At 35.3% G+C, this 144179-nt stretch overlaps 1 protein-coding gene across 8 annotated transcripts; it reads left to right on the forward strand.

Annotated features, from left to right (window-relative positions):
• Nucleotides 1-23847: 23847 nt before the first annotated feature.
• Nucleotides 23848-97827, forward strand: LOC131062901 (beta-glucosidase 22). 8 transcript variants are annotated; one of them, XM_057996643.2, is made up of 13 exons: nucleotides 23848-24067; nucleotides 52682-52745; nucleotides 52883-52941; nucleotides 53033-53108; nucleotides 53198-53269; nucleotides 53384-53471; nucleotides 53640-53895; nucleotides 57536-57650; nucleotides 57735-57950; nucleotides 96838-96866; nucleotides 96961-97063; nucleotides 97151-97259; nucleotides 97376-97827. In XM_057996643.2, the coding sequence occupies exons 1-13, from the start codon at nucleotides 23909-23911 to the stop codon at nucleotides 97593-97595; spliced, it is 1566 nt and encodes a 521-aa protein (XP_057852626.1). In that variant the 5' UTR covers nucleotides 23848-23908; the 3' UTR covers nucleotides 97596-97827. The 8 variants fall into 8 exon arrangements, with proteins under 8 accessions (XP_057852626.1, XP_057852629.1, XP_057852633.1 ...); XM_057996646.1 differs by having other exon boundaries at nucleotides 97483-97612; XM_057996644.1 differs by lacking the exon at nucleotides 23848-24067 and adding an exon at nucleotides 52487-52567.
• Nucleotides 97828-144179: the final 46352 nt, after the last annotated feature.

Here is a 144179-nt window from a genome sequence, read left to right on the forward strand (position 1 = left end):
GGTGAAATTATAATCATCATGCATTCAAGCATTGAAGCATTCATCATCAAGCATTTCTTGAGGTCTTCAAGGTTGCATATTCTTCATTCATCAATTTTGGAGAAACATTACATCATTCATATGAAAGCATGTGTGTGTGATTAGAGTTTTGTCATGTTGATCCCATTTCATACAACATATATGTGACTACATTCAAGAAGCAAAGCATCATTATCAACCAATACAAATATGAGGTATATCTTTCTATTATTTATTTCAATATTTTTAATATTTCAATCAAGGTTAATTCCTAAATCGGGGGTTGACTTAGGCAAACCCCTATACTCAACCTATTTCCCTTTCTTTTTGTGTGCAAGAAATAGGTATGGAGCTGTGATCTTCAGAATTGGTATTATTTGTAGAGACAAATCAATCTCTTTTGGTGTGCAAAAAGTTTAGAGGACATGAGGCGAATTTCGCTACGCTCCAAACATTTTTGGATATCTTTCAAGGATCAGGTCCGAATTTGCTTATATTTCTCATATCCAAGTGCATGCCTCAATCCGATAACTGTAGCTTGTTGTTTTTTTATGTTTTTACCTTCATTTTCAACACTTTAACTTACTTTCAACAATTCAACTTACAAAAGAGGGCAAAAAAATTCATCCTTTGAATCCAATCAGTATTTTCAATCCTTATCTTTGTTGGTTTGTGACTAAATCTATTGGATTCAACCCTCTTTTGAATGTAATGGTCCTTAAACCCCAAAATTAGTGGTTTTCCTCCTTCTTGGGGTGGAACCCCTAATATTTTCACCATTACATAACCATTATGAACAAGCTCATTAACACATTTATTAAATTTTTCATAAATATTAATAGTATGATCATGCTTATGATAAGAACAATAGAATGAATCTGTATATTCACCTTTCTTAGTTTAAAATTATTTCAAGGTTGGAAAGATAATCAAATAGTCATTTAGGAGTGTCATTAAGATTATAATATCTTCTCTATACAAAGGATGGGGTTTGGGTACAAAGGTGTTCTTTCTTATTAGATGGGAAGATTAGGCTTTGGCAGAAGAATAGGTAAGGGGGAGGAAATATGGCACCTTCTCTAGTGTATTGTGATGAAGGTTTGATAGGGATTTTGATTCCTTGTTCCATCTTTCTAAAACTTTCTCCACTATATCCTTTTTTATAAATCATGTTATAGCCAACCTTATAATTTATTTTTAAATATGAAGAAGGAATTTCATCATAGACCTCTTTGACATTTTTTGTGTAATTATATCTTGAAGGATCGAAGGGATTAATAGATGAAGGGGGGTGGATCCTTGTAGGGGGGTGAACATATTTCTCATTGAATTCATGTCCACTTTGTTGGGTTGGGGAGAAGTGTTATCATCATCTAAAGCCTCATCTCTACTCAATGTTATCTTAGGCGACATATTATTAAGGAAATGAATAACATCATCTTGTCCCAAAATATGTTGATAGCTAAGATGAGCTCTACGAAAATAAGGAGGATTAGGGTGATAGATGTGTCAAGATTTTGGTTATCAATATGTTTAGCTTGCCCCTCTTGTACCAAAGTAACCTTATGAGAAGATGATTCATCTTTACTCTTCAATGCTACATCTCTATTGAAGACATCATTGATAAAAGTATTAACTATATCATCATGAATAAGAGATACCCTAGAAGAGGTACAAGTATGATTCATCTCAACATCATTCCTAGAAGGATAATCAAAGGTATCACTTGAAACATCCACTAAAGCTTTAATGAAATTCACACATTCAATTAGCATTTTTAAAAGTATCACCCTATAACATGTGATGAAATATGTATGAAAACTTTGATAAATGAAGTAAATGTACATGAAATAACTTTGAAACCCTTATTATGCAATGCATTAGAATTCAATGAATCAATACAAGCAAAATTAAGTGAAGGAAACCACTATTAAGTTCACCTTATTTTTATAAATATTGCTAACATGTGAAATGGAAAACCAATGAGATATTGTGAAATATGTAATTATAAATCATATGTAAAAGCAAAAATAAGAAGTTAATGCAAGTATAAGATACGTCAAGTTTACCAAAATATAATGTAGGTAAATGTGATTCACTAATATAATTATGTAAAATAGGAATCAAAAGCCATTTACACTAAATTTATATTCAATAATAATCAATAGGCCCAACTTTAGACCTATTAGGTGAAATATAACATCAATTTTGAAATACAAGGCTTAGAAACAAGCTTGGAAAATAGCTAGGAAGAAACACATTAAGGCAAGGGCCCTTGACGAGTGTGAAATTTTAAGGGGTTGACACTACAAGGAGTAACTTAAATTAATCTCTAGTAACATTAGTAGAAAAGAAAAATTCATAATTATCACCATCATTAAAGGATTTCTATGCGGAAGAATCATCAAATCTCTTTTTTTTGTTTTTACATTTCCTTTCTTTCTACAAATATAACATTTTTTTCTTCGCAAGAGTTTTGGACTATCCTTTTAAATTGGATTTATATTTCTTCTATTCCTCTATATTCCCAATTTTGTATTTGTTCCTTCCCCAAATGTGTAATACATCCTTAGAACCTTCATCATGAGACCCCCTCATCATTTATTCACTTAACTCGATATAAGTAATGGAGTCTTCCTTTGGATCTAGAATACTAACAAGTTAATAGCAAAAACTAAGTTATCCCAAGATTCAATTAGAGATCAAACAAACAAGATACATTTGTTGTTAACAACAATTGAGCCTAGCTAACTGAAAATCAAATTAAAGTCATTCAAGTACTCTATAAAAAAATTCACTTTGCTTCATTTTAATGAGTAAAACTATCTTTAGGGATATAAATTATTAGTCAAATTTTAGTTTGATAAATACCACTTCCATATTGGTGGTCTCCTCTAAGGCATTTAAGAGAACAAAATGCAAAAGAAACAACTAAATGGTTCATCATGCCTTTTTGTCCAACTATTTTTAATGTTCATTAGATATGCCCTTACTTTTTCCTTCCTTTGTAACTGTTCTTCCTTGAACCCTTTCTTCTAAGAGATCCTCCATTTTCAACTTTCACATATCAAACTAAATTCTATCAAAATATTTAATCTCTAAACAAGAAGTAGATGTCATGGCTACAACAACAAATAGATCTAAAAAAACCTACAAAATTCAATACTCTAAATGATAAAATGAAAACCTCACAATTCTTCAAGAAAGGTATCCATCTCTTATCACAATCATAGAATTATATACCAAATGTTGATAAATAGGTAGAAAAATGTAGAGTTCAAATATATTACTCAATTGCACAAATCTAATTTAAATCATATGACAGGTTATTTAAAATATGAAATAAAACTTTAAGAAATATGTAGGAATTCAAAATAGTAAATGAAAATAAATGGATATATATAATAAAACACATAGCATTAGATGTACATGAAGAAACCCTTTCAAAAATACAAATTTAACATCAAAGAGAGGACAAGTCTATATTAATATAATAGAAGTGCTACACTATTACATTCAACTTATTCTCTTCAATGTAATAGCATTATTGTAGTATAATAGTGCTCAACCTATAAAAGACCCACAATTCAACTATCTAAGGCATCCAATCTATAGCTCAAACTAAAGAAGGAAAACCATCAATATTTTCCAAAACTAAAACTACCAAAATCTACATGGAAAATAAATCAATGCTCCATGAATATTAATTACAACTAATAGAGTGACTAGCTAATATGGACCTCATGCATGATTACAACCTGTACTCCACTCTCTCTTAATGCCTATGAATAGGAAAGTGATATAAATGTTATCAAATAACTCTATAACAACTACTATCATAACTAATCCCATCTTCTAATACCATTGCAACTAATATTCAAAGTTACAAGGGAAATTAGTAAAATAATAGTTTCTCAACCACCTACATGATTGTTTGAATATCCATTGTTGGAGGTCTTATATTAATACCTATGATTGCAAGGTTTATATCACCTTATCCTAATAGGTGTAATAGGTGGTCATATTTGACAAAAAAAAAATCACGACATAGGATGAATCTGTCCAAATCAATTCCATAACCTTTGTTGAATTATAAGGAATGTTTGTGCAAAATGCTAATGAATTTTTAGCTCCTCATGTCATACCTAAATACCTACATTTCTACTAACAAACAAGATGCATTTTATTCCTCAACTCATTTGTTTGTAATAGATGGTTTGGTTACTGTAGCGTCCTAAAATTATGACACTTGCAATTTCGACTGCATTTGAGTCTTTACGATGGCGCTGCAACACGGAACCTGAATGGAGACCCCGAAACTTGTCCACGACATCAAAAACTGCATTTTTCCAGCACCCTGCCTGATCCCTCCTTGCAACCTGTTGTCCCGAGAGGTGGGACCAGAGCGCCCAGCGCCCTGGTCCCCCAGGACCATGGCGCCCAGCGCCCTGGTCCCTGGCCCTATTTTTGGGCCCGGTCTCTTTTGGGTCTCAGGTCTTTATGTTTGCAATTTGGAAAATAATCTTTCCTGGTCGGCCTAAGGTCGGAAAAATCAGTCTATCAACCCTAATTGGCAAGTATATAAACTACATTTTCCTCTCTCATTTGGATGGATGGAAAAAAGGTGGAAACGATACTCAAACATTCAAGCATTCAAGCATTCAAGCATTCCTTCAAACAATTGATCATTCTAAGTCTCCATTCAAGGCTAAGTGTTGCATTCAAGACAAGGATTCAACCATTGAAGAGGAGATCACATATTACAACATACAACATACAACATACAACATACAACAACATCTATACCTTTGCATATAAGGATACAAACATCCTTACAACAAGGTATTAGTACTTGTTTTACATTACATTTACAGTATTTCTCATTTCTTGGTTAATTCCAAAACCGGGGTTTGACCTAAGGGCAAACCTTTAATCCCTAACCCCCCAATCGTCTTCGCTTTTCTGTGTGTAGGTTGCAGGTACGCGGCTGAAATTGAAGATCTGGAATCCTTGTGCAGAGACGAACAGATCCCCCTTCGTTTTGCGGATTTTTCGAAGGACCGTGTGCACCCCAGGCGCCATCGTCCCGTCAACTTTCGTTCAAATTTGTAGGACAGCGTTGTCTCGACATTTTACTGCTAATTCCAAGTCCGCAGCTTCATCCTATATCCCTATCTCAGTTTATAAGCGAATCTTTCTCACTTTCTATGCATTCCTAGCTTGATCTTTCTATCCACAATCTTTACAAAAGAGGGTAGCCTTGCTGTCTTAACCCTTGAAACTCATCTAGAATCCAATCTTGCATTGTGTGGGATTGGATCTTGTGGGTTTCAACCCCTCTTTTGAATGTAAAGTCTCCCCTAAGTGAAAATCGTCAACCCTAGTGACCTCCCTTCTCTCTCCTTGGAGTTGGAAGAGGGGAGAGCAACTAGGGTTCGCGATTTTTTCGCTTTACATTTTGGTGAACCCAACGTGAACATCCTTTCTGATTATTCATGGTTAGATCTGAAAATTGGCTTCCTTGATTACATTTCCATGTTTGATCTTTTACAAATTTTAGAGGTTGATTGCATGAAAACCCTAAATTTTCTTTTTAGTAATTGAACTTGCGAAATGTCTAAATGTTAATGCTTGTTTCAGATCTACCCTTCTATTGCAAATTGTCAATCCATATTTGTGCTTTAATTCTAAAAATTAAGTGGTTAAGTGTCAAAACCCTAATTTTTAAAACCCTCTTGATTCAACCTTTGTCTGATAATTTCACTGATCAAAACATATCCAAATCAGCTGTAACTTTGGATTCCGCAATAAAATCATAATATCTTTCATCCCTGAAAATTTGGAAAAAAGTTGCGAGGACCGTGTGCACTCCGAGCGCCATCGTCCCCGACATTTTTTCTGAAATTTCGGGAGTTAGATCTTACTATATTTTCTTGCTAAAATCCAGAATTTTGGCTGATTTTATCAATTATAACACTTTCAACATTAAAGTCAAAGTTGGTCTTGTGGTTGCTTGGATTAAGGCTTCTAAACATTCAAAAATTGTCGAAACTGAAATTCATGTCGAAATTGTGTTTCTTACTATCCTAAATCTGAAAAGTGTGTTGGCATTCATTCAAAATTTCAGTGCTTTATTCAAATTCTTGCAATTTGTGACTTTTGAAATTAAGTGCTTAATTACAACAACTTTGATTTCCGCTTTCAAAATTGAATTTTGCGTGAAATTGAGTCAACTACTAAATTTCAAAACTTGCATTGCTCTTAACATTCCCTCTAAAATCATAAAATTCAAAATTTTAGTTTCCCTCTCTTTTTCAAAATTCAAATTTTGCATTTTTTGACAATCTGGGTAGGGTTCAATTTTGAGATTGCAACTTTAATTTGGCCTATCTACAGATTGTAAAATCACTCAATTTTTTCAGGTTAGCTGTAAAATCATCATACCTTTCATCCCTGCAAATTTCGAAAAAAGTTGCGAGGACCGTGTGCACTCCGTTCGCCACGGTCTCGGACATTTTTTCCAAAATTTCGGGAGATTGTCCTGATTGCATTTAACAGCTTAAATCTAAGAGATTGGCTGATTTTATTGAAATTTGCTACCTCTAAATTCAAAATCTTCTCTCCCTCTCTAGTGCATGAGTTTTACAACAATAAGCCCTACTTATACTATTCCCATTAGACGAAGCCGTAGAATTAAGTCTTTCCGAGGTTTAATTACTGAGGAGATGGAACTTAATTTGAATGGCCTTTTTAACGAGGACACGAGTAATTCCTCTAATCCTCCTAATGATGAAGAAGCTCTCCATGAGGTTTCTGAAGAACAACTTTCGAAATTGGATAACCAATTTGACGATTTTCGACAATGGATGTCTCAAGAATACCCCGATAGTCAAGCTCTTCCTTTAATTGAGGGTCTAAAACGTATGCTTCAAAGTGATAAGAATGGAATTGATATTTTGTGTGGTATTGCACACATTGTGGATTCGAATGTGATGCCTATAAAGAGTTGTGCCGAAACTTTGGGTTACACACAACCTCCTACTCAAGTCAATCATTCTATTCCTTTGACGACTCCTATTGCTAGTGTACCTACCTTTACATCAAACATAATGACTACTTCTATACAAGACATTCCGCCTATGATCACCAGTCATGGGGGCAATCCTTCCTCTTCAATTAACCCACTGCCTTCATTCAATCCGACTTCTTCATTCACTCCTTCAATGAGTGTCCCTATTATATCTCCACAAATGAACATGACGCAAGGGGGCAATTCATTTAACCATTCCATTCCTCCTTGTAGTGTTCCTCCTTTTCAATCATCTCCTATGACTAACTATCATAGTGTCCCGCCACCTTACTCTTTACCTTCTTTCAATAACATAACACCTCCATCTCAATCTAACACATCTAATATGAATTCTTCGACTGAAGAGACCATTAACAATCTTGCACAAACTGTCTCTTCTTTACAGCAACAAATTGCCTCTATGAATCAATCTAAGTTTAGTGTGCCCACATTTGATGTTGCGAGCCCACTTTCTCTTGACATTGTTCGAGCTATCCCTCCTAAACATGTTGAAATCCCGCATTTGGAACTTTATAATGGTAAAGGTAATCCTGTAACACATGTTAAGACTTTTCAAACAATATGTACTGATTTTGCTTATGACCAAAGGTTGCTTGCAAAACTGTTTACTAGAACATTAAGAGACAAAGCCCTACAATGGTATTGCTCGTTGCCTTCTTATTCTATTATTTCTTTCGAACAACTTGCAAATGCTTTTATTCAACAATTTCAAAACAATATAAGTCCTAAAGTTACTTTGATTGATTTAATGCATTGTAAACAAGGTGTTAAAGAAAAAGTGACTGATTTCATTGGTAGATATAAGCATTTGTATGCTCAAATTTCTTTTCCAGTGCCTGACAATGATATTCAAAGAATCTTTATTTCTAATTTACAAAAAGATATTCGAGACAAACTTCTGTTTTCTGAGTTTACTTCTTTCCAACAGTTGTGTGCAACTCTTCACAATTATCAACTGACTGTGAGTCAAATGGAACAATCACATCCTATGGCTCCGAGTGATAAGGGTGATAGTAGTCAACAACCATTTGGAAAGTTTAAACCGAACAGAGATTCCATCAAATTCAATGAAAACATCATCAACAACAATGTGAATGCAGCATCAGGTGTGCCTCCTATTTCTAAGTTTTTCAAGAAAGAAAGAAAGTATACTCCTTTGAATGAATCATTGCAAGGTATTATGAATAAGCTATTGGAACAAAATGTGCTTACTCTTCCTCCTATAAGGCAAATCGATCCTGCAAAGATTAATTCACCTTATTTTGATAACAAATCTTTTTGTCAATTTCATCGTCAACCTGGGCATGATACTGAAAAATGTTTTGCTTTAAAGGGTAAAATTCAAGATTTGATTGATAATAATACTATCTCTGTTTCTGGAGTGAATGATAAAGGCAATACATCTGTAGCTCCTCCTAACCAAAATCTTTAGATTTTTACTGATCCATTACCTTCTCATACCTCTAATGCAATTGAGGCTAATGATTCTTCTTTCTCATCTGATGGTCTTGTGTCTATGACTCCGAATGTGATTAACTTTGTAGAGCAGCAAGAAAACCCTAAAGAACCTTCCATCACATTTGATTCTAGTGAAACTATCAGGGCACCTGATGGTCCTTTATATATAGTTGCAAAAGTCAAGAATACACCTTGCCGTGGAGTGCTTATTGATCCTTCTTGCATGGTTAATATCATTACTGAAGAATTTCTTTTTACTTTGCAATTGAATCAAGTGATTTATGACAAAATAGATGTGATTGTGAAATTATTTGATGCATTTTCTTCTCCTGCAATTGGTTCTATTACATTACCTATTGAGGTCCATAACAAATCCCTTGATGTGAGCTTTGCTATTATTCCTTCATCCGAACAATTTCGTGTGAAGCTTGGCTATCCTTGGCTATCTTCCATGAAAGCCATTGCTTCTCCTATTCATAAATGTTTGAAATTTCCCCATAATGGTGAAGTTGTTACTGTCAATCATAGTCTCTTTAAACCAGCTGAAAGAACTTCTAGCGTTCCTATTGATTATTTTTTGCCTAAACAATTCCAATCTCTTCCACCGCGAAGTGATCATCTTTTCAAATCTTATCAAAAGTGGAAAACAGATATGATCCTATCTCTAAGTGAACCTAGAATGCCCAAACTTGATATTCCTATTGTTCTTGAGAAGGAAGTTCTTCCTTTGAAAGATAAAACTAATGTCTTCCCTCAAGAAGATTCCCAACCCATCCCTATGGAAGTGACTATGTCTATGCCTAATAAACTTCCTAAAAGTAGACCTATACCTCCTCGTCATGATGAACTTGGTATCCTTCCTAAACCAAATATTCTTCCTTTATATGGAGCACTTCCTCCTCCTTCCTTTTATAGAGAGAAGAGACCTTCTTCTTCTCCTATTATCCAGCCTAAGAGACCACAACCTAAACACCCAAGTGATAAGGATGAGAACATTCCTCCTCCTCAATCTTCTCCACTTCCTACTAAGACTAGACAAAATCGTTCTGCACGTGAATGCCGACGAAAGCGTCGTCTTAGAGCTCAGGCAGCTGCTTCTCAAACTTTACAATCTCCAAAAACACCTTCAACAAGCATTATTCCATTTTCTCCAAAATCTCCTAAACATAAGATACATGATGATCTTGATCCTGTGCGAGTTAAAGATCCTATTTTTATAAATCTTGATGATGATATAGATGAAAATGTTATTCATGATGAAAATGTTACTTCTCTTGCTTCTGATAGTGAATATGAACTTGTTGATATTGATAACCATTTATCTAACGAATTTTCTAAAGCACTTATCCTAGCTCCTAGACAAGAACAACGTGGCTTGGAACATGAACATAGCCCTTGTTTTGATCTTGTGATAGCTCCATCTACTGTGTTGGATGTTCCTCCTCTAGCATGTTCCCTGCCTTCCCGAAACATTGATCAGCAAGATCGGGGGGTGGATGACGTGCTAGACTAGTTTCATTAGCATAGCAGATTCTCTCCTCCTCTCTTTCTTTTGTTACTTCCTCTATGTGTTATTCTCATTCTTCTATTTGTTGTCCTTAGTGTTGTCTACTTGAGGACGATGCAAAGCATTGCGACCTCTTTTGGTCTCTCTCATGCTGACTCAAAAGACACATGTGTTCCCTTCTTCTAGGTGACCTTCCTTGATTGGGGAATGAAGAACAATTATGCATACATACATATGATATACATGACTTATCATACAGCATACTGACCCCGAGGAAAGCGAAGTCACCTCGTGCTTTGTGTTTTGTGTTTATTATCCTTGGGTTTATCTCACACTTGGGGGCTAAATCTTTGTGATAATGTGCTCCTTTCCTTCTCATTTCTTATATGTATCACTACGTTAAAGCAATCACCCCCGTTGAGGCGTGTGCGATCGCTTTAATGTAGGGGGGCATACACCCCATCTATCCCTTCAGGATACTTGAAAATTTCTTGGTGAACTTAGCTTTGCCTTGAAAATTTTCGGTATTTCTCTTGCATGACTCATAGTGAGAGAACCTTACTACTGACAGTCATGGTTCTCCCTCGTGATCTTCCCTTTTACTTTGTCAATCGAAGTCATAAGATCCTTACTCCACTGGGGGCTTGGTGTGTCTTGCCTCCTTGACGTGGTGAAAGTTTTTCAATGTTGTTTCCTTGTACTTTACCGGAAGTATGAGCGTACGCTTATACTCCCGCTAAAGTGGGGGCTAAATGTAGCATCCTAAAATTGCGACACTTGCAATTTCGACTGCATTTGGGTCTTTATGATGGCGATGTAACACGGAACCTGAATGGAGACCCTGAAACTTGTCCACGACATCAAAAACTGCATTTTTCCAGCACCCTGCCTGATCCCTCCTTGCACCCTGTTGTCCCGGGAGGTGGGACCAGAGCGCCCAGCGCCCTGGTCCTTCAGGACTAGGGCGCCTAGTGCCCTGGTCCCCCAGGACCATGGCGCCCAGCGCCCTGGTCCCTGGCCCTATTTTTGGGCCCGGTCTCTTTTGGGTCTCGGGTCTTTATGTTTGCAATTTGGAAAATAATCTTTCCTGGTCGGCCTAAGGTCGGAAAAATCAGTCTATCAACCCTAATTGGCAAGTATATAAACTACATTTTCCTCTCTCATTTGGATGGATGGAAAAAAGGTGGAAACGATACTCAAACATTCAAGCATTCAAGCATTCAAGCATTCCTTCAAACAATTGATCATTCTAAGTCTCCATTCAAGGCTAAGTGTTGCATTCAAGACAAGGATTCAACCATTGAAGAGGAGATCACATATTACAACATACAACATACAACATACAACATACAACAACATCTATACCTTCGCATATAAGGATACAAACATCCTTACAACAAGGTATTAGTACTTGTTTTACATTACATTTACAGTATTTCTCATTTCTTGGTTAATTCCAAAACCGGGGTTTGACCTAAGGGCAAACCCCTAATCCCTAACCCCCCAATCGTCTTCGCTTTTTTGTGTGTAGGTTGCAGGTACGCGGCTGAAATTGAAGATCTGGAATCCTTGTGCAGAGACGAACAGATCCCCCTTCGTTTCGCGGATTTTTTGGAGGACCGTGTGCACGTCGGGCGCCATCGTCCCATCAACTTTCGCTCAAATTTGCAGGACAGCGCCATCTCGACATTTTACTGCTAATTCCAGGTCCGCAGCTTCATCCTATATCCCTATCTCAGTTTATAAGCGAATCTTTCTCACTTTCTATGCATTCCTAGCTTGATCTTTCTATCCACAATCTTTACAAAAGAGGGTAGCCTTGCTGTCTTAACCCTTGAAACTCATCTAGAATCCAATCTTGCATTGTGTGGGATTGGATCTTGTGGGTTTCAACCCCTCTTTTGAATGTAAAGTCTCCCCTAAGTGAAAACCGTCAACCCTAGTGACCTCCCTTCTCTCTCCTTGGAGTTGGAAGAGGGGAGAGCAACTAGGGTTCGCGATTTTTCCGCTTTACAGTTACAATACAATACAAATAAGTGTCATAGTCAATGGTCACACTTTTTACATGATGAATTACTAAGAAAATAAGGTGCAAGGAAATTTCAAATTCAAATGATGCATAACTAATGATAAAGTTGTTGTGTGTTAACCATCAAGTTAAGTTAAACTAAAATCTATGGGTTACTATTGGTCAAATCAATTGTGTACTTGAAAAATCATTTCTATCCTCTACAAAAATGAGAGTCAACCACTTAATCTACTGCTCTTTATTATCATGAAGCTCTAGTGTTACACTAAACTTGCTTGGGACATGTATGAATCACAATTCATTTTAATTTGTGATCCCAGACAACAAATATCTCTAAAAATATCTTAAGTGTCGATGATCCATGAAACACAAGATCGTAGCCTTAAACCACATGCACTAAGCAATATATTAAGCCTGAGAATAGCCTTAAACCACACACTAAGCAACATTTTATGCCTGAGAATGTCAGTCAATTCTGAGTGTAAAACACTTTTAGGCCAAGAAGTCAAAACTTAATGTATGTAATTTAAGCCATCTGCTCTCATACATATATTTAGAATCAAACTCTATCCTCAAAAGATGAACAAAATTCTTAGGGTTTCGTTGCTTTTCCCCTATCTTCATTTTTCTTTTTGTGTGCGTTGTTATGTATCTTATTTTTTTTCTTTGTTTGCAGTAGTTTTTCTCCTTCTCATGATGGTTTCTTGTGTGATTTGTTTTATTTTTTCTCCTTCTAAAGTTTGTATGATTTCTTGTATTATTTCTCTATAGTTTTTCTCCTTCTATGTTTTATTTCATTTGTATGTTTTAGCAGGGTAAGGGCAACAGGACAGGGCAACATTTTTGTTGGAAAAATTTTGTGTATATTGTACTATTGGTAATGATAGTTGGGTGCTACAAGACATGGCAAACAAGAAACTTTCTTTTGCAGGGCCGAACTTTGGTGGGGTTTGATTGGGCATTGAGAAGACCTAAATATGATGGATATTGCTTGATTATTCATCATTTCAATAAAGCGATTCAAACCAGGTGAAGACGTTGTCATTTGGTTTGGAGATCGGCATTTGGGAGGAAGTTTTCAGACTGTTAGTAGCAGATAACTTTGTCATACTTAGACTTCTTTGTGACAGCAGCAAAGGACGACACCTGCCAATCATCTTGAGGTTCATTGTTAGCAAAAGTTTGCTTGCATTGTCATCACTATAGTCGGGGTAACATCAAATCAGTCCATACATTGGTCTTTTGATAGCATAATATAGTGATCTCGGATAATACAGTGATCGGACATGGCTAATAGAGGACATTTGGGTTCATGGGCGGATGTGGGCTGGGAAGACCTCTAGATGAAAGGTAGATGGAAGGACATGGCGATACAAGTAAACCGGAGTGGAAATAACAAGGTTTTTCAGCCAGCTTCAAAATACTTTCAAGGCTTCTTTGGGAACAGACGCAGTGTGGCATGGAGGCAGAATAACAATGGAAGGAGATTCAATCAAGGGCGTTTTAATAATGGTGCGAATCATGGGAATTCTGAGAAGCAATTCAAGGGCTTTTCGAGGAAATGGTCTTTGGATCTGGGCAATCAGTGAATGTTTGCTAGGGTTGTTGGCTTGGCAAATAGGGAGACTACGGCTAGGGTTTCTGTTTCTTCACAGCACGTGGGAAATAAGGTAAATTTGAACCTCAAGGAAGCTAGTCTAAAAAAGGTAAGTAAGATACCTTCTGATCCCATTCTGCCCGAGGTTTCTTCATCGCAGGTTTGGGCTTCTATCCTTTGTATCGATCTTTTAGGTTCCTATGTCAATAAGAAAGCGAATTGTTTGCATACGAATGCTATTTCTAGGGAAATTTGGGGTGATCAAATTAGTTTGTTAAAGCTTTATCATAAATTGCAGAAAAGATGGAGGGATATGCATTATTTTCAATTATTGTCTGTGAATGCTTTTATTATTGTCTTTGATTCTCCTTCTTTTAGAGATGAGGTATTAAGAACTTCACATCATTGGTTTGGAAAATATTTAATTCCAATTGTGGCTTGGAAACCTTTTTTTGTTCCTTCTTGGTCTAGTTCGAAACTTATTCCTTTTTGGTTTTTTTACCTAAAATTCCTTTTGAATTTATGGATCCATATGTTCTTGAGAAAATTGGAAATACTATTGGGACTTTTTTAACATCTAAAATGGACTTTGTGGAGGGGGAGGTTCTGGTAAAAAATTGTGTTCTTATTAACCCTAACAATGTTTTCCCCCGTACTTGTAATATCAAGTCTCATGATGGTATTTGGCACCAGTCAATTGAGAAATTAGATATGGAGCTTCTTAAGTCTCCTTTACTTTTGGATGCTCCTTTACTTATGGATTTTAAGAAAAACTAGCAGGTTGTTGACTCTGTCCCTAAATCCCTTAATAAAGCTAGTTTGTCGGCGGGACCTTCGATTGAAGGATGTGGAAATGTCTCTTCACATAAGTTGGTAGAAATAGGTCACATTAATCTTGAAAATAATCCATTGTGTCGTAGTTCTAGGAAACCAAATGATCACACTTCGGGTTCGGTCTCACTTTCATCTTTATTGAAGACATTTTCTAATAACGGGGGTATAGAGGCTGGTAATCCCCCGATGAATGGAGTAGATCACCCATTGATGATAGATTGCCCTAAGATGCCAAATAATCACACAAAGGGTAAGGACGACAATTTGTCTTCATGCACTCAAAAGGAGGTTTTGGATTCTTCAAAGAATGTGAATTTAGATAAAAATGCAGTGGTTGATATGGAAACTATTAAATAGGTACCTGCCATAGGTTTTCCTAATGATGCTTCTTTACTTCAGGAAATTAAGAATTTGGTGCCTAATAATTCCCCTCTGAATGTTGAATTTAATATGGCCAATGAATCTTCCTTAGGGAATAGTAATCCGTCAGAGGTTGTCCCTGTTATTATGCCAGATGAGAATCTGGTTCAGCAAGTACATGATATTTTTAACAATCATGCACATCAAATGGATGAGTGTATTACTGATAGAGTTGTTTGTTCAATTGAGATTGATTTGGGGGGTATAAACTCGACCCTTCCAATTTCTGCATCTACTAATCCTTTTGTTGTTTTGGCTACAATAGAGTTGGGTTTTGAAGATAATCCATTTATCATGGCTTCTCCAAAATCATGCAAGAGTTTACCAATTGTCCAAACAACTCCGGTTTTTTCACCATTGATGGTTTCTCCTAGGAGAGGTAGGCCTCCAAATAATCTTAAGACTCAAATGGAAATTGATGCTGGAATTCAAAAGACTTTGTCCCTTTCTCCTGCTAGTGGGCAAGGGAGGCATTCAGTCTCTCTTGGTAGGCCTAAGAAAACATGCCTAACTCCTGTAAGTGTAAAAAGAAAGAGGAGTAAAAGATTCGTGACTAGTCCACCTATGACAAGATCAAGGGCTGTGAAATGTAATTTGCAAGGTTGCTTTGGGGAAAGCAAAATTCTTTGATTAATGGGGAGAGCGGAGCTTCGGCCTCCCCTTGAGAACAATGAGAATTATTTCTTGGAATGTTAGGGGCTTAAATGTCCCTAACAAGAGATGCTTAATTAAGTCCCAAATGGACTTAATTAAGTGTGATATTTTTATGTTGCAAGAAACAAAATTGTCAAAGGAGTCTGTTGATTTGGTTTTTTCATCTTGGAGAAGGTGAAATTTTCTTTCTTCGTCGGCTTGTGGTGCTTCAGGAGGTTTGGCACTCCTTTGGAATAATTATAATATTGAGGTACAGTTAGTGACATCTTCTACAAATTGGATGTTGACTTTAGTTATAAGCAAGATTTTGAAGGTTAAATTCTGGCTTTTTAACATTTATGCTCCGTCAAGAATTCAAGGGAAGAGTAAGTTATAGGGTGAATTAAAGAGGATTTCTTCTCCCTTAAAACATGGTTCCTTTATTATCTTCAGGGGTGATTTTAATGCTATCACTAATTTAGATGAGAAAAGAGGAGGTGTTTTTCCTAATAAAAGGATTATGGATGACTTTGGCGATTTCATTTCTGATATGAGCCTTTTTTATTGTAAGTCTCAAAATGGGGTTTTCACATGGACAAACATGAGAAGGGATTTTTCTCAGATTGCTAAGAGATTAGATCGGTTTTTGTTATCTGAGAATTGGATTGATTCAGATTTTGAATTATTTTCCTCTATTCTACCGGTATCAGGTTCTGATCATTTTCCAATTTCCCTTTCAGTTATTGAGGATAAGGCTCCTTTTAAGTCTCCATTTAAATTTGAGCCCATGTGGTTTAGGGATTCTTCCTTTTTGCCTCTACTTATGAAATGGTGGAATTCTGCTCCTTTTTGTTCTGGGTCCCGTATGTTTCAAATTGCTAAGAAGTTAAGTTATTTGAAATTGAATATTAGGGAATGGAATATCTCGCATTTTAAGAACATTTTTTAGGAGAAACAAAGGATTCAAGATACGATTGAGTGTTTTAATACTCATGTGCTTCAACGTGGTATGGTGCCACAAGTTTTTGATTAATTTAAGTCACTAAAATTACAGCTTGAGGAGGTGTTAGCTAGAGAGGAAATCTATTGGAGATAGAAATCTAGAGAGTTATGGCTTTCAGATGGTGACAGGAACACAAAAAATTTTCATTCTTCAACTAAGATTAAAAGATGTAAGAATAGGATATCTTGTATTCAGTGTCAGAATGGAAATTTATTGACAGAGCCAGAGGACATTGCTTCAGAGGCAATTAGGTTTTTTAAGTCATTATTATCTTTGGAAAATGGAAATCTTAGCAATGATATTATATCTAATATTCCTCCTTTAGTATCTTTGGAAGACAATAAGATGTTGATGTCTCCCTTTTCCTTAGAAGAAGTTAAGAGTGTTGTCTTTGCCATGAATCCGGATAAAACCCCAGGACCAGATGGTTTTACTCCTTTATTTTTTCAGAAATGTTGGGATTTTGTGGGAAATGATGTTTTATTGGCTCTCGAGGAATCTAGGAGAAATAAGTACATTTTAAAAGAACTTAATACTACAATGATTGCAATTATTCCTAAAAAAGAGGATACTAAGACTTTTGCTGACTTCTGCCCCATTTCTTTATGTAACACTTTGTATAAGATATTTACGAAGGCAATTTCCCTTAGGTTGGCAAAAATTCTACCTAGGATCATTTCATTGGAGCAAGGTGGTTTTGTTCCCGGAAGGGAGACAACAGAGGGTGCAATTGTAGCACATGAGGTGTTGCATTCTATTGCCACCCAAAGAACCCCGGCCATGATACTTAAACTAGACATGATGAAGGCTTATTATAGAGTAGAGTGGGGGGCTTTATGTGTTGTTCTTGAGAAGTTAGGTTTTTACAAGGCCTGGGTCAAATGGATTCGTGCATGTATTTCTTCTGCAAGATTCTTGGTTTTAATTAATGGTTCTCCTTGTGGTTTTTTCACTTCCTCTAGGGGTTTGAGATAGGGAGATCCCCTTTCTCCCTTTTTTGTTTATTCTCCTAGCTGAAACCTTTAGTTGGGCTATTAGGGTTGCTAAAGTGGGGGGGCTTTGGAAAGGTATAAGGATTCAGAATATTCCCCAAAGTATTTCTCATTGTCTCTTTGCAGATGATACTCTATTATTTGGACATGCTTCATTAGTTGAGGAAAAAGTGATAAAAAAAATAATACAAAATTATGCATCGTTTTCTGGTCAGAAAGTGAATGGTGATAAATCAAAGATTTTTTTCCTAAATACATCACAACTCGTTCAGCATAGGTTGCAATCCTTTTGGGGATTTGGGACTGGAAATCTTCCATGTACTTACCTTGGGATTCCTTTCTTTGTTAAACAGGATAAGATTGGTTTTTGGGATAAGATTATTTCAGTCATTTCTAAAAGAATTCTCTCATGGAATCACAGATGGTTAACTTTGGTAGGTAAAATTGTTCTCATCAAGTCTGTTTTGAATGTTGTTCCCATATATCTCATGTCTGTTTTGAAGTATCCAAAAGCAGCCATTGTTAGTTTATAGGATACTCTTAGAGATTTTCTTTGGAACAATAATAAAGATGGCAAGAAGAAACTCCCTTTAGTTGCATGGGATAAGGTATGTTTGCCTAAGGAACTTGGGGGAACAAGAATTTGGAGTCTAGAGAACCAGAATTTATCCTTAGGTGCTAAGTTGGTTTGGAAATTATATGACAAGCCTAGCTCCTTATGGGCAAAGATTATGTTTGCCAAATATTTAAATAATGGACTGAGAGAGGACATTTTTAAAGTCTCAAATTTGCCTTTGGGTTTTGCTATTTGAAATTTCCTTTGTAAATGTAGATCAGATATTTTGCCTCATCTCTCATGGATTGTTCATAATGGTAGAAAGGTCAGATTCTAGGATGAAGTATGGAATGGACACACACCTTTGGTGAATATTAGGGATTGGTCTCCTCTAATCACTATTCTTTCCTCCCTTTGGGGTGTTTTTGTAGCAGATTATTTTGAAATTGTGACTAGTGGACCCCTTAAGCTAGCTAGATGGAAGTCGATTGATTTCTTAGATGTTAATCAAAGCATGAAATTAGATTTTGAAAAGATTTTGGGGGATAGAATTGTATTTCTTTCTGATTCTAAGGATGAACTTATTTGGACAAAGAATATTTCTGGTAAGTACACTGTTAAAGATGGTTACAACTCTCTTATGGTTGCTAAAGATTTATCTTATTGGCCTTATAAGTTGTTTTGGCATTCGACTTGTCTTCCCAAAGCTGGAGCCTTTGCTTGGTTGGCAGTTCAGGATAGAGTCCTTACAGGTATGAGACTAGACAAGCTTGGTATTACTGTTGTTTTCCCTTGTGTCCTTTGTAACAAAAATTTGGAATCTTCTTCACACTTGTTCCTACATTGTGATTATGCTTATGAATGTTGGCAGTGGTTGTTTGAGAAGTTAAATATATCCTTTGTTATTGGTAAGGATCTCATTTCCCATTTTAGATCTTGGCCCTTTATGTTTGCCTCATCTTTTTATGCATGCCTTTGGATCATATCTCCATCTATTGTGATTTGGAATGTTTGGCTAGAGAGAAACAACAAGATATCAAAAAAAACAAGGTCTCCTATGTCTGAGGTTCTATTAAAAATTGAGTCTTCAATCTCTGAGGTTGCTTTGTCATTTATTTATAAGAATTTGGAAAATCTTACTTCTTTTTCGCACTGGGATAGTAGAGTTACTAGAGTTTGGAAGCTGCTGTCAGTTTTACCCTCTCATGGTTCAATTTTAAAAAAGAATGATGCAATAGGTAAGAGATGCTCTGCTAGATGGAAACCTCCTCCGTAGGGGCACTTTAAAATGAATTTTGATGGGGCCTCTCGTGGTAACCTTGGGTCGGCTGGGGTAGGCATGGTAATTTATGATCACAATGCAAATTTTATTCGAGCTAAGTGTCATGCTATTGGTTTTAAAACTAACAATTATGCGGAATTTCATGCTTGGTCTTTTGGATTGGATATGGAAATCTCTTTGGGAATTAAGGACTTAATAATTGAAGGTGATTCTATGGTGATTATTCAATGTGTTATGAAAAAGAAATCGAATTGTTGGAATTTGCAGTATATACTTGATCTCATTTTACAAAAATTAGAATTGTTTGAATCTTTTTTGGTATCCCATTGTTACAGAGAAGTTAATAAGGTTGCAGATTATTTGGCAAATTTAGCCATTGATAGCAATGCTAATTAGCGAGAGTGGGTTTTGAGGAAATTCCTTCTAGGGTATGGGAAGGTTTGCAGCAATAGTCATATGATTTTCTTGAGTAACGTCGATGTAAAATTTTATGATGATAATTATTCACTCTTTCCCCTTTCATTTCAAGTATTCATGTTGTTGTCTGGAGAAGAGTTCGAGGTCATGGTACTTGATATAATAGTATTTTTCCAAAGGTTTTTTGATACTTTTTTTTTTAGCAGGAAGGTTTTTGACTCATGGGATTCGGCACAGGGCTTTGGAAAATTTTGTCTTCTTCCATCGATAGCAGCTATGGAGTCTACATTTGAAAATTATCCGATGGTTTTTTTTGGCAAATTGTCGTATGGGCTCTATGCAAAACTGATATTATATGTGTTGTGACCGCATTTTGTATGTGGTTTTGGGCGGGGTGTATAAATTGATCCGTTAGAAAATTATCCGATGGGTTTTTTTAGCAAATTGTCATATGGGCTATATGCAAAACTGATATTATATGTGTTGTGACCGCATTTTGTATGTGGTTTTGGGCGGGGTGTATAAATTGATTCATTAGATACTATAGGTTTATTTTATGAGTTGTGACCAGAGGTTTTCTTCCCAGGGTTCTTTCCTCTGGTATGCTCTTTGAATCCTATGTAAAAACTAAAAAATATTAATAAAAAAGTTTAGTGGAATAATCCACTTTTATTGAAAAACAAAAAAAATTCTTAGGGTTCCATACCTATCTCAGGCAACTCATTGAATAATTCGATTTCTTCCCTATGGATGTTAGACCACAAAAATGAATGGTTATAAACATCTTCTGAAAAGCTAGCAGAAATCGTCACTCAATACGTATGAAATCGACAAAATCATCACTGACCACGTACTTCACTCAGTTTTCACTTGGATTTTCTGAAAACTCTTCACGTTGGTGAGATTTGAACACCTCGCTGCATCATAAGATTATTAGTGTCGGTTTTGTCTGTATTTTCTTAACTCTATTCACTTCATTAAAGCCTGTGTGACAACAGATATTTATAGTTTTGTCTTTGCTTATAATTTGCATAATTGTTTATTCTGGGGAGGATTGTATCTTTTCTTTAATAAGAAGAGATCTCAGGCGTAATAAAATTATTAAAGTCAGTTTTGTCTGTGTTCTCTTAACTCTATTCACTTCCATTAAAGCCTGTGTGACAACAGATATTTACAGTTTTCATGCTGGTTTATTCTGTGGAGGATTGTGACTTTTATAGCTTTTATAGATATCTGTAATGCACAAGATTGTATCAACTACATTTGATATTGATATTCTCTTTGTTTTTTGTTATCACTCCCTCATATTCTAGCCAAGGTTTTCCTTACACACCACAGGGCGTGGGCCTCATGCTTCCTTGGCATGTGCAAAGAGGCCAAGAATGTGATAACACTTGCTTATGTGAACACAATGCTGTTGCACTTAGGTGAAGTTATGATTCTTAGTAAGTTTTTATTAATAAAAATAAATATTTTTAAAATAAATTTGAACTAAATCAAATTTATCTATTTATACCAAAATTATAACATATTTTTTTAAAGATACTTCACTCAAGAATCACTTGGTCACAAGGTATAAAATATTATTTAAATATTATATTTACATTGTTTGTTTTATTTTTATTTGAAAGGTTGTTTTTATTTACTTGAGAGATATTTTTTGAATTTATTTAATAGGTATTGTATAGTTTTCTATTTTTTGATAAATAAACATCTGATTCATCATTTTTTTTTAAATAGTATTATCATATTCACAAATTAAGATGGGTGGATAAGAAATGGCACTCATAAAGTCCAAAAAATGCTAACACCTAGATCATAAAAACATATAAAAAATCTAGCGCTAAGTGGTAATAGTAATAGTAGAGGGAAGAGGAGAAAGGTATTGGTCATTCAATGTATCCCATACATCAGTGAGGTTCGGAGTGTCCACTAGAGGGTTCCAACCCTCATCAACTTAATATTTTTTCATCACTAATTGGAGAGATTTTCAAAGCCATTTGGAATAAAACAAACTAGAGGCTCCACAAGAAGGCCACCCAAGAGTTGTACTTGTGAGAGATAGAGAGGTGGAGTGTCATCAAATAGACTATGACACATTCTAATGCTCACAGTCTCATATATCAATAAAATAGCACAGTTATTGTATAATTTGCCAAAAAAAATAAGGCAAAAATAGAAATGACCAAAGAAATAAAGTTATACGAAAAATAAGTATGATCAATACACCAACATCCCCCTTAAGCATAGCTTAGGTGAGCAAGAAGAGTGAGTCCTAACCTCAAAGCCTAATAAATTACTCAAGTATAATTCACTCATAAAGAAGAGAAGAAAACCTTCTGGGAAAAAAATTCCCCTAAATGAAAGTAAAATATACACTCTAATGTATGAGAAGTATAGAATCCCATATGAGAGAAAAAATCCTCCTCAATGTAGAATATTTTGTACAGTGGTGGCATATTATTGATAGTGAACATTAAATATGATCCTTGAAGCCCGGTGAACAGCATTCCTCCCATTAGGAAGAAATAAAAGAATAAAAGTATATAAGTTGTATTTCCAATCCTAAAAGAAATACCAGGAAAGAAAACTCAAGATGTATGGTGCCTCCTTTGAATGTGTCTACTGCAAATGTGGTTCAAGGATCTCTAAGCAAATGCCAAAATGTGATAAATATAGATACGATGAATCAAGTACCATAGAAGATTTGGCTACATTAACAATGAATGCAAGGTGCTTTCCATCAAAGAGACAACTGGACCAATAAGAACCTAAAAATTTTGCAAAAGATGTCAACTTCAATAATGAGATGGTAATATTCCCTTGAATCATTTTAAGAATAAGTACCAACTCCATAGAAGCTATCATGAAAAAGGATATGAATCTCATCAATGGTTTGAGATGGTAATATTCCCTTGAATCATTTTAAGAATAAGTACCAACTCCATAGAAGCTATCATGAAAAAGGATATGAATCTCATCAATGGTTTCCTCCAAGTCTGCAATGTGGGTCTCTACAAACAAGGATGCAATGTTTCGTAGAAATGTGCTCTAATGAACTATATCTATAAGACAATGAATAAACTATTACATTGGAACATTAAAATCTGTCAAAAAAAAAAAAAAACTTGTAGGAATGTCCTCAACTATAGATGTAATGGTATGTGGAGGAGACGGGATATCCTCAACTAAAGATGCAATAGTATATGTGGAAAAAATGGAATATCTTCAATTGTATATGAAACGATATATGGAGGATTTATGTATATCAAGTGATCAATTATACTTTTTAATTTAGAAAGTCATAGATTCATTTTTACACTTGTAAAATTAAATTAGATCACCTTCACATTCAAAATGAATTAATGAACTAAAAATTAAAACCAATTCTTAAAAATATATAACAATTAAACAAAAAAAAATTGAATCATTTACTAACTAAGCAATCCCTAAAATATGTAACAACTAAATCATATAAAACTTGAATTATTTGTCAATTTTTTCTAAAATATATCATTTTCATACTAATGGAGCCGTCTATTCTCCATACAAAACAGCACCTGATCAAAAACACAAAATCTGCAAATCACAACAGACTTTTATGGGATTTCTACTGATTAGATCCTTTTGTATGGAAAATAACCATTGCCAATACTAACGACTACAACCCAATCAAAATTCCCCTAAAACAAAAGATTAAATTTGGAGGGTATGCAAATTTCTTCCATTACAATACTAATTTCGATAAAGGCAGGCCAGACAATATCACTTTTTCTCATCAGATCAGAGAATTCTTCCAAAAAGTTTTGGTTGATTGGAAAGCACTTATGAGGTCTCACAATCCCCATATGCGATAATAACAACATGGTTGCTTGACAGAAGGCAACAAAAGAAAAGTTACTTTTAAATGGTTTTGTGTGGCTGAAAACAAAAGGATTGAAACATGTGGCTACTACTTACTGCACCATTCTGATCATGTTTTCTCCACTGCAATAGACAAAGTTGCTCAGACATCTATACACCAATATTGTGAAAATAGAATTTATGTTTTGGGAATCAAAGGGATTTCATTATGATTGGGAAGAAAGCAGTAATTTTGTTGTGGTCACTCATAGGACTGCTTGGCACTCTTGGCACTCTGGATTGCAAGCTGGATGGTGAGAAGAACAGAATAAGTAGACACGATTTTCCTGCAGACTTTATATTTGGTGCAGGCACCTCTGCTTATCAGGTATGTAATCCATCAACTATCTTCATTTCTAGTATCTGCTTAAAATGAGTAGAATTTGGTTAAAGATAGAATATTATGAAGGCAGATAGACAGTCTAGCAAAAACACAGAATTACATATTTCTATCTTTCATAATTAAATGTTCTAATATGTGAGAAAAAATCATAGACAAATTCTGTCTATCTACAATATTCCAACCTTGATCAAAAGCTCATTTGACCAAACAATCCTCAGCTCGAACATTATATTTGTTCATATTACAATCCAATTTTTCTTTCTTTTACTTCAACTTTGAACTGGTGAAGCTTGAGGCTCACATGCATGTCAATCGTTTCTTTAAAAAAAATTACAGAATTATTTCAGTGACGAGATAATCTCTAAACCTGTCATTATCATCGTAAGGTAAGGGAGCTAGATATGAGAGAAATGAGCTTTTTATCCAGTATTTTATCATCTTAACTTTTTTCCACATTGTTTAAATTTTTTATAACATTGAATTTACTATAAATCATCCTAGTATTGTAACTAATGGTAAGGGTAATTTTTAACTCAAGTACAACTTAAAATTAATGGTAGTGGTAATTTAGACTTATACATTTTAAAGGTTATATTATTTGGAAAAGAGGTTAGAAGATAAAAAGTTAAAATTTGTGAATTCTATTTTTTTTTTCTTTATTAATGATTGTTTAAAAGTGTTCATATAAAAATTAGAAAAAAAATTATTATTATTATCTATTATAAAGGTGAAAAAATAAAATATCACTTAAATGTTAATGTATATTATTGATTGGGGTTATTTTGAAATGGCTTGAAAAATTGGTCAGACCAAAATCCACCAAAGTAAAATAAATGGTTATAAAATTCCTTAATACCTAAAACATATTGATACTTGTTGAATAGGACCAAAAAAAAATGAATAACTGTGTAATATTAAACTGATTTTGATTATATTACTATATTACTCTCAAAGTATTATTCACATATACTTTTAAATAAGTATGTCATGCCAGCTCATCTATGAAATCCTAGACAATGATTTTTTTACCAAAAAATAATTTCATTTAAATAAAAATTGATTCAAATTAATATTAAGGTTAAGATTAAAATTGACTATAATTTATTCATAATTTTTTTTAAAATTATAATTAAAAATTAAGTCTAAATTACAATAATAACCATGTCATATCAACTTATCTATCAATTAGAGAATATTTTTTTACTAAATAATCTCAGTCAACATCAAATAAATTAGAATTAAAAATAATTATAATTAAAAATAAAGTTTAAGTTACATTTATTTTTACAATTACAATAATAAAAACTAAATAAAAATAAAATTGTATAATTTAATAATTAATTATATATTTAATAATATATAATAAATTTATTAGAAATTAAAATTATATTTCGATTTAACATTACAATTACAATTATTTAAAAACTTTAAAAGACAAGTACTAGTCATTATGTGACACTCGTTAAATATTGACTCGTATTTAATATTTATTATTCTTTGTATACCTTCCTTAGCCATCTCTCATGAATATATGACTCATTAGCACATATTCATCATACTCTCTTTAATCATCTCTCTTGAATTTAAGGTTCAATTACACATAATAAAATATTTTTAAAAAAACTTAAGTCATATCTTGTGAATAGATAGTTCACTTATGTGTGCTTTCTATGAGTAAATTTTACACCTTTATTTAATGTCATTTTGCATACATCCTAGATATATAATTGTGTTAAATTACCTAGAAAATGTCATTTATTCACACCTCTCTAACCTATCAACAATTTAAGGTCATTTATCACTCTAGACTAGGGCACACAATGTGGATTAGACCACTATATTCAAATTTCACATTTCTTGCCTATAAGAAAACCTTTTAGAAAATTTTGGTCATATCATCCACACACCAAAAAAAAATTATTTGTACAACTATGAATATATAGATCTAAGAACACCCTAGTTCATTAAAATATGATACAGAAAATACCAACCATCAAATCACACAACTGTCACATTCAATTTAGGTACTTCAAAACTAAATATAAATGCATTAGAATAAGATCATCATTACACCGATACATAAGACATTGTATTCACAATTGTGTGTATCATGTTTTTAGGAACTTATTATCTTCTAGGGTCTTGAAGTTAGTATTAAGACAAGTCAAGGACCTTGCCTACATCTTAAAGCATGCCCTATTCTACTTCTAACCATAGCCAAATTTAAAAATGTTTGAAATACAATGGTGGGTATACTAATGACTAATGAATCAACAAAGGATTAGACCAAGCCACTTCGACTAATCTATAAAATATGACCTATCCCATAATTTAGTGTCGCATGCCCTTGAATACTAATATGTATTCCCATTATATATTATGATATTTTGTTGCAACATTCTTGATAAAAAACTAATTTGTCAACCATCTATTAAGCCAAAATCAATAGCTATAATTTCCTTTAATTTAAATAAGAAATCACAAGTCAAACAAATAATATTGTAATGTGTTGCTTGGCATTACGCAATGGTAGTGTGACTAAAGGAATTAAATTAATGTTGTAAACTAGAGTGAAGGATTGTAATGAAGAAAACATGCAACACAACATAATATTTATATCCCAAGAAACCCCAAAAAGAGGAAAAATATATATGGTAGGGAAAATTTATCTTCCATTGGAGTGTATTTCTTAAAATAATATGAATATTAGTTATGCCAAATCTATTCCTCCACTTTAAACTTGTTCTCCACTTTCTTTTTACTTCAAAAACTATAACTATGCCCCCTCTATCTTGGGCTATATTTATAGATTCTTATAGTGTGCAAGGATATTTCAAAATACATCATATAGCCCTTCAATGGCATGTACTTCAAAGAGATTGGGTAAACTAAAAGAATTCACATTTATTTTTATTTCATTAAAATGAAACCTCTCATTTTTTACATTTGAGAGTTTCTTTTTTGTTATGTTGGCTATAAAACTACCTTGTATTTTATCTCAATGGTTTTGAAATAATCATTTGATCAAAACCCATGAATTCATACTACTAATTTTTGGGGTGATTCTAGTTCCTAGAACCTATTGAAGTGACTTATTTTGTTAATGATTTTATTTCTATATCTCATAGAGATCACATCTTCCTTCTTAGATAGATTTTTAAATAATAGTACTTCAAAATATGAATAAGTGGCCTATCAATCTCTAATTTTTTTGTGTCCAATAAGTCAACCAATACATCCCTCACATCCTCATATTAAACTATAAGGTGATGGTGTGCACTCAAATTCCTAGAGATAGAAGGTAGTCATTCTTTATGGGTGTAAGTTTCATATGTTTGTTTGGAGCCAAAAACCTTTACATACTCAAACTATTTCTCAACATCATTTTGTGTTATGAGGTGGAAGGTAAAACATTTATCCTCATACCTCAAGCATGGATATGTATAAAAAAATCGATGTCTTTGTGTCCTTCCCATGATCTTGACTCTACATTGGCCACTAATTTTATAAAACTTGTGGTTCTATAGACTCTTCAACACTTGTGATGAATATAACATGCTATAATATTTTTTTCGAACTCTAAACCGAGTGACAACATTGGTCTAGATTCATGATATATTGTATAACCATGCAACCATGTGAATCATTCCACTTGATATTGTAACCTGGATATTCTAATGAACTTCATTATATAATTCCATGAAATATATTCTAATTTTTTATTTAACTTACTATCAATAGTTATAATTCATGCTACATCATTATAAAATTAAGTTCATACATCATTACAAAGTTTGGAATTGATTTTAAAAGTGGTTCCTCATCCTATAACTATGAACATCCTATACAATTTTACCAAAAAATTTTGCAAAATATTATGATAAGAAAATCTCTATGCTCCTTGTGGGTATCCCTATGCTTTTACTTTCCCTAGATAACCCATATTAGTTCTCTTAAATTTTTATATTGTACAATAAGTGAAACAAGTTCCATGCATACAAGAATAAAACTTTACTCATATAGAGTTTACCATGTTAACCAATGTTGTTTATTTTGGTACAAGGCTCATATCCAAATGCAACCAAACTACTATAGTTGCAACTACTTTCCCATACAAGTGGTATTACCTCGATATACTATGTCTATTACATATTTATAAAAATCTTCAAGATAAAATTAATTTTTTAAGGCTTACAAGAATAAATACTATGTTGGTTTAGACCTTTCTCCACTTTGGTATTTCTCCCAAATGGAATGGGATTATCGCCATTTTTTATAAGTGAGGATACTTTGAGAAGGGTGATCTTAAATTTTATAATCATCAAAATCATTCATGGGAAAGTAAGAATCAAGATAATCTACCCAATTGTATATATATAATTTGAATCACTTCCCTTGAACATTAGAACAACCAAGTTTGATTGAAACCTAGAGGACTCAACATCCAAATTTTCTAATAGATGATGGGACCAATGGATTCATCCACTCAAGGAACTCTAAAAATTTGTTGAATAATAATTTTCATTAATATATTAGTGCTTTCTTGATCTCACTTTTGATCAAGGTTTATATCCCCTCTTGCATAACCTTAGTCATCTTGGAATGTTTTGCTGAGTACTTATATATTTATCATGATTTTATTCCAATGCTTACCTACTCTAATTTTTAAGGGTGATTAAGATAGATATTAATTTGGGACCATATATGTATTGGAAACATGAGTTTTGTTTCCATTGATGCCAAACTTGTTGTCATGGGAGAGTGTTGATAGTTTGCATAATGTTGTCATTAATGTCACAATTGATGACAAAGGTGAAGAGGAAGTTGAAGTTGTTCAATTGTTCTTTCAGTATAGTTGTGGTTGTTGTTGTCAATCTAATTATTTTTTGGTATATATGATCCAAAAATAAGAGTTCAGATGTTGTTATGATGTATGATGATGATACTAAGTGAATATGTGGTCTTTCTAGAAGATGACAGCAATGGAAGTTGAAATATGCAAGAAAAAGTATTTAAAGTCCTTATGGGAGAATTCTCTCCACTCCTCTACATTTGTAGCTGCTTTCTTGTGGTTCTAGTCTCAATGTCTATGATATGTGGAAGTTGCACTATTGTGCTTTCAAATCCTTAGTTGTTCAAATGTTGAAATTTGTTGTTGCAATATGCTAACAATGAGGTTGTATGTCATGACTGATTTGGAGAATGATTCACATTGGTCCACGGTGTTAGTTAAAGTGTTGCAACTTGGAGGACATGTTCATATTATTTCTAGTGTTGTGACTTGGAGGACATGTTCATATTGCTTATGCAATGTTCCAAGTCAGAATTCAAGTGTTGGTTTGCTCTACAAGTGAAGTTATGTTGATCTATTGTTCGACGGTGTTTGTTATGTTAGTCTTTGGCTGGCTTAGTTGGTTTATTATGGTTTGTATATGCATTGGAGGTTGAGTTAAAGTATTTTTTATGTTTTACCATGGTGTATGAAGATCCACATTGAGTTATTTGCATTGGATAATGTTTTTGGGTCGACTAGTTAATGTGCTTTATTGTTTATCTATATGTTACATTAGATGTCAACTTTGGAGGATGTGTTGGTATGTGCAGTTCATTGTAATCAACTTAGGTAGACATTTTGTGATATATTTGAGTCCTCTTTATCTCCTAGAGTGGACCGCATTACTGTAGCTAATCATAGTGGCCGACTTTGTGTAATTTATGCTTATTTTGTTTGTGGTTGTCCTAATTGAGTGTTTTGATGAAAATTTTGATATAAACTAATGTGTGGATGTGTGAATTATGGTGTGGATTGATTGAGGATGATGTAGAAGTGTACGTCTAGAATTAGAAGTGCAAATATTATTTTGTGATGTGTTTATGATTAGGAAATCCTAATCAATTCGATTCATCTTTTTTCTATGCCTATCAAAAGATAGAGATTAATTTTGGAAGCTTGTCTAGGTCTGTATCTTTCCCTGAGATCATGCATCTCAATATTGCAAGTCTTTTGTATCTTTCCCTATAGAAGTGATATTTAGCCTGCAAGTCCTTTGTATCTTGCCCTAAGGTTGTTTGCCTTGGCCTGGAAGTCCAGATTCAAAGTAGTGAACTTCGTTGGCGTAGAACCTAAGACTTTATTTTTTTCATATAGTAAGATAGTTCTCATCATGGTCTTTCCCACATTGAGTTTTCCATATAAATTTTAGGTGTTCATGTGTTTGGTGTTTGGTGTTTGGTGTTTGGTGTTTGGTGTTTGGTGTTTGGTATTTCATCTAGAATTGATGTTTAGTTGGTTAATGAAAATTGATAAGTACTTGTGATTAAGGAAGTTTAATAACTTGGAAAAGACGGATTCACCTCCTCCCCACTCTTATTATTGTGATATGTTCAACAATATACACTATAACAACTTACAACCAACTATATAGTGCAAGGGGTTACTAATAAAGATCAAAACCATGAGAGAGGCTTATCTCTATGCAACAACCATTCAATATGAGTTAAAATAAAGAGTTAGTGGCAATAAACCAATGCATCAAAGTTCAGATACCACCTTTAGACAAAATCAAATTATCCAAGATGGGTAAATAATGCAATAAGAAAAAGAGTTGTAGTCATTTCCAATATTGAGTTTCATGCTTAGAGAATCTATTCATAATTAGAAAAAGTAACTTAGGTTTATGTCAATCCCTTAGATAGAACCACTTTCATAGACCTTGATATCCTAACCAATACAACATAAGAAACAACCCTCTTATTAAAAAAATATAAAGAATAGTGCATTAGTTATTTTGATCATAGATGTGGGTGAAAGCGTAGCCACAAAAAAATAATGGTCAATGGCATAAATATGAAGAAAATACTCTATTTAAAAATTATTTATAGATTTAATTGGCTAACCATATCTCAGATCTACAACCATACAAAAGAGGATAGAATAATCCATACAATACCTAAGGTATGAAAGTTACCATCCAATGTCATTTCTCTTGTGTTGTTTATCATTTTCAATAAGAGATAATTTATCATATAGAACAAATGAAGGTCTGTGAAGCACTTTTTGTGCACATCCATAATGAATAATCTTGAGTGTGTGTACAATTTCAATCCTTGCAATGTAGTTATGATCGTGGAAACAAGAAATGCCAAATAATTGAAGTGAATTCAATCTCAACACTTGATATACCAGCTCCAAGAAGAATGTTTCTCATAGCTCTACATAATTATGATTTCACACCTCACCTCTAAGTATAAAGTGACCTATTGTATTAAAGACAAACAAAAATGTCGAAACCATGTACACATAGAACTACTCGATGCTTGTACATATATTTTTCAAAAAAGGGTTAACTCCATACTGACCTAAGTGGTTTACTAAAAATAACTAGAAGTCAAGGATTTGCACCTACTTCCAATATATAATGTAATTAGGACTATTCCTTCACAAAGGTGGTTGACTAGTCTAAGATGATTCACCAATAATAGGTCCCATAACAAAACTAATATCATACTCATGGATTATAATATTTGTGGGGATACTTCGTAGGTCTTTAATATACTAACTTGTACTCTCGGGTGGTCTTAAGAACACAAATACCTATATCTACTCTCCAGGATATGTCACAAATGCTTCAAAAGTATTACAACACCCTTTGAAAAAAGAAAATTTTCTATTAAAAAATATGCCTAAAAAATCTTCATGTGAGTACTATATAGCTCCAAAAAGGTCATGTATACCTTTTAGAAAAATTAAAATATTTAATTATAACCATTTTCACTACATTAATTTGAACTTCATTCTCTAAACTTAATATAGTATGGTCAATGCAGAAACCAAGTTAACGCCCTCAAAGATTGTGGTATGCTATCTCATTAATGACATGTCAGCAATTAGTTAAGATACACAACCATAAAGAGAATGGACTCTAACATGGGAGATGGTTCCATTTTTTGTGAAGATGATTTAAATCCCTATGAACTATTGACCTCCATGGCATGAACTCATGTAATTTATATAAACATCTATAATTTAACAAATGCACAAAAAAATAGGAGATAAGATTTTAAATAACCATACATGCCTTTCTCAAGGGAATTCCATGAACAAAATAGATAGTAGAATAAAAAAATATTCTCTATTTATCTCTATATTTTTTTGCCTCTATATTCATTTCTATTAATAAGTTTCTTCATGCACCATAACTTAACTACATTTTTATTTAAATAATTATCCATCTAGTTAGACCCCTAGGCTTTAGATTAGTGTCTTAATTTTAGTCTATAATGGAGATTTTCATTACTTTATCTTTCATCCTAGATGAACTCATTATATATTTACATATGATTCATGTGGATGACACCTTTTTCTCTGTGGTATATATGGCATTGAACTACCTCTAAGTGCATCATCTTTCCATAATAATACATCTAGTGATGAGCTCGGTGATAATTCTTGATGTGATAATTATTTATTTCCTTTTATCTTCCATGACCTAACGTGCAAAACCAACAAGGTTGGCCTCCACCAAAGAAATTCCTTTGGAAAATCTAAAGGATGAAGTGTAGATCACGAGAAAAGGTCAACGACACGCTAAGGAATATCGAAATCAATGCTCAAGGCTTCACAACCTACATAAGGGAATCTGGTAGATCACCAATGCAAATAGGTCCAAGCAACCGGTATCAGAAAACTTCCACAGAAATCGGTAACGATAAATTGCTGGAAAATGATCCAAATGCTCCAGGATTTGGAAATAAGGAAGATGATCGGGTCTTCAAGAAAAATCCAACTCCACAGGTTTCGGTGAGCCAAATCCAGGACACACATAAAGAAATTTTGAAACTAGAAACAGAAAGGAAATATTTTTGGTTGGTTGCTCCTGCATCAGACATCTGGGGTTGCTGAAAAAGTAAGTCTCTCACTTTGTTGTTGTCAGAGGAAAAACAAGGCGGTCTACCTTTACCTCAGAAATCCAAGATGAATCTTCAACTGGCTGTCCTTCCACTTCAAAAGATACTCCTTATACTAACTGCTCTGGGTACTACTCTTTATACTGACTGCTCTGGGTACTACTCCTTATACTGACTGCTCTGGATACTATTCCCAATCCTATTGTCTAAATTATCTTCAATCTGATCTAGTTCCTTCTAGGGAAACTATATATCCAAGTCTGCAATATTGTCCTCAATGAATTTTGCTTCATGATACTGATGAAGATCTACAATGTTAAACATAGGTGAAATACTCAGACTATCTGGTAACTCCACTTCATATGCATTCCCAGAACTGAACTTTCTCAAAATCCTGCAAGGTCCAAACTTTCTCATCTGCAACTTGTTATAAGTTCCAACCGAGAATCCTTCTTTTCTCATATACACCATCACTTCATCGCCAACTTCAAATTCCTTATCTCTCCTCTTCTCATCTGCTTTCTCTTTATACTTTCTATTCATGTCCTCCAAATGTTTCTTAACTTGAATATGTAAGTCCTACATGTGATCTGCAAATTCTTCTGCTTCTGGTCTTCACTGCTAATATCTCTTAATTTTGATATACCTCTAGGGTGTGCTCCGGTAACAATCTCAAAAGGTGTTCTTTTGGTACTCTTGTTTATTGAATTATTGTAGGCAAACTCTTCTTGTGCAAGAATCAAATTCCAACTTCCAGTTTTATTTCCAACTAAACATCTCAACAAATTTCCCAAGCTCCTGTTAACTACTTATGTCTATCCATCAGTCTGTGGGTGAAAAGTAGAACTAGACTTCAAATCTGTCTTCATCTTCCTCCAAATTCTTCTCCAAAAATAGCCAACAAACTTAGTGTCTCTATCAAAAACTATGCTCTTAGGTAATCCATGCAATCTCACTACTTCCTTGGAAAATAAGTCTGCTACATGTAATGCATCTGATGTCTTATTACAAGGTATGAAATGAGTCATCTTTGAGAATCTATCCACTACCACAAATATAGAATCATTCCCTCTCTACGTTTTAGGAAATCCAAGTATAAAATCCATGCTTATATCCTCCCAAGGTCTTACTAGTACTGTCAAAGGTTTATACAATCCCACATTCTGACTACTACCCTTTGCAACTTGAAAAACTCTACAACTTTGCACATATTTCCTAGCATCCTTATGAATCTAGGGCCAAAATTAATGCTCACTCACCAATGCTATTGTTTTGTCAATACCAAAATGTCTAGCTAATCCTCCACTATGTTTCTCCTTTATCATATTCTCCCTCATAGAACTCTTAGGTATGCACAATGGTATTCCTCTGAATAACATCTCATCCTAAATGAATTAATCCAACCACTTGCTTCTAGCTACCGTAATTAGCTCTCTACATGTTCTCCAAGGTTCTGCAAAATTCAGGTCATCATCATACAAGGTCTTCAATTCCTCAAATCCTAATAATGTCACTCTCATCTTTGTCAGTAAATTTTATCTCCTACTCAATGCATCAGCAACTTCGTTAGATTTCCTGGACTTCTATGCTTCAACACAAAGTTGTAACTCTACAAAAATTCTACCCATCTCATATGTCTCTGATTTAACTTACTCTGGTTGTTCAGATACTGCAAGGCTTGATGATCCATATACAATACAAACTCCTTAGGCAACAGATAATGTCTCCACTTCTTCAAGGCTTGAACTATGGCATAAAACTCTTGATCATACATTGAATATCTCCTTCGGGCATCATTCAATTTCTCACTGAAATAAGCTACTTCTTTCCCTTTCTGACTCAAGATTTCTCCTATTGTTGTTCCACTTGCATCACAATCCACTTGAAATACTTTATTGAAATTTGGTAAAGCTAACACAAGTTGCTCAATCACTTTTCTTTTAATAGTTCAAAACTTTTGTTTGCTCCAGTGGTCCACTTGAATTCCTTCTGATCTCCCCTCATGTTCTTAGTCATAGGGTTACAAACTGAACTAAAATTTCTGATACCAATTGATGCAGTCATAAATGTAAACCCTCAAAAGAGAATTGACTGGCTTATGCAGCAAGAGTAACACATCCAAAGAAACAATAAAACATAGAAAGATTTCAGAAAAAGATCATATTATTATCTTAGAACCTCCAACAACCTATCGGTTAACATCATACAACCATTATAGAACATCTAGTAGTCAACCTGTTACATGCAGGCTACAAGCCAAATACAATCCATCTGGAACTCTTAGAGTCAGTCGAGTCACTAATCACGAATATAAATATTTCTTCTAATTTCTACTTCCCCTCCCTACAAATATTTACATAATACCCAATATATACCCTCCAAAACATATCCGGGTCGGCCACAAAAAAATACATTTACCAATGCAGGAAAATGAAACATGTAACTAGGTCGGTCCTAAGAATGAAAGAAATTCCTCCAGAAAATAGCAACCAAGATGTGTGGATCAGCAGGAAGGTTGTCCACATGCCAAAGAACATCAAACAAGAGCCCAAATAGATCCACATGCCAATAAACCTCTTTGGAAATGAAGGAAAAACGATTGATAAGCACAAGAACTGTCTTGGAACCCATAAATAGTCAAACCGGGAGTGATAACTAGCCGGAAAAGAATCCAAATGGACTGAAAAATATGGAATTAAGCACATGAACCAGCCTAGAGACTAAAAATAGGATTTGCAACTACTAACAGGAACACATAAAACTGCACACTGAACTGAACAAGAACTTAAACTAATATTTTTGGTTGATGCAAGATTTCTCATAGACCAGGGATGCTCTTGCATCAAACTACCTCTAATTGCATCATCTTTCCACAATAATACATCTAGTGATGAGCTCAGTGATAATTCTTGATGTGAATTATTTATTTCCTTTTATCTTCCATGATATCATCACACCATGCAATGATGATTGATTTATCCATACAATACTTGGTACTTCTTTAAATTTATTTAATGAGTCATTTTCTATTGATGGGTCAATTCATGATTTGTATTTTACTTTAATGAATCTAAGATCATTATGTTTGGTGTTTATTGAGATACTTACATACATTTCTTTCGTATCCACACAATATGAACATACATATGTGGTAATAATTGTATGATCCGTGCATTTAGAAAAGGTTTGAATAGAAAATAATTATATTTTATTTTTAATGTATCTTATCCCCATTTTACTTCATGTCATTTTTAGCAATTAAATTTATCCATTTCTTTACTTTTAACCTTATCATGGATTATCATGATGATCAAATTCCTCCAACCTCTAGTAGCCATGCATATAAGATGATATTATATAACCTTCATGATTAATCATTATACATCATTATTTGACATTTATAATGATTCCTCTAGCACTCCAATAATTCATCTCTAGGACTACAACAATCATAATTTAATCAACACTTGAATTCATGCCCCATAAGGGGCTATTATCTTTGCTCACCCATAATCCTAGATATAGTCATCTTAAATAAAAGTAAATTATTTTACAAGGAGAACCACATCCTTCAGAAATAAAACCCTTGGGGCTCCAAGTGCTTAATACTACATGTAGTTTGCATATTGTAAAATATACTTATATCATCTCTTGACACTAGCAAGCAAGTATTGCAAAAAAGATGTGGAAGAATAGCCAAGTTATAATGATACAATTCAATTTGTATCTATATTATTCAAGGATTGTGTGGCATTTTTTAAAGATAAACTAATGCACTTTCCCTATCATTAATCTCACCTAAGATTAAAAAAAAAAATTAAATGGGTGTCATGGGCCCTTGCATATTAAATATGTTATTATGTAGAATCATATTAATGGCATAATAGTATATCCCAAATATAATCCCAACATTTATAATAAAGATTTCCTATATAATATTCATCTTCATAAAGACACGTGTCTCATTCAAAAATGGCTCTACAATGATCTAATGTACAAATATAAGATATCTTGGGATGTGTTATCTTCAACTTGTAAATTGGCACATGAGGAGATCTAATGTTTTCATATTATACCACAATTAAATATATTTAGAATATTACTTATATTCCCTTTGATAGAACAATAGGGGAAGAGCACCAGTTACCACCTATGTTCCAATAAATTTATGCACTCCTTGTGCACCCAATCGCCCAATTACTAACTATAAAGAAACTAAAAAAATGACACAAAAATGATAACTAAAATCCCATTAATAAATTTCACTTCTACCAATAGCTACTCACTTTTTAGCTTTTTTTCTATATAATTGGCCCATTTGAGCACGACTATTAGGGAATTTGTGTAGAACTACTGGGTCATTTGTGCATAAATATTAGCAATTTTAAGTTCATGATTATTAGGTCATCTTTAGGTATGTATCCAATGACAATTTCAAATGTGTACTTTTTGATCCTTGCGTGCATAACGGATCCCACAATGTGCGTTGCAACTACCCAAAAGCCAAAACAATCATGTGGGGAAATCCCATGCTTTTCATATTATGCCAAAATTCAATATATCTAGCATGTTACTTATATTCCCTTTTATAGAACAATAGTGGAAGAGCACCAATTACTGCTCATGTTCCAATAAATGTGCACTCCTTGTGCACCCAACCCCCAATTATTAACTATAAAGAAACCAAAAAAATGATAATCAAAATCCCATTAATAAATTTCACATCTACCAATAGCTACTCACTTTTTAGATCTTTTTCTCCATAATTGACCCATTTGTGCATGATTACTAGGGCATTTGTGCACAACTACTAGGTCATCTGTGCATAAGTATTGGCAAGTTTAAGTGCGCGATTGTTGGGGCATCTTTAAGTAGGTATCGAGTGACACTTTGAAATGTGTACTTTTTGACCCTTGCGTGTATAACAAATCCCACAACAGGCATTGATACTACCTAAAAGCCAGAACAATAGCTATAAGTAGTCAAGTCTCATATAGAGACGACAAAAAAAATCATCGAAATTTGATGTACCATTTAGGATTTGTGGGTGTGCAAAGTTGGCTATAATGGCTATTGGTACGCTTCCCCTATCAAATTCATTCCATTTACATTACATCAATATGTTTAATTCATTCACAAGGCAAAAGTGGTCAATATTCCACTGGACAATTATTAGCTTCTTTTAAACAATGTAACTTTTACAATTTGATGCATAATTATTGAAAAAATAAAAGAGAAAGCTAAAAACGAAGCAAGTGAGAGATTTACTACGTTTTATGTTTTGTCTAAAGTGTATCACCAGCCTTATGTCACTTTATGTCTTTCACATGAGAAATATTTTACATTTTCATATTTATTGTGATTGTTTTCACAATCCTTTAATTGTGTCAACATAATAAATTTTACTAGTGTTGAAGGCTTGACAACTCTTAGCACCTCCAAGCAAGCGTCCCAAAAATTTGTTCCCAAAGTATTCCATGAGGTAAGTTTTTTATTATCCAACAAATGTGGTCTTACCCATCCCTAAATTAAATAATGCATGCAAATGATTACAGAATTTTTCTTTGATATGATATTTTGTTGGGAGAAATCCTCCTAAAACTATGCTTTATGAATGGGTTATAAATCATTAAGCCCCACATGGGGTTAGGCTTGATGTTATTCAAAATCTTACCAAGTGCTTTTCTCTTTTCTATTTTTCTATTAAGGCTAGTCATCTTGAAGCTATACTCAATCATGGCTCATAGTATGTTTTGTGTGTCTATGTTAATATTTTAATTTGGATTCATAATTTTATTATTTTGGATAAAAATATTATTTGTGTGCCTTTGTGGCTTGAATTTTTATGATTTCCTTTGTCTTGTCAGAACTTTTCAACTACTATTATTGTTTCTCTATGAAAATAAGTTTGTATCGAACTTGATAGTTTATACCAACATCAACCTAAAAAATGTGGGCATGTTAAGATATATCTTTCTAAATACCTAAAAGAGTTTGTGGATATCTAGATTAGACATATATGTCGCACCCAGTGTGTGCTTTACCTTAATTTACTAGAAAATGGTTTTTAGTGTCAATATTCATAGAATAAGATCAAGTGTTATCCTCTTGTTATTCCTTATAACAACACCTCCTCCCTTCATTTTGGGAGCCCATTTAAAATTTTATGAAGGGTGGACTATAGTTAGGGGTCATAAAAATAGAGGTGCAAATAATAATGGTTGTCAATCCAAAACCCCTTCAAAGATTGATCACACAACTAATAACATACAATTTGTTGATTTTCTTCAGCCACAATCAATTTAGCTAAAATTAACAATAATTTTTACATCTCTTAAAATAAAATCACATTTTAAATAGAAATTATTTTCCCAAGGCTTTGGATATTAGGTCTTAATGTGCAAGATAATTAACAATTTTTTTGTGGATACTATTTACAAGGGTCCTTTATGGTTTTGGAGTCTAAAGGAGGGATTTATTTTATGAAAGATATGGACATAATTAAACAAAGTCTTATCCTTTGACATGCAAATTGAGTAAAATTTTAAAGTTGAAAGAAGTTGTTATGCTAAAAATTCTATGATAAACTTAGAGACAATGGCATCCACATTCGCTCTCAATTCTAACATTTCTTGCTCTTCGATTGAGTAGCCTAAGTTAATTATGGAGATTTTTTAACTTGTATTATCCTAGACCCTGGGGCATCTCTATTTATAAAAGATAAAATTCCATCCTTTCTAAAAACTTAGACTAATTTGGGATCTTTAGCTTATATTTTGTATATGTTTGGCTCATACACACATTTTCTTCATCTTCATGTTCTTCAATAAACGTATTCTTTTCTAAAGAAACGTCTTCATCTATTTTCAAGTTGGCTTTTTGGTCTTAAATTCATAAGTAACCTCCTCATTTGTTTGAATAGTTTCTTCAAGTACATTGGCCTCTTGCTCATTTATTTGGACCTCTCCTTAATGTCCATTAGGTCTTTCCTTGACTTCCTCAACAATGTATTGATGTGAATGAATATTTTTAAATTACAATTACTCAATCATTTGTTGAGTTTTAAATGAGCTTATTTAGGTGAGGTTACCATTGGTTCCTTTTCACCATTAGATTGTTCGGGATGAATTTCTTTTATTACATCTTCTTCAGCACTTGGGACATCTTCTCTTCTACCACTTACCTCTTCCTAGGTTTATGTTGTTGCATCTAATCCTTTTTTATCCTCTCAATATTAGATAAAGAGGGAGGTGACATAAACTTAATTTTTTTTATGTGAGATATAGTAGGAGTAACCCAAATAGGTTGATTCTCCTATTGAACTATTTGGGATATTTTTATTATTAGTGGCATTTGGGAACCTTGAGCAATAGTTGTTGTAGTACCCTCTAGTTGGAAAGAAGTAGCAACGATAATTACTTAAAGTATAGATACAATGGTCCCTTCAAATACCAAGAGAACCCTTGAACACCTATTCTTGTAGCATCATTTATACACTACCCTTCTCCTAATTGCACCATTGTAGTTTCCTAGACTCTTATTTTCTAGACCAAAATTTTTTATCAATACCATCTTCTCAATTATATCTTTTATTTTCTTACTAGCATCTTTACTAAAGGTCAAAGTGACACATTGTGCTCTCAATGCTCTAATGTAAGTAGCTAACCAATTAGAACTATTAACAAAAAATATTTTTTTAGTACTTTTGATAAAGAAACTTCTTTCTCTAACCAATTAGACTCTAGAATAAAATCAACAAAATCATGTTTAACTCATATCTATAAGTTGCTGAAAACTTTCATCATCTTCAACTTGATTAATAACTCTATGTGTACCTATTGTCTTCATTTGATCCATAATTAATCTACAATATCTCATTTCGTAACCTCGTGATCATCAACACAATCTAGCTTAAAATCTTCTATGTGAGGCACATACTTGAGAGTAGAAGACACCCATCTCACCATTTTATCAAAAACATCATAATTTTTCCCAAGCTCATATGGATGCAAGCTATGTAGCTAAAACTCTATTTCAGATGCTTTGAAAATAATTATGTTGACACATGAATACCATCCAATTAACATAGGAAAATGAATTCTTATTCTATGCTTTGATTACAATAATATATGTGATTCGATATTTTGCAATATTTTTTATATTGAATAGATTTGGGTATGCGATATTAACTTGGTCTTCTTTATTGGGGAGGTAGTCATAATAACTTGAGCTAGTTTCTTCTCATGTTGCATTGTCAAAGATTTGAATTATTGGTGGCACTTCAAAAGCTTAGATAGTAGCTGGTATAGTTACCTCTAGTTGTAGAGTAGTAGCAATAATTACTTCAAGTGAAATTGCAGTAGTCACTTCAAATACAAAGTGAACCCCTTCAACTATTGATGTAGCATCAATTTCTTTTGACCCTTCTCCTAGTTATGCCAACTATATTTTCTTGCACTCTTCTTTTCTTGAACAAAAATACATGAATTTCATCTCCTCCAAGTTATCTTTTCTTTTCTTACTAGAATATTTATTAAAGGTCAATGTGTCACCCCATGCTCTTAGTGTCCTAATGTAAGTAGCCAACCAAATAGCATTATTATCCAAAATGTGATGGGTTAGCAATTCAACCAAATATTCCTCTCCCACTAACCAATTAGAGCCTAGAATTGGATCATAGAAAACCCTATTCAACTCATAACTAGCGTGCAAAATAAAATCATCATCTTCAACTTGATTAGGAACTTGATGTGTACCTAATATAAATTTATTTTTTCTACATTTAATTTGCAATACCTTCTTTTACTAAACTCATGGTCATCAACACAATCTATCTAGAAAGTTTCTATGTGAGTTACATGCTTGAGAGTAGAAGACACTAATCCATCCATTCACCTTAATGGATCATAATTTAGCTTGGGTTCATATAGATGCATGTTATGTAATTGCAAATTTGTATCATATGCTTTAGCATTACTTGTGTTATCACATGCATTTCTTATAATTAACATGTGAAAATGAACTCATGTTATATGCTTTGACTCCAATAATTTGTGTAATTAGGATAGTCTAGTTAGTTCCAAAACTTGATTTTTTTTTTATATTGGGTACTTTGGTATCCTATATGAGGCATGTGGAAACCCCTCAATTCTAAAGTAAGAAAATTTAGGGAACTAGATAAAACAACTTCCAGGTTTCTCCACCTTAACAATGACTTTATATGATAGTATTTAGGCCTTGTCTTCTTCCATAGTTCTAAATAACCACATGGACAATGCATATGATGTAGGAGTATCCAATATCATCTAAAATATTTCAATTTCTTATTATCATCAAGTATTGTGTTGTAGAGAGTGTCATTGGAGAGTACCACATTCTACCATAGTTTATTGTTTAGTCTTGGAGCTCATCAAGAGGCATCTTATCCATTTTTTAGGAGATTTGAGTTGTTACAAGTTATTTGGAGTTGTGAGAGAGAAGACTCTATTACTGGTTGGTAGGAAGGAAGACTATATAAAAGCTTGAGAGTGTGTGCTAGTAAAGGTAAACATGCGCCAAAAAGAGGAATCATGTGAGGGTGAATTTGGTCTAGTATAACCTATGATATGAAGCACATGGTGATATTTCATTCCTATATTACCATAGGTGATTTTGGATTGAGCTATCTTTGGATGACTACACGTTACATCAACCTTTGACCAACATATATTATTTGAAGAGTTATAGATTGTATATAAGCATGAATTGGGATTTTTCAAAGAAATCGAAAAGAATGTTATAAGCAAGGAGGAGTACGAGAAGGACAATAGAAAGGGAATAATAGTAATTTAGAGAAAGGGATATTTGATGAGATAAGCAGTATAAATGGTACGATGAACAACTCAATATGCAGAACACAAACATATTATATGTAGGTTATGTTGCATTTTATACTTGGTGTATGAGCATGTTGTAATCTTAGGTTGTGGACTAGCATGTAAGTTTCCTAATGGTAGATGTAATAAGTTTTAAGAGCTTCATTTAATAATGATGAATATCTTCAAGAATATTTTTTACCCTTTTACGGTTTTCTTAGGATAAATTTTGTCTTATGATTGAGATATATTAGATGTTTTATTCTTTGTGTGAAACTATTATATTCTATTATGACTAATATGGTTGTGGATCATTAAGCCTACATGGTTGGATAATCAGGTTTATTGAAGGACCATCCTTATGTGACTATATCAACATCATTCACTCTTTTTTAATGCTTCAAAGACTTTGTACTCCAACTATAGATAGTGGTATTAGACCAATACTTGCCCTAGCCTTAATCTCATGGTTTCTCTTCTTTCTAGTCCTATGAATATAAAATCTAAAGCCAACGCTTATAGAAAATAAGAAGTCGTGTATAAACTTTTTATTTTAACTTCGAAAGTTTCTAAAGTTGCCCATGCAAGTTGTCTTTGATGACCTCTACCCAATGGGCCATGTTAGTTGCTTCTATAATAGCCTTAATATATAAATACATCCATGGTTCAAATGAGCTAGTAGTTGGTAATCCCATGACTCCTCTCAATAGTGTAATGGTATCTCCAACTTCCTATTAGAAATCACTTCTATACAATGTGTTCAGAAACTTGACCACTTACTTCTTAGGATGCTTTGTCTATTTAGCATTCATGAAATTTTTCATGCATCAATATATTCATTGAAATCATTTTCAACTTGACCTTTAATAATGTTTCTCATCCTTCTATAAGAAGGAATGTTGAATAGCTTTTTACAGATTCAATATTCAAATATGCAAACATCCTTCCTCGTACAATAGTTTTCCTCCTTTGCTTGTCATAATGTTTAATACATTCCATCACTATTCTAGAGAACTATAGAGATGTGGGGAAGGTTGTTCTTTGTCTAGCTCATTAAATACTATCTTTTTGGTTCTTCTTGTGGAAAAATTGATTACCTATACTTTGTTATAAATCTACTAGGTTTATGTTCCCTAGGTCTATGTATAAAATGTGTCCCCATCTCATGGTGGTCCAGGAAGTAGGAGTAGCACCCTTAAAGACATACTTTATACTTTTCATTCTTATTATAATTTATGTCTTACAAGACATATTAAAGTCATGTATTAATATAGTGACTATTTCAAGCTTGAAATATGTCAACCATTTGTGATTTTAATTCTCAATTAAATTCATGTGTGCTTACCATAGTTATTTTATGGTTCTGAAATTTCAAGTGATTTGTATATTTTGAATTTCAACTATTGGTTTTAGCTAAGGTTTCTTGATTTTCCATTGTCAATTTTGATAAGGGTCTCTTATATTTTTCCATTTTATCATAGAACCCTAATTTTTGTTTTCCAAACTAATTTATCTAGTTCACATATTTTATTTTATTTTTATCTTTTCTAAATCAAAATTTTAGAATTTATAATAATTTTCTTTAATTCAAATCAAAATATTAGGTACTTATCTCTTATATAATCTTCAATTGGTGTAGATACAAGAAGGATTCTTCGAACTCTAAGAGCACTTTGAACTTTCAAGATCTCAATGATAGTGAAGGTTATTTGTAACTACACAAATTATTTCCTTTCAAAAATGTGTTTTTGAAATAATTTTAATGTAAATGAACTCATGAAATGAACTTTTTGAATTAGAAAAACTATGAAAACTAATCTACAACAACCAATGCATTAAACAAGGTTTGATGAGCAATTAATGCTTCAAGCAGCAAGATCATTATGGAAATTTTTGAATTGCAATTGGATCTTCAAATTTTAATTTATTTTTTTTAAATTTAGTTCAAATGGGCATCACTTTTTAGTGAAACGACTAATGTTTAAATATATGCAGGATTTTCATGTGCCTAAATGCCTTAATAAATCTTGAAAATTTTTGGTCAAATAGGGTTTAGTTTTTTTGCCACTTTAATATTTTCGAGAAGTTTGGTTCCAACAGGATCATGTGTGAAAGTCTAAGTGAATCGGCCATGTTGACCTCTTAGCATTTTGATGTCTAGTTCAAATGAAAAGTTTTGATGACGATGTCACTTAAAGGACAAGATGATGTAAGTATGACATGAGCAAGGATTAGGGTCATCTATACAATATGACATCAACATGATACCATCAAGGTAGGATGGTGGCATCAAAATGATATCATTAAGGTAGGATTATATCATCATCATCTAGTCTACATGAAAATTTAACTAACTTGAATGATAATCTGATGCTTAAAAGGTATTGTTTAGTAGCCTAGGAATCTTTGCAAAAATGATGATGATGTCATAAGTGCACAAATTGTGATATTTTTCAAGTGAACTTGAGTTATGAGTAAAGATACAACAATATTTTTAGGTTGGGTATCAAACTTTTGCAAACATTTAATTTTAGCTTGTAAAGGGTCAGTTGCAAAAAAGTAAAGTGAAAACGATGCTTCACATTTATTTCATGAATTTTGAATGGATATTAGGTTTCCAAAAAAGGTTTATACAATAATCCTTATTACTTCTCCCCTTTTCAAAGATTTATAAGTGAATTGAAACTTGGTGAAAATACCTAACGAATTGGATTTTGGACTAGTTATATGGGTAAATTTTATAAGAAAATTTCACCCTTGTCCTAGCAATTTTTTATGAACTTTTAAAAGGACAAAGAAGTAATTTTGGATGCCCTACCCACACATGATAAATTTTTGGCACAAGGATCAACCATTGTTTAGAACTTGGTTGATTGTGGGAATTGTTGATAATTGAGGCCTTCCTCAACTTAAGCGAAAGAGGAGGTCCATAGTTTCTCAAAATAAAAATGGGTCATACTATGAAAAGTCACAACAAAACTATTTGTATCTACGAAAGCTTCTAATAAGGGGAAAGAGATCACTTCCTTAATGGAGATCCTTCCACCAAACTACAATTCTCTAGAACAACATAACTAGTGCCTATTTTATCCCCATAACAAGAGAGACCTATGAGTTTTTCCCACTTGTCGTAGGAGTCTATTTTGATCTCCTAGTCTTCTTGGGTTATTGGATGAGGGAGAGTATACTATGGATAAAAGGAGGTTTCAATGCCCAACATTCAATTAGGGAGTTTTTCTTGAGATGAATTTTCACAAATGAATATTTGTCACTCAAGGATTCAAATAGTAATGACACACATCTTGATTCTTGTCAACAATTTTTCTTCTAGAATATTTTAAACTCCAGGTGGTCCCACAACACTATGCCCCACTTTCAAGCCAAAGTGGATTGAAATCAACATTTTTAACTAAATCTTCACTTTCTATCACTTATGGTAGGTAAACCATTATATATATATATATATATATATTATTTTATAAACGACATTTTAAAAAAGGGACATTTATCCCTTAATGCATAATTTTTTTTATAGAAACCTAATAAATTTTAATTTTTAAAATATAGATTTATAACACCAATATCTAGTGCATGGATATTTTTTCCTAATTTTTGTTGCATATTTTTTTAATTAATCCAAAATCGGATGAATTGTAAATTGGACATAGTGTATGTTGTAATGTATAACTTGTTTTGTAGGTATCAAAATTCAAAAAAAAAATGAAACAAGGACATCAATACTTGACACACAAATATTTTTAGAATATTTTTACCATTTTAACTATTTTTTCACATGTGTAGAATAAATAACTTGATTTTTGATGAAAAACATATGTTCAGTAAAACAGAGAAAATAAATATATAATAAAATCAAAATATATTAAAAATTATACTTGTTGGAGAGCTCATTTTGAGGGATATAAACTATAAATTATCTTGTCAAGTTCATTCTATTTGAAGGTCCAACATGAGGTTTTGTTGGTTAACAGATTTATCACCTAACTCTATATTCTCACACCTACAAAGGTGACAAATGTAACCACAGTTGAACCAGTCTGAACAAACTATTTACTGATTGATTCTCTGCTTATTTTACAAGGTGGCAGCTACCTTCGAATGATATTCAATGAATAGAAATTAACTGAAATGCTTTTAACCAAAAAGCAAATAAGGAAAGAGATTTTAACCAGAATGCTTTGAAAAGGCATGCATAAAATACAAACACTTTTTTAGATTTTTCAAGATTTGAATCAACTAGATTGCTACAAAATACCATTCACAGATAATATTTTTGTTGCAACAGAAAACTAAAACCATTCACCACCTCAAAAATAAAATATTCACTGATAACCATTCAAAAGAACATAAATCATCCACACATCATAATTCAAAGATTACGAATATCTAAAGCCACTAGAAAATTTTAAATATTCAAAATAGTAAACAGAAATATACCTAAAGAAGTTTTTGTTCTTAAGAGTAAAACAAAGTTTGCCCAAAAGATCCTTTTTGATCTACTAATCCACTTATTTATAACTATTACCATAAGTCTTTTCCATTTTTAAGAAAAAGTTACTAAAGTAATGGTCTTGAAAGTGATTGTTTCAAAAGAGAACTTCCATAGACCAACATCAAAATATAAACCATCTCAAAACAGGTAAGGTTGTAAAGTCACTGGACTCAAGCTCCAGCATCAGGTGTTGGTTCTGCTCTGCAATCCATTTACCAATCTCATCTGCCTTCTCTTCTTCTTCAATCAGCATCAACATGATATCTTCAAATTCGTCCTTATCAAGAATAGTAGCTCGAAAAAAGTCAGACGGGTCCAAAAGAATATGTCCCTGCAATGTCTCAACATCTGGTTGTACCACATGACCTTTCTTATCTTGGAGCACCATTTCATCGAAGTCAATTATTTGGGTTCCTCCCTGTTGCGAGCTCGCCCTTTAAGCATTGTTCGTGATTTTCAACTTGTTCTGCAATCTTATCTAATATGGTGTCGACCTTCCTATATTCGCTTAAATTAGTTAGTGCTTTCCATGCAAAAGACCGTAACTGTCGGACTATATCTTCCTGCTCCTTCTCTGGCCAATTCAAATCTGGGTTGTGAAACGATAGCTCACCGTCATGAGGCAAAACCATTCTGATATGAGCAAATCATGACAATTTCCTCATTTTTTAGTTGTATTTAATGTTTTCTGTAAAAATGGTAGCATCAAATGTAGTAACGCATGTCATCACCTTTTTTGTGTCCTTAATTGCTTAATTGCCATTAATGACAGTACTTTGTAAATCTTCACTTGATTTGTTCCCTGGAAGCAGTGCATAACGTGCCAATTGCCGAGGCAAAAAGAGGAATGACAAGAAGTCATTATTCTTATCAACCTAACAAGCTCATTTAATTCTAGTGGTGTCGAAGCATGACCTATCTTTACCATCACTAAATAAGACTGAGGTTACATCATCAAGGATGCCCTCACCTTGAAACCAAAAAAATCCTTGAAGCTACGAAGAAACCCAACCTTTACACAATATTAAAAATGTTAGAGAATTGGAGAATCGGGCAAGTTTGCAACCATCAAACTCTTTCAAAGACAACCACAAGTCTGACTCTTAGTGGTGTCGACCTCGTGCAGACTCCCTTAAGTAAGTCGAGAGATCGGGTAGTTATAAAAGTTAAGAACCCCATGATAGAAGTTAAGAAACTCAGAAAGGCTGTGACAAGAGCAAAAGGGAAAAATTAGCGGAGGGAAGCGACTTTTCTAAAGTTTAAAAATTTATGGGTAACGGATTTGAAACAAAAAATTTTGAGGAAAAAATGAGGTGGAGAGTGAAAGTGGCTAGCCAAGCACCTTTGTTTGAAGGAATTTTTAGTGAAGGTATATTTGAGTGAAGACTTTACCTTTGCAAGTGAAGGTGGCTTCAAACAAAGGTACCTTTGTTCCAAAAACCTCTTTGGGAAATTTAAACAATAGGAAAAATTCCTAAAAGTTTTCACATCATATACCTTTTAAAAAATAAAATTAAATATGACCTTCGAGTGAAGGTCACCTTTTCTCAAACGTGGTTATACCAAATTATTCAAATGAAGATATTTGAAAAAAGAAAGAAAAATCTCATCCACTTGCAAAAATATGATGTCCCAAGTTTGGGATCAAGTATTGTGGGATGACCCATCCCCAAGAAATATATAGTTAGAGATATTCACCATAAGTTTTTAATTTATATGTTATTTCCTTATAGGAGGTCAATAGTTTTGGCTTTTATGTTTCTATTTCAATGGTCATGTCATTTGGCCAATTGTTTCTTTCTTCAACAATCACAATGTTAGTCATGAAGGAGTTATCACCTTTCTCTATCCTAGGCGACTTTAACATGTGGTAAATCAAGGTTTTGGCCCTACCAACAAGGTGATTTGGATCCTCACAAATGTTGAAAACCTTTCCTTTAGAATTATCAATATTTATGCTTTCAATGGTATTGTAGAGAAATATTTATTATGTTGGTCGGTTATTGATTCATTGCCTATTACAACTTTAGACATGTGCAAGACTTTAATATGGTGGAGATGGCATATGTCAAAGATGGGCATTTGCCCATGCATTACACAAATGGTAAAAAAGAGGCATGCTACTACATATGTAATAAATTGGTTATTTTCAATCCAAATATGGGCCACCACCATAATCATTCTCATTAGTATATGCCAAATAATGTTTGAGTTGGGCTTAACAAAGTCTTTAAATACCTTGATCATGCTATGATATTTGGTTAATATTTCTTTTCCTTTTTCAATTGTTTCTCTCTTATGGTTGAGCCCTTGATAGATGTCATTTTTTTGGACCATTATCCCATTGAAATCAATATTTAGTAGAAAATTGATACTACCAAGCCTATCAAAATTGATTTTTTTCTTAATATGTTCTAGCTAACATATCAACCCACATTGGCCCACATTTGAAGGGTAAGGAATGTAGAGATTGAGACTTCTCAAATGATAGGATGGATTGCTTGATGAAATAAGGTGATAAGATGTACTTCTTATTTTCTTCACATCTATGGCCACTAGCTAGCCATTTTTCTTTGGTGCACATACGAGGTTACCAATTTGGACCTTCATCAAATCATTTTTGTGCTCAAAGTTGATCCTTTCTCTCTTAATTTTCAAGCTAGGATGGTTGAGCTCCTATGAAAATTACTGATAACCACTTGATTAGGAGTGCTCAAATCAAAGATAGGTTATATTAGTTGAAAGTAGGTGTTAAAGCTTCTAATTTCAAGCTCTTCAACCTCCCCCTACTTTTCACAAAGTCAAGAAGATCAAAGATGAGTAATATATTCTCAAGGGCCTTCCACATATCCTTCAAGCCTTTGTTAAGAATTATGAGCAATTTTTTAAGGTTCATAATAATTCTCCTAAACAGGTGATCCCACAATAGCGGGCTGAAATTTCATCCATGAAGGGAAAATGTGGATGGTGAAAAAAACTTTTGCCAAGGGTGTATGATTGAACTATCATTGAGTGTTCAATCAAAGACGTGACATCACATACCTTTGATTGAAGGGGTTTTTTATTAATATTTTATAGGGTTCGCTCGAACACTCCCTTCAAGCAAACCATTTTTTAACCATTTTTTTTACAAATAGTATGTAACGCTGAGTTGATAGTTATTCTATCATTTTTATTGGTTTCTCTAGGCTCTACAAGGTGTTAGAGAGAACCCCCTTAGCGATTTTCAGCTAACGAATCTTGTGAGCACACTACATCACCCACCACTTCAGCTCTACTATACTAGGTGTACCATATTCTTATTTTTCTTGTTTAAAATTGCTTGTATGTTGTTTGTTTTTCGCATATTTTTTTTTGTTTATTGCTAGATTTTTAAATTTATTTACGCAAGTACATATGTTTATTTTTGTATTCTTGTATTTTTAGATAAATAATTGCATATTTCAATCATAGAGAAAACCTTAAAAAATTTAGGTATTCTTAAAAAATGTTAGAATTTTTTTTGAAAAAAATTAGATAACAAAACTTTAAAAAAATTCTTATATTAGATTAGAAAACCTTAGAAAAATCTTATAATTTAAAACCTTATAATTTTTTTTTCGAAAACCTTAGAAAAAATCTCGTATTACATTATAAAACCGTAGAAAAATCTTTAAATACCTTAAAATATTTTTATTAAAATCTAGGGCATGAAGTAATGAAGTAATTAGAACTAAGATTGAATAACTCATAGAACAAGTATAACTAATAGAACTAAAGTTACATGATAGAAAAAATGATGTACAATATTAGGGATAATTTAGGGTTTACGAAACTCACTTAAAAGTTATGACAATATAGATTGACATTATAGGAAATTGTAGATTAGGGTTTAGGGAACTAGTTAAATTATGACACATGTTAGAAAATGACAATGAAACCCTTACGTCTCTCTCTCTCTCTCTCTCTCTCTCTCTCTCTCTCTCTCTCTCTCTCTCTCTCTCTCTCTCTCTCTCTCTCTCTCTCTCTCTCTCTCTCTCTCTCTCTCTCTCTCTCCCATTATGTTTTATGTTTTTTAACTCTCTCTCCCCTTAAGCCTTTTTAAGACTTAAGGAGAGAGAGAGAGAGGGGGGGGGAGGGTACATGATACATGTAAAATTAAATAGAAAAGTAGAGATGCATACCTGCTTTATCTCTAGCATGATCATTCTTTGCAGGAATTGCTTAAGGTCATTTCTTGCCAATTTTCCTCCTCTCACTAGTCCTTTTTTGACAACCCCTTAAGTGTGATGGCTTTTGCTATTAATTTTATAAAAAAAATTTAGGATTGTCGGTGAGGATTTGTATAGGATTTATCTTAATCTTATAGGTCTAATTCCTTAAGAAAGGTCATAAATAAAGGTAATATTAAATTCATACCTAAATCTAGGAGTCTAGAAGATATCTTCAACTAGCAACCCATCATTATTTATATCATTATAGAAGGAAAATAATCTTCCCTTATTATTAGCTTAAGCTAATAAAGCGAATCGAATTGATTAAACATAAAAAAGCCTATATTAGCTAATTATAGTTGGGATCGATAAATATGATAATCTTAATAGCTAATTTAGAAAACTAAATATAATGAAGGGTGATACTTGGCTCTAGTGATAGAAGAATGATTGCCCTTGGAGAAGATTCTTATGTTAGATAGGTGCACATTAAAAAAACATGCCTTTTTGTTAGTAAAATGCCTAAAAAATTGTGATGGATAAAGCTTTATCATGGGACAAGTTCATAGTTTTGAGACCATTTCATTGTTGGGGACTAGTCTTTTGAGTTTGGACTCATCTTTGCACGATGTACAAATTTGCTCTACAACTCACCTAATAAATTCTTGTCTCCATTGCCACTTTTGCTAATAAGAAGATTTACACTATTTAAAAATATATTAGAAAGAAATTGTCATTTATTCATAAAGAAATAAGTTCTCTTAGGTAAATTTTCAAAAATGTACACAAAAAATCAAAAACATAATACAAAAACCTTATAATAATATATACAAATTCTTTACTCCTTTTAAAATGCCAAATTAAAACGTGTTACTATCAATTGCTCTTTCATTATTCTAAACTAAAATATATATCAAAACAATGGAGTATTTTCAAAGTTTTAAAGAAAAAACATCAATTACCTATGTAAACACCTATTGAATTAACTCTGAACAAACAAATGAATGGGAAAAATTCTAAAGTAAGATCAAGTTTTTAATTTACGGGTAACGGGCTTTTCACGAGTTGTTTCATTGAAGGATTTGTTTCAAATATACACTGTATTCAGTCTTAGCCTCTGGAGTGCCTTGTGCAGGTTGAAGGTGCGGCAGCATTTGATGGCCGAAAACTCAGTATCTGGGACGCCTATGCACGTGCAGGTAAGCTCTACTCTCTTGAGATGATAAGAATTTTTAATTTTACACAATATACAAATTTTTTATATGTAGGACTGTTTTTTCAGCCACACTTGTCTCAATAAAGTAATTGCGCGCATTGAGGTAATTTGAAAATACAGGGAAAATGGATGATGGAAGCACAGGGGATGTCGCTGCAGATCAATATCATCATTATAAAGTAAACCCAATTTCTTCAATGTGCTGGATATCTTAGTATGTGTATACAGACTTTTTCATTTTAAATTCACAAACCCAATACATCTTTTCAGGAGGATGTTCGCCTTATGTATGAGATGGGGCTCGATGCATACAGATTTTCAATCTCGTGGTCTCGATTAATACCTGGTATTTTAAAGAAAATTTCCCTTTTCATTGAAGAAACTTAAAATGTAATTGTTTAGCAATTCATAAACTAACTGGGTGCCATAATGTAGATGGAAGAGGTGCCATTAATCCGAAGGGTTTGGAGTACTATAATTCTCTTATCAACGAACTTCGTCATTATGGTATGAAACTTACCATTAATGAAAACGTTTAGTGTAAAAATCCTTAGAGCAATTCAATAGTAGCAGACCTAAAACTTTAGCTTGAGGGCAGATAATAGATATACATTTTTGCAGGCATTGAACCACACGTTACATTATATCACTTCGATTTGCCTCAGAGTTTGGAAGATGCTTATGGAGGATGGCTCAGTTCCCAGATAATGTAATATTTGTTTCCATGTACACTACACTGGAAAATTAGCCAGATTGTATCTTAATCATTCAATACCTTTGAGCACTCTTAGGTAGCATGTGCAATGAAACTGTACCACAATTTATGCTCCTAGCAAAGTTATACCTAAGATACTCTTAATAATGTGTTGCGAGGCAGAGAAGATTTTAAGGCCTACGCAGAAGTTTGCTTCAGAGAATTCGGGGACAGAGTTAAGTACTGGACTACTTTCAACGAGCCTGCATTTACAGTTTTTGGCTATGACTGGGGATCCTGGCCACCTCAACGCTGTTCTTTTCCATTTGGATGGGGTAATTGTACCGCTGGAAATTCTAAGGTGGAGCCATACATCGCCACCCATCATGTTTTGCTCTCACATGCAGAAGCAGTCAGTGTTTACCGTGAGAAATTTCAGGTGTGCAATCATATCAATTGTAATAGGTTTTAATTAGAAATGGACATCACTTAAAAACTTACCGTTATATTCATATCAAAGATTACTTTTCTCAAGTTGCGCCACTCCATACATTATCTATTATGCTATATAGCATGCGGATAATCCTCTTCAGTCATCCATTGCAGTAGGTTGTGAATTTCGCTTTTTCTAATTTGTCTGTTTTCATAAGCAACTCCCTTACCCTTTTATATGCCTTCATTTAGATTGAGTTCCTTATTGATATCCACTGTACTTAGAGTTGCACAAATTACAACAGAAAAGTTTACCGATCTAAGTGAAAGTGTGAAGTTATAGGCTAGTGTTGATTTTTGAATTTGCACAACATATAACAAAAGTTTAACCAATGTTAGTGAGATTGTGCAATTACAGGTTGGTGATGATTTTTAACCAAGTGAAAGGGGTAGCCAAGAAGCAAAAAGACATCTATATCATGTGAGAAGAGACAGCCCTTTAAAAATTGTCTGGGGACTCAATAGTTATGTTTTAGTAGGAGCTAGGGATTTACTTCCCCTCCTTCAAACGAGTCATATAGCAAACCCAAACTCTGAAGCAAGCTCAATCAAAACTTGAGGCTCCAAGTTGCTGGTAGAGTTTATATGTGTAAGTCCCTAAGGTTGTTCTCTAGTATCTAGAAAGCTTTTAGGGAAATGAGCCCTTCTGGAGCTGAACAAGTATTCTTTCCCATCTGCTATAGATATCAGGGTCTGAGATCTCTAGGTGCTGCGAAAATAATCTGTCTCCCATTTGTCTTAGATGTCAAGGTTTTACAAATTTAACTATTATAGAAAAATATATTGGAAGTCCCATCAGACTTTTCTTTTAATACACATATTAGAATCTAATTTTGGCTTTAGAAATCAAGATTTGAGGGATGACTATTTTTCCAAAACTGGCGTAAGGCTCACAACTAGCCTTATTTGTTTTGCACATGTAGAAGTTTAACATTGCATGAGGATGGAACCAAGGTAGGATATAATATATATTATATACCATATTCTTTCTTTGTTATTAGTGTTACAAGTGTGCTGGATTTTTTATTATTTGTTTCTATTGTCTTAAATTTTTGTATAGTAATCTTAGATTGATCTGTGTTCAATAGTTTTAGATTGATAACAATTCATGTAAGAAAGGTTTATGAGGTAATAAGCATAAAAGCTTTTCCAATATCTAAGTTAACATTAGGGTACAAGCTTATCATTTTTCATGTTAATGTTTTCCAAAGATTAATTATGAGCTGATGACGTTTTTGTCATATTCCTTCTCTTTGTATCTATGTTCCACGGGGACATGTCCCTTGCTCTTTTTTCCTCGTACCCGTACTGGGGACGAAACAGGGACGCGAGGATGAGAATTTGTCATTTCCTAAGCGTCTCCTTTTTGGTAAAAACATAGGGAACGTTTCGGGGATGGTTGTTGGGCAGTAGGGGATGGTAGGTTACGTCAGGCAACGGCCAGCTGTCCCCGAGACATCCAAGGGACGCCTAGGCATCCCCCGATGGTCCCCAGGACAACCAGCTGTCCCCTATGGCCCAGAATTTTTATAAGTCCAAAATAAATAAATAAACACATTTTTAATTTACAATAGAGGTTCGGCTGGCCCCACCAAGACCCCAAATAAACATTAAAATATAACAAACCCTAATCTAGTGCATAAAACAAACAAAACGAAGAAAAAGACATTTGCAAAATAGGAAAAGAGCAACAAGAAGACAAGAAGCAGCTGGTTAAGGAGTGAACAGCAGGTGAAAGAGGAATTGGTCCAATTCCTCTGTTGCAGAGAGAAATTGGTCCACATATAGCTTCATCCAATCAGTCAAGAGGAACCACCTTACCTCTAGATGATCAGAGAAGTTAGTACTTAGTGGCTGTTCACAATGCATTTGTTAATGCATGGTAGCTTATGCAAGATAAGATCTTCCTAACCTTCCTTGTTCTGTTATTTATCTACATGCTTCATGTCTGATTTATATTGCATATGATTATCGGATTGTACAAACATTGCTTATCATTATGCTATCGGGCTAACAACCCGATAGCATATTAATGTCAATTGTTAATTGGCTTTAATATGCTATCGGGGTATTAACCCGATAGCATATTAAATGCTATAAGTTATCGGGCTTAATTATATCGGGCAAATTTGTTATCGGATTTAATGAATACACCGCTTCATTTGGCATTAACATTGGTTAACAAATGCACCGGTTGGATTATATACATCGTGCACTTTGAATCATCGGTGTTTATATGAACCGATTCATTAAATTGATCAGTCATTATATTATGATATTACAATATGCTATCGGGGGTTTTTGAACCGATAATCAGCATTGTGTTAATGGTATAATTGTAAAGGCACCGATCAATGGGTGCATTGATCGGTCATGCCTAAAAGGCATGACCGGTCAATACACCAATTGACCGGTTGCCTAAATGATATATATGCCAATTGAATTCATTTGGAGAGGATACATAGAAAATATTAAATGATCTCTCTCCTTCAGACCTGCAGATAAAATCAGAATTATTAGACATTGACATAATTCCTCATATCCATATATAGCATTTATAGTTCATAACTTGTTCTTTAATTAAAATTGAAATAACTTTACATGGTATCAGAGCCAAGTCCAGGCTTGGAGCCCCAAGCACACGAGAGGTGTGGCTTAAGGGGGGGTGTTGGTGTTGGAAATAAGCCACACCTGGACCAACGATGGACTGGTCCAAGAGGGGCCAGTAGCTCAGTAGTAGAGCACTCCAGCAGCGTATGGAAGGTCCTAGGTTCGAGTCCTAGCTGGTCCATGTCTCAACAGCATTGTGGCTACAAGATCGCCAGACTCTTGAGTATCGTCAGATTCCAACTATATGTTGGGATGTCAATCCTGAAGATGCTATGCAAGTTGAGGAGGATGAGACACCTCTAGGATTGCTTGGGGTTCCATTGGTTGAGGAGGCAGCCCCTCATATTGATAGTGACTCAGATAGAGACTCTAGCTTTGATCTTGATTTAGACTCTTAGTCTTAGACCTACCATGTGCTGATTATGGACAGCCATATATTTTCTTAGTTTATCTTGAGTCTTGACATTATGATAGACAGCTGATTATGGACTTCTATGTTTTAACTTTTCTATTTACAGTTTACGTCATCTCATAGTTATGGATGTTTATGACATATGTTTGTTGGCAATGATTGATAAAATCATTTGAATTTTGGTAAAATGTTTGTCAATTCTCTTGTGAAATCTCAATTCAAGTCTAACGCAATGTATTAATGTCTATGATGAATGCTTTACCATTGTTATGATATGCATATTTGAAATTTTTCTATACTTGTAAAAACCCTCTATTTTTTTAACAGCTGTCCCCTGCCGTCCCCCCGAAAATGACTCAAAAGTACCCCTGTACCAGAAACACATCCCTGCGTTCCCTGCCATCCCTGTCCCCGAAACTCCGTGGAACATAGCTTTGTATGAATCACATCACATTTATTTACCCTATGTGCACATTTCAATCTATGCTCTATCTTTCTCTTTCAACCCTTGCATAGATAATTTAAGCTCAACTTATAGACTCTTATAATACGCTATCAACTGCAGGAGAAACATAAGGGTCTAATTGGTCTAGCTCTTTTCACAGCATGGTTTGAACGAATGACAAACACAACCAAAGACTTTGTTGCGACTCAAAGAACACTTATTTTTCAATTTGGTTGGTGAGTGTTTTAACTTGTCAACACCAATCATTAAATGGTTTATGTAGCATAATTAGAACTTATTCTTTTCTCTGTCCTTAACGGGTTCTTAGATCCCATTGTATATGGAGACTACCATTCTCTAATTAAGGAGATGGTAGGTTCAAGATTGCCTACTTTCAGCAAACAACAATCTAAAAAGTTAAAGGCTTCTTTTGATTTCATTGGTGTGATCCATTACAATACTTTCTATGTTTCGGATGCTTATTGGCCTCCTGGAGAAAGAGATTATCCTAGAGATATGTTGTCCACAGTTTCAGGTACAATATCTCCAAAAAATATAGCATTGTTTATAACTTAAGAATAACCAAATGTATTTCAATGTTTGATTTCAAACTAGAGCTCTAGCCTCTAAATCATTTGCATCCATCAATTTTCTGTGAATAAGATAAACCCATGTTGACATTGGAAATGATCTTTTGGAATTAGTAAGGAAGAAATGAGAAACCTATGATATATGCACATACACCAATAGCATTTTACATGATAAACTATTAGGAAGAGCAGATGAAGAAGACAAATGATATAGTTTTGTAGTACACAAGTAGAAATACAAAGGCATGAAATATGATCTTCTTCACTACAATCATAAAGAATGAATAAGCCAAAAAGACAAAACAGTACAATCTGTGAAACAAAAATAATAAAGATAAAACCAAGAAGATAGGAGACAGATGTAATGACAATTGTTCTAATAAGGTTCAGGGAAGAAGATATAAGAGTTTGTGCTATGGGCGTCAGCTCATAATGAGGTTGATAATGAGGTTAACAAAACAAAGAAATGTATTATATTTACTGTGTTGTTGGTCCAACATTCTTCTATCCAACCATAATTTGAGAAGTGAATTGTATATTGTTTGAATTAAACATAAACCTTTTAAGGTGGGCTAAATCAGTATAAACAAAACCTAGTACTATTAAGAGTTTGTGCTATGGGCGTCAGCTCACAATGAGGTTAACAAAACAAAGAAATGTATTATATTTACTGTTTTGTTGGTCCAACATTCTTTTATCCAACCATAATTAGAGCTGCGAATTTTATATTGTTTGAATTAAACATAAAACTTTTAAGGTGGGCTAAATCAGTATAAACAAAACCTAGTACTATTAAGAGTTTGTGCTATGGGCGTCAACTCATAATGAGGTTAACAAAACAAAGAAATGTATTAAGATATAAGAGTTTGTGCTATGGGTGGCAGCTCATAATGAGGTTAACAAAACAAAGAAATGTATTATATTCACTGTGTTGTTGGTCCAACATTCTTCTATCCAACCATAAATTGAGCAGCGAATTGTATATTGTTTGAATTAAACATAAAACTTTTAAGGTGGGCTAAATCAGTATAAACAAAACCTAGTACTATTAAAGGTTTTTATTATATTTAAAACTTTAAACAAAAAGAATGTAAGAAAGAAACCCATGGGTGGAGGGTAGTTGGTTTGTAAATTCACTTTTACGAGCAAGGCCCAAGAACGATTCCTAAGTCCAACCTTGAAATACCTGAATTAGGCTCCTTTTAGAGGTGCTTCATAGACCGTCATTTACCATTGGAAGCAAAATCTTACAGTAACAGAAAATGTTGGGAACTGAACTGGTAAAAGATTGACAACTCATATAGGCAATATTTGAACTATGACTCACTTATAGTTTGCTTGTACTTGGTTACTATGGTACTGGTTATCATCTTATAACTCCCTAGAGTGAACAACCAGCCTCAATCCTTATGTCTTAGTTTATAACTTCAAGTCCATAATTTGTTTATTAATTTTTAACTTTGTTTTGAAAATTGCCTACAAATCCAGATTATGGACTATTAACATATGGTAACAGAACATGCTGGTAATGGAACAGGTAAAAGATCGATTTTGATACCTGATAATCAGATTTTTAAAAATCGATCTTGATACATGGTAACTAGATTTTGTAAAACACGTCCAAGGGCTAACTCATATAGCCAACATTTGAAGTATGAGTCACTTATGGTTTACCTGTACTTCGTTACTATAGTACTGGTTATCATCTTACTGAAGCAGTTACCGAGAAACCTTTAGAAATTACCTAATGTGATCAAATATATAATTAATTTAAAAATTTATTATAAACTTTTCTATCAAGACATGGTTGATGATGTTTCTTGTCTATTGCATCACCCACTAGAATGAACAACCAGCCTCAACCCTTACGTCATAGTTCATTACTTTAAGACAAGTCCATAATTTGTTTATTACTTTTTTTTCCGAAAATTGCCTATAATTCCACATATTGAACCTATGTTACCCCAAGTTTCTGGGATGGGGGGATGCATTTCCGAGTCTTCGATTTTTTTAGCTAATTTTGGGGACGGCTATATAAAAAGTAGGGAAAATTTGAAATATATAAGGAAATTTTAAATATTCATATTTGACAAAGCACGCATATATACATTATAGAACCTCAAAATATAATATTTGTGTTAAATTGAGAGTTCAAATGAGAGTCAAAGACAAACAAATTAGCAAAACTCAAACCTTAATTTAAATTAGCAAGTTTGGAAGCTTCACTTCCAGCCGCCTTGCTCAATAACACTCCTCATCAATGATAGAGTTTGTATCCTGTTTGGAGTTTATGGACTGATTTCAATTCTTAAAATTATACCAGTTATGCTCATCAATCCTATAACTTGTTGTAAATCTGTGAAGGTTAGAAATTAGTTTCAATGCTCATTCATGTGTGATGCAGCTATTGAGGCTAGTTAAGCACAGTTCTTTAAAGGTATCACTATTATCTCCTAGTAGCTAGTCACTTGTTCAAGGATCCTTTGTAACAACAAGTAGTCTGCAATTTTCTGTAAGATCGGAGCTGCAATTTTACTCTCTGTTAATCTTTGAAATCAGAACTTTAATGCAAAAATTGAATCATATGAAGATCATATTTCATGTTACTGCAATTAGAACTGATATATGTTGTTTAATATGTGTATGAAATTTATCAAACACTTATGCACTATTGCTGAGGTGTGGGGGCCCACAAAAAGAAATAAAAATGTTTTTTTAAAGCATTTGAGTTTTTTTTTAATGTGTTGGGAAAAGGGGGATGGCTGGCCGTCTCTGGGATGATGGGCCATCCCCTCTGAGAATTGCTTCCATCCCCGGGGTGTTTCCTGCCGTTTTCCAGATTTTGGGGATGGCTAGGGGACATCTCCAACCCATCCCCCCATCCTCAAGATGTCTCAAAAACGGGGACATGTCAAAAAGGGCCAGGGATGCATCCTCGGGTAACATTTTAATGAACAATTAAATTTTGATAGCTTTCAGTAATCTAAGAATAGAGTATAAAGTTATGCTATATACCTAAAAGGGGTTGATATGGGAGCATGTCTCACAAGCCCACTCACATCAAAGCCTAGTTGCACAAAATACAATGAATATTTCCCGTTGCGTGTTCTCATGGCCAAAAAGACTTTTGAAATACAAATGGTTGTGGCTACCATCATAACAAGCAGTACTGCACTTAAATTTATTTCCCCTCATTTTCAAGGATTTTCGTTGCTTTATTCAATTAAAAGAAGCTGTATATTATAATGGATTTCCTGACTCACCTACCTGATAGTTTGTACAGTAATTTGTGTTCTGTTTTCCCGGCCAACATTGTTCATAATCTTAAATGGATTTTCTTTTTGAAAGATCAAATTCACAGAAACCATGGGAAGGAGATTGATCAGCTTGTTGGTGCCATATTTTGAATCATTTTGAATATCATACACACTAACACATTGTGCACATAGATAGAGACAATAACTTAGTAAGCATCTTAGTAAATCATTTAATAGTATGTACGTAGGAAATACAAATGCATCAATGATTGTAACTAACTGGGAAACTTGGAACCAAAATTTTAGTATCATTTGTAAGACCTCTCATGATGAAATAGCCAATTGATGATGCATGATGAATAAATAAGAAGCAACAAAGTTTTGCCATTTTTTTTGTGTTCATTATGTCTACACACAATTTTCATGATTATGCTTCCATAATATCACATTTATTATGTCTACACGTACATTTTTTATGATTATGCTTTCATAATATCACATTATGCAGGCCACATAGAAGGTGAAGGACTCAAGTGTGTTGAGGGTGAGACTATAGATTTGGAAGCCAATATGCGGGAGTTAAGTGTTTAGCCACAAGTCATTGCATGCATGAATGTATAATGGCTAACATTTTATTTTTGTTGTTAGGACTCTCTTAAATTTACACCTTGTGATGTTAGGATCTTTTGTCAAGTTACTGTTGATGTGTATTTTGTACACGACCAAACACAGAATAAAATACCCAGAGGTATCTTATCCTCTCTCGAGTAAAGTCTCCGAATGCTGAAGATATCGCAAAAAGGATCAATCGGAAGGACTTCAAGATTCTGCTTTGTAGGATCTCTACTCGCGGATAAGCACCAGTGGTCGTTGTGTTTGCTGTTTCTTCAAGGGGTCTTACGTACTTTCAAAGAAAGCTTGTCAGTGTTACTATCTTTCCAAATGAGGAAACAGGATTTTCCTAATACTAACAGATTTTCAAAAAGATCAAAAGATAAGGGGTTTCAAGGAAGAGATACTTCAACTAATCCTAAGAATGACTTGATAAGGCTGGTCTTGATAAGATTCTACCAATTTCTTTCATTTTGTCCTTTTCTTCCTGTGTTCTTGAAGAGTTTGTTGCATTTTGCAGGTACACAGGTTGTGCTGGTGGGGCTTGTGAAAGTGCAACTCCAGGATGAAGTACCAACTGGTTTGACGACTGCATATTAGGATATGTTGCTTGCGAAATAGGATTCATGACTGGGGTCTAATTGGCCAAGGCTAGACTAACTGCTTGAATTTGGTTCGGTGTTGCAGTAGGTCCCATATGAAGTAGCGGCCCAATAATATTCTGCCCCATGTGCTTACTAACCTCAATAGCCTTTGCATATGCTGCGTTTAGATCATTCGGGATCGGATAAGTTCTTACGAACATGGCAGTGAGATGATCTAAGGCTCCATAATAAATCTCTCTTGGGTCAGCAATGAGATATGGATGTCGCAACATTGTGTAAGCCCTGTGGAACCTGTTATTGAAAGAAGTAATAGGCTCATGTTCTCTCCTTCGAATCTCAACAAACTGTCTATACAGCTTAGCTGGTGTGGTTGGGATACCAAACTTTGCAATAAATGTATCCTTCATTGCATCCGATGTCCTAATTGACCCTATTGGTAAGTGAATGAACCAAAAGTATGCTTCTTCTCCTAACGAGTAGGGGAAGAGTCTACATGCTATATCTCCGTATTCAACTCGCCTATTGCGAAGAAGATCTTCGAACATCTTGATATGATCCTCCGCGGTGCGATTGAAATCACTGGCATTGAATTTAGGACAGAAGTTCTCAGGATTCTTAGGCATATCATGATAAATTGCAAATTCTAATGGTGATGGATTATCAATCATCCATGTAGCGCCGTTGAGTGCATGAGCAGGAGGAGGAGGAGGAGGAGCGTTGTGAGCCATCGTGCTTCCCAAAGGTTGGAAACTTGATTGAGAACTTGATGATCCGACTTGGCTTGCTGGTTGAGAAATTGCCTGGATACTTGCTTGAATTGCTGCTTGTACTTGCTCTTGAAGAGATGGAGCTTGTAATAACTCAGAAGTACCTTCTAATCTTGGTTCAGATTCCCTTGGAGTATCTTCTCTTTTGGCCCGCTTTGACCTTGAAGTGAACTGAAGTTCAGTCAGATTTTTGGTGCCTGGTGTAGACCTCAATATTCTTTGGTGTTTTTCGGGCGAGAAAGAACCAATACGATCTAGCGTGAAGATCTGTTTTATGGAGATTACTGCAGGTTCCTTTGGTTGCGAAGTTCTTGGGCGGCGGCTCTTTGGCATTCTTCAGTTCTGTCTGCTTCTTGTTCCAAAATGATTCTGACCCTATTATACTCAGCTTCACTTCTCCTTAAGTTCCATGCTAGGTCATTCAATCCTGAAATAATGTCCTCTTGAATGTTGCCTATTTCCAAATTAGGTTGCACTACTTCATTCAATCCTTCATGTGGCAACACCATCGTGATACATGCTCATGTTGAAATTTTATTTTTTTTAATTTTTTGGATAGTACTGTTCCTCTTGATAATCAAACTTTTGTATAAGAAAGTAGGCCCTCCTTCTAGCGCCAATTCTGTTGATGTGTATTTTGTACACGACCAAACACAGAATAAAATACCCAGAGGTATCTTATCCTCTCTTGAGTAAAGTCTCCGAACGCTGAAGATATCGCAAAAAGGATCAATCGGAAGGACTTCAAGGTTTTGCTTTGTAGGATCTCTACTCGCGGATAAGCACCAGTGGTCATTGTGTTTGTTGTTTCTTCAAGGGGCCTTACGTACTTTCAAAGAAAGCTTGTCCGTGTTACTATCTTTCCAAATGAGGAAACAGGATTTTCCTAATACTAACAAATTTTCAAAAAGATCAAAAGATAAGGGGTTTCAAGGAAGAGATACTTAAACTAATCCTAAGAATGACTTGATGAAGGCTAGTCTTGATAAGATTCTACCAATTTCAGTATCGCCAAAGGATTACAACTCCACTGGAATTGGTGCGATCTTCTAAGGGTATTCAACGATTTTCAAATCACTAAGGAGATAGATACTATCAAGGAGATACGTACCAATACTTCCAATAATAATTGAACTCTTGATCAATTTCAATGTTTCCAGTTGACCACACAAGGCGTTCTTACAATCAGTAAGAAGCTAGTAGTTTGGAATGTGAGTCTTATCAAAGATCAGGCACAACATTCATCCTTCAAACTTAAAATCTAAATGATATTTCTACTAAGAGTGATTCAAGGAGATAAACAACCATGAAGATAGCCACAAGGATTGCAACAAAACACCATAACTTCAATATTTCATTGATCTCATAGCCAAATAAACAACAATTGTTCAACTTTCTCTCTTCACTACTCAAATTTGCTACTAACAAAATTAAACTTATTTCTCTCCAACTTTCTAACTTTTTTCTCTCTGTCTCTAACTCTTTAAAATGAAATGAGTGAGGGCTTATATAGCATCCTCAAATACAATGAATGGCCCAGATCAAAAGAAGATCGATGGCTGAGATTTTGACACCTAAACCCTAATTAGGGTTTGTTACAACAAAGTCCCCATTTAGATAAACATTATTAATCCATAGCCAATAAAAAATTGGCACAAATCCGAGGAGACATAGACCAATAGGAATTAAGTTGCCACATCATCCTATAACAACTTTTCATTTAGAACTTTGTTCCCTTTCCTATGCTCTTTTCTAGCATATTCAATGAATCTAGACACAATTCCCTCAATCTTAGCAATGGGAATCTAAGGAAGATTCTTCATTCGTTCTTCCAAGTGAAGGACTTGATCAAAAGCAGTGAGAAGAGTCGTCTCCCATCCAGGCTCAAGTTCTTTGGTCTTCTCAATCAGGAACATGGTAGCATACATTTGATCTTGTTGCCTTTCTGTGACGATGTTTTCTTCCTTGCAAAAGATGACCTTGATTCTATCCTCCAACACTTGGATGTCCACATCTGTCTCGATCTCGATCCACCTGTCAAGGATGGTACACAACACCTCAAACACCTTGTCTTGAATTGGATGGATGATGCCTTCAACTTGGCTGCATCTAGTGTTGACGTCTTCAAAAAGGACTTCCTTCATCTGGAGCAGAGCTGACCACTGTAGGAGGCTATGGGTTCCTCCATCCATTATCTTTTCTTGCGTCAGAATCCGTCTTGGTGTTTCTCTTATCACTTGTAAGACTGGGATGATAACATTTCTAGTGTGAGTGAATGCAGCCACAGTTATCATTAGATTATGGATAATCTCAAGGACTTGGATAGCTCGATGAACTGTCTTCATCATTCTTGTTACAAATTCAACGGCTACCTTGTGAGATTCATCAATCCAAGAACTCATGAGTTGAACTAGGCTCTTCACCCTTTCTGCCTCACTTATTGATTCAAGAGGAAGTGCGTGTAAAGGAGATATTGCTGGATCCTGTCGTCTCAAAGGCTGGTTAAGATGGCTAAAATAATTCCTCCAAGCGTTGGCCTCCTTTTCAAGCTTCTTATTCTTTTCCACTTCCTCTTTGAGTTTGTCTTTGAGTGTTTTCAGTGAATCGGTTGCTTCTTCCATAGCCTGCTCGGTGGTAAGTGGACCAAGATCAAATGTTTCTAGATCATACTCTTCTGCTAGAATCTCATCCTCATATTTGTCCACCACTGGTGTAGCTATCTGCACTTTTTTGGATCCTGTCTCATCTCTAATTACCTTTGACATCTTTGTGGCCTTCTTCTTCTCTATTACTTCATGAGAATTTCCTATAAGGCTTTCCAAGTCAAATACATCTTCTTCCTCTTCAACCACAACTACCCTTGCCAGCCTCTCTTTCAGCCAATCCGGAATGGCAGATCTTGTTTCCCTCACTTGTATTTCTTTAGGTAGAGGCCTATCTTCCCAGAAAGGAGATGTTGCTTCATCATCATTCTTTTCTTCATGTTTCTCATTAGCACCAACTTGGGGAGATTGACTTGATGAATGCTGAGGTGTCTGTCCTTTTCCTTGTTTATCATTCTGTACCATGGATTCCATAGACTCATCAATTTCATATACTATTTGCCTCTGATCTTCTCCTTGACTTGCTTCCTTTTCATGCCTAGAAGATGTGCTTGGTGGGTGATCAGGATTTATTTTCTGCTTCTTCTTGGAAGGTTCTCTCTTCTCAAGTCCTTCTTTCCTCTTTGAGCCTTTGGAATGAAAAGTATTCTCACTCACACTTGCCTCTCCTTCTTCTGGTCTTGCTTCCAAGGTGAATGTCATAGATACATTCTGCTCCTTCAACTTTTGATGTTGTACATCCACCCATCTGCGAGTGCAAGATAAAACGGGAGCCATCAAAGCTCTTAGGTCTAAAACCTCGGGCTCATTCCAATCTATCTTCCTCCTCATAGGATGACTGGAGGTATCTACCATTATCCTGGGCTTGATCGACTACTCTATAAATTTTGCATTTCCTGATGAGATCCAAGGGTAACCTAGAATGCATCTTTCTTTTGACCTCGACATCATCTTGGACATTCATCTAAAAGTCCTCCACCTGAGACTCATGCCTGTACTTCTTCCCAACTGTTTCTTCTATATGACCATGAGGATCAAAATTCTCTCTCGAGGCAAAGGATGTGAATGAGTATAGAGATAATTCCTTCTCTGCATCTGTCGTGGCTTGAGTATTAGGACACACTTCAACTGAGTTCCCTTGTATGATGGGCACGGGAATTCCATTTCCATGCTTGTGTTTGGATGCCTTCGCATAAGCTGACAACTGTCTAGTCACCTCAAGTAGTACTATCCTGTCTGTAGGATATCTTGGCAACATGTAGGGAGGTGAAGGACACCCATGAACTCTGATGTATGTGAATTTTGGAAACTGAATGAACCATGCACCATGCTTCTTCACAAGCTCTTTTGCGTCTAGAGATAGTCGATTGTGAATCCCACCTTGCAATATTCTGGTAATATTCATCGTGAAGGTGTCATTGACTAGCTTGTAGTCACTTCTGGGCGGATGATGTAGTTGAACATAAGAATCACAAACTCTTATTTCTCCGGGTTGTCTTCCAACAACTCCTCTGTGAGGTAGTCCTGCATACTCAAAACCTCTGATCAAGGCATATACAACATATGAACTCATGTGGAATGACTTGGTAGGCCTTAGTCTTCTCAACTGCACGTCCAGGCTGTTGCTAATGATTCTAGCCCAATTGAGCACTCCCTTTCCTTGGACAATCAGTTGTATGAAGAAGAACATCTATTTGTCAAAGAAGAAAGCTTGAGAGGCACCCATGACCCAATTGAGCAAGGTTATCAAATCCTTGAACTCTTTTTGGAAGTCAATTCTATGCGGTGTATTGGGAATCTTGTTCAGGCAAGGTCTTCTCTTGAGTAGCCAATTCTTGTTGATGAAGTTCAAGCAGGAATCAAGATCATCCTCATAGATAGACCTAGCTCCTTCTAGACTTTTGTAGACCATGTCTCTATGTTCCGGGAGATGAAAAACATCACTTATAGCTTCCTTCGAAAGATAGGCTAAGATAGTTCCATCCTCGGCCACGATCGTCCTTGAGTGTGAATCATAGTGTCGGGCACACTCAATCATCAACTCATGACACTTGACTGCAGGAGGGAAACTTGCAACTTTGATGATGCCACTCTCAATTATCTTCTTTGCAACAGGTGACGGTTTGCCGATGTAGGGCGCTTCCCGAAACTTCTTCACATTGAAGTTTCCTAGGTTGTTATCTCCGATATTGATCCACTTGGACACGATCCTGGTCTCCAATTCATCATTCCTCTGATCCTCCTTGATGAGAGTCTGTTGAGTAATGGATTCTCCGGCCTTGGGGGTCGTCATTTGACACCTACACAAAAGCTTAAAGTTAGGATTTGAGCATAATATCTTCATTACGGGACATTTGAGACCTTTCAAGGAAATAACTAAATATTAATTTGAAAATAATGATAAATCTAAGAATTATGGATTTTCAAATTAAATTAAAATCAGATTGCACAAGACTTAGATTTTTCAAAGGATTATTATGGAAAATCAAACTAAATCTTGAATAAAAACTCCAAAAATATGATTCTTCATACCTCTTTCTTGAATTTTAGCTATCAACCTTGAAAAATGAAAGAAGGAAGATGATGACTTTGCTGGGCAAGGATGTTAGATCTGAATTTCTGGTCTTCCTTTGGATGAATTATGCTCCAATCAGCCTTCAAAAGAATTTCGCCTTCTACTAGCCTTCAAATACTTGGCAAATTCTTGAAATTAACCTCCAATCTAGCAAGAAATTCGCCTCCAACTTAGCTAGAATTCGCTCCTCTAGATCTGCTCTTCAAGTTTGCATGAGAACAATGAATGAATGATTTAAATTCATCAAAATACCCCTCCCTTATATAGGGCACTCAACTTAATTCTTCTTGAGGCCGACTTGACAAATATGAAATAAAACCCCTTTTAAAGGATGGCCGACTTGGCAAATAAAGGGAAAATAATAAGTATTGAGCGCTCAATCATAATTTTTTATTTTTAAAATTAATTCCAAAGCTTCAAGGGTGGATTTTTCATTTATTTCAAGGCTTAGAAATTAATTAATGAAATTATGAATGCCTTAATTCATGCGAACTTGTTTCAGCCTCCCAAAAGTCTTGTAATAGGCTAATTTTAGTGAAAAATTATGGGCTAGCTTAGGAATGTTAAAGCTTGATTAAGGCTTGATGAATTTTTATTCTCCCTAGGCATTAAAAATATCCAAAGTGATGTAGGTCTAAACCCTTTCAAGGCTTGTTTGGATCCCTTTTCTAGGCTTGTTTACTTCATGAATCAAAATCTTTACAACCTAGATTTGCAATCTCCCATATCCTTGTCTTCACAATTTTGCAACTTGCCCTTGACTCAATCTAACAAAGATGAAAAATAGGTGTTTTTGAGGATTTCGCCCTGGACCCTTTGGAAGGGTCAGGAGCAATTTCCCTGACCAGGCATGAATACCATATTTTCTTCACCTCTAAATCCTCCGGAAGGCGAGCTTACGCTTGTTTTGGCCTAACAAAGTCTTGGATTTCAATTTTTAGCTCTTCACATGAGTAAATTGGGTGAAAATAGGTATTTCACTCTGGACCCTTTGGAAGGGTCAGGAGCAATTTTCATCATTTGGCTCAATTCCTTCAAACTTGATAATTGTTGACCATTCAAGGACATGCCTAGAGACAATTTTCATCATTTGGCTCAATTCCTTCAAACTTGATAATTGTTGACCATTCAAGGACATGCCTAGAGACAGCTCTAATCTTGACCCACACTATACTTGGCATAAATTTGAGGGAAAAGATAGGTTTTGAGAAAATTCGCTCTAGACCCTTTGGAAGGGTCAAGAGCGATTTTCTCTTTTTAGGTCAAAATTCATCTTTGCTTGATCATTAACTTTCTCCAAGGTAGTCTCCAGGGTCTATTCATCTCAACCACTGAGTTGGCTCAACAGGATTTTGAAGGAAACACTGCTTTCTAGGAATTTTCGCTCTGGACCCTTTGGAAGGGTCAGGGGCGAAATTCACCTCTCAGGCCAATTTTCCAATCTCCTTCACTTCAATTCATCAAAATTCGCTCAGTTTGAACCCACTTCTCAACTTACTAGCATTGGTCTGATCTTCTTAAGGCAAAAAAGGTCAATTTTGCTCAACAACCTAGCCAGGGACAAGACTTATCTAGGATTTCGCTCTGGACCCTTTGGAAGGGTCAGGAGCGAAATTCTCTCTTGAGCTCAAAATTCACATTTTTTGAAGGTCCAAATTTCTCCAAGGCATTCTAAATAGCTTCTTTCACTGTAATCCAGGCCTAGTTTTACTCAAACTTTGAAGGAAAAGGTGACTTTAGTGTTTTCGCCTTGGACCCTTTGGAAGGGTCAGGAGCGATTTTCTTTGCTTGTAGCTCATTTTTCATCATTCCCACTTTAATCCACCTCACAAGGCTAGGAAATAGTTTTCTTCTTTCACCCAATCCAAGTTTGATTTTGTTTTGTAAGGCAAAATAGGAGATTTTAGGATTTTCGCCCTGGACCCTTTGGAAGGGTAAGGAGCGAATTTCCTCCTTTGGCCTAAAATCATCACTCTTGGAAACAAACATCAACTCAAAGGTAGTATCAAGGGCATTTCTTACCTTAATCTAGTCTTGTCTTGGCATAAATTTGAAAGGAATAATTAGATTTTAGGATTTTCGCTCTAGACCCTTTGGAAGGGTCAGGAGCAAAAATCTTGTTTTAGGGCTATTTTGCCATCCTTTCAACTTCAAATCACCTCCAAGGCATAGAACATCTTGTCTTTCTCCTTTCCAGGGTATAAAAACCAAAATCTTGTCTTGAATTGCAAGGAAAAAGGGGAATTTTAGAAATTTTGCTCTGGACCCTTTGGAAGGGTCAGGAGCGAAATTTTCATTAGGCTTTCAAATTTGCATTCTTGGCAACCAAAATCTACTCTAAGGCAATCCAAATGCCTTCTCACACCCTTGTCCAAGCTTGGTTTTGCTCAAATTTTGGAAAAAAAGATGTTTTAAGGATTTTCGCTCTGGACCCTTTGGAAGGGTTAGGAGCAAAAATCACCTCTAGGCTCAATTCCTTCATCATTCATGGTCTCTAGCAACTTAAAGTCACTCTTAAGGGCAACTTCCTCTTGATTTTGCCTTATCCCACACTTGACCTAGCAAAAACTTGATAGCAAAAAGAAGTTTTGAGAAAATTCGCTCTGGACCCTTTGGAAGGGTCAGGAGCGAAATTTTCAATTTTGACCCAAAATCATCATTTTCTAAACTTGAAACTTCTTTGCAAGGTAGGATTTCTTCCTTCATTACCCTAGGAATAAGGTTTCATGTCCAAGAAAGGTCCAAAGGTAGGTTTATAAGGAATTTCACCCTGGACTCTTTGGAAGGGTCAAGAGCGAAATTTAACTTCCTGGCTAGAATCCTTCATTTTCACAACTTCTAAACATCCCCAAAGGCTAGATCATGTTCATACTTCATCTCATCATGCCTTGGACATCAAGTTTTGGCCAAATAAGGCAAGAAATGTCTCTTAGAGAGATTTTCACTCTGGACCCTTTGGAAGGGTCAGGAGCGAAAATCCCTTCTTGGGCTAAATCCTTCATTTCTCCCTTTCAAAACAACCTCAAGAGGCAAAAGCAAGTTATTTTTCTTACATCCATGCCATAACAAATCAAAAACTTGACTTCCTTTATTGCAAAAGTAAGAGCTTTTAGGAATTTCGCTCTGGACCCTTTGGAAGGGTCAGGAGCGAAAATTCCCCTTTTGGTCCAAAATCCTTCATTTTCAATGCTTTCAAACCTTTCAAAGGCAATAAGAATGTCCAAGCTTCCTTCCAAGATACCTTGCAAATCAAAAATTAGCCAAACTTAAGATGAAATGTGCTTTAGGAAGATTCTCACTCTGGACCCTTTGGAAGGGTCAGGAGCGAAAATCTCATTCCTAGCTAAATTGCTCATTTTTCAAGCTTCAAACCACTTCACAAGGCAAAATTAGATTATTATCCACATTAGGAACAAGGTTTGTAACCCATTCAAGGCAAGAAACAAGGTTTATGATGAATTTCGCTCTGGACCCTTTGGAAGGGTCAGGAGCGAAATTCTCCTTTAGGTCGAAATCTTGTCCTTCAAAAATCCACCAACTCCATCTCAAGGTAAGATCAAATCAATTCACCCTCAAACATGCCCTAGAAAGCAACACTTAGCCAAAACTGAGAAGAAAAGGTGGTCTAGAAGGATTTTCGCTCTGGACCCTTTGGAAGGGTCAAGAGCAAAAATCAAGATTTTAGCTTGATTCTTGACCTTTTGAACTCTAATCCTTCTTGATAGGCGAACACAAACCTTTCTTCACGCATCCCCATCAAGATCCTATCTTTAGCCAAGTAAAAATGAGAGCTTTCAAAAATTTCACTCTAGACCCTTTGGAAGGGTCAGGAGCGAAATTCATCCTCTTGACTAGTTCCTCACCTTGGTTCATTTCATTTCCTTCCTGCAAAACTCTTTCAATCATCATCAGGTGCATTCGCTCATCAGTTTTTGAAACAACCACTCCGATCTCCCTTTGATCACTAACTTTGCTCAATCGACTCAGACCTGGAAGCAAACAGGACTCTAACAAGAAAACCATCAAATTAGACCTATCCTGACCTTAGACCTATTCACCTTGCTCTTCAGTCTCACCATCTTGATTCTCTTGAAAGAAAATACTTCATTAAGGCAAACTTAAGGTTCCAGGCAGACGACTAACAACCTCTCAAAACTATGCTAGACTCAGCTTGAAAGAAACCCTAAAACGAGCCTTCAAAGATCAACCCTAAACTAGCCAGCCCAGGCAACCACTCACTCACTCAAAACCCAGCAAGCAGAGAGAAAAACTAACTAAGGGAAAGCAAAACCCTAAGAAAAAGAGGGGGTCCCCATTCTAATGGGGCGATGTGTGAAATGGTCACAACAGTTACCTGCATGGATGTTCATAAGTGGTTCACTGTGAAGGTTGGGGAGTTTATCCATGGTGTGGAAGCACTTGCACGTGCATGCTTGAGACCATGCAGGTCCAGTTATTGGACAAGCATGTTGAGGCCTTAACTGTAGGCTATTCACCACCATGCATCAAGGCATGTGGTTGGGGAGACAATAGGTTCATCATTCAAAAGTTAGTTAGGCTTAGGAATGGACATCAATAGCACCAAGGAGGAATGTAGCATGAGTTATAGCCGAAGGCATAAGGCTGGGATGATTGCATCTCAAGTTGACATAGAGGGAGAAGCATTGATAGAGGATGATGAGTCCAAAATTGGGGCTCTTTAGCATATTTCCCATTTTTTGATGATCTCATTTTCCTAGTTAGTTTGTAATTATTTAGAACTAGATTTGATGGATGAAGATTAAGTAAAAATTGCTAGATTATAGAATAAACCATTGGTGAATTGGCATACAGAATTGACAAAATGATTATGTCATTTTGAAGACTCATTTTGAACAATAGGAAGTAACTAAATTTTGCCTTGATCTTCATATAGTCAACCTATATTGGTATCCTATATGTAAACGAATATAGGCATAAATGTATAGGTTGGCGACAAATTGTGAAGATTGGGCCAGCAATTGGGGAGATTGTTTTGAGTTGATTTTGTTTATCCTAGATGGTCAACCTGTTTCATAGTGATTTTGTTAAATTGTTAGTGTTAATGTTTTAATTTTCTCTTTTCAAGAAAACTCAAATTGGAATAGTATGCAAAGAAAACCTCTCTTCAAAGTTGCAAGGGAAACTCCTTAATCTAATCTATTCATAAAATCTAAAGAAAATAAATTAGATTGCTACTTATGCACATTGTACAAATTATCTTCCGGAGGTTTTGCATGTAAAAACAATATTCAAAACAAGCCAGAGATACTGAGTAGATCTTAGAGGTGGGAGCACAAAACTGAAAGTTATTATCTCACCATGAGATTTTTTGTTATGCAACTAGATAAAAATTGAATTGGAAACAAAATACTAGTCAATAAGTAAAGCAAAGACCAATGAACTAGCATTAACAATAGAATCGGTTCATTCCACAAACAATACAAAACACTATTCAATGGCTAAAGAAAAGACCAATGAACTACCTCACTTTAGGGTTTCATAGATTGTCTTGGCCATTGATTTAGAATCAAACTAGACCCTTCATTTGTAATTGAAAGTCTATATAAGGCTTGATCTGTTGATGTGTTTTTTATACACCTCTAACATAGAATAACATACCAAAAGTATTCTATCCTCTCTTGATCAAAAATATTCTTGGATGCTAAGTTAAATGATCAACCAAGATGACTACAGGGTTTCTTTAGTCAGGTCTTGACGTATACATAGCTCAATTGGTTGATGTGATTGCTGGTAATATAAGGGGGACTTATGTTGAATACTCGAATGTTGAACATTTGGGTGTTTCTGGAACTTAGATTCTAACTACTTGCTTGGAAAATAAAATGACAAAAGACATACGGTTTAGAGATTCTAATCTAATCCTAAGAATGCAAGAGACAATAGAGGATTTAGTGAAATTCAACTAAGCTTTGCTTTGCCATCAAAGAACAACTCTACAAAACTAGTGCAATCTTCTAAGGAGAGCAAAAAATGATGTTCAAATCACCACCAATGACATAGACACCATCATGACGATGGATATCAATGAGACAAGTAGAAATTGAAGTTAAGCTTATTTAAGGATTCCAGTTGACCACACAAGGCAAACTTACAATTAGCAAATCGCTAATGGTATGGACAAATGAATTTTACACTTAATCATTCACAATTCCTTTCATTCATCTAATCAATATGAAAGCAAATGAGAGATAGAAACCATGCAACTTGTTGAAACGAAACATTTCACCATATCTTCAGTGAAAAGAATATTATCCATTTACAAGTCTTAGCAACAATTTCTTCTTCTCCTACTCTATTCTAACTTCTAATCTATCTATTCTTCAATTCTTCTAACATTAACCTTTACAAATGAGAGGTTTGAGCCTTTTATAGTGCTCTCAATACAATTAAATGGCTCAGATTGATTCACAATCAATGGCCGAGATTACAAGATGAAAACCCTAATTAGGGTTTGTTAAAACAACTCGCTCTAGCCAATGAGAAAATTACATTTAGGTTCAATATTGAATGTGAACCAATAGAAGACGGGGGTAGGTAGCTCAAAGTTTGTGCCTCCATATGATGAGTTAGGTGCATTGCATATGGACACACTAATGTGAAACTTCTTGATTTGTGGAGTGGTGACTAGGATGCCACCTCAATTTGCACTTGTAGACTTGATAGATTATCATGAAGGAATGTTGAGCAATATCTCTTGATACTCAACATTTCCAAGCTTGGTGTGATGCTAGTGGAGATGAGATGAAGGTAGAAGATATTCCCAAATTGTACCCTTCTTGGGGATCAAGCCTTCATCTTGAAGCTTTTATCACTGATCACTTCCTTGCTATACTGGCAATGACTTATTGGATTTCCGGAGGAAATTCAAGATACTGTAAAAAATCTCTCCTTAAGTGTTTGGTCTTCCTTTTACAATGTTATCCTCCTTTGCCGTATAGTGCCTTTATTACCATCTTTTATTATCTTCCATGTTATCTTGAACTGCTGATCATCTTGTTATTATTGCTTCGTTGAAATGTAACTCTTGATGTTGATCTTTTGACACCGCACCCCTAGGACTTGATGCTTACTGAATTGATATCCCTTGATGAAGTCCATTTGCTCTTGAATTTTGACCTCACATGCTTATGCTTCCTTTGTATTCACTGCAATCATACCTGCGAGAGAAGAAAACAGAATTTAATCTCTAAAGATTGTGGAATGAAAGGCATTCAAAATTACATATTTAAATCATGAGGTTAACTTCTCAAGATCCTCCTAAAATCTGGAAATGATCACTTAAGGACTAAAAATGCATGATGTTGGTTATGTTTGCTGCAATTCACATCCTCCGGCCTGAGTTTACTGTCTCTTTTAGGTCTGATCACTTACACTTCACCTCTGATTTTACTGTGCTATCGTCCTCCAAGACCTGATTGCTGATCTCCCTTGATTCTTGATGAATGTTGATGAAATTTGCTTCTAAAGTCTGATTTTAGTTCACTGCAAATCTGATTTGAACATTGGTGAATAGTCAACCTGATTTGCATCAAATTAGGCTTTTGTCCACTCTGTTAAATGTTTGATCCATAGATTTGATCTCGGCTCCTGAGAAAGTCCAGATCTCTGCTCTGTATATTTGCTCAGATCTGCCCTCTAAAATTCCGTCTAAGTTTGCTCCTTAATCAGCTATGGATCAAACTTGTAAATTGATATTTGAAATGAAGGTTTAATTCTCTTCTTAAATGATTTAAATGACCAAATTAATCCTTCCTTATTTGGGCCGACCTAGGCAATGCTTTTTTACTTTTATTAATTTTTTTATTAATTTTCAACATTCAAACTTTCATGCTCAGGAAGGAAAGCCGACTTAACTCTTTCTATTATTTTATTATTTTAGTTTTCAACGGCTTTGTTTAAAATAGAATGCTTTTGTTTTTGGAAGTCGATCATTTCATTATTGGTGCCACCTCATCCTTATGTTACATTATTCCTTGTTCCCCTTTGTAATTGATTCCAAGGGTCAAAATGTCAAAGGTCTCATTTTTTAAATGAAATAATTCTTCTTATAAGTGGGCCCTTCCTTCATCCTAGCTGGCGCCAACTTTATTTCCTCATGCCTGTCGAGAATTTTGAGAGGGAGGGGGATATGATGTGCCGTGGTGGAGAAAGAATGAAGGATGCGGGTAGAATAAAGTGCCGCGTGGAATAGGGTGAGAGGGATGTAGAGTAAGGAAGGTGCCGCATGGAAGAGAGTGTGGGGGATGTGGAAGCAAGCATGTGCCGCCAGGGAAGAGGTGTGAGGGATGTGAGGTGAGGATGTGGCAGGGGAAAGGGGGTGGTAAAGGATATGGTGAAAGATGTCGGGGTGAGAAGGGATCTAGTGATATGGAGAAAGAAGGTGCCGCTGTGGAGAGATAGAGAAGGATGTGGGTGCCGAGAGAGATAAGGGGGTGGTAAAGGATGGGATGGGAGTTAGGTAGATGAAGTAAGGGGGGTTTAGGATATAAGTTGTGGGTTAGGATAGGATGGAAGTTGGGAGGTGGGAAAGTGAAGGAAGGGAGATAAAAGGATGTGAAAAATGGGATGGGGGTTAGGTAGGTGAAGTAAGGGTAAAGGGGTATGAGGTGAAAGTTTAGGATAGGATGTAGGAAATGAAAGGGTAGTGGTAGGTAAAGGATTAGGATGGGATTCAGGAAAGTGGGTTAGAAGATATGGTAAATGGAAGTTGGGAGGTATAAGGGTAGTGGAAGCTAGAATTAGGGAAGCAAAGGGGTACGGGAAGTGAGGTGTACATTATAGGATGGAGGCGATGAAGAATGTGGAAGGTAAGGGGGGGCGGAGGGAGGGGGGTACGGGGGGTAAAGGATGTGAGGTAAGGATGGAAGGGAAGAAGGGATGAAGGGTGGAGGGAGGGGGGTACGGGGGGTAAAGGATGTGAGGTAAGGATGGAAGGGAAGAAGGGATGAAGGGTGAAGAAGGATGGAAGGTGATAAGGATGAAAGGTTGGAGAAAGTTGGAGGGAGGATGGATGGAAGAAGGAAGGTGCAGGGATTAAGGATAAAGGGCTAGGTGGAAAGCTAAGGTGGGATGGCTGGAATGATGGAAGGGAGGGAGAAGGGAGGAGAGAGAGGTATGAAGGATGCCGTGGCTAGGGAAGGTGGGAAGGATGAAATGATGAAAAGAAGAATGAAAGGGAGTCAAAGATGGAGGATGGAGGAAGGGAAGATGGAAAGATGTGATGAAGGGAAGGATGGAAGATGGAGGGATGGAAGGAAGGAAAGTCGGACTCCCTTTCGTGAAGCAAATGATATTCCAAGTTTCACACTTTCACACATCCCTCACCTATCAGTTATCATTATCTATTGAAATACAGATTTGCTTGAGGATTATTCAATCACCCCGAACCTTCATCATGGAATTCATGCTTGGACACAACTTGGAAATTGCATTGCATCCTCTCTCAAGTAAGAGGTTAAAAGCTCCAAAACTACTGCTAAGCTAGGCAACTAAACTAAAACAACTACTCCACAAAGCAAAAAAGTAGGGGTCCCCATCTGCAATGGGGCGATGTGGGGAAAACCTCACAACATGACCTTTTCATTTGTAAAGAGTATTAGAGGAATAGTTAGCAGGTTGTAATAGTGACAGTAGGAGATTAGAAATTGATGCCAAGACTTTTGAAATTAATACCTAAGTTTCATTGAAGCTATGGAGGATCTTTATGTGGAGTTTCTACATTTTTGCATGGTTTCTACTTCTCAGTTAAAGTTCATTGATTTTGATGGAAAATGTGAAGATATGTGATGAATTCCTTGGTTCATAGTTCATACAATTTATAGTTTGTTGATTGTAAATTGTAGTGCATGGTTAACCTGAACTTTATTTTGACAATAGTTGGGTTGTGGATGTTCATTTGGATTGCGCCAACATTGGGTATTTGGATGGATATTTGCAATATGAAAATATTTCACTACCTTAAAAGATTGCACTCTTTCTATGGTGTTGTGAGCTATCTTTGGTTAAGTGGAAAGTAGTTCCATAAGGAATTTGTCTATCTAAAGCACTATCCATTATCATCATTGTTCATAGTTTTTAGATTAAATTCTCTAACCTTTCCCTTTTGTCTTTTATTTGAAGTTCAAGTCAGTTTAATATTCAAGTTATAGTTGCTTTGTAGAACAATCGTGTAAGACCCTATGTGAGAACAGCAAATCACATCATTCAATGAGTTTATCCATTGCAAAGTCGCATTGTAAACCTTGGGGTTACCTTATTTGATCACATTGTTTAGCATTTGAGGTTTCCTTGTTCAAGAGAGGATAGAATGCTTAGTATTTCATTCTGTTCTAGAGAGTGTCACAAAACACACATCAACAAGATGGAGGTATGTTTTTGAGGGCAGCAACACATTCCTGGTCAATAATTGGGAGCTCAAAAGTGATTGGTTCCACACGGTTCTCTACTTCCTTGCCAGCCATTGTATAAAGTGTGTCTTCGGTTGTTGTGGATGCTTCTAGTGATTATGATTCCTCAAAGGATGCTAAATCTTTTGTTGTCTCAAAGATACATTCTTGACTCTTAACAGATGGAAAGAATCTTCCCAAAACATCCCTCCGTTGCTGCATACAATGAAAGCTTTGAGCTGGGCTGTCTTCTTGCACTTGTTAGTAAATAGTTGAAGTTAATCTCAAAGTCTACTATTCCTAATGCCAAAAAACCAAACACATCTAATCTAATGAAAGCAAATAACATATGAAGAAACCTAAACTTAGAGGTCCTAAACCTTAGCACCACCCCTGGCAAAGGGGACAAAAATGGCTGACTCCTACTAAGTGCAATAGATTTTTGCAGACAACTCAATGTATACAGCTCAACAAAACAACGAATTGCTTATCAAGTAACCTATTGTCTTAGAAAGGTCCGTTTAGTTATCGACTAAGGATGTGTCTTCTTGGATGATGATGGCACTATATGTGCAACTAAGGACTCCTTAGGTTATCTATCAATGGCATATAGGAAACTAACTAAATTCAACAATTGAAGCAATACATAAACAATGGTGGAAACAAACCTATCTAATCAAGAGTGGTTGTGGGTTACCAGTGACCTAGCACTTGCTATGGGTGATTTAAAACTATAACTATACTGCAGCTTGAAACTTACAATCCTATTCTATTGGTACCATTAACATATTATATTAATTCAACTCAAGAAGAACAACATAACATTTTAATCTATCAAAGTAATTAACAAATTAACTAACATTAATATTATCAATCTAAACTACTACGAGGATTACAATACCTCAAGTGGCCCTTGCTTGAGTGTTGTAACCTCTGATCACAAAGCTTGGTCTAACTCAAGATATCATCAAAATTCCACCTTTATTCAATATTCAAAATAAGTACATAACTGATAGCAACAATCTTCACTAGATTGATAAGAAAATCTGACAGAATCCAGCAACTACAATATGACTGATGCATTCTCAGTTACCTTAGACTTTGAAAAGATTTGGGCTTTATACACAATCCCAAGACTGGGTTAATTAAGACTAAAACAAACCTATTACCATCTATCAATCCTCCATGAAAATGAGGACAACTTATTCTCATATGTAACTGAAAATAGTAATCTAACTAACAGGAGTCACAATTCTAATTGGACTCTTGTTACAATTGAAAAACAACAAAGATAGGAAATGTGCAAGACAAATAAATGCCATTATGAACCATGTCTCATTATATTGCAAGCTCCTCCATGTTCTTCGAATGCATTTATTCTTCAATGACAACATCAACATAAAGAACATCCAACCATTCCCTTCCTTGATAGTTGCGTTCCAATTGGCACCTCCTTAGCTGCTATCTTGTGAGTTGTAGGGGACATCATGCTACGGGTGTTTTGCTTTGGCTGTGGGTTAGCAATCAGACTTACTGCTGCAAGTTAGTATCTCACATGTCCTTTCTTTGAATGTTGACCAATGAATGGTGAGGTTAGGTACATCGAACTTAGTGCCTCCACATGTGGTAGTTATCCTCTCCGTTGGATGAGTCAAGTTCATTGAATCTGGACTCCTTGACTTGAATGATATGATTGGGCTGGTGATGACTTAATGCCACCTCAGCTTACTCTTTGTAACTCATCACAAGTGTTTACTCTTTCATGATGTTGATTTTGATCTTGCGATGATGAATCTTCATTCTTGCCTTGCAATTTTGGTGAGTGTTGGAGTGTTCATCATGTGGAGCAATCCGCTTCCTTGCATTGCTTGATCTCTTCTATTATGAAGTCTTCTTTCTTGCATTGCTGAAGCATTGTGGAGAGCTTTCTTTCCTTGTTGCAATGTTCCTTGAGATGTGATAGCCTTGATCTTCTCTTAGAACGCCTCCTCTTCATGATTGAGTCCTTCATTTACCTTTGCCTGACCTGAATTACTTGTTTCCTGACCTCTTCAAGCTGTTGGGATGTCTTTTTCCATCACATCCAATCATTCTTTGCATGACTTAATCTCCCTTTCAGGTTTTCATATTGTTGGTGGAATGCTAAAATTGTGATGTTCCACACCTTGATTCACCCATCAATATGTCAATCTCTTCCCTCATGCTGATGAGTTCTTCATCATCTTTCCATTCTTTGCATAGCTTGGACTTTGATCTTGATCTTCTTATAGTCTCCTCCATCTTGCATCTTGGATGTTGATGAAGTATGAATGAATCCTGTGTATCCTAAAAGACAACGAAAATTTTAAAACCACCTTCAGTCTGGAAACAACATTGAAAAATCAGAAAATGCACTTTGCTATGCTTGCTTAGTTCTAATTTCAAAGAATGAAATCTGTTCTGCCCAAGTTCACATCATTTCTGCTCATGAAAATGGTAAAAATGCCCCAAAAGTCGCTGTTGCTTAAGTCAAGGATATGCTCAAGTCATGGATTGATCCTCGTCGTTCACTTTCAACCTCAAAATTTCTTCATTCAATTCACCTTGAATTTCCAATCTTGTCTTTAAAATTTTGAATTTCCCTCTTTAGGGAAGGTCTACCTATACCTATCCTCCCAGCTTGAGTGGGTTTTAGAGGGTCTTAGGGACAAAGTTAGGCAGGTTTTGGATGTCCATAAGTACAAGGTTTGAGCATTGATTCCAAGTTCCTCCTGAGTCGGCCTTATTTACATTTAACTTTTCTCCTCCTTACCAAGTCGGTTGGGTAAAATTAAAGTATGGTTTGGACACATAAATCTATATCAAGACCTTCCTTTCCCAAACACAATTTCACACTTGCACCCTATTTACCTCTACTCTGCATACAAATTTAGGTCTGATTTTTGTCTTGATTTTGCAAGGCGCATATGATACATATGGAGGGACAAAATCCAAGGTGCCCTTTTGGTGTGTGCAAGGGCTAAAATGCAAGATCTAAGGCAGGTTTTAGGCACATGCAAGAACAAATGAAGGGCACCATTTTGATATGTTCAAGGACAAAAAATGCAAGGCACAATTTAGATGCTGCAAATGACAAATCCATGTTGAACGCATTTGGGGAGTGGTCTTGGACAAGCTTGGGCGGGATTAAGATAGTGCTAAGGACAAAAACAAGTGCAAGGTGCAAATTAGGAGGGATAAGGGACCAAAGGTGAACAAGTTTCCAAACCTCACAAGGATTGAGTAGAGGCAATATTTCAAAGAATGCAAGGACCTCAAGTCATGGACGGTGTTCGAAGGTTGCCATAGACAAATACTAGGTGCAATGAAGTTAATCCTAAGGACAATATGTAAGGCGCATCCTTATGATCTCCAAGGATTAGGAAAGGTCTAGGTGTATTTGAGAACTTCCTAGAGTCAAAATGCAATATGTGCATGCATCCAAGGATTATCAATGAATCAATGAAATGATATGATGGGCGCAATTAACAAGAGTCCTAGGACACATTTAAGGGCACGAATAAAGGGGGGCCTGTTGTGACGTTTTCACACATCGCCCCATTGCAAATGGGGACCCATGTTTTTTTTGCTTTTTAGGGTTTGTTTTTTTGGTCTTTTAGGGTTTTGTTAGTTAGCCTTTGCATTTTGAGTGCTGTCGGGGAGATCAATAGAATAGCAAGTCCTGATCCTGAAATTTGGCTAAGTCTGGAATGTCCTGATCCTGAAATTTGACTAAGTCTGGAAACTGAAAAACCTCAAAAAACTAGATTTTGCAATATAACTCATGGAGGTCTGAAACCACTCTCAAACATCCTGAAAGTATATATGGAATATAACTTAAAGTATCACTTATACTTAAATGTTATATTCCATAAAAGTTATCCTGATAGAGAGTTCAAAAAGTCAAGTTTCGCTCCTGTCCTTCACTGAGGATCCAGAGCGAATTTCGCTCCTGTCCCTCCCAGGAGGACCAAGGCGAAGCGCTCCTGTCCCTCACCAAGGGACCAGGGCGATAATACTTATTTGAGCCATTCCTGACCTTGTTTGGACGAATTGAGACATCAAAGGCATGGTGAAGGGCAAAATGAGCATGATGGAGCATCCAAACTTGATCAAACGCAATGAAATGATGAAGTTTTTGCCTAGAAGGTCAAATTCGCTCCTGTCCCTCACTGAGGGACCAGAGCGATTTTATTCATATGCACATTTTTAGACCTTGTTTGGACATTAACTTTTATTCATAGCATGAAGCAGGATGATATCTTCCCTAGCAAAGACATTTCATGGTGAAAAGTGAAGTATTTAGGCCTGGAGGACAAAAATCGCTCCTGTCCCTCACTGAAGGACCGGAGCTTGAAATCCAAAATTGCCTTGTCCTTGAAAGATTTGAACGATTTCGCGAATTGAGAAGATCAAAGGAGATACATTTTATCAGTTGAATATAACTTGAAAGCGCAATCATGAGGAAAATTGACCCTAGAAGCAAAATCGCTCCTGTCCCTCTGCCAGGGACCAGGGCGAATTTAAGTGATAGCTCCCGTCCCTCTCCCAGGGACCAGAGCAAAATTCCTCATGAGGCATGTTTTGGGCAAAAAGCAAGCAATTTTTGAGTTTGAAGCAAGAAAGGAGGATGAAATGAACCCGTTGAAGACAAATTGAAGATTACAAGACATCAATAGGAGACTCAAATTGGCCTAGGCGCTCCTGTCCCTCAGTCAGGGACCAGAGCAATTTTTGCCTTAGGTCGATTTCTCGCCAAGTTTGAACAAACTCCCGACCAAGGATGAATGAAAGGGGACACAACGAGTCTATTGAAGATAATTTTTGAAGTTAGCAAAGTGTGATGGAGCCTACAAGTCCAAATTCGCTCCTGTCCCTCAGTAAGGGACCAGGGCGATATTCATTTTATTAGCCAGTTCATTCAAAAATCACGCCAATTCAAGGACGTACAAGGTTGCACAAGGTCGAAGATATCATTTGGAAGGCAACGAACAAGAAGCAAAGGTTGAAAGATAGCAAATGTTGGCTAGAGCATAAAATTCGCTCCTGTCCCTCACCAAGGGACCAGGGCGAAAACCATTTAAACATCGAATATGCCTTGTTAACGACAAGTAGAATGTGCATGAAGCGAAGGGATAACGTCATTGCTTGCCATATAATGAAGATTGGTGATTGAAGAAGCAAGATCAAGGAGAAAACACCAAGATCGCTCTTGTCCCTCACCAAGGGACCAGGGCGATATCAACCTCAGGAGGCACTCATCCACAAAATCAAATCAATCAAGCTCGAGGTTCTTAGCGAAAATGCCAGTTTCAACGTAAAGATGGAGATTTTGAACGTCAAAGGCGAAAATCAAAGGCTAAAATGGAAGTTCGCTCCTGTCCCTCAGTCAGGGACCAGGGCGATAATGGTTTGTATCTTTCCACCATCTCCAAGTTTTGGCATTAAAACATTTTTTTTGAATTTTATTAAATGCTAGAAAAATCGATAAATTGGAATATTCAATTGATAGCATTTAAAAATTAACGCATGAGCATTTAATTGATTAATTTTGCCTATTTAAAAAAAAATGAATTAATTAAAAACGATGGCATTTAATTAATTAATTATTATTTTAAATGAAAACTTGGAGCGCTTGGATTTACTTGTTTTATTCTTACAAAGTCGGCCTTTGGTTTTATTTTAAAATTGCTTTTAATTACCTTATTTTGCAAAAGTCGGCCTAAGGTAATGCATGGGGTAAGCGCCTATAAAGGGAAGGTGATATTTTCATTTTCAAATCATCATTTCACCTTCATTCATATGCGATTTGGAGAAGACAAAGAGAGGTGCGATTTGTATTTACAAGGAGTGAATTTCATAAAGGAGAAGTGCGAATTTAGCAAAGGGAGTGCGAACTTGAAGTTAAAGTGGGGCGAACTTGCCAAAGACTACATTGAAGACCCCCCCCCCAAAGGTGGCGAATTACTAAAGAGGACGTTCATTTGAAGAGGGATCACGTGGGAAGCTTCGAATTAAGTTTTGCCTAGGCGATTTTCTTCATTTTTGCATTTTAGAGTTAAGCTCTCAAGTGAGGTATGGCGATGTGATCCCTTGTTTTGAATTTTGAATTTTGATCGTCATTGCTTCAAATTTTGAATTTTGAAATTTTGAATTCCAGTAGCTCAATCGTTTTTAGGAAATGATAACTCAAGGACTTATCATGAAGTTTCCTAAATTTAATCTCTAATCTAGTTATTCATTGCAAAATCATGTTACTAATTTTGAAATGTTGTGTAGGCATCAAATGGAGATTTCATCAAGGAAAATCAAGCCGGATCAAGGACAGTCTGCTCCGGGACGGTCAAGCAAGGACAAGGGCGACCTCCTCCAGCCTAGCATCGACAAGGACGGCCTTCTTTGGACTAACGTCATCAAGGGCGACTTCTCCAATCCAGTATTACAAGGCGAGGTACATCATCGTCCTGCACATCAAGGACACAAGAAGTTAGAACAAGGGTTCGTTGAAGAAGCAGATAGTTCCAGATGAATTAATTAAAGCTAGTTTCTCAACAACACCAAGTTGAATATTTACCAAGTTACAAGTGTCAGACGAGGTGGCATCCTAGTCATCACTTCTCCAGTCAGTGTGGTCCACCTCAGCATTTCCAAATTCAATGTACCTAACTTATGGAAGGTGGCACAAACTCCGATGTACCTACCCCAGCTATCCATTGGTGGAATTTTCTAGAAAGGACATGTGTCCAAGCAATACAATTTTATCATTGGTCAAGCATTAAATGTTATGTAATGGTTGTAACAAACCCTAATTAGGGTTTTCATTGTTGAATCTTGGCCATTGATCTCGAATTGATCTAAGTCATCGAATTGTATTGATGGCACTATATAAGCCCTGGCATTTCATTTTGTAAAGGTAATTAGCAATAGTTAGAATAGTTAGGAATAGTTGGAAGCAGTTAGAAGATAGAGAGAGAATAGCAATTAGAGTAGAGTAGAGAGAGAAGGCAAAGATTGTTGCCAAGATGTTGTTGTAAAAGACTTGTAACTTCATTGAAGAAATGGTGAAATTTATGGGTCGATTCGACAATTTGCATGGTCTTTATACTTCTCATGTTTGATTTTATGATTAGATGAGTGGAAGAAATGTGCTTGATTGATGGTGAAATTCGTATATCCATACTACTAGCAGTTTGTTGATTGCAGACTTGCCTTGCGTAGTCAACTGGAATCATTCAGCTTAAGCTTAACTTCAATTGTCGCTTCTTCATCGATATGCATCAACCTGATAGTGTCTATGCCTGCAGTGATGATTTGAACATCATAAAGCTTTCCTTCGAAGATCGCACTAACCTTGTGGAGATGTTCCTATGATGTCAAAACAAGACTTAGTTAGAATTTCATCAAAGATCATTCATTGCTCTTACATTCTTAGTGTTAGGATTAGATCCTCTCCTCGCCCTCGTCTTTTTTCCTTTTTTCAAATCTAAGCTAGTGAAAATCCTGTGTTCCAACAATATTCAAAGCAAATTAGAAGTTCAGGCATCAAATGTAAGTCCCCTTGTGATTCCAGCAAATCACATCATACCACAAAGAGCTTATCCACACGTAGAGACCCTACATACAAGAACCTTGAAGTCATCCTAATTGATCCTTTTTCGCGATATCTTCAGCAATCAGAGGCTTTACTCAAGAGAGGATAAGGTACCTTTAGGTATTTTATTCTGTGTTTGATAGTGTAAAAAATACACATCAACAGGGCCAAGGACTAGGGACAAAATAACGTAAGTTGTGTACAAGTCCTCACCTAACAAGGACAAAACCTAGGAGCTAACTAGATATGTCGAAGGACAAACAAGCAAAGGAAAATTCCCCAAATGTGCCAAGGATAAAATCAAATGACTTTAGTATTTCATAATTGATCCTTAGGCATTGAGCTCCCAATTTTGAATCTCCACACCTTAGACATGGATTTTGAAAGTTTTTCTTTTTCCTTGATCCTATTAAGGTCGTAAAATCCGACCTTGACAAGGAATTCCTCATCTAAGTGCCACATCCTAGTATTGACATCTTTACAACATTGCTCGATTTCACAACTTCAATTACCTTGACAACTTCCTTGGCAACTTTGACATGATTTTGCAACTTTAGCAACTTGACTTCAAACTCAATCCCAACACTTTACCATGGGTTCTAGACATGAAACATGTCTCCCTGACTCAATTGTACACCAAGGACAAGAGATTGCACCCTCAACACTTACGCCATCCCGAACTAACTAAACATATCCTTCTCATAAGCAAAGGTTAAAACTACAAAATTAATGCCAAGCTAAAACAAAACACAAAAAACACCTAAGCTAACAAGCAAAAATAGGGGTCCCCATTTGCAATGGGGCAATGTGTGAAAACATCACAATAGAAAGCAAGTTTCTTCATTTATGAGCTTTGTTTGAGATGTGGAAGGCTAGTTCTTCAATGGGATATGTAGTCCTTCCTTTGTACTTTAGGGCGTCTTTCTACTTCTTCATGGGTATTGTTGATGTGTTTTTCATGCACGTGCGAACATAGAATAAAATACCCAAAAGTATCTTATCCTCTCTTGAACAAAGTTACTCAAATGTTGAAGATTAGCTTAAGGATCACTTGAGACAACTCCAAGGTTCTGGTATGTCAGGTCTTGATGTGTGGATAAGAACGAGTGGTCGTTGTGATTACTGTTTCATCAAGGGACCTTACGTATGAGAAGACTTTTTGAAGTGCTTTACGGATGATATGCAATGAAGTTATTTCCTATTACTACTAGATTTTTATCAAAAAATTGCAAAGGATGAGGGTTGAGAGATACTAAGCTATCCTAGGAATGGATGGATGAAGGATGATTTAAGTGAAACTCTACTAGTCTTAGTATTTCCATACAATAACAACTCAACTAAAACTAGTGCAATCTTCTAAGGACATTTGAAGATTTTCAAATCGCTACTAAGCATAGACACCATCACTTGAATGCATATCCATGATTAAGCAACAATTGAACTTAAGCACTTTCAATAATTCCAGTTGACCACACTAGGCACACTTACAATCAGCAAGAGGCTAGTGGTATGGATTAGGAGCTTCACAATAAATCAAGTACAACATTTCATCATTCAATCTAAATACTTAAACCAATATCAAAGATTGACTTGAGAGGATGAAAAACCATGCAAGAAGCTTCAAGGATTTAATAAAAACACCATAACTTCAATGTTTTATTAATCCAATAGAAAAGTAACAACAATTCTTCAAGTCCTTCTCTTATCTCTCTTGAACTCTAACATCTATCTTTTATAGCTAATGTTTGTTGTCTAATGTCTAATATCTAATCTATTAGAAATGAAATGAGTGGAGTTTATATATCACTCCCAAATACAATGAAGGGCCAAGATCAAATGAAGATCAAGGGCCAAGATTCTGCCACCTAAACCCTAATTAGGGTTTGATACAAATGAAACCCTATCTAGATAAGCATTATCATGAAATCAACCAATGAGAAAATAATATGAGCTGGCACTGATTTCGAGGAAGCATCTTCCAATGAGAAAATGAATTGTCAAGTAGGATCATAATGAACTGTCTTCTAGAATCGTGTTTCCTTTCTCCCTTTCCTTTTTGGCATATTCTATGAAATCTAGTCATCATACCCTCTATCTCAGTCATCAAAACTTCTGGTAAAGTCTTCAACTATTCTTCCATGAGCATGACTTCCTCGAAGGCCTTGACAATAGCATTTTCCCATTCAGGTTCAAGCTCTTGGGTTTTGTTGGCTAATACAACGAGTGCGAACATATCATCCAATTGCCTTTTGGTGATCATTCCATCAGTTCCATGAAAGATAACTTTTATTCTTTCCTCCAATTTTTTGGTTTCTATAATCATTCCAGGATCAATCTTCTTCTCCATTATTATTTGTGCTACTTCCACTATCTTATCATGAATAAGATGCATATCATCTTGAACTTGACTGCACCAGTTTCCAATATCTTCAAAAATGATCTTCTTTGTGCGAAGTAGACTACTCCAATGTAGAAAGCTGGGTGTAGATCCTTCCCTTCTTATTTTCTCTCTTGCTAAGACTTTCGTGTGTGTTTTCCTTATTACTTGCAATACTGGGATGATAACATCTCTGGTATGAGCAAATGCTTCAAAGGCTTCTATGAGGACATGAGTCCTTCCAAGGACTTTTATGACGATACCAAGTGTCTTCATTATACCTTTCATAAACTTGCTAACTTTGGTATAAGAGTCTTCGATCCATGTGTCCATCAGTTGTGCTGAATTCCTCATCTTCTCCATATGATCAACTGATTCCGAAGGAAGCAAAGATGGTGGTGTAGCTGCTAGATTATGTTGTCTCGATGGTTCTTGGAATTGTTGGAAGTAGTTTCTCCACGCACTTATCTCTTTTTCTAACCTTTTATTCTTCTCTAGTTCCATTCTAAGCATATCATTAACTGTCTTTAATGAATCATTCACATCACCTATGGCTTGCTCAGAGGTGAGTGGGCCCAAATCAATAGTCTCCATATCATATTTATCTGCTGTGATTTCATCTTCATACGTGTCAACCATTGGAATAGCTATTTGTAACTTCCGAAAGCCTAAATCATCTCTGATCACCTTAGACATCTTCGTAGCTTTCTTTTTCTTGGTGACCTTTTGAGTCCAACTTAGAAGGCTCTCTAAGTCATATATTGATTATTCATCAACTACTATCACTTCTTTGGCTAGCCTTTCCTTGAGCCATTCAAGAATAGATGATCTCCCTTCTTCAACTTGTGTTTCTTCAAGCATTTGCTCATCTCTAGGTGGGGAAGTGGTCTCATCACTGTCTTCATCTTCATCTTCATCAATCTCTTGAATGCAAAGTTGCATGCACACGGATATAGTATCCGATACAGATACGGCTATTTTTTAAGACCCCCAATATAGATATGGTTGGATACGTCATTCATAAAAAACACATACACATATTTAACACAATTTTCTAAGTTATTCGAGGAGATTTTCATTAACTCAAAAGCAATATAGACACATAATTGCTACATAAATAATGATAAGTTGATTTAACATTTTACAATATGCAAAAATAGAAGAGTTGCATTGGAAGAGAACCCAAAAATGGGTCACTGAAATAGAAAAACATTTCATTTGTCTTTCTCATTTGGTGTAGACATTGTTAATACCATTTTTTTTTAAATGCATGAATGAAATTTTTTAAAATTTAATTTAGGAAGATTTACGTCAATTTTTAAAAAAAATCAAATCACATTAGTATTTAGCATGGTTGGAAATAAAGGATTTTTGGGCATGCGTGGGTAAAATATTCGACGTGTATCTAGGCTGTATCGGATACATATCCATTTCGGAAACGGGAACGGATACGGGGAAACACGTGCCCAGGGAGGGACAAAGGAGTTTCCGGCAACTCTACTTGAACTTGAGGAGTGAGATCCTTTTGTTCTTGCGATAACTTTTCTTTGCTTTTATCATTCAGAATTGTAGATTCTATTGATTCATTTACTCCTTGATTCAATTATTTATCTATCCTTTGTTCTTCATGCCTTTCATCCTGATTTAACTCTTCTTCACGCCTTGGAGGAAGTGCTGGAAGGATGACTAGAATTCGATTTATGTTTCTTCCTTGATGACTCCTTTTCTCCGCGATTATCTTTTCTCTTTGAACCTCTTGAGTGAGATGATTGGGAAGCACTTCCGCTCGCACTTGCTTCATCTTCATTGTCTTTCCTTGCTTCTGAGTGGAATGTCATTGTTATATTCTGCTCTTTCAATTTCTGATGTTGGATGTCTATCCATATGCGAGTGTACTCCAAGACTTGTTTCATCAACTCTTTCAAATCTACGACCTTCATTTTCACCCAATTGATCTGGATCTCCTTGCTTTCTCTGGCATAGGAGGATTGGAGATATTTGTCACTATCATGTGCTTGGTCAGCAACACTAAACAACTTACACTTCCGGATGAAATCAAGAGGTAGCCTAGAATACATCTTTTTCTTCGCTTCTAAATCATCTTGAACATTCATCCAATAGTCTTCTAACTGCCACTGGTGTTCATACTTCTTTCCCATAATTCCTCTTATATTGTCATGTGGATCAAAGTGATCTCTAGGAGTGAATGGCTTGAGTGAATAGAGGGCTAGCTCCCCTTCGGCATTCTCGGTTGCTTGAAGGGAAGGACACACTTCAATAGAGTCTTCAAGTGAAATAGGAAAAGAGACATTGGTTCCATGTTTGTGTCTATATGCCTTGACACATGCCACTAATTGTCTAACCACCTCAAGTAGCACTATTATGATTGTCGGGTAGTGTGGCAGGTGTAGGGAGGAGAAGGACGTCCTTGAACTCTAATATAGGTGAATTTTGGGAATTGGATGAACCATGCACCATACTCTTGAACCAATGCTTGTGCTCTTGGAGAGAGTCTTTGATGAATTCCACCTTGAAGCAACCTCGTGATGTGAACAGTGAATGTATCATTCACTTTCCTATAGTGTTGTTTAGTCGGATGATGAAGTTGTGTATAACACTCATGCACTTTTATTTCTCTCGGTCCTCTTTCGACTATGCCTCTATACACCAGCCTGAGATACTCATAATTCCTTGCAAGAGAGTATATAACATAGGAACTCATGTAGAATGTCCTAGTGCGCATTAGTCTTCTTAGCTGCACATCGATACTGTTGTTGATGAGTCTCGCCCAATTGATTGCATTCTTGCCATGCGTGACTATCTCTATGAAGAAAAACATCCAGTCCTCGAAATATGAAGCCTCAAGTGCACCAACCACATGATGAAGTAGTGTGATGAAGTCTCTGAATTCATCTTTGAAGTCCACTCTGTGTAATCTGCCAGGCATTGTGCTCTTACCACCTCTACTCTTTGATAACCAAAACTTGTCGATGATCCTTAAACAAGCTTCTGGATCATCATCATGGGCTGACTTATCTCCTTTTACACTCACGTAGATCATGTCTTTAGGCTCAAGTAGATGAAATGCTTCACTAATGGCTGTCTCTGAGAGGTAAGCAAGTAGTCTCCCATCCTTCGCCACTATTCTTCTTGAGCGAGAATCATAATGTTGAGCACATTCAACAATTAACTCATAGCATCGCACCGTAGGAGGGAAGCCAGCTGCATTCCGCTATCCATCATCTTCTTCGTCGTAGTAGTTGGTTCACTTGTGTATAACAGGCTCCGGAACTTCTTGGTGTCGAATTTCCCAAGATTGGTGTCTTCTATCCTGCTCCAGTGGGATGTGATCTTGGTTTCTAATGTACTGCTCCTCGAGTCTTCTTTGATGAGTGCTTGATGATTCACAGTTCCACTAGGTTTAGGTGCCGCCATTCTCTACCTATAAGAGATGTGTAAATTAGGAGAATGGTGAGAGATATGTAAAATATTAATCTAATGAAGCCTATTTGACCTTAAGAACGATAGTAGATAGCTTATAAAATCAATTCAAACCAATCTTAAATTCTAATGAATCTGAAACTAAATGCTAAATAAGACTGATTTATCTACACTTCCTAATGAATCAGCATCAATAATGGAGGCCTAATTCAATGAATATATCGCTATTCGACTTTAATTAGACCTGTTTCCAATTTCCTATCAGTCAAGATGCAATAGTTACCTTTGATTTTTAATAGATTAACCTTGAACCTGATCAAAAGGTGACTGATAATATGGAGGAGTTCGCTGTAACTTGGACAATTTCGCCTTGTGAAGGATGAACTCGCTACACTTTAAGATGATTTTTCCTGCTCAATGATGGAATTCAATCCTCTAGATTACTGAATATGTGCCTCGGATTCTTCTTTTGTGACTGAATTCGCTTTAGTGCTGATTGAATTCGCTTTCTTGCTGATGAAGCTCGCTAATCTGCTCCTGAAATTTGCTTATTAGAGAGAAGGATTTGTTTTGAATTGATGACTGAAATGATTGATCTTGATTCTCTCCTTATAGGCTCTTAAAGGAAAGGTTGTATCTCTCCCTAGGTAGGCCGACCTGGTTTAGTAAAAATAAAATTAAGTTTGTTTTCCCATGCTGGCCGACTTGACACAATTTGAACAAATTTGTATTTTCTTTTGGCGCCAAATTCGTGTTTGATTAGTCTTTGATAGGCATGAAAGTGCTTTCAAACATAATTCACCCTTTTCGTGAGCAAATGAAAGGCATTTCGCTCTCAACAAGGAGCACATGAAGTTCACTCCACAAGGGTTGCACTTGAAGCTCGCTTTGAATAAGGAGCACATGAAGTGACCCTCAAACTTGCCCTTCATCATCTTAAACTCAAAATTGTTCTTTTCTAAGCACATGAAGACATCAAGTCGGCTCAAGGCAAGGAGCTATAAGCAATTTCGTATCCTATCTTGGGAAAATGAGGCAAATTTTCTCTCAATTAGGAGCATCCAAAGTGAAGTTCGCTCCATGATTCATGCACGTGAAGTTCGCTCCAAATCACATGCACTTGAAGTTCACTCCAGAGGGTGTGCAATTGAAGTGAATTTCAAATCAGAACTAAACTTGTTCTCAATCACTTTACTTTGCTCCATCGACTCAAACCTTAGGTCTTTCAAACATTCATTCATGAAAACATGTCAAACTTACCTTATGGAAGGCCTAAAAGGAAATTTCGCTCCTATCAAAGAGCACATGAAGTGAAATTCGCTCCAAAGGAGCTCTTGAAGTTAATTTCAAATCAACACTCTAACTCTCCTTTGCTCTTTCTCAATTCCAACACTTCATAGCATTCTCAACATGAAGTCTTAAGAGGATTTTCGCTCTGAGTCTTTAGCACGTGAAGTAGCTTGAAAACACACTTTTGAGTTGAATCTTATTACTTCATGCCTTAGTTTATGCCTCTATATACTAAAAGACCTCAAAACTCACCTTGAATATGATTTCACCTTCAACCTAAGGCAACAAGATTGAAATTCGCTCCAAGAGAGGGGCACTTGAAGTGAATTTCGCTCTAGAAGAGGAGCACTTGAAGCATCCCTTACTAGCAATCTCTCATTCATTATTTGGTTGAACTCATGATGGGCTTCATTTCTCATGTGATCTAGACGTTACTGAAGGCTAACAAACTCACTCATCTCTCTGGCAAGAGAGATATTAGGCTAAAAGACTAGGACTTGAGCCAAAAAAAAGGGGGTCCCCATTTTGATGGGGCAATGTGTGAAATGATCACAACAGGTACCTCATCAAGTTCCATTTGTTGGGACCCATCTATTTTTGTTGGGAGGTGGGCTAGTGCTAGGGAGGGGTGATTAGGGCAAGCTTCTTCTCTTTGGTGAGATCTATTTTTTCATGGGCACCTCATTGGGCTTCATTTGTTAGAATCCATATCCTTACCCACCTAAGTTGCATTTAAAGGGGGTGTTAGTGTAAGCTTTTTATTTTCCTTATTTTGATATTATGTATTTTCCTACACATTTAGTTTAGCTTGTCTAGTTGTAGTGAGTGGGCCATAATAAGGGTAGATGGCATCTTCCATGAATGTAACTCCCACCTATTTTGGTAGTTGGGGTGATTTTTCTCATTGGTTGGTTTTGCCTTTCCCCTTTCCTATATATGTATCCACTCCTCTAGCTTGTTATCCATTCTTGTTATTGTGAGCTCTTGCAATGGTATTTTGCTTCTTGATCGTTTGCATAGTTCTTTGTGGGAACTAACCCTATTCTTCTAATTTTTATTTTTGTATCATTTACTAGAATAGTTTTATTGTTCTATATTGTGCACTAGGTTTTTGGCTAGCTTCCGTTTATTTCTGAATCTAACATCTTGAATAGTGGTCACATATATAATTCCTTGTATATCTATGTTGATTGGTTTGTAATTCTCAACAACCTTCATACATAACAATAAAAAAGAGTGAGCTTCTAGCAGTGCCCCACAGAGATTGAATGACCACAGCTTATCTTAATATCCCTAATAAGTTAGAATGAGACTTTATGAAAACTTAGGATATTGAACACATTCTCCTTTAAATGACCAACAGTTTTCCAACTGAACAGTAGGAACGTTATTCCTTACCGTATTGGTCTTCTGTAAGGTTTCACAGCATTTAAGATTGAGGAAATACCATTTCTAAATGTCTCCTTTACTTACGAAAATGCCTAAAACCTGACTCAAAAACATCTTAAGGAATGGAGGATCTATCAACACCTTTATTGAGTAATTCATGGTCCAAGTAGAATACTTCAACTCATACATCTTTTGAGCATTCAACGAAACAAATAATTTCCTGCTACATCATAACTAGAATCCAATTCACCAAGAGGTTACCACCATTCATGTTCATAAGCTAAATGGGGAATATTGAAGAGTTCAAAACTCCTCTATCAATTTCTTCAAACCTTTCCCATTATCAAATTCAAGCTTAATGATTATTAATGTCATCTAACATTTCCATGTTTATTTAGTCTGTCTTCAGGAAAATGTTGTGGTCAAGTTTATTTGATTCTATAAATGTCATCTCATATTCTGATAGGTTTCTTTGGTTTGCCTTTAGGAAAATGTAGTTGCCAAAGAATCCTTGAGGCTTTCACCAAGAATAAAAACTGAAGCATAGTGTTCTTCGTGAATTCTCTAAGTTACATTTCTCCTTTCAGGATTTCGATCATGCTTGTATATCACTCTAGAAAAGAAATAAAAACAAAGGAAACTTTCAGAAAATGCCTGGATACTAATCAAGCAGAAAAAAAAAATGAAAAAGAAAACATTTTTTAACACAATGGTGCTTTTAGCGGAAAACTTAGATTTCTCTCTAAAATCTATAAGCATTTTTTACTATCAAGCTAAGCAACCATAACATATGCAATCAATCACAAAATAATCATTTATATTTCAATTATGAAACTATAGCTTGGGTCATAATTTTATGCTGGCAATCAAAACCATTAAGCAATAAAGAAGAAGTGCATACCTTATGAAAACAATGCAACAGTCTTCCAACACACAATAAGGATTATCAAAGAAAGAAGAGAAATGCAATGGTTTCTAGCCTCAATCAGGAAGTCTAAATGAAAAAGATCAAAGATAAGTGCAATTTTATAATCCACAATCAAGAAAATCAGAGTAGGCTATCATGAGGCTGAGGATACTATTAGGTTACTAGATTCACTGTGTTGGTGAACTTCCAATAGCATCTTGTAAAACAAATTAATCTAGCCAAACTGACATCCAAAAGAAAAAAAATTTACTGAAAGGGTGTTGAAAAAACGATCTACACTCCTGCTGGTGAAGGGACAAGTAGCTTAGTGCTACAGCACCCCATGTAAGAATGGGAGGTCCTAGGTTCAATTTGTAGCTGGTCTATAGGAAATAAATGATACCATGGCCAGATTAGAATCCCCAAGCACATTAGTGTGGCTTAAGGAGGGCATTTGGGAGAATGTTCAACACTTCAAATGGAAGACTATCTCACTTCGGCAGCAACTGGGAGTTCTTTGGTTCAAGACACATAAAAGAGTTCCCAAGGTCATTCCAAATAAGAGCACAATTAGCATGTGTGATTATAAGTCATACCATAACACAAAACTGTGTCGTAGCTGAAGCCCTCAACTTTTATATGGGCATAAGAATTGCAGACTACAACAATGTGATTCCACACCAATGATCTTATGCTCATCAGTAAGCTTTTACAAGATAGACATGTTTTTGCAGTGTTTACTAATTGTTTTAAAGAGTATATTATTTCATGGTTATTAAAGAATTCTGAATTCTGATATGCATACATCTGGCAGACTGCAGTAATGTAGGTCCACACCAAAGATCTTATATCAAAAAGTTGTCTCAAGATGCTCATATATTTGTGCACTGTTCACTGTTTGTTTTAATGGATATATTATTTCACAGATATTAAAGGATTCTGACTTCTAATATATATTAATGTGTGTGCACAGAACTCCGAGATGGTATACCTATAGCTAAGGTAAGTAGATCACTTATTCCTTGCCTCCATTTGTAACCAATACATTGTACGTCCTAACTGTGAAGAATCTTGATTTTTGTAAATTTACTGCCAGTTAGCACCTTCTGGACTTGCTATTGTTCCTTGGGGAATGCAAGCAATACTGGAGTACTTCAAGCAACAGTATGGAAATCCTCCTGTAATAGCATATGAAAATGGTACTCTCTTGTGCTATTTACACTTTCTGTGTCTCCTTAATAAATGTAAAACTGCAATTTCATAACCTGAATTTGAAATGTGAATAGGATATGCTACTGCCAACAATGAATCTCTTTCACTTTTAGATGCATTGAATGATCAACCAAGGGTGGACTATCTCCATGATTATCTTGGAAGTTTGCTTTCAGCTATCAGGTATATTGCTGCAATCAACCTTCTGTACACCATTCTGTGTATGTATTTATATATTAGAAAAAAAGTAAACAAGTAATGAGAATGGTTTCTCAGAAAATTGGATTGTTATCGTGTAAGAATGGATCCAATGCTCAGGGATATTTTGTATGGAGTTTTGTTGATCTCTTTGAGTTTTTATATGGCTACGAATTTCGTTATGGCTTGTTTTTTGTGGATTTTAAAGATGAAAAATTGAAGAGATACCCAACTCTTTCTGCTCGTTGGTACACGGAATTCTTGAAAGGGAGCAAACACATTGATTTTGTGGAAGAGAAGGCATGTTCCCATACACAATAAACTAGCTATCTCCTCACAATCAGTTTGAACGTAAGAATAATAATACAAGCTGCTGTAATCTAATTTGAAACCAGAAAATCTTTAGAGATCAACAGATTAGGATTTCATTTCCAGCCAGCATATATTCATAATGGGTGATTATATTCCTAAGGCCATCGATATATGATGCATGAACTTGGTCAATGGCATATCTCATGGTTATCTTATTATGAGAAGGATATCCATTACATTAGCTTGGGTGATCCACTAGTGTCATCTTTTACGTGTAATTGAGTGTTTCTGTGATTTGTAGAGAATAAATGTGCACATAATTATGAATCTTGTGTCTTCCTCTGTATCATCGTCAACATCCTACAGATCAAGCATTTACACACTTTGGTAGATTCTATAGATCAATCTAGTCTTAAATATGTTAAAAGTCATTATCATTATTATCATTCTCCTCCTTGCATCTATCCATGGATTTCTTTTTGGGAGAGGGATATCCATGGCATTTGTTTGGGTGATTCCTTATTGTCATCTTTGGCATTTAATGGAGTTTTTGCTATTTGTGCTCTGACTCTTGTGTTTTTTCTCGCATCAATATTTTCCACTTATGGAATTACTAGCAAAAGTTTATGAGTTCAAGTGGAGAAAGCCTAATCATCTCTATGGAATAAAGAATTCTCCATCATGATTGCTATCTCATTCATACCCATCATTATTAAGTCCATGGAGACTCAAACTTAGACCTTGTGCCGTCTTAGTGTCCCTTTTGAATATCACTCTATCTTGTAGGACATATAAAGTTGCCAATTTTTTTATCATCGATGCTGAAGGCAGAATCATCAAAACAAATTTTAGTTCGCTTATTTGCCTACATACATTTATGAGGTCAATCTCCTTCAGATCTAGTAACCTTAAACTCTCTGTCCCTATTAACAACCCAGCCCATCACGCAAGAAATGATCCGATTGGAAAGATTCCAAACTTTGTTATTTTTTATTTTCCATAACTTGTTGTCTTAAGGTAGGTGTCTCTACTACTATGTCACATAAAGTCATAAGGTAGGTATCATGCAAGCAAATTAGAGCAAACTCTAGATAACACATTTTCTTCTTTTAACTTGAGTTGGCCTAATAGTGAAAACACGTGCTTTCAAGAGAGGGGTCACAAGTTCAATTCCTAAAGAGGTAGGGTAGGTACACCTCGTGCCTTCTACATAAGTGGGAGTACTAGGTAGTCTCATATGCTGTAAGCCAGTTGTAACCCAAAAACAGGTCACAACGCATCATGAACTATAAAAAGATTCATTTACTATTGACTACAAGAGATTCATCACATCATGTTCCTGCATGTAGTTGTTGCATATAGGGTAGACTTATTGATCATTGTAGTTAAATTAGTCAGTTGCATTTGAACACAATCAATGTTTGCAAAGTACGTTGTGATATTTATGACTATAGATTCATAGAGTCGACCAACTCTAACATCCAAGACACATAAATTTCAGCGGCAAACTGAGAAAATATTATAAAATCCTATCAAAGCCGATTTAATTTTTCAACTTCTTGAAAGTATTAGGAAATATAGTTATTATCTAAGATAATACTAAATTCCATTTGTTCATATCTAATGTTTAGATTTAGTTGATGCATGAATGTCATTAAAGGAGATAAATTCGTGTTAAAGTCAACAATGCAATTTATTATGATGTATATACTATGTTCATATCACTCAATTCATTAATAGAGGAAATTTTGATGAAAGCATTGTCTAAAGATATTTTTAAAGATTGTATATTTAATTGTATAGATTTGAAAGACATGTCATTCAAGGAGACAACATAATGTTAAAGTAAAAACTGTAATTTTCTAATGAGATACATAATAGTGTTTATGTCATTCATGTCATTAATTGGGTTGACAAATGATCTAAAAATTTTAATGCATTTGATGTTATTTATATAAAAGATAAATAATAGTTTTACTTTTGCACTGACTATTCCCAACATATACCAATAGAAAGAAAGATAAATATATTTTTTAAACTATTAAATAAAATATAATAATTATAAACAATAGAATTACTGCTCAAAAACTTTAATTCCATATAATGATTGACTAAAATAATAAAAAAATTGAATGCAACTAATGCATTTGAAAACAAAAACTAATAATACTTCTCTATTACAAGTGAACCTCCTCTTTATATCTTGGGAACAATCATTTTGGTAATAGCCCCATCTCACTTAATAGTGTGGTGAGAGATCTTCACATGTTGTCATGTTGGAGCATTGAGTGTTGATCTCTTAGATGACTTTTTTATAAATATTTGTACATCATTCATTTATAGGTAACATGATGTTAGTGTTTTTAGGAGATTATAAAAATAGATTGAAATAGTTAATGAAATGTGCTTTAGAAGGAGAGAGTGATTTCTTATTGTATTTGGGTATATGACAATGCTGAAGGCTATTTACCTAAGTCAATAAAAAAAATTTGACTTATCTGTCAAAAGCAAGAAATTGGAATGGTGTTTTAATTGCTTAATGGGTTTTGATTAAAAGAGTTAATATACAGTATGCTAGATGAATTTGATTTTTATAGGCATGGTTGTGGTATATAAATTGTAATGACATTTTAAATGGCTCAAAAAGTGAAGATGTAATACATGTTACTAGCCCTTTCATGTGGCAAATTTTAGTTATATTGTATTCTCCTCTACCTTTTGTTGCTACTTTCTTTCTCATTTACGCTATTTTGGAGTTATATGTATCCAATTTTCTTTCTTTGCATTCAAAAGTTGTTATTTGTAAAGTGACATCTACATATTGTACGAGATGTGTGATGCGTCATGCATCATGGTATATGATGTTAAATTATGTAACCATGAATAATTGCTGGAATAAAATAATTTGTGGACTTAGCTAGGCTCAAAATCAGAATTAGAAATGAAAGTATATTTTTTACTATCTTTTTTTTCAATATTAAACATAATAATTAAAGTTAACAATTGTAAGCAAACAAGTATAGTAGTGAATTCACTGCATCCAACAATTATGACAAACCAATTTGACTATGCTAGTGCACTATTGTTGCCCTATATATTACATATACTATGTATCTTTGATTACAACCACACAAAAAAGGATTGGTTACATCTTTTCATAACAGTCAATAATATTATAGACATTACTAGATCAAAAAACCCGAAACTTATGGACCAAACTTTTAGTTTCTTCTCTCAATATGTGTCCCAATCAGCCCCTCCAATTGGGGGTCAATATTAGAAATATCATCATTGGATCTCAACACTTCCATGGCTGAATGTTCTCCTTCATTCATGTGTTATCTGGCCCCACCTACTCTATCTTCATTGGTTGTTCCTTCCCTTTGGTCTACTCCGTATTTTCCTAGTCTTCATTATATTCTTTGACAAATTTTTTAAGTCCTTTTACAAATAGTTTGTAGTCTTCACTACTATTCACCCATGCGTGACCATATGAGACTTCAACTAGATTGACCCTTACTATGCCATGTTCTAACAATTTTTCAAACTTAAATTTGGAGATGTTCACAATGATAGTTACTTGCAATGCAACATTGAAAATGATGAGTATCTTAAATGACTCAATAATCGCCCTCCTTACCCCATTAAATGTATCTTCATTTCTAATTTTCCAAATTTGTCAAAGTATTTCAATAGAAAGAATATGTCAAAAATAATCAAAGTTCTTTTTCATATTCATAATAATACCAAAGATGTTTCAAATTGAACAATGTTTTCATTCCATCCTTTCATGTTAGCAACAAAAAAATTCCAAATTTCTTTGGCAATAAAACATTCTAGAAAGAATCAAATATATGTTTGATGTTTTTTGGTTTCTTGCACACAAAACAAATATTTTTATTATTAACTTTTTAAGGTTCCACATTATTATCCAGTTTCTACTAAAAATATCACTTCATTCTTTATTATTAAAACTACCTTTCCAAGCATTGTTAAGGTATTTTATCATATCATCATTATTACACAATGCATTATAGATTAATTTCACATTAGTATTCATAATCAAATTACCATCAATCCATTTGTACTACAGAAATCTCCTCTCATCCCACGTGGAGACCCTTGGTAAACAGAGATGAGTGCATGATTCCCTAAGAATAGTATAAGTCCTCCAGATAGAGATAGGGAGGTCAAATTCCAAGCTTAATGAAGCCCAAGATTTCAATTGCCCATCCACCATGATATCCTTAAAGCATCTAATGCCTCTAGTATACCAATTTCTAGCAAAACGCCCTTGTAATAAGGCACGGGGTTTATCCTTGTGAAACAGATTCCACCATATAGATCTTTCACCACATATGATGTCATCGACAATGACTCCAATGTGTGTGATGAGATCCCTCACCCTTTCCCAAGCTTTCCAAATGATTCTAAATATAACAAATCCAACAATAGCCATTGGGAACTTACCAGCTAGAAGGTTATTATGGTGAATAAGCTTCCAAGCTTTAGGTTGTTTGGGAACAAACAATTTAATGGTATTTCTGACTACAACTTTCCACGATTCATCTCCCTCTAAAGCTTTAAAAATTCACTTTGCAACCAAAGTAGTGCCTTGTAGCTTAAGGTCTTTCAAGCCAAGGCCACCTCTTTTTTTAATCTAAGCAACACCATTTACACTCAACTGAGTGAGATTTTTTGTTACTCCTATCATCTGACCAAAGGAAACTCCTGATTTGTTTTTGGATATCATTGATCTGGTAACAACTGAATAACCACACTGAGGAGTAATAAACACTATATGAAGAAAAAATATTTTGACAGACTTGTATTCTACTAGCCAATGATAGATATTGTTTATTCCATTTACTAAGTTTTTTGTCAATTCTACTTTTAATTCTTAGCCACATTTCCTCTAAATTTTTGCGACCTAGGGTTCCAATTTGGGTTTTCTGCAATATTTGCCCTATTTTCTGAAGTAGTTTTTTGCAGATATCTTCCTTTTTTTTCAAAAAAATTAAAGGTATTTTTTTATAGATATTTTTTATTATTTTTAAAGCATATTAAAGGTTTTTTGCAGATGTTTGTCTCAAAATCCATGCCTTGATCTTTGTGTTTGACTTCTGTTTTAGTGTCTTGGGATTTGTGCATTGGAATTTATGCCTTGAGTTTTGTGCAATCGCTTGTTGATTATTTTTTTACCAACAATGTCTCTTGTTTATCATGCCTTGGGAAGTGTGTAGAATGCCATCACTCACCAATATCATGTTTGAAAGCAATTAGAAGTTCAATGGGCATAATTACAACACTTGAAAGAAGCACATGTTGACTACCTTTGAGTATCGATGCCAAGAAGAAGTCGTGGAAGTTCAACGAACATAATTACAACACCTAGAAGCAATGCATGTTGACTACCTTTGAGTATCAGTGCCTGGACAAAGTTGTGCTAGGTACTACACCTCGTCTTACCACTATCGGTAAAGATCAAGACAAGTATGATGAGTGCAATCGTGAAGTTGTCATGCTCCTCAAACTGTCTTTCATTGATGACCAACCACCACAAATCCCTTCCAAAAGGATAGATGTTGAGATTTGAACCCACTTGAAGGATCTTCATAAAATGTCAGACAAGAGGAAAGCGTTCTTTCTCAAGAACATGCTCTTTCCAATCATGTTGGACAAGATGTCACTCTAGGAACATTTGACAAAAATCACAGATATTCATGACCAACTGGAGGCTATCTATCAAAAAATGGAAGAAGATATGATGGTTATCACTCTGAAAAGTTTAACTGGGGCCTCTAAGCATTTCATTAAAACATTGAATATCACATCCACCAGTGTTGATATCAAGTTTCCTAACCTCTGCAACAAGCTTTTGTTGTAGGATAGATGGAAGCAGCGATTCGAGACCAGCACTAGTACTTCCTCTTCTGAGTAGGCTTTCACCACAAAACCCTTTGATAAGGACAAGGGAAAAGGCAAGTCCTTTCAGCAGAAAAGTCAGAGTAAGCCTCCAAAGAATCCTAAGAAGAACATTCAGTGTAACTATTGTTATAATTATGGCAACATGAAGAAGGATTGCAAGAAATGACTGGCATCTAAGAAATCCAAATAGGGAGGGTCTCAGCAGAAGGCTCACGCTACTATGCATTCTGAATTGAAGGAGTTTGCATTCTATGTGTTTATGGTCAAATGCCCATTTGATCAGGTGAAATCATCTACCTGGTACATTGACTCTGGTGCCTCAGTATTTCACACATCATTGGGATTGGTTTACAGAATACTGTCCTTTCACTGATTTAGTAATCTTTGGAGGAGGCGAAGAGTGTACTATTGTCAAAAAGGGCAACGTGCAGATTCAATCTGAAGGGAGAAATTTAATATTTCTCAATGCATATTTTGTACCTGGCATGGAGCTAAATCTATTGTCAGTTAGTCAGATTATGCGACATTCTCCTAAGATGGATATCATCTTCAGTTCGCAAAAAATGTAGTATTGTTGACAAGGAGACTCATACTATAGTTTTTGTGGGTCTTGATCAGGATCATGGTCTTTATAGACTTGTTGATACTAGTGATTCTTAGGAGCATGCCATGGCAGCCAAGAGTACTTCTATTAGCAACCTTTGGTATCAGCAGTATGGGCACCGAAATGTGCATCGTCTCTCTCAACTAGTTCAAGGGGGTTTGGTTGTTGGCTTACTTGAGATTTAGACTCAGAATCATGGAGTTTGTAGAGCTTCTTAGGCTAGAAAGCAGCATCAGACTCCATTTTCAGATGATGATTCTTGAAGAGCCTCCAAGGTATTGCAGTTGGTTCATGTTGATGTCTGTGGACCGATGAACACTCCTTCAATCACTAGATCCAAGTATTTTCTATTATTTATCGATGATTTTAGTAGAAGAATGTGGGTGTACTGTCTTAAAAATAAATCAGAGGTGTTTAGTATGCTTCATAAGTTTAAGGCCTTAGTAGAAAAAGAGTTAGGCTTTCAGATAGTCACTCTTAGGTCAGACAATGAGGTGGAAATTTATTCTTTTGATTTCTCCAATTTTTGTGCAACACATGGGATTAAGCATTAGCTTACCACACCTTACTCCCCTCAATAGAATAGTGTTTTTCAGCAAAGAAACCACATAATCACTAAGATGGATCGATCTATTTTTGAGCACAAAAATGTTCCAAAGAAATTTTGGGTTGAAGAAGTTTACACTGTAGTCTACCTTCTAAATCGATCTCCTACATAGGTCATTAAGAAGATGGATCCAAAAGAAGCATGGTCTAGGCAGAAGCCTAAAATCAGCCACCTAAAAGTCTTTGGTTTCATTTTTTATGTTTGGATTCCAAATGACAAGCACACAAAGTTGGATTCCAAGAGCCAAAAACTCATGTTCACAAGCTACAATGATAACCACAAATCTTATCGACTGATTGATGTAAACACCGAACGTCTCATATTTAGTCGTGATTATGTATTTGATGAAGAACGAGGACCCTTTCATCTCTCTTCTCCTATTTTGAGCCCTGAGGATCATCCTTTGGAGGCTAAGGATTTGGGTGTTCATCCTCCCTTAGGTCCACCCGATGGGAGGGATTATGATGACCCTCTTTGAAGTTGTGGAGTCTCCCAGGCATGATATTGCACCACTTGTCTTCCCTCAAGAGAATCTGGATCAACATCCAAATGGATTTGTTCCAGGTACCCTAAGTGATGTTGATCATCCTAAATTGGATGTTGGTACTACTCTCCGGCCTAAGTGGTGGACTAAGACCATTGTTGATCTTCATGTTGATGAGTTTATTGAGGGTAGATCAACTAGAAGCAAGTGCAAGCAATAGAACACAATTAACTTTGTGCTTATGGATAACATTCGCAATGCCTATGAGCCTCAGACATATTTAGATGCTAAAGGAATACTTGAGTGGGAATATGATATGGAAGTTGAACACCATAGTCTTCTGAAGAACGACACTTGGGTCCTGTCCAATCTTCCACTTGGGAAGAAACCCATTGGCTAAATATGGGTGTATAAAATCAAGTATAAGGTTGATGGAGCCCTTGACAAGTATAAGGGTCTCTTAGTTACTAAAGGGTTCTCATAGAAATAGGGTATTGACTATGAAGAGACATTTACTCTCATAGCCAAAATGAGTACCATTTGGCTTGTCCTCACTGTTTCAGCCTAGTTTAGATTAAAAGTCCATCAAACGGACGTCAAGAGTGTATTCCTCAATGATGAGTTGTAGGAAGAAGTCTATATGATGCAGCCTCCAAGTTTTAAGGTTTTCGATAAAGAACACTAGGCATGCAAACTAGTAAAAGCACTCTATGGTCTCAAACAGGCTCCTTGGGCATGGTACATGAAAATTGATAAGTACCTACTTGATCATGGTTTTCAAAGGAGTCCTAATTCTAATATGTATGTCAAACAGTATGATGATGATATTCTTTTTCTTGTTGTCTATGTTGATGACCCAATCATTACTAGGAGCTCGACACATTTGATTGAAGAAATCAAACATAATTTGTGTCACTCCTTTGACATGATAGATTTGGGACTTCTGCATTATTGTATTGGTGTAGAGGTTTGACAGACAAATGGTAGTATCTTTTTATCTCAGTCGAAGTATGTTAGAAGTGTGTTGGATAATTTTTAAATGAATGATTGCAATCCTGCATTTACACCTATGGAGAAAGGGCTTGAACCATCAACCAAATCAAATTCACCTATGGTGAATGAATCAACATTTAGGCAACTAGTGGGCTGCCTCATCTATTTCACTACCACTAGACCTAACCTCAGTTATGTTGTGAGCTACATCTCTGGCTTCAGGACAATCCTTAAAGATGAACATTTGGTTGTAGCGAAGCATGTTCTAAGATATGTGAAGGGCGCTCCTTCATCAGAAGCAAAGATCCTAGGCTTATTGGTTTTATAGACTTGGATTGGGCAGGTTCTATTGATGATAGTAAGTCCACCCCTGGGTATGTTTTTAGTTTGGACATAGGTGCAGTCACATGGACCAACAAGAAGCAACAAGCAGTGACTCTTTCCTTGACTAAAGCTCAATATTGAGGAACTATAATAGCAGTTTGTAAGGCATTCTGGCTTCGAAGGATGCTTTTTGACATGCAAATGTCACAAGTTGGACCTTCACTCTTGTTCTGAAATAATCAAGGGGTGCTCAAACTAACCAAAAATCCAGTCTTCCATGAATGTACCAAGCATGTTGAGCTTCATTTCCATTTCATTTGCAAGCTGGTAGAAGATAGATCAATGCAGTTGTAGTATATTCTATTTGAGGATTAGTCTACAGACATCCTCACCAAGTCTTTGAACCTAGATAAGTTTCTAAAATTTAGGGGGCAACTTGGTGTAGTTGACAAATTGACCATTAAGAGGGGCTATTAGAATAATATCTAGCATATTTTATATTAATGTTCAATATTGTATTCTATAGTTTAAATAAGATAGTTTCTAATTGTTGAAAGATCCCCACCAATTATGATCTATTTTAAGGTTTTTACCAAGGTTTTAGTTTTAAGTTTCAATGCCAATGGTTGTGCATGATTTAAACATGAATTGTATGCAAATAAATAATGCCCTTCAACCCAAATACTGAAAATATAATGGACTGTTATAATTGTCATAATTTTGATTTATTTATAACAGCATAGCAACAATTTAATGAATGTTTTATTAACTCAAAAACTCCATGAACATACTCGTACATGCCTGATACAAATCTAAAGGTACTTGAGGTATTCTTCTAGCACATACAAGGACCAAATTCATGCATAGAAGTTGATGTTTAATTCCGATTTGTGAAATGACCACTTCCAGGTCTGACATTAAGTTTGATCTACAACAAGAAGACTGATATGATCTGCTATAGGTCTAATATACAATTCCCAGCCATCATATTCTCTACCACGAATCTAATATGCACTTTCTAGCCACTATATATATAACTACAAGTTTGATTATGATTCTCAAACCTAACACCCAGTTGTAATAGGTTATATTATCACTGAATAATGGTATGACAGGTTGGATTTTCTACTGAATGTTGATGACATAGGCCCAAATGTCCCAGATCTGCAACTAATTGGTGAATTCAACCTGCTGTTACAAAAATGCCTGATTTACCTCTAAAAAATAACTCCAAACTTGCATAAGAATCTCTCCAGTGAAGCCCAAACAGAACCCTGTGTAGATTCCCCACAAATATGAACTTGGTTTTCATCCAATTCACCATTCCCCTTGGAGATTTTGTTCCTAGGAGGTTGTTCTACTATAGAAACCCTTCCTTGAAGCTCACGTGCAATTTTTGTTGTGAAAATGAAAGACTAAATGCTCAAAATGAAGCCCTACATATTACTTTATTGGCCTCCAAAAACCCACACCCTACTTAGGGTTTTCAAGCAACTTTATTAAAGTTTATTTTATGAAATAATTCCTCCTCCAGTTTGGGCGTTCATCTTGGGGCCTTTTATAAACTTTCATAAAGTAATTTTTAATAAATAAAACCTCCTCAAAGATTGGCATTGGAATTCTACGCCCATATGACACTTATTTATTTTTATTTTATTCATGAATGAACACCCCTCAAATGGCCACCTTTTAAAACAACGTTGTGATACTAGGACATGGGGTCCTTTATTGATTTATTGATTTATTATAAAGTGACAATATAATTAAATCACTTTATTTTACTTTAATTATATATTAAAGTCAATACACTAGTATTTAATTTTTATTCAGACCACGTTACTTGGCCATCCTAAACTGAAAACTGATGATGCACATGCCATCTTGGTGATGTCTAAATATAGAAAGGCCACTGCCACTCACCTCCCAAAAAATAGGAACTGCAACCATAACCTCCAAAATGACCTCTAAGGTCTCCTGATGTGTTTTGGTCAACTCCCAGTCAATCCCTAAAAATAGGAATCCTCCTAAAATTTAGGAAACTGTCCTTGATCATCCAAGACTGCTCCAAAGACCTCTTGTTGCGCTCCCCACCCTCTACGTGGTCATCAACTAACTATTAGTCACCTAAAAAGTAGGGAACCTCCTAAAAAATAGGAGACTGCCACAAACTATCTAGAATGACTCATAAAGATCCCTACTAAGCTCCACAACCCTTGGTTGGGTCCCCTAACCACTTCATTAACCTACGAGAATCCTAATGATAGGCCAATCCTACTCAACTACCTGTCAACTAGAGAGGCGACATTACAATTGTTTCGTTTAGAAACGTCCTGTTTGTAATATATTTATAATGAGCTTTCATCTCATTAGTTAATCAATCGATTACCATAATAAAATCTACCCACCTCAAGAGAGTTCAAAGAAGAGGAGCTAGGGAGTTGACACTGTCAATAACCCTACCATTAGTCTCTCCTCTATAAGAATCACTTTGCTCCTTACTTGCCTTAGGTTGGCTAGGGTTGGGCAGGACATTTTTGGCCTTGGCTTCATTAACTACCATAGAGACCTTGGTAGGAATGTCCTCTTTAGATATAGTCCTAAGATTGTTGGGTGTATTGGAGAAGAGTGGGTAGTTCTTGTGAATATGACCCTCTTTTTTACACAAGTAGCGAGCATTAATGCCACCATACACTTCAATCTCACATGAGAAGACCTCATTGTTATGGTGATTTCAACAAAGCTTAGAATTTCAATTTCGGGGTTAAGTGAGACCAAAACCCTAACATCTAAGTGTGGTAGGGTAACCCTAGCCTCATCTTGTCTCAATACCTTTCCAAAAGAATATGACATTTGAGGCAAAAAAGCCCATAAGAATGGTGGGACTTTATTTACAATGACCTATCTAGGGCAAGATAATACCACAACTTCATCACAATCAGCGTCAAGAGACCATTTTAAGGCTCGAAAAACACAGTTTTCAATGTTCCAATATTGTTTATTAGTCACAAAACCTTGTATTTTGTTATCTTTGAATAAAACAATGAATAATTATTTTTGAATCATTCTACATAAAGTAATTTGAAAACCTAATTTGTTAATCCATACATACTTGAACCAGGCATCACGAACTTTCCCGACTGATACTTTGGATGAATCCACTAGCACCAAGAAGATAGCTATTTCTTTCAATCTATTATTTTTGACATTAAAAGCATTTAACATTTCAGAGGTAATAGAGAGGGTAAGTTTATTAGGGTTTGAGGGCAACTTACTTTGTCATTGTTCATCAACTCCATTATCTTCTATGTTGCAAACAAGATTAGATACAAATCTAGCCCCTTCAGGTAAGATTTACCATCGGTTGCCCTTATTTTTCCAACCTCATCCACATAGGAGTGTGGGGGGCCATCCATTGGCAAGAAAGTACACCGTCGGCCCGACCCTAACTAAGGCCTCTAACACAAAATGAAAATTCAAAAAATATCGATACGAGGAACAATTCAACATAAATGCAAACCACAAAATGATAAACTCGAGCATAAGGAGGATGCTTACCTAGGTGGAGGAGGACATTGGCCTACTCCCTAAGTAGTTGTGACAACCCCCTTTCCACACATGATGTCAAACTAGACTTCCTCCATTTTGGGGTGATTTGTTTCTCTTGTCATTCTTTTTAATATTATGTCTTTCCTATATTAAATTATGAAGACATTATGCACAAATTCAAAAAAAATATGTGTGTAATGACATCAAAATATAAGAAGTCAATACAAGAAACCTCATATATAGCAAAAATAATAATTAAATTGCTATGCAATAAGTGCTACTCCAATGGGAGGAGGTGGATCTCTATTAGAGGGCTACCATAACCACCCATGAGGTCTTGATGATTAGAAATGGGCACCAAACTCATGATGGTACCCTTTTTTTTCCTTTTTTTTAATTTGCAAGTACTATGTGAACAAGAGAAATAACAATATTTAATTTAGGGAATTTACAATTGTTTAGCCCCCTAGAATTGTTGAAGTTGATAGATAATACCACAAATCCCAAAAATCACCTACAACCAAAATACCTATCACAACTAAAGAGTGTTGGATATCATTTGCATATGATGAAAGGGTATGTTGATATGACGATAATGTATGTTGTCATTGATGTCAATAAGTGTAAGTGAACCGGTATGCAGATTGAAGAAGTTGGTGAACCAATATGAAGAGGCATGAGGAGATTCAATGAACCGGTGTCGAGGTGACACTAAGTGTGATTACCGGTTGGTAGTCTCAGCTCTATGGTTATCGGTTTGGCAATCCAGCTTGTGTGATGAACCGATGATACTCTGTGATGAGTTAGCTAAGAGATGTGATCGAGGTGCAACGTCGCGCGTGAAGGATTGAGGCATAAAAAGATCGACCACATTTGAAGTCTACCTCGGGAATGATCATTCTTCTTAATGGTATAAGAAAAAAGCGTGATGGATTACTGATTCCCATGAGTGATGATGAATGAACGATGCAGATTGTCTTGTGATCTGTTTGAAATTGTAATGCTCTATGCAATATGTTTGGACAGTCAGGATTGGACCGCCTGTGTTGTAAACCTAAGATACTTAGGGTTTAGGGTTTATGTTACCAACCTATCTGTTGTCTATAAGGTCGATGATGTTTGTTATTGTAAAGTTGTTGGCAAATGTTGTGTGTATGTATCTGAGGGAAGAGATACTTGATACTTGCCAGACCAGTAAGAGGTAAACTGCAAAGTAGAGGATATGAAAAGGATCTGCCTTGGCATGTAGTGTTGTTATCAAATCGTAGTTTTTCCTGTTGTCTTCTAATCATTTCAACAGATGGAAAATCCCTTTATCGGGTAGCTTTAACAAGATTATTGTAAAACCTGTAACCAGGTGACTCAAGATCATTGAGTTCTTTAAATCCTCTAGCGAGGTAACCTTTAACAGGGTATATAGCCATCCCTTAACCAGGTGATCTCTAACAGGATCGATTCCTAGCATAACTTTATTGTAAAGTATTTAACCGGACTAGGCTCCTAATAGGGAGAGCTTTGAAAGAGTTCAAAACAAGCTTGTGGGTATTCATCCCCACTGTGGTTTTTCCCATTTGGATTTCCATGTGAAAAATCTGTGTGTTATGTGTTATGCATTTTTCATGTGATGTTTATGAAGTATTTGGTTGAAGGATTATGTATGTAGGATTAATAGGCTATGGTATTTTTAGTATAACACATGCATATGTTTATGATGTCTTGTGTCTTACAGTGTTTAACCGGTATTGCCATGGTTAAGTTCGGTAAATAACCAATTAGTTTTGTTTTAGCAAGATAAGTTGTTAAGAGAGTTTTTATCTGTATTGATTCCCCCCCCCCCTCTCAGTATCAGTTGGGGTATATGTTGTTCATCATTATTCATCAATTGGTATTAGAGAACCTCCAGGTCCTCGATGATATAAGCTTAACCGCTTGAGGTAAAAGATCCTCCTGTAATGATGAAGAGGGAAGGTCCTAAGTTCAATAGAGATAACTTTAAGATATGGAAGGACATAATGAAGATTTACATCAAGAGTATGGGTGCTCAACACTGGAGCTATGTTGAGAATGCCTATGTGATTCCCACTGGCACTCTGACTGATGATCAGAATAGAGAAATCCAGGAAAATGGGCAAGTCATGGAAGCCCTTATCAGCAGCCTGTTAGATATTGAGTTTATTGATGTTCAAGACAAGGACACACCTAAGGAAGTATGGGATGCATTGGAAACCATTTATGGTGGTGATGAGCATGCAAAGAAAGCTAAGGAAGAAAGCCTTACAGGTAAATTTGAGGATATGAGGATGGTTGAAGGAGAGACCATTCAGCAGTATGGTATTAGGATTAAGACAGTAGTTGGAGATATCAAAAGCACTGGTGGAACTATTGATGATGCCACTGTTGTCAATAAAGTTCTTAGATCATTGTTACCAATCTATGTAATCAGAGTTGCTGCTATCCATGAGCTAAGGTCTATTGATAAGACCAAGGTATCCTTAGATTCTATTATTGCAAAGTTAACTGCATGTGAGTTGAATAGCTATGATGGTAGTGTTCAGAAGACTGAGTCGGCCTTTAAAGCATCTACTGTACCATCCAGAAAAGGAAAAGAAACTAGTACCAGTTATGAATCCAGACAATGCAAAGATATGGATGATGAAGATATTTTGATGGAGTTCGAAGCTCTTCTTGCTAAAAGACTTCCGAAGGGAACCGAAAAATATAGAGGTAAACTTCCTTTGAAATATTTTTCCTGCAACAAGATAGGACATATAGTTGTTAACTATCCTAACAATGACAATAAGGATAAACCGAAGAGGTTCAGAAAATATAAAAGTGGAAATCGAATAAATTGTCTCATTGATGTGGATGAAGGTGTCACTGATGAAGAATCAGAAGATGAAGAAAATGAAGACATAGTGTTTGTAGCAGTAAAGGAAGAAGTGTCAGACAAGAAAGCTCTTTTCTCCCGCATTAACAACTCTAATGAGTGGATAATTGATAGTGGTTGTTCTCACCACATGACCGGTGACCGGAGAAAGTTTTTGTCTTTGGAAGAATATGATGGTAGCGTTGTCAGATTTAGCAATGATGCACCATGCTTGGTGAAAGGTAAAGGATTCATCTCACTGAATGGTAATAGCAGTACAGATGATATTTACTAGGTAGAAGGTCTTAAGCATAACCTGTTGAGTGTTACTCAACTGAATGACAAAGGATTAGTTCTAGAATTCAAAGGTGGAATTTGTAGTATAATCGGGAAGAATGGTGAAGTTATTGCCACTGGTAAGCAGACCAGAGGTAACCTATTTCAGTTGAATGCCAAGATAAGTCAGTGTCTAATGGCTAAGTTTGATGATAGTTGGATATGGCAAAGGAGACTCTGTCATATGAACTTTGACAACATTGTTAAAGCTGGAAAGATCAAGGCGATAAGAGGATTACCGTTGCTAGACAAACCTGAGAATTCTTTGTGCAGAGAATGTCAACTTGGAAAGATGTCTTCCTCAACTTTTAAAGGTAAGTCTTTTTCAGCGGAAAATTTACTTGATCTTGTGCATACTGATTTGTGTGGTCCTATGAAAACTAGAAGTATTCAGAGAGATAGGTATTTTATGATTCTTACTGATGACTGCTCAATAATGATGTGGGTCACATTCTTGAAAGCCAAGTCTGAAGCATTTGGAAAGTTCAAAGCTTTTAGAGCATTAGTAGAGAAAGAAAGTGGTAAAAAGATAAAATGCCTGAGAACTGATCAAGGAGGAGAATTCACTTATGATGAGTTCAATAAAAACTGTGAAGATAACGGTATCAAGAGACAGTTGTCTGCCCCAAGGACACCACAACAAAATGGAGTAGCAGAAAGAAATAACATGATTGTAGTTGAAGCGGCAAGAACAATGTTGATCCAAGGAAAGGTTGCTCACACTTTTTGGAGAGAAGCGGTGAGCACTGCAGTCTACACTATGAACCGGGTACTCATCAAGAAAGGAAAAGATAAAACCCCTTATGAGTATTGGACTGAGAAAACTCCCACTGTGAGTTATTTTAAAGTGTTTGGTAGTAAGTGCTATATCAAGAGAGGTGAAAATTTGAGCAAATTTGATGCAAAATGTGATGAAGGAATATTTCTGGGATATTCCACTAAGAGCAAAGTTCTCAAGTGCTACAACAATAGAACATAGAAGATTGTTGAAAGTATCAATGTCAGAGTTGATGAATCCCCTGAGGAACCTGAGGTAACATGTAGCAAAGAAGTAGAAGATGAACCGGGTATAGCCTTCCGGGAACTAGTTAAAAAAGAAACTTGCAAAGATCTTAGTGTTCCTATACCGGTAGAAGCTGCAGCAAGAGAAGAAGAAGAGGTTGGTGACGAAGAAGAAAAACTAGCAGATCAGGCTAGAATCATTCCTAGATATGTAAAGTTGCACCATGATCCAAAGCAAATCATAGGAGATAAAGATGCAAGGATACTCACTAGAAGAAAAGTGAAAGAAAACTCTTGCATGATTTCTTAATTTGAACCCAAGACTTCAAAAGAAGCTCTTATAGATGAAGACTAGATTAAAGCAACGCAAGAGGAGCTAGATCAGATAGAAAAGAATGCAACATGGTCTTTGGTGCCTAGACCAGAACATAAAAATGTCATACGTACCAAATGGGTCTTCAGGAATAAGCTAAATGAAGAAGGCACAGTTGTCAAGAACAAGGCTAGGCTTGTATGTAAGGGATATGCTCAGGAGGAAGGAGAAGACTATGGAGAAATTTTTGCCCCTGTGGCTGGATTAGAAGGTGTTCGAATGCTACTTGCATTTGTAGCATTTAAGGGATTTAAGGTCTATCAGATGGATGTGAAGTCTTCTTTTCTGAATGGAATCCTAGAAGAAGAAGTGTTCATAGAGAAACTAGAAGGGTTTGCCTTATCAGAAGATAGTGACATGGTGTGTAGATTACACAAAGCCCTGTATGGACTAAAACAAGCACCTAGGGCATGGTATGAAAGACTACATTCTCATCTTGTGAAGATTGGATTTCAGAGAACAAGTGAAGATAGCAACATCTACTTGAAATCAGAAGGTGATCAGATTCTTATTTGTGAAGTGTTTGTGGATGACATATTCTTTGAAGAAGATGATAGATTGAGTCATGCGTTTGCAGATGAAATGAAGAAAGAGTTTGAGATGTCTTTGATAGGAGAAATAAAATTCTTCATTGGTTTACAGATTCAGCAAATGAAAGAGGGTATCTTTATTACCCAATCCAAATATGTCAAAGAGGTATTGAAGACTTTTAGCATGGAGGAAAGCAAACCGGTTGGTACACCGATGGTAACTGGCTGTAAACTGACTAAAGAAGATGATTCAACACTGGTGAATGAAAAGGAGTATCGGTCAATGATCGGTAAACTGCACTATGTGGTGCACAACCGACCAGATATTGCTCATGCAGTGGGCATAGTAGCTCATTTTCAGAAATGTCTGAGAGAATCCCACTTGGTAGCTGTGAAGAGGATTCTTAGATATCTGAAAGGAATAATTGATTATGGATTGTGGTATCCATATAATGGTGACTATAATCTCAAAGTATATACCGATGCTGATTGGGTAGGTAATGTGGACGACCAAAAGAGCACAACCGGTGGAGCGTTCTTTTTCGGTGAAAGATTAGTATCGTGGACAAGCAAGAAGCAGAGCTCTACTTCTCAATCTACAGCTGAAGCAGAATATGTAGCAGCATTTATGAACTGCACTCAAGCAATTTGGATGAAGCATGTATTGGAAGGTTCAAGGTACCTGTATCTGAACCGGTGAACATATTTTGTGATGATACAAGTGCAATAAACATTTCCAAGAATCTGGTATTGCATGCTAGAACTAAGCACATTGAACTTAAGTATCATTTCTTGAGAGAGAAAGTTCAGAATAAGGAGGTTGTATTACAACATGTATCCAGTAAGGAGCAGCTAGCAAATATATTCACTAAGCCCTTGCCAAAGACTACATTTACCTATTTGAGAGGTGAATTAGGGGTTTTGCCCCTTCATGAAGTCAACTAAGGTTGTGTGCTCTGCATCAGTCAAATACTAAAGTGACAAATCTTTTAGGATTGATGTGTTGAAGGATACTACTCCTTAGGGGAGCAGCATAGTAGATTTTGGAAGCTAATGCCTCCACTTTGGCATTGTTTTCAAAAGGGGAGAAGATATATAATAATGCAGATACACTGGTCTATGAGGTTTTCAGTTGCAATGCTACACTGAGTATTGACATCAATGCCAAAGGGGTTTATTGTTGGATATCATTGGCATATGATGAACCGATATGTTGATATGACGATAATGTATGTTTTCATTGATGTTAATAAGTGTAAGTGAATCGGTATGCAGATTGAAGAAGTTGGTGAACCGGTATGAAGAGGCATGAGGAGATTCAATGAACCAGTGTCGGGGTTTCACTAAGTGTGATTACCAATTGGTAGTCTCAACTCTATGGTTATCGGTTTGGCAATCCAACTTGTGTGATGAACCGATGATACTCTGTGCTGAGTTAGCTAAGAGATGTGATCGAGGTGCCATGTCAACTTTGTGCGCGTGAAGGATTGAGGCATCAGAAGATCGATCGCATTTGAAGTCTGCCTCAGGAATGATCATTCTTCTTAGTGGTATAAGAAGAAATCGTGATGGGTTACTGATTCCCATGAGCGGTGATGAATGAATGATGCAAATTGTCTTGTGATCTGTTTGAAATTGTAATGCTCTATGCAATATGTTTGGACGGTCAGGATTGAACCGCCTATGTTGTAAACCTAAGATACTTAGATTTTAGGGTTTATGTTACCTATCTATCTATTGTCTATAAGGTTGATGATGTTTGTTATTGTAAAGTTGTTGGCAAATGTTGTGTGTATGTATCCGAGTGAAGAGATACTTGATACTTGCCAGACTAGTAAGAGGTAAACTGCAAAGTAGAGGATATGAAACGGATCAGCCTTGGCATGTAGTGTTGTTATCAGATCGTAGTTTTTTCTGTTGTCTTCTAATCATTTCAATAGATGGAAAATCCCTTTACCGAGTAGCTTTAACAGGCTTATTGTAAAACTTGTAACCAGGTGACTCAAGATCATTGAGTTCTTTAAATCTTCTAGCGAGGTAACCTTTAACAGGGTTTCAACTTTTAACGGGGTATATAGCCATCCCTTAATCGAGTGATCTCTAACAGGATTGGTTCCTAGCAGACCTTTATTGTAAAGTCTTTAACCGAACTAGGCTCCTAACAAGGCGAGCTTCGAAAGAGTTCAAAACAAGCTTGTGGGTATTCATCCCCACCATGGGTTTTCCCATTTGGGTTTCCATGTGAACAATCTGTGTGTTATGTGTTATGCATTTTTCATGTGATGTTTATGAAGTATTTGGTTGAAGGATTATGCATGCAGGGTTAATAGGTTATGGTATTTTTAGTATACCACATGCATATGTTTATGGTGTTTGGTGTCTTACTGTGTTTAACTGGTATTGCCATGGTTGAGTTCGATAATGGTGATAACTAGTTAGTTTTGCTTTAGCAAAATAAGTTGTTAAGAGAGTTTTTATCTATACTAATTCACCCCCCCCCCTCTCAGTACCGGTTGGGGTATCTATTGCTCATCATTATTTATCAAAGAGAAAAAACCATTACTGATGCTATGCAACCTTAGAGTGAATGATCCAAAGAGGAATCTAATCTTGAGATTAACCTATAAATGAATTGGATAGATTACAATGAATGCTTATAAAATCATATTGATTAAACCTTAGGAAATATTAAAACCACTAGTGCCAAGTGTCACGGTCATAATGAATGAGACAACGTAAGCTATTATTAGCCTAATCTAATAAAAGAAAAAAAAAACACCTAAGTTTAGCTTAAGCAAATAAGGTTATGTAAGTAATTAGATGATGTTCTAATTCCCCCCTTAAGATTAACTTAGGGAGAAGTTAAAACCATGATGATGATTGCATGAATGGATGGGTCCCAACAACAAGATATGATCAAGTATCCATGTACAAGCCAATGCAACTCTCACAAATGAAGAAAAGGAGAAAACCACATTGGAAAAAACTCCTCTCCAAAAGAGAAAAATAAATAGAAAATATTAAATGTGACAAGAATGAAGGAATCAACTTGTTCCCCCAAGTATTGAATTGGTCACATAAGTATAATCAATATACCCCCCCCCCCTAGGAGAGAAAGGAATAGATGATGTGTCCCCCAATAAGAGAGAAGCTCCAATGGTGAAGAGGAAGGCTCGAGGACAAATGACGATGAAGATTCGAGAGTGGCAAACCACATTCCTCCCCTTGGGAAGAAACAAATCCAATGACCGAGGAAGAAGCAACTCCATGAAAGAAGATGGATGGAATAGTCTTATGATGCATACCATGGAAGACTGCTCAAATGTCTACATGCCTAAATCAAGATATGTGAAACCAATTGAAGAAAACCCAAACAAATGTAAAGATACCTAATGAAAAACCATAGAATGCACTAATGAAGATGAGATGATAGGATTTTTCAAGTTGCCATCAAAGAGGAATGGAGTAAACTCAATTATATCCTCGATGTCTACAGTGATGTATCAAATAAACATGCAATATCTAGCAAGTACTCATCCCACAAAACTACAACTAGAAGGGGAGAATCATCCTACTAAACTAAATTGATCTTTTAAGAAGCAAGAGGTGGAGGAGATACAACAAAAGTCTCAAGAACCATGATGGATGATGGAAGCACACATATGTTCAAGTGAAAAAACCTTGCATATTTTTTATCCACTCTAGATGCATGAGTGAGGAACGGTTAATGGAATTGCATGCTTTATGGGAGAAAAATAAGAGAAATCATATAAGCCAAATGCATGACTAATAGTGCCAACTACAAGCTCCTTTTGTGCAAATATCCAATGAACACTAAATTAGGCATGAACTCAACTAAATTGCCATACCCACTATGAGTAATCTAGAATATGGAAAGGATATTAGAATATAATGAAGGGACACAAAGGACATTATTGAATGTGTCATAATCAACCTCGATAGAACCACTCCTAGTAACACTCATATAAGTGTTATTACACATCAAAATATGTGGTAAAGTGCAAGTCTCGTAAGAAGAGAACACAGTCATAGATGAATCCATATGATGAGAATCTCTTGAATCAAGAAGCCAATGGTTAGGGTAAAGATGTGTGGATTTGAAGACAAAACAACCTTTTATCTTGTCTTCACCACAAGTCACTAGAAGTTGACAAGTAATGTACAAGTCGCAAAGTTACAAAGGAAGATGAACCAGATGAAGGTGGCCCAATATTATGCTTCTAGAGAAGTTATTGCAGCTCATCAATCTTGTGTGCATAACATTGATGCTCATCATGTCCTATCTTAGTGGAATATGCAAACTTTGATTTATCCTTCTTAGATGAAGAACTCTTAGAAGAGGAAGAAGAATCTCATGATTGTGATTCCTTGGGCTGCTCGTGTGACTTGGAATTCTTGTGTATCTTTTTCTTGCCTTTGCCATTTGAAGCCTTCTAATCTTTGGTGCCTTGCAATAGGATGCAAGAAGAGTCTATGATATGAACCAATTTTCTTGCACCTAAGTTAGGGATGAAGAAAAATCATCAAGTGAATGCATGGTGAACTGTGTACCAAGTGCATCTATTGTAGCATAAAAGGTAGAAACAAAAATTGAATAGCTAGAACCAAGTTTGGTGAGGATGGAGATAATTAACTAAGAGTCTTGTATCTAAATACTAAACTGTTGCAACTACAATCTTAGAGATTTGAGTTTGATGAAGAAGTCCTATATGTCATCAAAATCTATAGGATTCAAGCCAATAATCTCATTCTCCAACTGAAACCCTCTCAAATCGTCTTTCTTCTTAAACCAACACACCAATGTAGTCCAAATATGATTAGATGTGAGACAAGACTCAATTGAAAGAGAATATCCAGAGATGTGTAGACATGCATAATGTCCAAAATGCCTCATCACGCCTATTAAACTACTTTCTCTTCTTAGCAGTTGTTGTAGGCTCAATTATTGTACCTATTAGTGTAAAAAAATTCTCATAATTACACTTTACTTAAGTTGACTTAGGGTAATGCATTTCATATTAGTTTGGATATGAGACACTTAGGGAAGTGTGCACATAGGTATGATGTATGTAGAAGAAATTCCTCCTTTTATGGTCTTATCTTGTTGTAACATTCCACCTTCGATGGGTGATCCACCTCTCATGGAATATTTTATTATTTCTCCTACCTACCCTCACCTACCCTTGTTTCTCATTGAGCCACATGTCATGATTGTGTGCTCACATATCCATACGGCCTTGCCTTTATAAGCAAGCTCATCTGCATTGTATGTAATGATCCAGTTGATAGTATTTGCATCTTGATTAGAATACAGTTTATTCTTATCAAATCTTTTGTCTCTTTCTTGTGCTATTCATTATGCCCTAGATCTTGGCTATATTTGATAAATTCTTACATGGTATCAAAGTCATTGGGCTTCATTGATTGGTCTTTGTTGAGAGATTTTGGAGCTTTCATTATCGGATCTAGGGAGCTGCACATTTTGGGAGCATTCTATGGTGATTTTGACCTCACCGTTGCATCCAGGAGGTCATTTCCATGAATTTTGAGTATAAATTTACCTATTTGATGAAAATCAATTTTGGGGTTTTGGAGGAAAAAATCAACCTATTAGGTTGTACAGTACGATTTTTTTCAAAAAAAAATTTTAAAAACTGCAAAAAATAATCACTTCATATATTTTTTTTTCGCAATTTTTATATGTAAAAGTTTTTTTTGTTTTTTTTTTAATCAGAATCAATAAAAATAAATAAAAATTGGTATTTGTGGGGAGGGGAGGGGGGAGGGAGGAGGGGACGGGGTTCCACAGACCATCCCCTCCCCACTGTACTCTATCATTATCAGTTTTTACAAGGCCTGTACTTACACCACCTGCAAGCTACCACCCTGTTGGCTTGTACTCCCTCACAGTCAACGCTTTTTCTCCTTGACACCCTTCTCCACCGTTGTTCCCCTAACACTGAGATCGGCCTTCTATTGTGCCCTGCTTCATAGCTCTTCTAGCCACCACCAACCTCAGGTCCACAAGTCACCACCACGCCTACCTCAACCACCACGTGGCCGCCAGTAATTGGCTCGCTCCAACCACCACACAGCAGGACACGTGGTTAGCTCCCATTGGGAAATACTACCACATGGATACAGTCAACAACAAACAATCAGCTTACGAAATGCCACATAAGTGCCACCTCATCTTACAGATGACACATGTTAGCTTCCGATTGGGCCACATCAGTATTTTTGTATTGTATAAACTATCACACATGCAAGGAAGCTACGGTTTGGTGACGGGCCAGCCATCAAATTTAAGGTCGTGAAATGCTTACGTTAGCATTACGTCAGCCTTTTTTGAAAAAAAATTAGCTCCTTTCCAATGATTTTTTTATTTTGCAGGTGAACTTTGGAAGCCCATAACTTGCTCATTTTAGCTCATTTTTTGGTGCAACTTTTTTTTTTTATTTGGGCTAATTTTTTGTGCTCTTAACAGTCGTGGTGGTATTTTATGATTTTAGTGGACAAAGTTTTCACAATTTTCAATTTTTCACAATTGTACCTATCCAATCCTCGATTTTGCAACTTTAGAGGCTTCATTCGGGCTCATACGACCTCCTTTTCAGCTGTCATTTTTTTTAAAGTGTATAATTTTTTCGTCTACTTTCACATGGTGCTATCTTATTTTCACCATTTTGAGTAGAAATTATACTTTCAGTATTTGGTCATTTTTGGCCTGTTTGGTACTTGTATTTTGTTTGGATCTCAATTTAGATCACTTGCAGTATTTGTTGACGTCTCTTATAGCCTATTTAAGGCAATTGTAAAGTTGAAATCAGAAGTCCACTTTGCCATTTTTTTCAAGTGGTCCATTGTACAAGCAATAAGTATAAAGTGTTAAATCATTATTATTTTTTTTTTTTTGGGGGGGGGGGGGTTGTGTGTGTGGAGGGGGGGTGTCTTGTATGATTGTGCCTCTTTATATCTTGTGTTTTTCATTTTGGTGTTGTGGGTTCTCCTAAATTTCTACTTTTAACTCCACATAATTATGCATCATGGAAAATTAAAGCATGGAGTAAGTTAATGGAAAAAGGGTTCATTCATTATGTAAATGGAACAATAACAACACCACCTGATAACTTGAGCCCTTTTTCCATTAAATGGAGTAAGTTAATGGAAAAAGGGCTCAAGTTGAATGGCTCACTTGTAATGCCCCGCCAGGAAACCCCTAAGGGTTTAAGTTAAAAACACTCAAATAGAGTGTAAATTTTTTTTTTTTTAAATAACAACTAATAATTAGGAGCTTTAATGAAAAGTTACAACATTAAGATAGTTGAAGTTAACTCAATTCATAATTAGGCACGACATTAAAATACATTGGAGTTATCTGTCAACTTAGATATCACAGCGGAAGGCTCAAACAATCCTAAGGAGTTTCCTAACGCGATTACATAACCTTGCACCTAACTCAACTTGCATCATCCGGTCCATTAAACTGGATATCTTATTTACGAGATATTGCATAGGTCTTGATTATATATGTGTTCAATGGTTTGACATCTTAAAATTTTAGGAGGCGTTCATTTACTTTGGTGATTAGGAGGCCATTGAGGAGTTATTTATTCAATGCACTAAATTTCATAATTACATTAAGAGGCCCCCCCAGAAGGGTTCATGAAGTTCATTCCTTGGGTTTGTGGTATCCATTCACAATTGATTTCATCCTTTAATGTTTAGAAATATGCCTATTGGGATTCATTCATTTAAGGTTAAACTACGATTAGTAAAGCAAGGATTCCTTCATTTGATTTTAAAATATTCACCCACATTTGATATATATTTCTTAAATATTAAAAAGTATGGTTAATAAGAAGAATTCGCTCCTTAAGGATTAACTACAATTAATTTTGTTTTCATGCATAGCCAACTGATGAGTTGAAGTTCTATTATGAAGGGTATAATGTGAGTAGTCATGGGAATTCATTTGCAGTTTTAAAATAATACTACTAGATGGCTAGAACCATTACGTTGAAAATGTATTTGAGCCACAAGAGTTCATCCTTTAACTTTAAGATATAGATAGCAAGATAATATTTAACATCTCAAGATTAAAGTAATAAGATCATAATGACATTCTTCTATTCGGATTAAAATACAATTATCTTTTTGCATATCTCTTTTTTTTCTTTTTGTTAAATGAACTTAAAATGAGAGAGATACTTTTACTAAGATTTAATGTATAAAACAAACTACTCAATTATTTCCCATTCTAGTTCAATTTTAGTAAACTTGAGGGATTCCTTTTATAAGGATAACATATGGGTTCTCTAGTTGAGTTCACCCGGTTATAGAAATAATCTGGTGAGGATTAATGTTAAGATTAAAACGTGAAATAACTTAACAAATTCATCCTTTGCAATGAAGCATAATTAACATGGCGTGAATACATTCACTAAGGTAAAAAGATAGATGTTTATATAATGTTCAACCTTTTAATCTCAATCTGGGAGTTGTGACATAAGTTTTAACTTGTTTTCCCTTTTACATTCATTCCATTAACATACTTATTAACAAATTAATCCAATGAAGTAATTCTAACTAAATTTCTTCCACTATTACAATTTAAATTTAACATTATCAAATTACTTTTTCCACACTTTAATTTCAATATTTAAATACCATGCCATATTCATAATTCACAACGTTTTATGAACTTAAATAACTACGTTTATCCATATGAATAATGTTATGCATTTAAATTCGAATTCATTAAACTTCCACCATACACTCATGCAAGATTACAACCATTCATGATAATTTAAAACATAAAACAAAGCACGCTATAAACATCGCATAACACAGATATGATCTCGGAGTTCACCCCGGATGGGCTACATCTCCGGGTCTGCTCAACTGCAAGACCCCTTGGTATTATATCGTTAGGAATACAAAATTTATAAGTCTTTTACATCTTGCCACTTAGGCGAATTACAACCAATATACAACAGACACCTCGATATGAATTTACAAAAATGGGTTCCTTCTAGAGCGGATTCCAACTGACACTTCAAGGCAAGTACAGGTTCTAATGACTGACGATACTTGACTAGGGGCGAGATCGGTTATGACCGACACAATTAACCCAATGACCGGTTTCAAATCAAACCTAGCATGACGTGCGACTATAACAAACGCATTGAATTACTAAAATAATAGTGGGTCGTCCTCTAGCGTTAACAGGTAATTACAACATCTTCCCAAGTTGTCTTAAGCATCTAGACAAACAATTTATACCTTAAATAAACGCTAATGACATGCTAGTTTTACAACAATAATCTAACCCCTGTTTAATGATACAAAGACAACCCCCTTCTACAAGAGCAAAATACATTAAGAGTAAATGGGGAAATGGAGTGAACATTACTGAACTAAATCAAGCTTCTATTGCATACATTCAAGAAAGAAAGCCCATTAACTCCATTCGATTTATTCATTATCGTATAATCAATCTCCATTCACTTTAAAAATACAACGCCAATCAATGCTATATTCTAACCCAAAAATCTATATATGTCATTAATGATATTCGCTAAGTCGCTATTAACTATATTAGCATGTATTTTAATATGTGCATCCATTTTTTTTTGTAAAAGAAACAATATTTCCTAAAATAAAAATTCATTTCATTTGTACAACACAAAAATATTACTCAAGCTTGTTTTCATTGCATTGAGTCTCTTTTTTTTTATTTTATAAATACTAAATCAATTTTAAAACTTAAAATAAAGTAATACATAAAAATGAAACTAAAAATATCAATTAAAATGGAGGCGTTGCCCTACGGTACCCGCAGGGTTTCCCTGCGAGTCACGGTGGACGCAGGGTTCCCTGCGGACACCGTGGGGACGCAGGTTTTACCCTGCGGCCCACGGTGGACGCAGAGGTTCCCTGCGGCCCACCGTGGTCGTAGGGAAAACCACCTGCGAGCCATGGGAGCTGGGTAAGGAGAGAGGGGGGAGGGGGCGGCGGCGGCGGGAGCCGAGCTTCGGCTCCTCCGCCCGCCAAACCCTAGCCCGAAATGATTTTTTTTTCTCTTTTTTTTTGTTCTCCCTTTTTTTTAATATCCTTCTTTTTTTTTGTATTTCTTTTTTTTTTTTTAATAGATTTTTTTTAGAAATCACAGTGAAACTAAAAACGTTTGTTTTTTTTTTTTGAAATGAACACTGAAGAAAATACACACACAGTCACAGCCATTTCTTGTTTTTTTTTTCTATTTTATTTTTTATATATATATATCCAGAATGTATAAGCAAAGATTGAGGAAGATTTTTTTTTCCATTCTAAATGTCCAAGTATTCATGTCAAAAACTTGAATCCAAGAACAACAAACTTCCAAAACTGAATCTGAAACTAAATGACATTCATGGACATGACCATTTCTTTTGGTTTCAAATGAAATAATAGGTAACAAGAGCCCTACCTCCATTAGCATTCCTGGCATAAATTTGAAGGAGAGCTCCACCTGCAACTCCAAGCAAGAGATCTCCATCCTTTTCTTCTCCAAAAAACCATGTTTTTCACCCCAAAAAAAAAACCAAAAAGCCAAGCACCCCCAAAATGTTTTCAAAACTAGGTTAAAAGGTGAAACCCTAATTTTACCCTAATTTTTAATTTCGAATTTAGGCATTTTATTTTTTAAAAAAAATATTTAAAATCCAAATGGGAGTCATTCATTTCCTCCTTACTCATTTTTTTCTTTTAAAATTTAAAAGCTTCCATCTCTTATTCAACTCTAATTTTTTTATAAATTTTCTTCATATCACTTTAGCCAACACGTTATATTTTGATTAATTTAATTTTCTGAAAATCAAACTTTTATATTTTATCAACCATACAAGTAAGAAGAAATAATTTCCTTTCCAAAATGCATAACTCATTAAATTCATTATTTTAAAATTAGCTATTGAATTAACTCGCCATAACATAATAAAGCGACATTTTTAAATAAATGACTAATCTAATGCAAGAGTCTTGTTTATTCAAATTTCTCAACTACAAATGCGTAAATGTTACAAATGCGTAAATGAGCACACTAACCCCCGTTAAATACCTTAAGCTTGCTACAATAACAATTTTAAAACAATCTCTTTAAATTAATGATTAATCATATAAAAGAAGCTACCTATTTAAATTTCTAAATTACTAGTATGCACGTCTACTCATAAATTTTGAATTTAATACTTAGGATAACAAACCTCACTTACCTCGCGTAGGGCACGCAAATTGAGGAAGTCCTCCAAATCTCTCGACACGCATCCCAATGAAAAGCAAGCCCCACGAATCCACACACGATGCTCACCTAACCATGGCTAAGGCAAGACGAGAGTTATATGACCACTAAATCCGAATTCTAAAGATGAAGGAGCATACTCAACCTTGCAAATTCCAAAGGGGATGAACCTTGCCCTAAGCGGTGTTGTACCTGAAATCTCCTACACTCACGAATTCATACAAGCATGCATATACAAATACATATTCAATGAAGGCGTTAGCTCAAGATTTATCTCAAGGGTTAGGAAACAATTACATTTACATGAGAATCGATGCAAAAGCACAATAATAAGTATGCACAATTTATTTATATTGTCTAAACTACACATTTCACCATGGTTAACCTACCTTTCAAGAATGCCACATAGGAAGTCAATCATGGTCAAACGGGTTTTACAAGTGTAACTAGGGTATGGGCATTACATCACTAAAAATTCTATGGCACTTGGAACCTTGAGAAAGTATGTATCAGATGATCTTATTTTTCACATTGAGAGGTGTACTATAGTTAAAGAGACTTTGGATATTTATGAGAAATTGTATGGTCAAGTTGATGGGATTAAGGGCTACAAGCTTGATGGTGAACTCACAACATTGGGTCCTGCAGATTTTGATACAATCCAAGATTATGTCACGAAAACAAATGAGCTAAGAGCAAATCTTAAAGATTGTGGCATTGACAAAAAGGATGCTCAATTGGTTTACAACTTGTTGGACAAGCTTCCATCAGAGTATGCAGCCTTTGTTTGTATCTTTCATACACTCCACCATCATATGATGCATTCACTGATATGTTGATACTTGAGCAGTCTAAGTTGACCAAGACGAAGATTCTCAAATCTCAAAAGTCACAAGCTTTGGTGGCTAATAAAGGGAATCAAAGAAATCAAGGAAAAGGTACGAACCAAAAGCAGTTTAAGCCAAAGCCACAACAAGATAGAGAACAATCATCCTCTCCACAACAAGGTGATTATAAATCCTTACCTAGGAGGAAATCATATAAGGACAATCTTTTTTGTGCATATTGCAAGAAGTCGGGGCATGATGAACACCATTGTTACAAGAAGGATATTGATGAATTGAAAGATCTTCTTGAGAAGAATAGAATTAGTTTGACTTCTAGAATGTCTACTTTGGCTTCTTCTTCCAAAGAAAAGGATAAAGGGAAGGATCACTCTTTTGGGACAAGTAAAGGACAAGCTCTTTGTTCTACTACTGAGTTGTGATTCGGGGAGATTGCTTCTAGATTCAGGAGCTTCTCATGATATGGCATCTTCGTAATCTATGTTCTCTTCATTTGAGACTTGTAGCATACCAATGATTTTGATGGTCAATCATACATACATGAATGTGATTGGGAAAGGATCTATTTCCATTGAGGATAACTCCTTCAATGTTGTGTTGTGTGTACCTCATTTGACAAACAATCTTCTTTCCATCTATCAAATCACTCATGGGGTAACAAGGAAAATAGTGGAGTTCACACCTGATTCAATTGTTATTAGAGATTTGAAGAGGAGATATCATTGCAACTGGGGTGTTGGATCATGCATCTCAGTTGTACTCATTTTCACATTGTGGTCCTATTGTTGAGGTTGATTCTTCATATGTTGATCACACTTCTTGTGATGATTCAAATATCGAGGAGACCTTTGGTTACATGAACTTGGGTATTCTCACATGCGACCCCATTTTTGAGCCTTGCATTTCATCTCCTCCTATTGACATCACATCACCTATTGCACTCGATGATGCATATATTGCAACAGTTTTGCCTTCTTGTGATTCAGTGCAGCAGGATATAACTTGTCTTCTAGTTGCAGTTCATTGGGATGACTACTTGACAGACATTGTAGGTTTGTTTGTGGAGTCCTACATTGCAGATTTGGGAGACATCATTGATGACATTCATCTTCTCTTTTATTAAGATGGTACTTCTTCAATTGTTGCGAGGGAACACTCTGACCCTCTTCTTCATTCTCTACATGATCATTATTTTGAGGTTGACATGATTGTAGATTCTTATGTACAACATTTGGAGGAGGTCTCTTTATCTTTAGAGGAGACATGTGAGTCTTTGAATCATGTTCTACATTCATCTCCACTAGATATTGGATTGCCTTTTTTAACAGTTTGGACCAATACATCTGATTTGGAGGGTGTTGTAGACATCTAAAATTAATTAAATTAATTTAAGTCTGTCAACATAATTAACCAGTTTAATTGTGTTAATTCCCTTCTTCTTAAGGTTAATTAAATCAAATTTAATCAATCTTATCACTATAGTCCAATAATTAATTTATCAATAAATTAATTATTTCCCCATTCTTCTAAAGTCACCTCAACCATTATTTCTTCTAAAACCCACTTAGTTAATTAATTTTAATTAATTAACCTAAGTAAAGTGATTCCTACAAATCACTTTCCCTAATCATCCTTAATCATACTTATCATTATTCTCCAATTTCATATTCCTCCTCTCATTGTCTCTCCTCATGTCACATCCTCCTAACTTTCCCACTTGCTCTCTAATCCCTCATTAACCCACCTAATCAATCCCCATAATCATTTGCACATCCCTAATCACCTTGATCCTTTCAAAGAAATTCAAATTATTTGAATCTCCCCATGCATCCTCTTTGGGTGAATTCACAAAGTCAGTTCCCACTTTTGCCAACGAAGGAATTTGGCGAAAGTGGGAACTTCAATTTTTCATGTGTTCGAGCGAAATAGGGGTGTTCGCTCGAACTACCCCTTGGAGTTCGCGCGAACCACATTGTGGACCTGGGTTCGCTTGAACTGTGGGTGACTTTTGGGTTCGAGCGAACCCCCCATTCGCTTGAACCCTTTTTCAGTTAGGGTTTTTAAAAACATTTATAGAAAGTGAAAGTGACAGTTAAAGGGTCATTATCAAAGTTGTCTTTTTCTGTCTGGTGGGGGTTAGATCGAACCAGTCATCAGCATCACGTCACCGAGCTTTGTCTGCAGCAACTAGCGTCTTTCATATTTCAATTTTCAACCTTTATTATATCAGGTGCACAAAATAACCCTTTGTTTGGTATAATGTCTTTTTTTATTAAATTAATAAATAATTTGTTTGTTAATTTATTTTTTTAATTAAATAATTGTATATAGTTATTGTTTTTCAACATTTTAGAAAAATGTTTGATAATTTATTGTTTTTCATTATTTTAGAAAAATGTTTGATAATTTAATGTTTTGACTGAAATGTGTCAATTTGTTTTTAAAATTACATAATTGTATATATGTATATTTTTTTCAACATTTTAAAAAATTGTTATGAAAAACATAGAAAGCTAAGGTAGTAAATCAGAACTTAGAAAAACATTAGCAAAAAAAGAAAATTAGAAAAATGTCGCAAACATAAATATAATAAATTAAACTTTAGAAAAACTAATAAATTTTAATTTAAATAAACATTAGAAAATTTGGATAACAAATTTAAACAAATTAGACAAAATAAATCCTCTACAATGTGACCCATTTTCACATCCTATTACACACACAACATGACCCCTTAAGACCACATATGCCCTAATGACACTATACGTTCCCTTAGGAGGTCATAGAAGATCACATATAACATACTAGTGTACATATGACATTCCCTTTAGGATCACATAGTGTCCTAAGGGGTCATACGTGGTCCTAAGGGGTCACAAATGTGTTATAACACATGCATGACCCCTTAGAACCGCATATGACCCCTTATAAAATTGTAGTGTGAACGACATACCCCTTGGTCCATCAAATAGTGTCTTAACACATGCGTGACCCATTAGAACCGCATATGACCCTTTATAAAATCCTAGTGTGAATGACATACCCCTTCTAGTCCATCACATAGTGTCTTAAGGGGTCGTATATGGTCCTAAGGGGTCACGCATGCATTAACACATGTGTGACCCCTTAGTAGGTCACATAGGACCCCTTATAACATCCTACTGTACATATGACATTCCCGTTAGGATCACATAGTGTCCTAAGGGGTCATATGTGGTCCTGAGGGGTCATGCATGTGTTATAACATATGCATGACCCCTTAGAACCACATATGACATCATACCCCTTAGTCCATACCCCTTAGTGTGAACGTCATACCCCTTAGTCCATCACATAGTGTCTTAAGGGGTCGTATGTGGTCCTAAGGGGTCACGCATGCATGACCCCTTAGTAGGTCACATATGACCCCTTATAACATCCTACTGTACATATGACATTCCCCTTAGGATCATATAGTGTCCTAAGGGGTCATATGTGGTCCTGACCCATTAGAACCGCATATGACCCCTTATAAAATCCTAGTGTGAACGATATACCCCTTAAATCATCACATGCATGCATTGACACGTGTTACCCCTTAGTAGGTCACATATGACCCCTTATAACATCCTACTGTACATATGACATTTCCTATGTGTCCTAAGGGGTCATATGTGGTCCTGAGGGGTCACGCGTGTGTTATAACACATGCATGACCCCTTAGTAGGTCACATATGACCCCTTATAACAGCCTACTATACATATGACATTCCCCTTAGGATCATATAGTGTCCTAAGGGGTCATATGTGGTCCTGACCTATTAGAACCGCATATGACCCCTTATAAAATCCTAGTGTGAATGACATACCCCTTAGTTCATCACATAGTGTCTTAAGGGGTCGTATGTGGTCCTAAGGGGTCACGCATGTGTTATAACAAATGTGTTACCCCTTAGTAGGTCACATATGACCCCTTATAACATCCTACTATACATATGACATTCCCCTTAGGATCATATAGTGTCCTAAGGGGTCATATGTGGTCCTGACCCATTAGAACCGCATATGACCCCTTATAAAATCCTAGTGTGAATGACATACCCCTTAGTTCATCACATAGTGTCTTAAGGGGTCATATGTGGTCCTAAGGGGTCACGCATGTGTTATAACACATGCATGACCCCTTAGTAGGTCACATATGACCCCTTATAACATCCTACTATACATATGACATTCCCCTTAGGATCATATAGTGTCCTAAGGGGTCATATGTGGTCCTGGCCCATTAGAACTGCACATGACCCCTTATAAAATCCTAGTGTGAACGACATACCCCTTAGTTCATCACATAGTGTCTTAAGGGGTCGTATGTGGTCCTAAGGGGTCACGCATGCATTGACACATGCGTGACCCCTTAGTAGGTCACATATGACCCCTTATAACATCCTACTGTACATATGACATTCCCCTTAGGATCATATAGTGTCCTAACATATGCATGACCCCTTAGAACCACATATGACCCCTTATAAAATCCTTGTGTGAACGTCATACCCCTTAGTCCATCACATAGTGTCTTAAGGGGTTGTATGTGGTCCTAAGGGGTCACGCATGGATTGACACATGCGTGACCCCTTAGTAGGTCACATATGACCCCTTATAACATCCTACTGTACATATGACATTTCCTATGTGTCCTAAGGGGTCATATGACCCCTTATAACATCCTATTGTACATATGGCATTCCCCTTAGGATCATATAGTGTCCTAACATATGCATGACCCCTTATAAAATCCTAGTGTGAATGAATGTATACCCCTTAGTCCATCACATAGTGTCTTAAGGGGTCGTATTACATTCCCGTTAAGATCACATATTGCAGATTTAATACTTTTATAATCATATGGGCCCAAATATAATCATATCCAGGCCCAAATGTTATATATCATGTTCTTTAATTTTTTATTTATGTCAAAGATTTATTTATATACACGTGTTAGATCTCTCTATCTCTCTGAAATATATGTTATCTCTAGATCTGAAATATATGTTATCTCTCTCTCTCACTGAAATATTTGAAATTTTTACATGTATTTTTTGAAAATGAAAATGGTCTCTCTCTCTCATGAAGGTTTATATGTATAATCTCTCTCTCTCTCTCTCTCTCTCTCTCTCTCTCTCTCTCTCTCTCTCTCTCTCTCTCTCTGCTTACATATTTATTTTAACTTTATGACATGTACCTAGATAGATGGCATCCCAGGATATACCTTCGTAGGCTCTTGATCAGGATCCACCTGCGCAGGCTCCACATCAGGAGCCACACATTGATGATGTTGATCCTCCACAGCAGGAACCCCCCTTGCCCGACATTGCTACTATTTTTCAGTACAGTGATCGGGAGTTGCATAGGTTGAGGGCCATATTAGATGACCCTCATACTGATGGCGTGTACAAGAGTACATGCACATCCATTTTTTATAGTTTGCGGACATTGAGGGACCACTTAGTTTCTCATACCTCATTCTCACCTGAGGTTATAGAGGATATATATAGACAGTTGAGGAGTGAGGTGAGGGGTCCTCATTCTTTTGTTGATGTGGTGGGGGTGGTCTCAAAGGAGACCATCAAGGAGAGATGCTTTACACAATATCAGGAGAAGAGTAAGGTGAGGGGATATCAGGTTACCAGATGTATCGACCCACAAGTTGCATCACTGATTTACCCACGCTTCTTAGCTACCCATGGTCATTATCCTAATAACGACCAGATACCATTATACTTTGCATAGCAGGTATTTGTTGAGGTTCATTGTCAGATGAAACCAAACTACCTTGATATTCCAGGATATTATGGACAGGGGAGGGGCAGGATTGTTGATAGAGATGCATATCGTAGGCTTGATAGAGCTCCGCCTAGACACAGGGACCTTGTTGGCCAGAGATTTCCTGCAGTAGTCCCAGCCATGGCACCCATAGCGGATCACATTATGATTGCTTCTTAGAGAGAAGCAATTGATAGGATTGGACATATTGCATCAGCAGTAGCCACCATATCTTCTGATAGGGTGGGCAGATATATGATGACTCGACCACGTTCGCGATTATCCACAGATCATGCATCTTCTAGTCATGGGGGGGCTTCAGATTCAGATGATCGGTATATTTCTGCTGGCATCCCCTCCCCAAATGAGGTAGCAGCTATAGTCGGAGGTAGTAGACATGTACAAATGTCACAGGATTTAATATCCATGGGTGATTATCTGTACTCATGACACAATGCAAAGATCTTGTCATCTCCACGCTCTTGCATCCATACATTGATTTCATATCCACATCTACAAAATGTACATGTGTACAAGAATGTACATGTAGATCAAGTTGTTAAATTGAAACATTTGAACTAGGAACATTTTTTTTAAATTAAATAAAATACTAAAAGAGAACACGTACCAGTTATCTCCCAAAACACTCTATATGGAATGGGTTTGTATGTTCTCAATGATGATTCCCCAGGATAATTAGGTTGCTCAAAGTGTTTCTTACACCATTCAACAACATCATGTGCATCTTCTATACGTTCTCCTGTGTACTTTATTTGATGCTTTCTTAGAGCACGTTTGATACAAGCTCCTGCACCATCATGTTCACCCTTTCCATGACCACTCTCAAAAAAACTCCAAACATGTGGTATTTTGTCATTTCGATGATATCTACATAGTGCATAAAATGGCCTCAAAGATTTAAATTGTGCCACACATCCATCAGACCAAACAAAATGTTTAACTATTGTTATGCCTCTATCTTTCAAATATTCAAAAAACTTCTTAAAGCAATGTTGTACAAAAAGTGTGGCAGGCTCCTTATCATCATTGATATAGAAGTGGTACTCTTTCTTAATGACACAATTTTCAAATGTACTATCAACACCATCCAAATTCATCTATGCATGTTGATAACACACATGCACCAAAATAGTGATTTGCTTTGAAAAGTAATACTCTAATTGAATCTCTTTTTGATGTGCAAAAGAGTAATTCTCTGCGAAGTCAACTATAGATAGAATAGTTCCAAGTGGGAAAGTGTCTCTTAATCTTTTAAATTGTTTTGCTTGCCACTTGGAAAAAAAATCATGGCATATGTATGGTTTTATCAACTTATGAAAATTTTCCAGAAATGTTCCAATAGGTATTTCCTCTTCTACATAATCTAGCCTTGTAGATTCTTTTGCAAATTTTGTTTCAAATTTTTTGTACTTGTAACTCTTGCAATTTACCATCTTCCTCGTGTCAGTATCTTCATCTCTCAAAGGCAATTTAGCCAAGTCACCGCATGTTCCACAAATTCCTCTTATGCAATTTATTTGACTGGTTGCATTATCATCTGATTTATCACATAAGATGGATGTTATGAATTGACTTGTTCATTTAGGAGGAGCATTTTCAAAACCATCACTATCTTCTCTAATCTTTCGAAACGCCTGATAGTACAAGTCAAATTCGATGTGATAACGACAACAAGTTTCGAAAACTTTGTTTAACTTCACATAATATGGCCTTAACCGTTCAAACATGGTTTGTCCAATCTTTATATGAGGGTTTGTTTTAGTAAACAATACATACAATTCATGTTTTGTTGTGTCTATCCAATGTTTTACATGGAGATCATAACGATCAGGACCAATCCTTTGCTTGATAACATCTCTACTATTTGATGAAGGATGAGTATTATCATTCCAAAAACTTGTCATAAAGTTCCTAACAACATCTTCAATTCTCTCAGAATGCGGACCTCTACACATAATTGCCCAATTCCCTTCTGAGGTAGTATCATCCAAAATCTTTCTCCTTTTAACATGTTTAGATATTGTCCTTCTACTAAAACCAAACTCAGATGATAGTGAAGAGATTTGTCTTTTTTGAGACAATCTTTCATTTACTAAAGATGTCAACATCACTCTTCTTGAAATGGTCTTATCTAGTTTTCGAGATTTTTTACCAATGTTCACCAAACCTTTCTTAACGTTATCAACAATAGAGTTTTGTAGGTGAGAAGTTTTCCTCTTTTGACTTGTTGTATCTATACCCAACAATTTCATTGGATCTATTAAGTCTTTATGAGTAAGTACAATTGATAACAATTGAGCTTTTTCTAGTGTAGCATCAAGATTGTTGAAATGAGATATTATTTCTTTTCCATTTTTATTCATTGACCTCCTTTTAGTATGTCTAGGTTCTTCACTGAGACATTTCAACTCATCCACATCCATTTCAAGTAAATGATCTAAATTTTTATAAGAAATATTTCTCTTCACCTGTTTAGCTAGATCCACAATATACTCATCCATATCAGTGGTAGCAGGTAAGGAGCCTGACCCCTCTCCTTCAAAGGTCTCCATTGGTTCAACTTGGACAATCTCCTCCCTATGTTCATCAACTATATTGTGTTCTTCAACAGGTTTGTTTGCCTTAACTCTCGCTTCAGAACTCCCTTCTTCGCGGTCCCATTCTGAACATAATTTAAGAGTTTGTGTAAGGTTCTTGAATTAATCAGAGATTATTCAATTAGGTTTAAGAATAGGGGTGACCTCATGTATTAATTTGTTATGGACCATAATGTAGGTGGACAATAATTTGTCACATCTATGTATATTTAAGACCTATTATTGCATAATAGACCTCCTAATCTGAAATGTTTTTGCATGTACGTGAAGTCATATAAATAGTTCGCCTAAATTATTCAACATGATTAATAGACCTTATAAATTTATGTCACATTTAAGACCTATAATCAATGTAATAGTCCTAATAGGCCTTATTATTAAAATCAACATGACCACGTATGAAAAAACATTTCACAACTAATATACTTAACTCCCCTTAAGATAGATATATTATGTGATATTAAAGGACCTATCACATAAAATTACTTGTACATGTAGATTAAATAATCAATATATATATATATATAATTTAGAACTTAGAAATTATGACATAATAGGTCTTATTAATTTTATGACTTAATAGGTCTTGTCTATTATAAATGGACTTAATTATATAGGAGAAAAATGCAATTACACAACAAGCAAGTTGATGGAATTTGAAATTTGCAAATACACATGTATTATCTCAAATTAATTATGCTTTCCAATTAAAACAAGATTATTTTTAATCCTATTATTTCCAATTAATTTAATTAAGATTTTTTAAATTAATTTTCATTAAAAATATTAGATTAAAAATATTGAACTAATTAATTGTTACGTAATACATATTAAATTAAATAGAAATAAAATTAAAAATACATACTTGCTTCAACATATGTTTGTCTTCTTTGTTCTTGATATCTTTCTTCCGTTTCGGGAGAATAATTCCTTGAAGTCTTATTTTGCCTTCTCTTCTTGTTCCCCATGCTTTTACAAAAAACCTTCAAATTATTGCCCTCAAAATAATTTTCAAATGTCTTCTCTCATCCAAAAATGCGAATTATTTTAATCATTTGTTAGATAAAAAATGAAAAAAATTATGGACATTTATACGACTCCACAAATGAAAAATAAAATAAAAAATGCATCGGCCAGAGTTTGAACGAAACCCGATAGTTAAAAATGGTCAAGTTCGTTTGAACATGACCGTTACAAAAAAGTACAGGCCAAAATCAAGCCCATTGGTTCGAGCGAACCCCATTCACTCGAAATATTGTTCATTCGAACCCTCCAATTAGAAGTTTTTCCCAAAAAATTTCAGAGTTTTGAAGAATTAATGACTTCGGAGCTCTGGTTCAAAGCACGAATGAAATAATCTTGATAACCCAAAAATATTAGATGGTAGTACTCGGAGCAAGCTTTCCAACAAGTATAATTTTGTTATATTTTGAATTTATTATGTTCTTGTTTTTTTAATTTTATGGAAAATTGGTTTTTCACCGAACATGAAGTTCTCTGTTCAACGCTTTGGGAAAAATAAGAAACTAATTCAAAAAAATTCTGAAAAATATATATGCCCCTAGTATTGATGTCTTCTTTCTAACAAAAATAAAATATTGAATTTTGATTTATAGAGAACAAGTTATGTGTTCAAACGTAAACCTATGTCTGAATTATGACTACTCGGACTTCAAAACTTTATAAAATGAAAAATATTGAACATATCACTATAAAACCAAATGCAAGCCCTGGATATTGATGTTACAAACCAAAATTCGAAAGAATTGAGTTTTTATCATTTATAGAAAAAAAAGTTAAGCATTTCGGGAGGCACGTCACTCTTAAAAAATGTAGTTTGTTGTAAAAAACTACTTTTTGAAGGAGATGGAAAAATTTTTAAAAATTCCTTCAAAAAAATTTGAAAAAAATGTATGTAGAATCTACAAACAAAATGCTAGAAATCACTAATTTACATCATCTTCAAATTTTTAATAGTTTAAAAGTTATAGTTCTCGGAAGTTGAAGATTATTTTAAAAATGTACATCTCAGTGTCAAAAGTGGCAAAAAAGTGGGAAGCATTATTGTGAATTCACCCCTTCCCAAGGAATTTTTAATTCCTTTATCCATTTAGTCTTGCCACATATCCTCTTATTTTAGAATTTTTAATTCCTCCTCCCTCCCCCCAAGGAATTTAATATTCTTTTTTCTCTTCCCAATGTACTTGGGAGATCTTTCCCATGTACCTTGAGAGGTGTGGAGACAAGAAATGCCTTAATGGCATATCTCTTGACTCCTACACCTTTTCCTCTCAATTCATGTGCTCCCTCTCAAATCGATCTCAAGCCTTCATCCCAAAATCAATCTTGGCCCTCCATTTTGTCCTCCTTCAATCTATAACTTGGATTTTCCTTTCCTCACAAATCATCCACTTCTCATTTAATCTTATGTTGTTACTTTGAAATCCAAAATCATCCTTCATGACATCATTAGGCCCAAATATTCTCTCATCTAATCCATATCCATCGTCATTCAAATCCAATCTAAATCCAACCAATCTTTTTGTGTGGAGAGCAATCCACATCTCAATCAAGGAGGGGCGCATCCAAGTAGCTTTGCCAATAGCTCAATCGGAGGAACAAGAGAGAGAAATCTCTCTTGCAAGGTATAAGAAGCTTGGTTTATGCTTTATTTGGTTTTTTATGTCTATTTGGGTTTAAACTAACCATCTAACCTTGCATTGGTTTTCCCTTGCTTCAGGTGCAACTTTCAGCATCAACATGGGGACACTTGAGTAGTTTTCAGAGACTTCGACCATCATGAGTTTTTTTCCTACATCTTCCCTTCATGATTGGGGAGACTTCTTGGATACACCTTTGGTTTTGTTTCTTCCCAAGGGGAGGAACATTGTTCGACGATCGTGGAGCAGCTTCTTCATTCAGTTTTGAGCTTCTACCATTGGTGCAGATTCTACATTGAGGGAGGGCTACTTGGTCTCTCTTCTTCTCTCTTATGGGGGACTTTCTCCTCACATGGGGTTTTGTCCTTATCATACTTCTTTGAGAGTTATTTTATATAGTTTTCATCTCTCTTTTGGGGGGGGGAGGAGATTTTTCCCAATTATTTTTTCTCTTTATCCGTTTGTGAGAGATTGCATTGTGTTGCATGCATTTAAATTTGTACATGGGTACCTAACATGGCCTAGTAGTCGGGACCCATCTTACATTGTTAACTTAAGTCTTCATTCCCCTAAGTTACACTTAAGGGGGCGGGGGGGGCTGTTGGTGTAAATTATATCTCATAATTACACTTTACTTAAGTTGACTTAGGGTAATGCATTTCATAGTAGTTTGGATATGAGACAATTAGGGAAGTGTGCACATAGGGATGATGTATGTAAGAAAATTTACACCTTTTGTGGTCTTGTCTTGTTGTTACATTCCACCTTCGGTGGGTGATCCATCTCTTGTAGAATATTTTATTATTTCTCCTACCTACCCTTGTTTCTCATTGAGCCACATGTCATGATTGTGTGCTCACATATATCCATATGGCCTTGCCTTTATAAGCAAGATCATCTACATTATATGTAATGATCCAGTTGATAGTATTTGCATCTTGATTAGTATACAGTTTATTCTTATCAAATCTTCTATCTCTCTCTTGTGCTATTAATTGTGCCCTAGATCTTGGCTATATTTGACAAATTCTTACAGTACCTATAGTCATTTGTATAACCCTTATTTCTCCATGTCAATCTCTACTTATTTTTTCCAACTATAGTAGTTGAATGGAGTGAAGGGAGTAACATGATTTGGATCCATGATAATGAGAAGAAAATACATAAATGGAATCATATAACAGTATAGACCCTCTCAATGCCAAAATATTTCACTTGGATATCAAAAAATCACCTATTTGCACATTTTCTAACAAAGGAAACTAAAAAATAAGATTTAAAATTTTATAAAAATAATAGATACCTAGTAAAAAATTTAGAAAAATGGGATTGATATCTATGTAGAGGACTGAACTAGATTTTCAATAGTTGAAAGAATCATGAAAAATGGAGTCTGGACGTGAAATTTATGGCCCTCCAAGTACAAACAACTATATATGACTTCAAAGATCAATAGAAATAGCAAGGAGCACAATCTAGAAAAAAATCATCCACCACTAGATCGAGTTTAGAATCACTAGTCCAATGATATTTTGTTGGCAAAAAACAAAGATCATATGTGAAAGTTATGCCTAATTTACCAAAACTACTCCAAAATTCCTTGAAACGTAAATAGGGGGCTAAAAAACATAGCCTTTGGTCATATGGGGGCCTATTGGGTGTTGATGGAAGCAGGAGAATATATTAAGAATATTCTAGGTGCCTAGAATATTCCCTCCAAAATGGAACATTTACTCCCTAAACAAATATACTAGAATATGATATTAAAAGGAATATTTTGGTTGAAAAAAGTGCATGCATGGGTGTTGAAATATTCAAAGAGAATATTCCCTAGTGTTGACCTAGGGTTGTCGTTGTATTGTGTCTGTGTGTAGGCTTGTGCTAGTCGTACCCTGCACAAGCACTTTTAAAGTGCTTAAAATAAATTTTGTTTTTTTAATTTCCTTTTGACTTTTGAAAAAAAATTGTAGAATTTGTTTTAAATTGACTTGATTTTTTGGCACAAAGCTAATGACTGACACAACTACCTAGTACAACCATACAGATTGCATGTACATTCAAGCACATAATTTAAACCCTCAAAAAACTCACCCAAATTATTCTTGTCACCAAAATTAGCGTTTGGAAAAATGATTTTAGGGTTTTTGGCCTCCCTAAGTGTGATAGTGAGATCGATTTCGCTCCACAAAGCACAAATTTTTCACTAGCTGCCAAATATTGCCTTGATTTTTATGTCTTCAACTAAAGTTGCCCAAAACTTTAATTGCTCAAATTTTGACAAAATAGTAGTTGATTTATATGTTTTTGCATGTTGTGAACATGATGACAACCTTTATTTAAGCCCAAAGTGCAATGAAAATTATCTCAAGGCTTGATCCCTCTAGCATTTGAACATGAACTTAATAGATCTAGATCTCTAACACCATGTTGGAGTTGATACCTAATCTCACAACTCCTAGAAATCACTTGCAACAAAAATGTCTATTACAACTAAAGAGAAAAGGCCACGATTGATGCTATGCAACCTTGAGAGAGAATGATCCAAAGAGGAATTTGATATTGAGATTAGCCTATAAATGAATTAGATGGATTACAATAAGTTCTTATAAAAGAATAATGATAAAACCCTAGAAAAGATTAAATTAGCTAATACCAAGTGTCACAATCACAATGAATGAGACAACTTAAAATATCATTACCCTAATCTAATAAAAGAAAAAAGTACATAAGTTTAGCTTAAGAGAATAAAGTAATAAGGACCTAATTATGAATTTAATTATAGAGTGTCCTAATTACTCCAACAAGAATCACCTTTTCCATGAGGTTATGATGCAATAGATTGGTCATGTGTTTGTAGAGACCAACCATATCTTATATGTTAAGGAGACAAATGTGAGCCATGAACAAAGCCATGAGAGTGGTGCTTGGAATAATGATTTTGGCTATGACTTGGCCAAACCCTTATGGAGGGTAGGGATACCCATTGGTGGGGGATGGTAGAACATGAGTAGCTAGAAAGGGACCATTTGCCTAATGCTAAATAAGAATTTGCACATGGGCAATCATCAAGGCAATTTTATTATATTTTACTTTGATATTTAACAACACATTAGAACAGGTCATGAATTTAGAATATAAATAAATATAAGAATCCATAGAATCTCTAGAAGATAAAGTTGCATTTCTTATTCTCCAAATGTTGAATAGAGTATGGACTTCAAAAGTGGGCCAATTTTAGGTTAATTTTTCTATCATTTTTAGTTGATCACTTTGAAGAAACATGTACCAAGAGAAAAGTTCAAGCCAAAGGGGCTCAAAAGAATCATGAATCCACATACGAGCATCTTGGGCCCATAGGAATAATTAAATGGCATGCTTAAGATTCTTCATATGTCCACGAAAATTACAAGGATTAAAAACACATAGATGGATAAAATGAGACCCATTAAAAAGACCTTCGTAGAGAAGATGCCAAACAAAATGAACAATCTTGGGTTCCAAAATTTTTGACCATATAGCCCACCTATTATTAAGCTTATGAATCATTAAAAATGTGAGGAGAGCTATGAATATACATTATGAGGTGTGTAGCTCCTAAAAGGAGTATCAAGATATGATTTCCAATCCTTTTGCTAAGGTTTGATGCATATAATTCCAATCTTATGAATTATATAGAGGAACATAATCCTCTATGGTTTGATATGATATATAATCTTGGTTAAAGAGCATTAATTTGACCTTGAAGTCAAGCTAGGACATCTAACTCTTGATGAGAAGAGGTCTGAAATGAAATGAATCCTTCTATGAAAAATTTAATTCATTCACCCAAGGAACTTTTGCTAAAGGTTATTCTTTGCAAATGATCATGAGAGACCGTCAAAGAGATTGGTCGTTGATTGAAGCCCTGTTTTAAGGTTGTTCCTATTCTAAAGAAGCTAAGGCTTAAAGGGTTCGCATGCTTTCTAGATACCCTTGGCAATAGAAGTGCCTTGAACTTGAATGGGATCCTTGATAACAAGAATGGTATAAAAGTTAAACCCCTTCCAATCTTGCTTGTTGTGAGGAAATCTAGAGGCAATATAATTACAAAGGAGAATTTTCTAGGATTTAATCCTTTCAAGGGCCTTGATTATTCACTTGGAAAAAATAGTCAAATCTTGATGATGGTTATCTATAAGACGAAGCCTTCAATACTTGAGAAAGGCAGAAAAAATCCCAAGTAACCCTATAAAAATCTTTTCCCTATTTGGAGCAACCTCGAAGAAAACCCTTGAGAGCATTTCAAACTTTTGATAAGAGGATTTAGAATGACCCTGTCACGACCTTATTTCATAAATATTTTTATAAAATAATTAATTACTTATTTATTTAATGTTTTTGTTTTTACTTCTTCTAAATGTAATAAAATATAATTTATATTAATAATTAAATATATTAAATTATTATAAATACTTTTACTAATATGTCTAGAAAATCAAATAGTAAGTATATATATTCTTTTTAGAACTTAAATAGAAATGTTTATTAAAAAGAATTATATTGTATACTATATAAATTTTGTTTCGTATGAAATTATTTCTAATTCCTAAAACTATCCATTTATTTTTAAGAAGGAAAACTCAATTTAAAAAAATAAAAAAATAAAATAGAGAAAAAAAATTTCTTTTAAAAAAATTTAGAAACTTAAAATATTAAATTCATATTATAATTTGTTTTATGTGAAAAGGTAACCATTATAAAGAAAAGTAAGAACTTTAATATGAAAAGTAAGAACTTTAATATGAAAAGTAAGAACTTTAATATGAAAAAAAATTATCTAAATTTTAGAAGTTTCTAAAAAACTAAAACTCCTCCATTTTCACGTCAAAATAAGAAAGTTAGCTTTTCATGCATGGAAGATTTTGAGAGAGAAATGATAATATAAGAAGTAATAGAATGAGGTGATTCATTTCTCATGCAAAATGATCAGTTTTAAGGAAAAATATTTTTAAATTAAAATTTAGGAAATAAATATGAGTTTCCTATATAAAAGGACAAGAAAAGGTAAGATAAAATAAAACAAATAATTATTATGAAATTTATATTTCTTTAGTTTGTATTATGTTTTAAGATATTAAGATAATTATTATTGGAATGATAAGCTTAGATAAAGAAACATGTTTTTTCTCACGAGGATAAACATGTCTTCTTGTATAAGTTAAGATAAGATGCAATAAAGCAATTTAAAAAAAAAAACTAATCCTCACACAATTTGTCTATATAAGTAGGGAATTGGTTTTCATTGGGGGTTGTCATTTATTCTTTTGTACAACAATAATTATATTCTGAAAAAGATATTGAACATCGGTAATTTGTTTTGGAAAAGAGAAAATAATAGTTTTGTCATTTAAGAAAAACAAAGATTATTGCCTATATGAAAGTGAGTTATGTAAATTAATAGTCAGATGATATGATTTGTGTTGTGTTGCTTGAATCCTCAAGTTGTATTTTCCAAATCATGTATTCACAATTCATTCATGTATGTTTTTGAGGTCAAAGCTTCTCTACAAATGTGAATACAGATATGCAAAGAATATAATAATAGTGTTGCAAGAGAATAAGAAAATATCTTCTTTTTGACTCCATTCCATAGACAAACTATGGCAAAATCTAGGCATTACAAATATTTTATTTATTTATTTAGTGGAACCAAATATTTATGCAGAGATAGAGTTATATGAACTAAAACTTTCACCTTAGCATGAATAATTATGCATAGTATAAAGCCCATCTC

Source organism: Cryptomeria japonica, chromosome 9 (assembly GCF_030272615.1).
Source record: "Cryptomeria japonica chromosome 9, Sugi_1.0, whole genome shotgun sequence".
In the NCBI taxonomy this organism is placed as follows: Eukaryota; Viridiplantae; Streptophyta; class Pinopsida; order Cupressales; family Cupressaceae; genus Cryptomeria; species Cryptomeria japonica.

Coding starts and splice junctions, on each gene's coding strand:
- LOC131062901 (XM_057996643.2), top strand. CDS start 23,909: ATGATTGGGAAGAAAGCAGTAATTTTGTTGTGGTCACTCATAGGACTG. Junction 52,942..53,032: donor ATCAATATCATCATTATAAA/GTAAACCCAATT, acceptor ACATCTTTTCAG/GAGGATGTTCGCCTTATGTA. Junction 53,270..53,383: donor CAACGAACTTCGTCATTATG/GTATGAAACTTA, acceptor ACATTTTTGCAG/GCATTGAACCACACGTTACA.